Source organism: Festucalex cinctus, chromosome 4 (genome assembly GCF_051991245.1).
Source record: "Festucalex cinctus isolate MCC-2025b chromosome 4, RoL_Fcin_1.0, whole genome shotgun sequence".
Taxonomy (NCBI): Eukaryota; Metazoa; Chordata; class Actinopteri; order Syngnathiformes; family Syngnathidae; genus Festucalex; species Festucalex cinctus.
In genome coordinates this window covers 14678756-14821838 of record NC_135414.1, presented here as the reverse complement: position 1 = coordinate 14821838, position 143083 = coordinate 14678756, and the positions used below count along the sequence as shown (strand labels likewise).

The following is a 143083-nucleotide window of genomic DNA, read 5'->3' as shown; positions in this document are numbered from 1 at the left end:
GCTTCAAAACCCTGCTAAAACCGTCACTCAGATGTTAAATATTGGCCCTGCCTGACACTGACAGTTGTTTAAGGACACCAGTCATGCCAAAGGACCAGTCAGTCTTGATAAAATACTATTACCCAAAGTGACTCAGCAAAAAAAGTATGACCCAGCTCTCCTTTCAAATGCAAGCTGCTTTGTCTTATTAAATGGATTCACATGCTGTTCTAGTTAATATCACCGAATAATAACACTTGTTGTTTTTTTTTAAATGTGTCATTTTTATGACGGCATCGGTTGTCAAGTGGCCAGTTGCAACAGCTAAAGATGCCGTGTCGCCTTTGCACTGGGAAAAACGAGACGACAAGGACAAGTCCGCTGACATCAGCCGTACTAAAAAGAAAGATGTCCAAAACATCTGCACACGTGTGTGTCCCGGCAATCTAATCACGTCCTATTTGAACACTTAGTGACACTCAGTCGGGACACTGTGCCCAGAGGTCAACCTCCTCATTTACACAACAGGAAGTCAGAATTGTCTGTCACAACCGTGACGTTGTTCCACCTGTCATCAGAGAAGTTGTACACCTGTCTCACTCCACTTCTGCAGCGACTTGCATTTGATGGAGGAACATCAATTTGGAACATGAGCCTTGATTACATTATAATTGTAGAAACCATCAGTACTATACGAAGAAAAAAACACACAAATATAACAGTGCACTACACATTATATGGTGCAGTTCGGAATCTATATTTAACTAACATTTAAAGAAAATACATCATATTCACCAGATATTTTTTCTTAATATCAAATATTGTTGTGTACAGATTGCTTCAGATGTGTTTTGCTTGTTGGCTTGCATTGACCAAACAAACAAAGGATGCAAATTTGCTGCTTTCATTGAGGCCAGCTAGGTGGAAAATTTGAAATCTGATTGGTTAAAGAAAGAAATTCAGTGTTTCATTCATTGCTAATAGGCTATAGTTTAAATTACATCTGGCTCTGGGCAGATTACTTTGACTCAGCAACACACAGAGGCTGAAATCTGATTGGACAGGGAAAAAAAATAATTGCTTTTGATGTAAGACGTGTAAATTGAGTTGCATGTGGTGAATTTATAGTAAAAAAAAAAAAAAAAAAAAATCAAGATAGACAAATTGAGAAATGCACACCTGGAAATTTTATTATGTTACTGATTTTTCTTGCCCCTGTTTAAATAAACCCTCTGGCACAGTCTGCACACCTAAGTATTGTGGTACAGACATATGGATTTGCGAGTTTAAAGGGAGGTGAAGGTATTACGTATTCTGATTGTAATATCAGAATTGGGAAAATAATCACTTATTTATCTAGATTTGGACAGAAGTGTATGTTTGAGATTAACAAAACAAAAAAAAACTTTTCATCCAGATTGTACATTCATATCTGTCCTTTCCTGCAAGTTCTAACACATCGCTTTCCAGACTATCAAGAGTTTTCATGTTTTCCTCATTTGGGCTTTGATGGTCAGGTTGCTGACATGAGGCTGGGAAGAAGATTTAAGGGTTGTTTTTGCTGTCATTTGAGTGTCTGACAAACAAATGCTGCAAAGTTTTATAGCAAAATATACATAAAATATACTTGATTCAATTTTTTCGGGTAAGAGTTCTTCATGGGCCACAATCGTTATGAATTCATTCACTGCCAGTCCAGGAAAAAAATAATCTTTGACGTCTAAAACCGTCTATGGCAGTGAATGTGTTATACTGAATTAAATAAAGAAATTTCAATTGTATTTTCTCTAGCATCTTCCTGGTTGGAAATGAAGAGAAACAGACTGTTGAAAAATGTATATTTATAATTTCATAGAACAACAATTTAGGTCAATGGTTTTAATAGTGTTTAGGAAATCTTTTCAGAAAGAAGAAATGGTTGTTTAACTGGCCTACATCTATTTAGTTTCCACAGAGACTGCATCTTTTGCATTCACCAGTGACAGTGACTTGCATTTAAAACAAAATTCTCATACAGCACAATTAGGAAATTTGGATATCTTACAGTAATATTATGTTTGGATATATGTCACAATGATCATGTTGAAATACTGGCATACTATTCTTGCACATTTTCTTTTGAAAATTGTTTTGTTGTTTTGCAATGTTTTATAAGACGATTGAATCAGGTAAAGTGCATCATGAAGATAATATTTCTTATCACCTGGACATGGTTGTTGAAGCACATAAACCTATAATAATATTCCAACAAAGTGTTACTACGTTGCACAGGAATGCCAGCTCACAACAATGCTGGAGTGTAAACGAGCGTAAGGGAGTATTGTTCTCAGGCATCACACTCATCCATGTATGATCAGCATGCGGAGGAGTGCTGAAATTCACATTCAACAACAAGAGTGGGAAAAAAAGAGAACAAGAAAGTTCTGACAAACTTCAAAATAGCAGGAAAGGATCACAAGTTGAAGAGTGAATCATTCTGAGATTGTCACTGTTAAAGTAATAAATGTTGGGAAACAGAACTTGAAGGCGAATATTTTGTTGCTCAACTTTTTCGCTCCCATGAAGATATTATAATGTGGCTCCCAAATTAAAGGTGGAGAAAAATCACGAATGGATTGGCTGTCTTCAATGTAACTGCAATGTAAACAGAGACTGTGGAATGGGTTAGATTTACGATGCAGTAGCCCAATTCGAAATTTTGTGACTATATCAGTTTTTATTGTACAAACAAACTGCATTGCTATGTAAGGTCTAAAATACTGAAAACATTTTGTTTGAGCTATTTTACCTTAATGATGAACTTGCCTGACAACACACAGGGCAAACATCTTATTTCAATGATAACATTAATATGGAGCTCAGCGAGTGTTTGCTTCTCAGCCAATGTCAACTGGGAAAGGACCCAAGGGTCCAGTTGTGAAAATGTCTGAATACATTTGTGTCATTAGTGCAACATTCGGCTTACTATAATGACAGGCAACTTTAATAGGATGATACCTTCTTCGTAGCTTTCAACAATTTGGAGTGCAAATGAGTCTGACGGCCAGGAGGTGAGCTGAGTTATTTCATAATAATACCCGCTAAAGCTCAAAGGTCACTTGTCTTGGATTTCATGAGCTGCTAAATTTAAACTTCTGCCATCCCCTCAAAGTGTTAAGAGCCTTACACTCTCCACGTACATAGGACACATTAACAAGTAATAACACAATTCATGAATACAAAAGTTTGTTGAAAGAACCCAAATAAACACACAAATTTATATTTGAAACAACAATGTGGTTAGCAAACGACAACTGAGAAAGATAAAAGGACTGGAAAACAAATAAACAGCAAATGAGAACTTCAAACAAACCTTACAGCCAAATGAAAACTGAATCTGCCTGTGAGTTTACATCATGTCACCTGTTTAAGACAAAGTGTCTTAAACTGTTGTCCAGTGATGACCCTCACTGGGGGGTCCTCGCCCTCCCCAGATCAGAGAGCACCTCGAGACCTTGTGATCTCCTCAGCAGGACGCGAGACTGAAGCGCTGAGCAGCCACTTCTTGGTGGTACTGACCACTTGCAACTGTCCTGATCAAAATGTGTATTTACATTAAAAAAAAAAAAAAAAAAAACGCGTTAAAATGACATCACTGACCAATCATGACTCACCTGTTTTCTGAGTTTGGTCATGTGATGTGCACAAGCTGAGCTGTGATTGGATATTACCTGAGCCCTGAGGAACTGTCAGTTGATAGCGAGTGGCAAAATGGCCGCCACCTGAGATGGATAAAAATGTGTGGATTTTGCCGCTTAACTCATATTCCAAAATTAATATCGTGTTAAGAATAGTGGGGCTGCATAGAACATATTATTGTCAAGTTTGTTTTTTTTGTTTTTTTAACTTCCCCTATAATGCATCAAATGTTTAATTTTTCAGTAAAGCATTTTACGTAATATTTTTGTCACTAAAACCACCCAAAATAAGATCTAAAAGTTAAGTTTGATTTCTTTCAAGATTTCAATGTTTGATTACATTCTTATTATTATTATTATTATTATTATTATTATTATTATTATTATTATTATTATTATTATTATTATTATTATAAAAACTAGCAACAATTTAGGATTAGAATCTGATTTTATCTTCATTAACTGCTGTTGTTAATTGTGTGACTAAAATAAACATCATTTGGAACAATGTTGTTTTCTGTTGTAACTGATCTATTTTATGAAAATTCAATTTCTTGCTTAATTAATTGGAAATGCCAAACCTCACACAGAAGTGTTTTTAGCACAAGTTATAAAAAGTTACTGTACTTGCATATTAAGCTTTTCTGAATTCTGCTGTCAAAAGATAGTGTTTAAATAAATATTACGCGCAGCTTATGCTTTAGACTATTAGAAAACTAAATGATTGAATCAGAAATTATGAATGACTCCAAAAGATTTTAAGAGAAGAAAGTAAAATGCCTCCCTGTTCTATTTTCGTTCCATCTTACCATATGCAAAAGCAGAAGCAGGACAGAATAAGAGGCAAAAAATTTTTTTTTTTAACATGTTTAATTTTACTTGTGTATGAATTGTCTACACTTTCTACATTTACTGTTGCATCCAGACACCCCTATGCTTATTGGTCAGTCACATCTTAGCCCCGCCCCTTAAGTGACTGCTACTGTATATAAACAGTCACCAAGAGTGGAGAGTTAAGTGTGACAGACTGATCCTTTCAGGTTAACTACCAGCAAACTTTTTGCTAGATTCCTTCCCTTGACTTCTCACTCTTTTCATTTGTTCAGCAAACTGAATTATTTTGGGACTCACCAGAAGAATTTTGCATCCCTGCGGAGAAAAATGGACCTGTATGACTTTTCCTTCCCTCTTTCTTCTGCTGATGAGCTCTACGAAGACCCTTGCTTCAACAGCGGGGACGTGAACTTTTTTGACGACCTGGACGGCAAACTGGATCGTGCCGAGCCGCCCAAATGGCAAGTCCGTGACAATTATCATCAGCACCAGCAAGTCCCAGTGGCCGAAGAGGAAGACACGCACGTGAGGGCTCCGCGCAACCTCCACCAGGGAGGGAAGTGTCTGCTATGGGCCTGCAAAGCCTGCCAGAAGAAGACAACGCAAGAAGACAGGAGGAAGGCGGCGACGATGAGAGAGCGGCGACGTCTCAGCAAGGTCAACGACGCCTTTGAGACCCTCAAGCGCTGCTCGGCTTCCAACCCCAACCGGAGGCTGGCCAAGGTGGAGATCCTGAGGAACGCCATCGACTACATCGAGTCCCTGCAGGCTCTGCTGAGGGCAAACAGGGACGACAGCTTCTACCCGGTGCTGGAGCACTTGAGCGAAGACGTGAACGTCTCCAGCCCCCACTCCAACTGCTCTGATGGCATGGTGAGTCCAAGAACAGCTGACAAGCTCGTAAAATGGGAGTTGGGCTATTTGCTTGGTTTTCAGGCTTGATTCACTCTGTATTGTTGAACCGTAGCGACTATTGGAATGATATTCATACATCATAATCATGTTTTATGATGTGTCGATTCCTTAATTGACAACACAAACAGATGATCTCATGAAGGCTTGGAGGTTTTTAGAGAAGTTCCTCATCTTAAAGTGATTGAAAAATGTATGTCTCTAGGTGGGGTTCGTCTCTCCATGCTCGACCAAAAGTGAAAACGGTGATGGGTCTGACTGTGGCCAGACAACAGAAGGTCAGTTTTTTTTTTGTTTTTTTTTTGGAGATGTACTTATGCTTGTAAGCTGTGGCAACAGGTTTGCAAGTTTATCTTGGACAATATCTTTTGTAATTTTTGAGCTTTCCTTACAGAATGTTTTTTTGTTTGTTTCTTGAACTATGACAATTCATTTGAAAAAGAATATTACTTGATTAATCTATTAATATATCTTGCTTATTTTATTTTCATAAATGGAAAGTTGTAAAGTCAAAACCATTTTCCCCCCTGTTTTTGAAATAAATAGAAGTACAGGACTTTCTCAGAAAATTAGAATATTGTGATAAAGTCCTTTATTTTGTGTAATGCAATTACATAAGCAAAAATGTCATACATTCTGGATTCATCACAAATCAACTGAAATATTGCAACCCTTTTATTGTTTTAATATTGCTGATTATGGCTTACAGCTTAAGAAAACTCAAATATCCTATCTCAAAATATTAGAATATTTCCTCAGACCAAGTTAAAAAAAATGCTATTATCAGCAATATTGAAATAATGTTTTTACTTTCCATTTCTACTTCTAAACATAAGAAGGCTGTCAAGTCTTTAATGTTGTGTTTCTCATTTTGGTGCTTTCCCCCCTGTCTTTATTTATTTATTTTTTTAACTGTTATGTTATTGTGTGCCCTGCGATTGGCTGGCAAACAGTCCAGGGTGTCCCCCGCCTACCGCCCACAGCCAGCTGAGATAGGCTCCAGCACCCCCCGCGACCCTTGTGAGGAATAAGCGGTCAAGAAAATGGATGGATGGATGGATGGATGGATGGATGGATGGATGGATGGATGTTATGTTATTGTGAGGTTGTTGTTGATAATGACTTGTAAGTTTACTGTGCTGCTTATGTTTACCATATTCTGACTCTTAACTTCAATTTGTTAAATAAAGTATTGTAAAAGTAATTCTGCTGTAACCGACTCATTCATGCTTGTAGGCATACCTCAGTATATGATTGTTTTTAGTGTTTTTTTTTTTTTTAAATAGTAGTTAACAAAAGGCTTTCTTTTGACGGCGTTTCAACAGCTGACATTTTATTCGCTTTTTTGTTGTTCCAGATTCCAGCAAGAACGCACCATCGCTCCTTTCCAGTTTGGACTGTTTAAGCAGCATTGTGGAGCGCATCAACACAGATGAGGCTCCCTGGGCGCTAGTGTGGTACCCCGTGGGCCTGGATCCCCTCAGAACAGCGCTGCAGTCCGCAGACTTACGGAAGAACCGAACAGTATCTCCGAGCCGCCCTGAAACGGATGGACCAAAGGACTATTTTCCACAACAGCAGAAGAGGCTGTCATGAACTTCATTAATGGAAGGCGCAGCAAGACGGCTCTGTTTGGATTGTGGGTCAGACTTTAAGACGGAGTACTCATGCATCAAAGTTCATTGGACGGATGAATGAATGAAAAAAAGACAAGCGGAAGGGGAAGTCACCCAAACCGCCCCCCCAAAAAAACATCTTTACAATAATATGTCACGCAGGGCGGCCATTTTGTCACTTGAAAATGACATCACAGTTGCTCAGGTCTCCAGTAACGACCCATCACGGCCCACCTATTTATGAGTTAAGGTCATGTGACTTTCACAAGCTGACTTGTGATTAGTTGTTGCCTGAGTCTTGCGTAACCATTAGGGGTGTTAAAAAAAAAAAAATCGATTCGGCGATATATCGCGATACTACATTGCGCGATTCTCGAATCGATTCAATAATCGGCAAAATCGTTTTTTTTTTTTTGTTTTTTTTTTTTTAGGATTCACACCGTAAGCATGGAAGAATGTTATATGAACGGAACATTAAGCCTTAATATTTTATTTCAATGCTGTTCAAACATGAAACAAATTACAACCTCTATAAGACTGAAATTTCAGATAAATAAATAATACATTTTCATATAAATCTTACACTCTACAAGCTTACTGATTAGTATTTTCTAAATTTGAATGAAAAAAAAATCGCAACAATCGACTTATAAATTCGTATCGGGATTAATCGGTATCGAATCGAATCGTGACCTGTGAATCGTGATACGAAGCGAATCGTCAGGTACTAGGCAATTCACACCCCTAGTAACCATGATGCCATTTTCAAAATGGCACCACCTGAGATGGACAAAAACGGGTGGATTTTGCTGCTTTATTCATTTTCCATAAATAATATGAATCAGAATACCATATTTAGACTGGTGGGGCTGCATAGAACATATTTGGGTTGAGAAATAACATAATGAATTGATGTGTAATTTATGAGTGACATACAGTACATTTATTAAAGAATATTTGTCATTTGAAATCTCCAGTCCGATGAGTAAAAATACTTACAAGGATGCATTACAGGTTCAATTTGTAATTTTAGCTTTGGTTGGCGCTTGGACACAATATGATTGTGTTTGCTGTCAGAATTTGTCACGTCCACTCTTATAGTAAATGCATGTTCCATAATTCTGTATGAAGCACACATAGTAAATTAATCTACATTTGAGTCTCAAATATTGCCAAAAACAAATGTGGCTAGCACGTGTGAGTACATTTTTACTGTTTATTTCTATATTTTGGGATCTTGAGAGTGAAATTTCATTTCTCTCTTATACAGACAATAAAACCAGACCATACTATACCACACCAAGGATAATGTTATTTATTATGTATTTTTCATAAAAAGTCATAGTTTTAAGAATTAATAGGAAAAAAGAACTGGCCTCCATCTTTGTGAAAATCCTTTGTCAGAAGTAAAATTGTACTTTCAGATGATATTTGTCAAAACACTCATCTGTTTATGTCATAATACAGTGTACAGTGTTCCCTCGCTATAACACGCTTCATTTTTCGCTGACTTTTGCAGATTTTTTGGGGCAATTTTGCAGTCATTTTTTTTTTAACAATACCTATTTTATAAAATTTATGAACGTTTGAACATTAAGAATGAAGAGAGAAATATGAGAAAATGTAAATGCAACGATGACAAAAGTGTGTGGTGAGAGGTTTTAGAGCTTTAAAACATTTATTTTAAAAAATGTAAAACAAAGCTCACTATTTGGCGGGTTTAATTTATTGTGGGTATTTTTTTTTAACCTAATCCCATTTGAAAATTTATTTTGTAATTGTACTACCTGTATTTGAATTGTAAAACAAATGATCAAAGAGTGAAACATGGCCAATTATTTCAGATGCAGTATTTATTTTCTGGACAGTCACACCATCTTTATACAAGCACACTAATGAACTTTTGATGAATTGAGTGGAGGCGAATCCATCCAGAAAACAGTTTGACTAAGCAAACGATGTCCAGATGTGGTTGTACTGCAGGTTTCTCGCGGGTGTGGTGGTCGCAACGTGGGCAACGATGTTTCCTCTCCGGCCTTGACTGGTGCAGACTTCACGTCCTCACTTTCTGCGGCGGCGTGTGGCGGCTCCTTTCTTGCTACTGCAAGGCGCACACACAAAAGGGAAAACGGTGTCAGCTCTGGAAAGTGATTTTGCACTGCATGAAAATGCATGATTAGGTTCAACTAGCAGGGTTATTATAGTTTTGGAATTGTCATTTTAGTTAATTTGTATTTTGTTTTATTTATTTTTATTTTTTTTAATTGAGTTAGTTTTAATTAGTTTTCAGGGTGGTTCGGTTAGTTTTTATTAGTATTAGTTATTTAATAAATGCTTAGATTTAATTTAGTTTGAGTTAGTTTTAGTATTAGTTTTAGTTTAAAAAATGTGTATTACTTGTGCGCAATATTTAAAAAACACCAGGGGAGCGACATCATCTGAAGGTGCCTTTCTGTTGACTGCTGCTAGATGACGTCACTTCTATGTGACACACTTTCAAACGTCATTGTTCCGGCGGTTAACTCATTTGCTCCCAAAAACGTATAAATACGTTCATTTTAAATGTTTGAAGTGTCCCAAAGACGTATTTATACGTTTTTGTTTTTTTTTTTTTAAGGCTAGAGCATACAGAAGGCTTTTATGAAGCCTCTCAACTGCAAAGAAGGGTTGAAGCAATGGTAGTTATTGCACAAACGGCCAGCAGGTGGAAGCAGAGCAAAGGTGCTCAACCAGGGCCATGTTGAAAAAAAAAAGCACAATTACTAAACAATTCTAAATAGATTTGTGAATAATCATGAAAGTAGCTATATTCTAATGCTAATGGCTGCAAAAAGGAAAGAGATAATAGAAATATCCTTTTTTTTTCCTGATGAAAGAAGAGACTTTAATATTTCCTTTGGCAGGTTCCATGTTTTTATTGCAAATGAACTCAATATTCTGTGGGCCTTGCAAAATCAGTCAAAATCCAGTAAAACAGCTGTGAGCGAAGGGGACTGCTTCAGTGAAAATGGCTGCGAGTGAATGAGTTAATATCAAAATAAATCTACTATACTCAAAATCACATTTAATCCCCAAATGCTCATACATTAAATTAATTACCAAAGACTAAAAATGAAGGACATTTTTGCTGTGATTATAGATAGTTTTAGTTAGTTTTGTAAACATAAAATGTAGTTTTTTAGTTTTTGTTTTTTTAAAAAGCATTTTGGTTTTTATTTTATTTCGTTAACGAAATTGTGTTTTGAATTTTAGTTTTAATTTTTTTTTGTTAGTTTGAGTTAACTAAAATAACCTTGCTTGTCTGTGCACAGTATGGCCTAAATAAGCTACTTAGTATTATTATTATTTTACTTAACTCTATGTGTTTATAAAAGTCAAAATACACAATAATAATTTAAGAAAAATAATAATATTAAGTATTAATGGGTGAGTATCGACACTAGGTATGGGTATTGGGCTGATACCAGACCTTATTTCAAGGTACTGGTACACGACATCGGCTGTCATTTTATGGCCGTTTTACAACCAGGAAATAGAAATGAAAAATTAGAAGAATTGAAAATTGACATTATTTTCATAAAATTTTAGGGACACTGCAATATATAAGGATATATAGGTCTTGCTATGGTATACCATTAAAATGGGTGATCTTGGCATTAATTAATAATATAATTGATTGTGTCTGTGTATGAATCCCCCCCCCCACAATAACGGTGATTTAAATCAGTGTTAATTTTGACAAGACATTTTAATTCAGTTTAAGTTATAATCTTTTGACTAAAATTAATTAAAGTTTTACCCATAATTTAGTCATCTGATTGTAATTTATTTTTAATCCAATTTTAGTCGATGAAAATAAAGAGCAATTTTAGTCAACGAAAAAAAGCAATTTTAGTCGACTAAATTGCCAGTTTAGTCGATATTTTCCTTCAGCATGTATGTCAACTTTTATACAAAAAATTATAACACCAATGTGGAACTGTAGTTTAATATGTAAGACACATTTAATACAACGATGTCTCTATGAACTGTTTCAATAAAACATGTTGAACTGACAATAATATAACTTAGTTTTCACCTAAATAAAAAGTGCATAATTGCTTGAAATTAATCTTAAAGGTGCACAATGAATGTAAACATGTTTGAACATTAAATAAAGTGCAGGGAACACTGAACAGTTTCTGAGTGGTTCTTTTCTCTAACCCGCGTTTCGTTCCTTCTGATTGGATTGTGTGAATTTTCGTCACTGTGTTGTTTTCATTTTCGATTTAGTCATTGACGAAATTGTCAGGCAATTTTAGTTATTATTATAGTCTCACTGAATGGCTTCTATTTTAGTTTTCGTTTAATTTTCATCGTAAAAAAAATTGTGACGAAAAAAATTTCATCAACGAAATCCTCACTGATTTAAATAATTATAATTAATCATTATCATTAATTATCATTAAAATTAATCATTACTCTTTCACTTAGCTTCATCAAAATGATTCTGAAACTGTTGTTGCACATCAATATTATGTTGCTTGCACTATTTTTAAAATAATTGATACTTACTGTTTTTGCAGCTCATCAATGCGATTTCTGAGAGAGATCACCTGAAAGGCAGAATAGCAAACAATTTAGATACATTTATGCTTTCCTATTGTCTGTCTATGTTTATTTTATAATCTAAAAGGACATAAATTGAACACATTTCTACATTTTACTTATAGTATAATTACAGATTCTGCTGATGTGTCAGAAAGAGTGGAAAACTAGTGAATGTATAAGACTGATTTTAAAGATGAATAAATGATTACATGGGGATGGAATGAATGGAAATGTGAAGAAATGTAGTAATGATGGGAAAAACTGCATCATGCTTGTGTCACTGCTGGTAAACTGAAGCAAAGGACCGGTATATGTATCATCAGCTTTATCACATTAATCATAATTCTTTCATACTTGTTGATGATGGCTGGCTGACAAAATCTTCAGATGAAAAAACATGTGCAAAATATTACAAGTCAGATCGCAACTCTTCACAGACCTCGTATCGCTGCCTCTTGAGCTTCTCTAAGTGGTCATATTTTATCTCCTCCAGGCTGTGCAACCACTCCCACATCTCCTTTGCCTTTTCCCTGATGAACACAAACCAACAACTTGGTAAAAAAGAAAAAGAAAAAAAAAAAGTGGGCGGGACAGAAATTGATCACTCAACATACCTCAGAACGTCGTCACTCAGCTCGTCGACGGCCAGAGGCTGGCATCTCTCTGCCAGGATCTTCTTCTTCTTTTCCCTCTCAGTCTGCTTCTTTCCTCTCTTCTGGTCCACCTGTAAAGTCATACGAAACCTCCACTTGCTATTCTTCACTTGGTGACATTTGAAGAATAGAAGGAATAATCCAACATACCCTTTGCAGATGGCTGGTGAAGCCTGATCCCATGCTAGAGAGGGCGATCTTCTTCTTCGCTTCATCCTCAGCCTTCCTGTGGGCATCGGCCTCCTCCTTTCTTATCCTCTCTGCCTGTCATGGTAACAGTCACAATCGGTGCAATGAATGAAGTCAATGCCGCCACAACCCCTTTTCACATTGCAGTTAGTGAGGCGCTTCACGCCGTCATCAAACACATTCATTGTGTATGTGATGAGGGGGCGTGAGCCCAGGGAACTTTTTTTGTGTCCATTTTATAATAAAGTGTAATTGCACATCTACTACAGTAGGTGGCAGTAGGGTTCTCATTGTCAGAAAGTGTGCAAAGGGTAAGTCACTTCTTTGCAGAGGTGTCCTTACAACAAATTAATAGACAAATTATACTTTTTAGTTTTTATAAATATAGTGGAGAGTTGGTGGTGGTGTTTTTCATCCATCTATCCATCCATTTTCTTGACCACTTATTCCTCACAAGGGTCGCAGGGAATGCTGGCGCCTATCTCAGCTGGCTCTGGACAGTAGGCGGGGGACACCCTGGACTGGTTGCCAACCAATCGCAGGGCAGGTGTTTTTCATTTATTTATTTATTGTGCAAAATATAAACACTTGGTATATATAATATAAATAAACACTGTCAGTACTGCCACTACTGGGTGTTATGTGGATTAGTTTTGTGGCTGACTTTTGTGTTGTATTTCAAAAACAAATCTATTCAAAGCATTACGTTCTCTCTCCAACAATAACAACCATTTTGGTCGTTTTAACATGCACCAATGTACGACCATGTGTCACGTACTGTAGTTTAGCGACCTCTATCGGTCGTGTTGAATAGCGAAAAAAAATAAAATAAAATAACTGAGACTCGAACCCAGATCTTCTGTGTAAAAGACTTACATCTAACTTACTGTGCTAACTGTCCAATAACACCCACTATGCTTATTTTTAGTGTAATAAGTACTCATCTTTGGACCAGGACCGTGTTTCAAACGCTCTTTAGTATTTTGGCGCTATTGAACATGGCCGCTCGAGGTCGCTAAACTAAAAAAAATAGTAACACTTGGTCGTAATCTGGCACCTTTTCAAAACGACCTATGTGGTCGTATTTATTGGGGGACTGTCTCGTTTTTTTCCGTTGTGAACAAAAGGTTAAGAGAGAGAAACACTTTGTACCTCCCGTTTGGCTTGACGCTCTTTCTCCTTCTCAGCTCGAATCCTTTGCTGCTCTGCTCGTTCAGCTCTACGCTTCTCCTGAACACACCAAACAAAAAGCACAGTCACACACCGAGCGAGCAGACGCAACCCTTGTGATTTCGGGACATCTCACAATTCTTTCTTTGAGAGCAATTAACTCCTCTTCCTCCCTCTTCCTGCACTCAAAGTGAGCATCGATCAGCGACTGAAGCTCAATGAGGTCTTTGTTTTGACGTTTCTTCTGGATGTCCTGCATGACACAAACCAAGATGCAAAACATGACTGCAAACCAAGGAATCATAGTTTTAAATTTTTCATTGCAGTACATTAAAGTTTTTGTTTATTTATTTTTTTTAAAGTTGAATTTTGTTTTAATTAGTTGCTAGAGTGGGTTTATTCATTTCTATTTAAATTTTACAAAAAATCTTCGTTAGTTTTTATTAGTTTTTGTAGCTGATTTTTTGTCGAGTGCAAAAAAAATAAAAATAAAAAAGCGTCTAAATTGAACTACAATTCCCCCAAAACTGTTCAACCTTCCTTCGTCTGTCCAGCCAAGCAGTAATACCAAAATAAATCCATTACAATGAACCCCAAAAGATCATGTACGGAATTGATTGACAAAGTTGGGGGAAAAGTAATAAAATGCAAATAAAAATATAATCAACAGTTACAAAGTGAAATTTTATATTATTGTGTGTGAACTGTGTCAAAGGGAGGCACCAAAGTTTTTCACTTTGGAGCAAGGCACTTTATGAAGTTCACCCCTTTAGCTTCCAGGCAGATCAGCCACATCCAATGGTGGTGGCGGTGTCCTCGTCAACTGTTCTTTTTAAAATTATTTCCATAAATTTCGAACGGTTGGATGAGCGTCCTCTTCTGCTTACAGTGGAACTTGTGATCAACTAAGCAAATGATATCCCCTTGTATAATGTCTCATATTTCCTTGGCACCAGGACAGGGCTTTGGCGCCATCTTGTGGCATTTCAGAAACCACAAAGACAGCAAATAGCTGGGTACATTTACCGGTAGGCTTTCTGTGACTAACAAGATAACTTAGATACCCCGCAGAAAAGACGATATCGGCTTGGCTGTTTTTGTTGATAGGGGGATTTGAAAATGACAAATTAGCAGGAAACCACTGCACAGTGTAAATTAGTTGGTTAGATTTCTGGTATCTACCCTTTGCATCCCTTGAGGCCAAGGCCAACAAAGATTTCACTGATATGACGAAGAATTAATTCTTTAGATTGTGATCAGAGCTCCATAATTACTTCAACATGGCTAAATGAACCAGTTAATCAGAAATGCCAACTTACATCAAAGTCGACCTTCTCCCCATCAGGGATCTTGGGAGCAGTTGGTCTGAATCGAAATAACACAATAAGTAACACCTAGCAACAACAAAATGTGTCAACAAAAGTAGGAAACTTCCTCACTTGAACTTTGGCTTCTCTTCTGGATGTCCGGCACCATAACGACGAGAACGAAAACAGGGAGAGAGGTGAGAGATCACATGGTTAGAGGCTCAAATGTGGGGGGGAGATGACATGTTGGTTAATCAGGGGGAGGATCCATGTGGACAAGCTGTGTTACATCACAGGGCTGCATGGTTTCCATGGTTGAATGAGGTGAGTTTTAATTTTAGAAAAACTTTCCACAACATCGCTGACAAATTCCTGTTAAGTACCCCAAGTTCATACTCCTAGTATTACCTTATTTATTGAGTTAATTTGGTCAATTAGTGTGTCAAGGAAAGTTAATCAGTACATTGTACAAAAAATGACCTATAAAATTTTGACACTCGTTTGACACCAATGAGTCGAATAACTGTTAATAGATGTGCATGGTAAAAACACAGCTAGATTCCCACAGGGCCAGTTGATATCGTGTAGTTTGAGATGATCTTAGCGTTGTCGAATTCCAACACAGGACAAAAATCAAAAACAAGCAAAGCAACAGCGACTCAGCAGGAAATACAAAGTACCATCTTGATCTCCCTCCTCCACTGGTGGGACACATTCATGCAAAGAAGAGAAGAGGCAGAGATGAGTTGTTTAAAAGCGCGGCTCTGTTTTTATGACACCTCAGCCGGCTAACGCAGAGACTTTAGTTACTTCCGCCTTTCTCTGGAAACCAAATTGGTGCATGAAAAAAATAAAAAAAAGCTTTGCGCACAGAAAAACAAGTAATTAAATTAAGATAATCTAGACCAACATACCTTCCTCTTCATAGTCGTCTGCATGCAGCAAGCGTCCAAAGCAAGAGCAGAACAGAAATCATTAGTGATCGGAGTGCTTGCTGCCACTTTACATTGCATGGCTTGTGAGGCCCATTTACCAAACTGGGGTGTTGCATAGTCAGTGGGAGGCACTGCACAGTCCCATGGACAAGACTACATTGTTGTTGGATCCATTTTACTGGATTGTCAGTTTGATATCATGGGAAGGTCACTTCTAGTTTGGATTTGAAGTAGATGCATTTAAATTAGGGGTGTCAGGCGATTAACATTTTTAATTAATTGCATGACTTCAGTAATTAACTCACGAAAATCGCATATTTTATATCTGTTCCAAATGTACAATAAAATGTACATTTTGTTTTCTGAGTTTTCATACACTTGTTCACATAAAAGTGGAAAATGTTAAGCTAATAGAAATATGACTGCATCTTTTAGTCATTGAAACAGTAATTTTATAATAATTCACAAAATGGAGTTAAAATTTAAAAGATATGTACTGTACTGTAAAAAACGAGTGTGATATTGATTTGTGTTGAGGTCATTTTTCTGCCACTAGATGGCATAGTTGCATTTGTAAGACATTGGTGACAGCTCCATGCATTTTTCTTTTCATTTTAAAAGCTGTGTAATCTATAACATGTAGTAACTTGTGAAATTCTGCCTGTTTAAAATTGTAAAATACAATTTGACCCTCGTCTCCACAAATATATGCATGATTATTAAAATTATTACTGCTCAATTTTGACATGGGGTGTCTGTTTTCCCCAGTATAGGCTTTCCAAGGGGAAGTCATTAAAGGCGCGTTTAAAAAAAAATTGTGGTGTCAAAGAACCTTTAAATTAACTCAATATTAACACACTAATTTTGACATCCCTACTTTAAATACTGTCTGCTTCCCATTTGTAATATTGAGACCAGTACATTAAAGCTCGAGACTAATACAGTGGCTCCCTGCTATGTATGACAAATTTACAGAGAGTAGGATTTGAACCATACCAATTTCAAACCATGTAATGCCAACACCCCAGTGTAAATATCATGTTGCAGTTTGCTCATCTACTCATAACAGTGACTCTAACGATGGAATAATGAGGTTGAACAAACAGCTTTTACATGATGTTGGAATCGAATGACACGTCATCCAAGGTGCGATGGCCTTTAACAATTGGTCAGCATCAACTTTCAAAATGGGCTCAGTTGATTTCAATACAACAAGGTACAATTTCATCGAAGACCTCGGATGAGATGGGGCAGTTAAATCATGTAAAAGCAGTTGAATTTTTCTTTTCACGCTTGAACATTTTTGCACATTTCATAACACACTACGGCGTAAACACAACAGAATGTTTTGGTCTGATTAACACTGATGGTGATGTGAATGCCTTGGAAATGTTTGCTATAGTTCCCTCCCAAAAAATACATTCAAAAGTACACTTGAGGGTTCTTTATTAGAAGCCCTGTTCGCCAGAGTCTCCCCATTTTACGTTTTTCAGATTCAGTTACATCCCATAAAGGTAAAAATGCAAAAAAAAAAACGACATAAAAATAGATGTGTTTTTCACAGGACAGCAATGATATACAGATGACACATGCATGGCTAAGTATGTAGTTCAGAGTAGAAATTGCCTTTTGAGAACTAGATTGATCCATTACAAAACAAACATAACAAAAATGTATCAATAAGAATATGTCTCTTTTTTAATATAGGGACACAGACTCTGGTGACCAGGTCATAAAGTAAAAAGAAAAAAAAAAACAAAAACGTTTTTTTCAAATTTAAATCCCAAATGATCAATTTGAGTTTCTTCCATGCATGTTTGTGATTTCACAAAGCACAACAATGCTGCCTGCATGCTTCTACAATGCGAAGACCATGAATCATGTGGAATGATATCATTTTAGTAAATCAAATAAAAAAAAAATATCAATTTGAAGTTTATTTCATTATTTTCTGGCAACATTTAACCCTTTATAGGGCAAAGGGTTGAAATACTGCATTTTTAACTACAGACAATCAGTGTACAGGTACTTTATACAGTAAGATAAATTCATAATTAAAAAAAAAAGTACATTATTATATAATGAATATATTTTTGTTTTTCTTTCAACTCTATTCTGCCTGGCTATGATCAATCACATCAAATCATAATTCTTCTCCCTTTGGGCTGGCACTTACTCCAAGTTTGAATGACCAAATGTGTTTCTATGCCCTATAAAGAGCTTTTAAGTTGCTTTGCAACAAAGTAGAAACCGGCCAGCTTCCAGTTTACGCCAAAGGTCAAATTGAAATAACGAATAGGATTCGGTTGGCTAGTGAAGCTGACTATGTTTTGCAGTACGGACTGTCCTAGAGAGCTGAGAGGGTAGCAGGAGAAGGGGGAACAGACTGCCCACGTCACGTACCTTCCTCCTCACGAACCGGCGCCTGTGGCTGTGGTTCAGGCTCTGGTTCAGGCTCTACCTCGGGTTCAGGCTCTACCTCAGGTTCAGGCTCTACCTCTGCTTCAGGCTCTACTTCTGGCTCTGCTTCTACCTGGGCCTCCGCCTCAGGGGCTACTTCTACTTCTACTAGCTCCTCCTGGGCTAGGGCATGCACCAAACCGCCAAGGAGAGGGTGTCGGAGGAGGCCATTAATGAAGACCACAGACATGACAGAGCCATTAAAAAACAAAAGTGAGAGATTGCTTTAGTTACACAGAAGATGGATAGGTGAGCGAGGGACGGCGCTGCTGGAAAACAAAGAGAGAAACAGATGATGATGACGATGATGGTCATGATGATGACGATGGCGATGGGAGCCATTTGAGTATTCACGCAGAAGCCATGGGGAACTTGTGGCAAACTAACTGAAATATTTTCAGGTCTTGAGACAATCTTGTAAAAACATCTCGAAAACCCCCCCAAAAGTATTTACCATAAACATTAGTGCAAGTACAACCATTTTATATTCAATCCCAAAACTACAGATCGTGGTGGTAACCACTTAGTCCACCGTGCTGCTTGATTACACACTAATAGATCATTCTATCATTATTCAGATAGTTTCCCACCGCCATGACAGTTGCGTGAAAGACCTCAATGACAGTTGCACTAATCACATGTCAAGAAAATAAATGTAGTGAGCCTCAGAGCTCAATTCCATTTTTTTGCTTAACCATGCGATTTCAAATATCACTCTGAAGTCAGCAGTACACCCTTAACTTGAACTGTTTGACTGACAGCGGTGTGTTAGTTAATAATGTTGTGGCAAACAAGAAAATCTGGGATTTTCTTTCTGTATAGAGACATAAATAGATCTCAGTGCCTGGATAACTAGCATTGTTCTTCATTAAAAATAAATAAATAAATAAATAAATAAATAAATACTGGCTGTTGTTTGGGAGGTGACTGACTGAATGGGAAGGTGGAACTTAATGTTTATGATAGAGTTTTCACCCTCTATATTTCAACATATATAAAATCCAACAACCCACCCATTATATATTATTATATATATATTATATATTTGTGACGTGCATACTAAACACCACATGTCTGTGCCAAACACTTCAACTTAAGCATGGAACCCAGAAGCTAACAAATTAGTGGAGACAGGTCTTCAGAGCTCAGAACTGGTTCAGTCATGTTTACCTTCCTCGTCTTCAGTTTTGCAAAAGATAACATAGAATGGGAAGAAACAAACATTTTTTTTTAAACGAACATCACCTTAACTGTACTGTATACTGTACCACATTATCTATTAGAAACATTGACACAATGGGCTCTATTTTCGTGAATGGCATTAATCCTGCACGGCACGTGGCTTAACTGCGCGGAGGTGGGTTAGACCCGGTGTTAATAATTTTGCAGCCAAGTGCGGGCTGGTAGATCTGAGAGGGGGAGGTCTAGGCCACTGCGGGAGTACGGTAGTCATTAGCTGCGTTTCCATTTCCCATTTTTGCAAAAATAAAAGGGATATTGTACTATTTCGATAAAGTACAATTTTGATTTGTCGGTGTTTCCATTGACGAACATTTAGCTTCTGAGGTACAATTCTTGTAATGTCACGTCTCGTGAGACCTCGCTGTTCTGTAGGAGATGCTCATAATGTTTACGGAAGACGGATGCCCGGTGTTGTTTACATTAACTCTCCATTCATCGGGCGGGTTCGGGCATTTGGTGTTGTGTTGTGTGCGTGATGTCATGTGTGCGTGTGTGCATGCGTGCTTATAACTTGTGTTATGGCGCAGATGGATAGAACGGATTTCAACAACGATGTGCGCCGTGTCTCGCGTGTTGCCCGTGGTAACGGCCATTTCTCATGCAACGATATGGACCATGCATTGAACGGCGGCATATTGGCTATATAGCTGAATCGCTTTGTGCTTTAAAAGCCTTGTTATCCCCTCAGGAGGCAGTTCCGACACGAAAGCGAGTTTTAAGTTTTAAGCGAGAATTATTAATTCTCAAAACAAATATCAGTCAATTGCAAGCAAATAAGAATAAACATTGGCAAACAACGTGTTACATTTCTTTTCCTCTGTGACCAGGCGGGTGTCACGTGACCACAGGTAATGTGCAAATAGTGTTTCCATTACACTTTTTCAAAATACTTCTATTTTGACATGTCTCAAAAACCACCTGATGAGAGCGTAAAAACTTTTTCTTTGCAATGTTTGAGTGTTTTCTTTCTTTTTTTTTTTTTTTAAATCCAGTGTTTCAATTACCAGTTTGCTTTTGCGCAAGTTGCCTTTTGCGCAAAACTGAGGCTAATGGAAACGCACCTACAGTCAACTTCAATTATGGCCATCAAAGCAACTCCTCCTATTTCTGAGACAGTCTCGGAATGGCTGAATTGATATCTACCGTATTTTCCGCACTATAAGGCGCACCTAAAAGCTTTCAATTTTTTCAAAAGCTGACCATGCGCCTTATAATCCAGTGCGCCTTATATATGGATCAATATTGAGCCGCAACAGGTCTCGCTGTCAAGATGCTATCGGTGACCCTGCACGATCGGTGACGCACATGCGCAGAAGATCCCGCCATCTTGGATCGCTAGCTAATACTAATACTTTACCTCAGACAAAATAATACAACAGCTGCTTATTCATTTTGGGAGTGAATGAGTTGTCAGAAAGCTGGTTTGTAATCTATTAATAAAGTTTGACTGACCTATCTGACTGTTTTGTTGACATTCTCTTTAGCGCAGCACCATCTAATGGATGCATAACGCAACCCCAGCCTCTACTGTAGCGCCTTATATATGGAAAAAGTTTTAAAATATGTCATTCATTGAAGGTGCGCCTTATAATGCGGAAAATACGGTACAACTTTTGAAGCCTGCTCTAATAAGTCTGACATTGACCTCAAATGCCCAGGGAGCTTGCTACTATATATGTCTACGCTGCGGGCCTCACAAAAATCGCGTCAGAGCAGCTGCCTACCCTGAGCAGGCCCAAGTTTAGATCGACTTTCTCCCACCAAATTGTAACTCCGCCAGTTGCATCTTCAATGACACTTCCACTGCTGTGCTGGCCCACAAATCTTGGTGGAGACTCGTCTGCCAAATTGCCCAACACGTGCAGCAAGCCCCGCCCTGACCTGAAAACCAGGATCTGCCGGCATTTGCGCCTCACCGCAGATGCACTGTCTACGAAAATAGAGCCGCTTGACTTTATAACATTCCACACAGGTACAGTACGTGTTGTATGTAGTTTAGCATTACACAGTATTACAGATCAATCTACTTCTAGCAGTGCATTCCGGTCTCGTACAATATCGTCAACGCCTTATTCTAGGACAGGTGTTGACATGGGAACATTCTTCATCAAGGCAACAAGAAAAAGAACTAATTTTGTCAATGTCAAAGGACAGTTTCATGCCTGATGTGGACACTCAGTGACAGCTGAACCTATTGTGGTTGCTTGAAAACTCCCATCAAACATTCCGGAATGGTTACTTACCCTCGAGCTGATCCCTGAAATAAAAACACAAGACAGAAATCAAATAAACATGAAAATACATCTGTCTTCTACACCCCGCAAGTTGAAAATCATCAGTCAACGTGTGACTGAGGGTGTTTAGTGATTGACAACTTGTGATGCACTTACACTTCCTCAGTGTCGGACATGGTGACAGCAGACCTTGTAGCTGAGGGCAAAGACAAAGAGCCTCATGAGACCACAGCGTGGAAATAGCTGCATCTGCGTCACTTTCCCATTTATTTCTGTATTTAGTCTTTCACAATGTTTTGATGAAAAGGTATAAAAATAACATCTGAACAAATGTCAAGCGGCCCGTCACGATGCAGAGTTTGCCTGCATGTGTCCACTTAATCAGAATCATGCTAGACGGGTTGTCAAAATTAGTGTGTTAATTTTGTTTTTATTTAAAGTTTCCTTAACACCACTTTTTTTTTTTTTTTTAATGCGTGATTAATGACTGCCCCTTACTTGGAAAGCCTGTACTGGGGGTTATTCCATTCGCAACACAGCAGACACGTCCACTTCAAAATTTAGCAGTAATAACTAATAAGAAGAAGAATAATGCCTATATTTGTGGAGACTGGAGTCAAGTTGTATTTTACAATTTTAAAAATGAGCAGAATTTCCAAGTTACTTCAAAGATTAGATAGCTCTAAACTCATTGACTGCCACACGTTATAAAAACAAAACAAAAAAAAATCCACAGTGCCAGCCGCTTTTGAGCATTTTAACTCATCTTTCAAGGCAAAAAGAATATTGTTTACCTTTACTACATATACAATGTGGCTACTAAATGAAAGATCGCATTCCATTCAAAGGAATTCTACTAATCATTATTAAACGTCTTTGGCAATATGAAAAGAAAATTACACTGATCTGTCACCAATGTCTTACAAATGCAATGATGCCATCTAGTGGCAGAAAAATGACCTCTACACAAATCAATATCACACTCGTCATTTACAATCCAGAACAACTTTTTAATTTTAACTGAATTTGTGAATTATTAGGAAATTACCGTATCAACGACTAAAAGATACAGTCATATTTTTATTAGTTTAACATACTTATATGTATATATGATCTCTTCAACATTTATTCCAATGCATTTGCTCAACCTCCTCTTTTTCTAATCAGTTAATTACTTGTGTAATTTAAAATGGAAGTATATGTAATATATATATATATATATATATATATATATATATATATATATATTCATTAAAAAGGCTTTTTATAAACATATTTTTGTCCGACAACTTTAAAGAGCACCTGTTATGTGTTAGTTCTTTCGATTTAATGTTATGAGGATGTCTTCAAAATTATTTGATCCACTGCACGCGCGCATCCTCTTCTTTTAGTTACTTACATAATTTAAAATGTTTGACATGAACAAACATTCTGAATATCATGCGCAAACATTTATTAAATGCTTTACGTTAATGCATGTAGTGATGTTTATTGCTCAAACACAGCCTGTGCTACCTTTAATGTAACCATCCACTGTCAGCTAAATGATCATCTGTAGTCAAAACTAAAAGTGTGATTATTCAGCGTTCATGCATGATTATTGCGATATTTTTTTTTGTGATTAATCAGTCATATATATATATATATATATATATATATATATATATATATATATATATATATATATATATATATATATATATATATATATATATATATATATATATATATATATATATATATATATACATACATCCATTTTCTTGACCGCTTATTCCTCACAAGGGTCGCGGGGTATATATATATATATATATATATATATATATATATATATATATATATATATATATATATATATATATATATATATATATATATATATATATATATATATATATATATATATATATATATGAATGAAATGATACATGAGTGACAGATCTAGAATGACTACAGCATACATTGCATAAAACACTGAAAAAGTCTCACTGCCAAATTCCAAATCAACTGCTAAAGAAGTTAATGTCAAGGGAAGAATACATTTTAATGACTGTGTAAGATGCTCAAGTGATGAAAATTCCCAGCACAAGATCACTTCTATGTTAAAGTGTGAACATGTTCCACCAGTCTGTGTTAACGCTCAACACCACTTCCAACACCCTTGCTATTTAAATCCAGCAGAAGCGAGAGAGGAAGAGCCCAATTGGAACCAAAGTGACAGGATTTCTTCATACTGTATCCAACTGTATCATATTTGATATATAAAAAGTCTCATTGGATGACTCTTCACACTTAGCGGTGGGCACAGGTGCAGAGGACTTAAAGGATTAGTCACAGATCATATTTCTACCCATCAGCTGAGGAGCACAGTCCAAATAGTTGCTTTAATCCTCAGGCTTGGACCAGAGGGAGGATCCTCTGCGGCCCGGCAGCCAATCAGCATCAACTCCCAACAAACGAGCACTTTGATCGACTTACAGCCGACAGCCGTTTCTTCCTTGTGATCAGCACTCAGGCAGTACATACCTACACATCAGCGCGCTGTATATTTAGTGGACGGCCGCTTCATTTCTTCACTATGAGAACACTGAATGCTGAGGAGTTTTTCTGAGTCTTTCGGAAACTAAAACTGCAACGGAACAGGTGAGCCTGGGGAGACGCGCATCCTCGGCCAAACTAATTGCAGATAGGAGATGTATTTATAGTCCGATACATCACTCTGACACACATGGCGCGAGAGAGAATCCCCCTACCAACCAACAGGACTTAGTATATTATTACTGTATCTAAATGTCATATATCACCAAAGTGACAGCCGGCTTCCCAGGCCCGGCATTCGTATCAGATTAAGTTCGTTACAGTGACATGCAAGAGGAGCAGGATTCAACTTGTGATATCGCATATGTGCAAGTGATAAATATGCGCACATTTTAGTACTTCAACGAAATAGAAAACACTTTCCAGTCTGCTTGTGTAGAACCTGAAACCTGTTGCTAAATCTGTGAACACACATAGATATCATTTGCAGATGTTCAGGTACGAGTGCCCACATTGCTGTCATACAAAAGAGGGGGATCCATTTCAGACCTTGACAGAAGCTGAAGAAATACAGTATGTAATCATAGGACGGGAATTTAGAATGTGACATTTGGTACATAAACAGGAAAAAAAAAAAAAAAAGAAGAAGAAGAAACATTTTAACTGTAATTCTGGTGAATGTAATTCAAATAAATTCATATCATGAGACCAGATGATATAATTGTGCCATGTTTTTAATTATATCAGCTTGATTAGCATCACTATCACTAATATTGTCTATTGACTTGTATTAATTTATTAGTTGTAATAGAAGTAGATAAACAGAATCTATAATTTTTATTTGATCGTATTCTATTGCTTGAAAATAAAAATAATATGAAAATAAAGGTTTATAATGTCTACTAATGTGCATGAAATAGGGTCTATGCAATCTAAAAAGGTTTTAAATCTAACTGAAAGTTACATAAATTAAAATTACAAATCACTCAAGAGTGATAAGAACTAATTGATGAAAAATATTTCCACAAGGTTAGTTCGGCATTGGAGGTTAGAACTCTCCACATTGTTCAAGATAAGCCAGTTTCTAATTTATTCAGTCCTGAATAAATCGTTTTGCTGAATGTACAGTAAAAAATTGAAATGAAACATATAATTAACTTGAAAGTAATTTCCCCCCATGTCCCCAGTGCTTACCTCAGGGAGGAAGAGAAGCTCCTGTGACGACCAAGAAGAAGGTGTGCACAATCTGCAGCTTCTGCTCAGAGAATATGTCCTTGTGTTACAGTGATACTTGAGCTCATCTGGCCCTTATTGGCTGTGGGATGAGAGTGAGGTGTGGGTGTAGTATATATGTTTGTGTGTGTGTGGGAAATGTGGGGAGGGGGCCAGCCATCACCCCAGAGAAGGAGATGGATGAAATACTGTGGATGGGAGACGAGGGCTCGGGTTTTGGAAAGGAGCAGCTGAGAAGCTTCTGTTGCTAAATTTACAGTGATGGAAGGCCAAAAGGAGGGGGGGGGGAGTTACACATCAGCTTGGCATCCAGACAATGGAGGGGGGGGGGGGGGGGGGGGGTGTCTGTCTGCGTGGTTGTCAATGTGTGTTTGACTGACACTTCATGAATCAATCCGTCAATCAGTCTGCCATCCCCCCCAAAAAATTAAAGTCAGAACAACAACAAAACTCAAAATAACATTTTGATCCATCTCAGGCGGCAGCCATTTTGCCACTTGCTCTCGACTGAAAATGACACCACATTTGCTCGGTGCTCAGCTGACGACCAATCAGGGCTCAGTTTGCGAACGTCAAATGACAAACTCAGAAAACAGGTGAGCCTTTGATGGGTCGTTACCTGAGGCCTGAGCAACTGTCCCATCATTTTCAGTCAACAGCAAGTAGCAAAATGGCCGCCTCCTGCGATGGATAAAAGCGGACGGATATTGTTGCTTAAAGAGATGGTGCAAAGTTTTCACTCAGAAGCAATGGATGTATACACATGAAATCCGCCTCAATCAACACCTTTGTGCATCTGTTAATGTGTGGTGGTAATTTTGTCCTCAACCATCACCAAACCGACTTGTATTTTGCCATTTTGTTGTGCTTATTGCCATAAGCGGGGCGGCTCTGGGTGGAAAAGTTAGCGATATAACTAGCAAGCAATAGAAATAGCAATGGCGGACAGCGCGAAAAAGGGGAAGTATTCCACTACAAAACGTGCAGCGGATAGTGCACGGTGGAAAACCAGAGTGAATGCTTGGCATTTACCCATTTTCGAGCCCTAAAGGTGCGGCTTGGGCTGAAGAGCGACAAAGCTGGCCTGCTTGTAAGTTAGGCTAAGTGCCAAACACAGAATATGTTAGCTTGCTAATTTAGCGACATGCTAGTCTGCTAAGTCACACTGACAAGGGAAACGCAGCAATATTATATTAACACCGTGCATAGGTTTTCATGACTGGGTCATGCCAGGGTTAAGTTTGGGTCATGCAAGGGCATGACAGGGTTATGTTTGGGTCCTGACCGTGAGGTCAAGTGTCTGTTTTGAACTGATGTAACCGGCATCTAGTTTCAACTGGTCTTAAGATATGTGATGTCATGAGCTATGTGATGTCAACAATCTTTAATCTCTTTATCTGTTCAACAACCAATCAGATAATTCCAGGTCATTCCTGTTACCCACATGTCTAGCCACAGCCAATCAGATCGATTTGTTGTCTCTATAAGGCTTACTGAGAAGTGTGTGTTTTGTCGGATAATTACCTCTGTTCCTCTGTCCGACAGGCCACCTGCTTCTCTCTTCCCCAATTTCTTCTCGTTGTTTCTGGTCAAGTCAAGTTAGTTCCACGCCTTTTGATGTTATGCGGATAAAGTGTTAAACTCGAGTTTAACACTAACAACAAATAAGATCTTATTTGTGTCTGCGCTTTTGGGATCCAACCTCAGAACCTAACATAGGTGAAGCTAACCCAATAGGTGAATGCCGCTTACTTTTTTCTTTTTGTTTGTCTTTTTGTTTTTTTTATGGGGGTGGTTAGGGGAGGAGTATGTTTTGAATGGTTTGTTCCAAATAGAAAAGGGGAAAACTTTGGACCAAAACTTCAATTCATATTCTAGAAAATAAATAAATAAATAATCTGAATATTTAGACTAATGAGGGTGCATAGAACATAGTATTGTAAATAACATTTTTGGGTTGACAAATGTAGATTAGTCAAAGGCGTAAACAGTTTCCTGTTGGATTTAGAAAGGCCCAAAGTCGCTTAGTTGCCAGTTGAAATATGGTGGCAATGGTCCGGCTGACATTCTACAGAATATCCGTCAAGTAAGAATATGTCATTCTGTTACATACTAGAATGCCAGCAGAGGTGCTAAGCTCATTGGACATGCCCACATTGTTTTCACGCTTCAAAATGCTATTTACAGCGGTATTACGCATTGTTGCATTCTGTGTCAAGTCAAAGAGACAAATGAAATTAAGCCTTTAAAATGTATGTAAATATATGCATCCCCCAAAAATTTTAAATGGATTGAAAATGTATTTTTGGTGGAATTCAGGTATTTTATGAATTTCAAAAGCATTCAGGTTCAGTCCAGTCCACCACTCTTAAATCCCCTTTACAACTGGTATTAAATTGGGATCTGTGTCCGGACACGTTATCCAGATAATAACAATCCAATCTTGCCTTTGGGTTTGCACCTGTTATTTTTCTCATTATCCTCATTGAGATCATACTCATATCTCTGTCTTGCAGAGCAAAACCTGCATGTGGCATCAACTTTGTAGTCCTGTGTTTTTAATGAGCTAATGTCTGTAACAAATAATTAATCGGCACACGGTCTGACAAAATACTTTCTGAATGAGCAGATGTGAAATATTTGAAATCTCTCAAGTACAATTGAAAAGTGCGTGTTAATGATTAGTATTCTGCCACAATGTGCTCATTTGTCGACTTATGACTGTTGTGTTGGAACGTCATGTGGTTTCTTTATTATTGTCATCTCTTTATACTCTGTCAAGCATTAAAATAAAATAGTCGAACGAATATGTGCAATATGAATTCACATGTATAACAGAACGTAAATAAGGGTTTGGTGAATGTGCATAGGAAATTGGTGGGGACCTCCAACAACTTTAAGAAGCATTCACATATGTACTTGGGGTGGGACTAATTACCCGCTTTGTAATCAATTAATTTTGTTTAATCATATTTAATCATGTAACATTATTTATCCTAAAAAGCAAACATTTTTCATTTTTTTAATTGGATTTTAGTGGACAACGGAATCAAACAACAACCACTGACTTGAATATTTTTAACTCTGGATTTAATTGCATTTCATTCAGGGCTGTGAAAAATTAAGAATTTCAGAATTCACTTAATTTCAGTGAAAGAGTTTGAATTTAACTCCACCTCTCAGGATGTTGAATTGAATTTGAATGGGGTACCGCGATGTATGTCACCACACTTAATTAATATTCATGAAGTTAGCGAGGGGGTCAAACTCGGCAAGCCAATTATGCTAGACGCATGTAAACAGTCTACTAGCAAGATGTCTACTGCGCTAAATCTAAAAAAAATAATTCTGTCCGAGAATGCTATCACTGGTGCCAAATTCACTGGTATAGACGTCGAAGAACATACTAATGTTCAATTGAAGAGATGACTGAAAAAGGCGGGGAAATGAGCCGACCTGATCCACAGGTAAAGATTTTTTTTCTCCCACTCAAAATATCATCCTACGCAACTGACACTGACATTCTCCAGTTTCCACAACTCAAGCTATCCTTCCCTACCACCATATGCCCTGTTTGTCATATCTGATGGCTTATGTCTGACAGTTGTAAGGAGGGAAAAATTGTATTGCTTTTTTGTTTTCATTCATTCATGGAATTTAAATTCTACTTCCTGCAAATTCAAATTTAAAATCAAATTGTGCTTCCTGTTTGCCACATGAATTAAAATTCAATTACAAGAACTGAAGTGTAATTAATTTCATTCTGAATTTCATACGACCCTGACTTCAAAACAAAACACACAGCAAAATAAATAGAGAACTAAACAGACCAAAAGTGGAATTGTCATTTTAGAACAATTTATTTTTTTATTCAGAAGAGTATTGCCTTTAAATGGTTTTCCAGGTGAAAATTTGGATGATTTGGATTCAACCTACAGCTAAATTGTCACCATAGATGAGGGTAGAAATGTAGACTGAATGCTAAATCGATGTCACTGTCAGTGAAATTTGCCTCCAATCAGTCATAGCAATGTATTACATTCATGTCTAAAAAAAAAATCATTAATATATTACACTAACTTGATTGGCCAAAATGTTGTAATTCATCGATCAATAATGTTGGTCAAATCCACAAATTCTGACATTACAGCTGGTTTACCGCCACAAATTAATTTATAATATTAATTTGCAGGGGTGATAACGATAATGGCAATATCGTGATATCGTGATATTAAAACTGCCACAATATCGTCGTCGTCATGGCCACGATATTTAAAAGCTACACATCTGTTAAAAAAGTCAGGTTGATTTCCATTTGTGCAGTTCTAGCACCCTCTGGTGGCTAGTTTTTTAGTGCAGTTTAATTTTCATTAGGGATGTTTTGGCCCTTTCTATGTTTAAAATCACTAATTGTCAGGTGAAGGGGATTGAAATATGCTTGTGAAGTGAGTCAATATGTGGAGGAACTCAATGTGTGCTTGGATTAGGTGAGTAAGTGCCTCAATATTAAATGTTATTAGAGATTGGAGGTTGTTTATATGTATTGCTGTTATGTACAAAAGCACAATATTGTGCTTTTTGAGGTATGAGCTCTTTTTTTTTTTTACAATATTGTGACCTTTTTTAAATATTGCCAATATACACAATATCATGATAATTATCGTATCGTGAGTTTCATATCGTGATAATATCGTATCGTGATATTTGGATATCGTTACATCCCTATTAATTTGTCATGTTGAGCAGGTGGATGTGGACCCAAGTGCAAGGCAGTCAGGCAGCAAGGAGGCAGAGATGCACAAAAAGGAAGTGTAATGTAATCAAACAAGGTACGAAGCAACTTAAACAAAAACAACAATGTCCCAATACAAACAATAAACCTAACAAACTAACAAAAAAACATAACGTGGCAAAGACAAGACGTGACATAATTACAGGGCGTGGGGAAACAACAAAGGTTTGACAAGGACTGACAGGAAACAGGAGGCTAAATACACAAACACTGATTGACATAAGACACACCTGGACAAGACGCAACTGGCTGAGGGCACTGACTGCTACACATACGAGGAAGGACAAAGAGACTTGAGGGATAAATCAAACAAAAATCAAACTTATCCAACACTTTCATTTGCTAGGCTGAGATTGTGTGAGTCTGCTTATCAATACCTGTACTGCTTGCAAATAACTGACAATATCAAGTGTATGAATGTTTAAGTTTGAGAATCGCTCTTCGAGGTATCAGAGGCATCGACAGCTCAACCAGTATTAATCCCTACACCATTCCAGCAGGGGTAATGGCCTTCATGTCAGCACACACCAGGTGCTGTTTTTGTTGCCTTTGCGTGGATTTCAACATTACTCTTGTTGGGCAAACCTTATATGCAGACATCAGAGTAGTCCGAGATTAGCATTATGCATTATTTCCTCCTTCCCGATGCACATTTTAGAGCGCTCAACTCTCTTAACTCCACTGTATTGTTCACATTTATACCGTTTTAAAGTTGTGTAAATTATATTTATGATACAAAACATCCCATATTAAATCCCATGTCCACCATTTAATGACTGTCAGTGACACACGCCACTTGATACTGCCATGTGCCATGCAGCTGGGGCACATAAATGCTCAAATTTTTCACTGAAATAATTTGATAAAGATTCCAACTAAAGTATTTACAGTTGTTGTAATTTTATGTATTGCATGTTTTGAAATCCGCTACATTGTAGGTAACAAAAAAACTCAAGTTCTGCTTATTTGTAAACAAATAAAGGTTTCATAGTCAAATCACACACATCCTCCCCCCTTTCCTTCCTTGGGCATGGCTAAGATTTTTAAACATAGGCAAAAATGCTTGAGAATGCTTTGTTGATACTCTGTGGCAGTACACAATTACACGCAGTAAAGAAACATTTTTGAAGGCTAACTGAGCCTGGTGACTGCCGCTGCTCTGTTTCCCTCCCTTCTCCGCGGCTTGGGGGGGGGGAGTTAGGTGTCAGTGAGTGTTTGGATGCTGTTTTACGGGTTCTACACTAGCTGATCGTGATCATTATCTTGAAGTTGCTATCATGGAGATAACTACACCGATTGTCCAGGCTGGTTTTGGATGATGACCCACTTCCTTGACGACGTCTTCTTGCAATGCTTCAACTTCCTCAATGGACTTTTGCACTATTCTAGTAATAATGTTTAGTATCATAAACTATGTCAATTGTTGCCAATTCGGCATTTTCATTGCAGCCTGGTCATCCTGGGAGGGGGATTACCACATCTGCGGCCCCTTCTCAATGTGTCTTATTTTTTTACTTGTTTTTTTTAAATTTTATTTTAGTTTTTCCTTGCCCTTTTGTGGTTTGATCAGGGGATGTCGTTACTATTTGTCAACTGTGGGCATGTGAAGCCATTTGAGACTTTTGTGTGATTAAGGGCTATATAAATAAACTTGACTTGACTTGAGATATTTTCCCCATCTTGTGATCAGATCGTGATATGTTTTGTTTTTGTTTTTTTGTTTTTGTTTTTTTTTATTTGCTGATTGTTGAAGGCTTGGGAGCGTCTTCGCAAGATCCTCTCTGCTACTACTATAAATAGTATAATTTGTCAATAAAATTGGTCTAATTACACCTTGGCAGAAGAGCGAATACTCCATCTGCACTCTCTGACAGTGAGAGTTCCATTGCCACCTACTGTAGCGGATGTGCAATTTACTCTTTAGTACAGAAAAAAAAAAAAAAAAAAAAAAAAACTAACTAAACAGATAAATAAATGAATGAATAAATAAATAAAAACATGTTCCTTGAGGTCACTGCACCGAGCCACCCCAGTAGTGCTCGTCCCGCTATTTGAGAAGGACTGTGGTCAAGTGATCCAGAAGAAAGCCATTCATTCCCCAGTGAAAAACATTTAATTAAGTCTGACTTGGAGTTCATCAAAAGTCAACTAAATGTCTCTATTAAGCCTGAATACTACCACTTGACCAATACCGGCCTAACAGTGAGGCGTGCTGCAGAGCTGGACTGGCCATCTGGGATACAGGGCAGATGCCCGGTGGGCCGGCCCCTTTTGGGGCCACTGCTTTTAAACAATTATTTTCCTACATTTTACACCAAGTGACTGGCCAACAATTTAGAGGGCCCAGTCCATTAATCGATTTAGAATGTAGAAAGCAAAGTGGCAGAACTACATATTAGGCAGGAGTCAGGCTGGGCTGGGCCTAAGTTAGAATGCCAGGGCCGATTTTTTTGTGCCAGTCCAGCCCTGACTGTGGGTATATTTTTTAGCGGCAGGAACAGGAAGACTAGACACATTTCAGGGGTAAAAATAAATCCAGGATAGTAAAGATCTACTTTCCAAAAAGACGTCGTAAGGACATGGCCTGGATAACAAATGAGTGGCTTTGTTCAAGTATGTGAACCTCAGAACTGTGAGGCAGAAACGCGAACCTTTAGGACACCGTGCTACCCGTGACTTCAGATTTTATTCAACACTCCTAATATGGGCATACACTGTCCAATTTTAGAAGTGTTGTTTTTAAACTGTAACTCACACTGTATTCATCTGTGCAGATACGTCGCCTTCCTCCAGGTGAGCTGGCTATTGGCTGCCTGTAGGGGCTGCACCTTGATCATGTCAGACAGCACGGGGGGAAAAAAAAAACATGTTAGCCTGCAACATGCATTGGAGGCAAGTGTTTTATTTTTGGAGTAGCCACTGCACCGTGACTCTCTCCTTAAGGCTCCAGTTGACGAGAGGATGAGACGGCCTAGTGGCACTCTGAGCCAGGATTAACAAGCGGAGAGCACTTTGTCCCAACATCCGCTCACCAAAGGTAATGTGTTGCTTGATTGACAAGCTGCTGATATTTCCATGTATCCTTATCTGGCCATGTGCCAAATGTTTTCCTCTAGACGGCGCATTGGACTTGTTAGCAGCATGTGGCTAACTGGAAATTTTAAATGCATGATACATACAATACAGTCAATAAATAAATAAATAAATAAATCATTGTAGGCCTATTGTGTTTCTGCACAATGTGCTGCAATTGAAAATGAGTGAGTCGGAGCACTGATCAAAACATGCACAATTACAAGTGAGATTTTTTTTTAAATAATTTCTATCACACTTGGTATGAAACATTTGAGCGTCTTTATTCCATCTGTAATATTGAGCTGTTGCATCTCCAGGATTAAAGGGTAAAACAATGGTGGCAGTCAGGTATACAGTATGTTCATCAAGATACATCTGATAAAAGAGTTCGGCCTCCATTTTGTTTAATTGCGTTATTTAAAGATGTGTTGGTTGAGGTCATGGCACCGTTTTGTCAGAGATGATCTTACACTTTCCACCTTTGAACTGCTTCGCCGTAAACCAAGACACCCAAGCACAGAGCCTTAAAAAGGGCCGTGTCATATATCAGCCCGCCTCCTTGCCATTGGAGTCGCTTTGACAACCCAAATTTATACTTACTGTAGACCAGTGTTCATTTATAAACTTGAATATGGATTTTATCCTATCCAACTCTTATGCAATGATCATGAAAAAAGACATTTTATGGTTTGTACGTTCACTCAAAGTGTGTGAATGTGACTCCAATAAACTTTCAGAGACACAAGTCGAAGCTTATAGAAGCTCTGAGAGGACTTTGTGCCTGGTATTGATTTCCAACAGACTGATGTTGTTCCTGTGAGTGTAAGACATCATGCAGCAGGTGCTCACTGTCAGAATGTTTGCTCTTATTTCCCTCGGACTAAATTTAGACCGCAGACCCGTTCTAGTGACAACCAAATTTACTATTCGGACTGAAAGCAGGCAATTCCACTCATATTACCACCATGGTACTTTGTAAATAAAAGTAACTCTGATCTGTGGCAAAGTCAGAATTATACAAATTAATTGATTACAAGAGCAACTGGTTGCATGCTACGTTTGCTGCCATTGAATGAAAGCTAATTTTTTTATGAGTACAACAAATGTCTTGCTTTCTTCAGCTAAAAGTTTCCCTCATTGGCTAAAAGTCTGTGCCACTCCTGCATGTGTGCACCACTTTACCCTCTTCCGCATGTGTCGGTTACTTTTATATCATGCCAAGGTCATGCTCGAATTTGACCGCCTCCTTGGGAGACTATTTTCATAAGAAGCTTGTCATCAGTTCAATGCATCCTTGCCATAAGCAACAGCTTTACGTGCCTTTCTATTTCTAATAGTATTGCCTTTGGTAGGAAGGCATCATCTTCAGGACCCAATTAACTCATTCACTGCCAATGACAACTATATACGTCAAAAATCCAAGCAAACAGCCAGTGTTAATTTTGAAAAAATAAAATAAAATAAAATAATAATAATAATAATTAAATTTAAATTTTAATAATTAAAAAATAAATAAAAGAAATTTTAGTTTTAGTTATCGTCTTCTGACTAAATTTCATTAAAGCCTTAGTCATAACTCAGTCACCTGATTGTATTTTAGTTTTAATCCAATTTTAGTCAACAAAACTAAAGAGCAATTTTAGTCGACTAAAATTGACTTTTAGAGGCCGAGACCCAGTATGTGGTCTCAGTAAGACCAAGACCGACCACAAGAACGTCAACGCCCGTGTTGTAGGGTAACGGGAATCCGTTCTACGCACGATGGTTATTAATAACAACAATGATTAATAACTATGAATGAAAACAATGAATAACTAAAACTAAATTCAAATTTCTTGTCAAAATTTCCACTGGCTGTTTGCTTGGATTTTTGACGTCTATAGTCGTCATTGGCAGTGAATGTGTTAAGACCTTCAAAATGTGTAAATGAGTCAGTGATGAGAGCTCCTATTCTAATTTCAGCTACAGATTTAGCTCAGAGACATGAAGCCATCTTATACAGTGTCGGAGCAGGCAAGAAGAATCCAGAGTAGAACACGGTGGACATTAACAAAACATATGCAAACTAAAGCACGACTTGTGCAGTAACACAAATCTGAGAAATCACATGTGATTAAGAAAAAATATATAATTATTTTATTCAATTCCAAGATAAAGGACTGTAGTGTTGATGAATTATGTTCTAATAAACAAAGGAGTGTTTCTGTTCCCAAATTTTTAATAAAACGATAAATAGGTTTGACATGGAATTTTTAACACATTTGAGTGAATTGATATTGTAAATGTTGAAATATATAGACTGTGATCACAAATCCCCCAAATCCGAAATGTCATGTGCCACTTCTCTTTTCTTCAGCCTGAAAAAAAAGAAATACAAAAATCAATCAATCAATCAATCAATCAATCAATCAATCAATCAATCAATCAATCAATCAATCAATCAATCAATCAATCAATCAATCAATCAATATAAATCAATTATTAATGTGGATATAGATGTCAAATATGGTGGCACGGTAGTCGAGTGGTTAGCACGTCCGCTTCCCAGTTCTGAGGTCTCCGGTTCGAGTCCAGGCTCGGACCTTCCTGGGTGGAGTTTGCATGTTCTCCCCGTGCCCGCGTGGGTCTTCTCCGGGTACTCCGGTCTCCTCCCACATTCCAAAGACATGCATGGCAGGTTAATTGGGCGCTCCGAATTGTCCCTAGGTGTGCGTGTGAGTGTGGATGGTTGTTCGTCTCTGTGTGCCCTGCGATTGGGTGGCAACCAGTCCAGGGTGTCCCCCGCCTACTGCCCAGAGCCAGCTGAGATAGGCGCCAGCAGCCCCCGCGACCCTTGTGAGGAATAAGCGGTCAAGTAAATGGATGGATGGATGGATAGATGTCAAATATGTATATGTAAAATGAACTAATTATTGAAAAAAATTAATTAGAAATATTTGACCCAAAGTGTTTTTTGAGTTAAATTAGATTTTGGTTACAAAAAGATGTGTGAAGTTAAACAACAAAATTCTATTAAAAGTATCTTTTTTAGATTATCATAAGATACATTGTGAGCTGACAATGTTCACACAATTTCTAGAAAATTTCAGGAATGGGCAACTTATTTATTTGGTTTTCATCATTTTAAATGTCCTCTATTTGCTGTGGATTGAAAACAAACAAAATCAAGCTTGTGACCAAAGGCATGACCAAACATTTAAATTCTTTAATCTTGATTTCTCTGTAGCCTTTTTCATTTTTGTTTTGGAGGGTTATTCTCTTCAGTCAGTTTGCAGGGTTGAATGCATGCTCTATAGGGTTTAAGTCTGGAGAAACTTGACACTTCTTGCCCCTGATGAACTTCTTTGGTGTTTTGTTACCCTCTTTGGGGTCATTCACTTGCTATGTGGCTGGCGAATAATTTTCTAAAGGAGCCTGACAAGAAACTATTGCAGTTGCAAATCTCAATTTTGTTCAAGTATTGATTTTACACATCTATTTAAAGAAGTAATATTGTATTTTGTTGATACATTGGGGGATATACAATATGTTGCTATTTTTTTAGAATAAAAGTAATGTTGAACAAAATTACATGCACCCAAATTATAATTACATACAGTTTCTACATGAACATTATGTCACCATTTAATCAAAATTAGCAGAAAACATATCTGCATCAATTTTTCTGACATTTTGAGGGATAAATGAACTCTTTTAACTGTTCTTAGTTGGGAGTCCCAAATCATTATCTGGACCTTTTTCCTTTGAGCGTTCAGGAAATGTCACTAAAAGAATGTCACTAACATGGGGACATAAGTTGTCCCTTGAGACAAGCTCTTGCTCGTGCTCTCTTATACACTCACGTGCGCATATGCAAGCAAAACAAAATAGAAGCACACATTCACAAAACGCCTCCGAGCAGAAATTAATTTATGATTACTCTTCATTTCTGTTGTATTGGGATGGGTGGAGGTTAATTACCATAAGAATATACAATAAACAGAACTTCCATAAAATATTCACAGCACGTCACTTTTTACACAATATTTTATGTTACAGCCTAATTTCAAAATGGAATACAGTGGACACCCACTATTTATAGAGAATAAGCGGCCTGTGACAAGCAAAAATCTGTGTATAACTGAAGCCCATTGAAATGCATTGGAATTTTCTTAAAACCTCCAAAATTCTTCAAAAATTGTGCTACCAACACGTGCTTTCCATGCAAAACGGGGTTGGGAAAAGTACAGAGACATCCTGGATGAAAACCTGCACCAGAGCACTCCTGACCTCTGACTTGGGTGAAGGTTTATTTGCAGGATGGCCCTTAACACACAGCCAGTACAAAATGTGCCAAGCTTGGGGCATAAATCATTCAGAAATACTTGAGGAACATCAACAATATGCTGTGAATAATTAAGTATATTATGATTTCTTCTCGTTTTTTTTGTTTTTTTTAATTTTATTTTAATGCATTTGTTCCATTATAGGGTGCTGTGTATAGAATTTTGGAATACGGTGAAGTGGTGGGTATACTTTCTAAATACACTTTATATTTATTGGAGAATTAATAGCCTTGAATTAAAAATAACAAAACTTAAAAAAGTTACATCTTTCTATTTCTGTTCTCCAGGGGATACAAAACAGACATTTCTGATCTGAGGCTGATTGTAATTAGAATTTTTTTTTGTGGAAACAAGGTCAGTTGTTTGATATGTGTATCTCTTCCAGGGCTGGACATGCTGATGGAAGTAAGCAACAGGTTTGAGTCTGGTCTTTCCCAGCAATTTCCACCACCCTTACTGCCAAAACCTGCCAAAGACAATGTGAGGCTTCAGAAACTAAAGAAAAAGAGAGTCAAGAAAAAGGGTAGTCTCTCTCAGACACCCATCCCATTTCGGTCCTGCTTGTCACCTGTCAATGAAGCCAGCACAGATCTGGAGCATAGTGACCTGTCCAGCCCACCAAAGACACCTGATTCAGCCTGCACTGTGCAATCCTTGTGGTCCACTTTACCACTGGACTCCTTCGATCAGTCTATATCTGCAATTCCCCTCATTGAAAGCAGCTCCTACAAGCAAATTGATGGCGTTCTCCCACAGACGTACAAACGGCCGATCAAGACTTCTGAAGAGCAGGTAGCACCACTATATGAATGCTCTGCATTCTTATTTGATGAATTGACTCCTGGCTTGACGCAGCCTATAAATCCAACGGCCGTACCTAGAACGGAGCCGGTTCCGTCATCCTCACTTCAAGGTGCTTTCAATTCAGTGTCACCAAATTCCCTTAGGTCAATCACAACAGTCCATCCTGTCACCGTGTCTGAGCCCAATCCTAAAATATCAACTCATAACTCGACACGATCTTCAGCCATCCTCAACTATGGCCCAGACCCAACACCTTCTCAAGTTGCAGATCTGCCTCCTGTTCCTCCTGTGCTGTTATCTGTTTCAAACACACAAAAATCCAATTTTATTCCCAACCATATCGAAGCAAACACCATTTCAAGAGAGCGCACTCTACTCCATACGTCAACATCTTGGACTCCCAGACCTGTCAGTAATGGTAACTTGGTAAGGCAGTTATCCGAAGAGAGTAGGTGTGATGGCCACAAAAAATCAATGTATACATCAAAAGCAACATTAAATGAGATCTCTAAGCCTTCTACCAATCCAGACCTCACAGCGACCAACCCAACCTGCAAAGAAGCGTCATTAGCAGTTACATACATGGAGAAAAAAGCTGCGGAGGAAACGAAAGATCTGAAACAAGCTGTGCCCACAATCTTATGGGGAAAACCCAAGACTGCATCTTGCACACAGTCAAGAGTAACCGCTCCCTCTTGTGAAATATCTCAAACGGATCCTCGATTGTCTATAATAAGTACAGATTTGAAGTCCTGTCAAAATGGATTTACGCCCTCAGTTTCCGCCGAGCCTCGTCACAGTAAAATGTGGGCTGCTAAAAAAGAAGTACAGCAGAATGTTCATGAAGGAAGTGTAATCCGAAATACCTGCAGGAGTACTCTGAATTTAAGCATTCCCAATGACACTGCCGTTTCTAGAGAGATTTCAACATTAAATGCTATTATGCCTGACTCTGCCCTTCAAGAATCTGTCCCAAAACTGAAAAAAGACCACATTTTAGAAAGAGAAGCTGCACATTTACCAAAAGTCCCATCATTTCTCTGCACTGCACCAAAGACTCAAACAGCACTGATTTATCCGCAAGAATCCACAAGCTTGAGACACATGCCGCCAACCTTTCAACGGCCAGTTGCCGAGGCGCGCAAGTCTTTGTCATCACTACTGGAGAATCAAATATCATTGGCCGGCACCAAATCAAGAGCACAATCAACATATTATGGACTTACTCCTCTTCAATATGCTGCTCATGGCGGGATTCGAACTCTAACATCGTATCAAAGCCTTGTCTGTCGCACAATTGAACTGACCTCTTTCACTACAACGCAGGAGGATGACGTTGGTGTCTCAAAATTTGATTCCACAAAACAACTTAATGGACATCAAAGGCTATCATCGTTGGAGAGTGCATCTGCAAATACTGTGCAACCACTTTCAACGCCAAGGGAACCAAAACACCAAACAGTGCGGACTGTCAAAAATAGCAATGATGTATTTGAGAAACGTCATGAAGTCAAAACTCAGCATGAGGAAACCCCTTCATTTCAAACATCTAGTTTGGAAAAAATAAGACCTGAGCTTCCCCTTGGTTTGGTACAGAAACGTATGTGTCAGTCCACAGTTGATGTATCTACACGAAAGGCATCATACTCTGAGGTCCCAATGCCAATTCCTAAAGCAGGTGAGGTACACACACCGACTGTAACAATGTTTCCTACAGAGGCAGTTTTAACTATGAGCCCATGCCCAAATAATAGCAACACTTTCTTTAATGCAATCCCAAAGCTGGTGGAGCAAGATTCAACCAAGGAAACACAGTGTATTGTAAAAGTGATCGATGCTGAGAAATGTGTGGAAAAGGATAAAAAACAGACCAATATATATAATTTACCAAATACTAAGCCTTTCATCAAAATGGATAACAAAGCTTCACATGGCCAAAGACAGCAGTTTAAACAGCAAATGAAAGAAAGACCTGAATTGATTCTACACACTAATGTTAACACTGATGCCATTCTACTCTCTAACAAAATCCCTGAAAAGGCGACCAGAGGCTGCCAATTTGACACTGAAATTAAAAACCCAACTATAGTTACTACAGAATCAACACTTCGACATGAGCCTTTAACAGTGTTTGCAAGTTGTGCACACAATCACAGACTCAGTGAGACAGTAAGTCACAAAATAGATTTCTTAGGAGATGCTTGTGCTTTGAAAACATGCACTAGCCTTGTAAATACTTTATCAACCAATAACCCGATGCTAGATACCAAGCTCCATGACATACCAGTAATTACAACCAAATCTCATAACATATTCCCTTTCGAGAGAGACCACCAACCAAATATAGAAACCGTAATGCTCCACAAAACAACCGGCAATGGCGTTCCAGCCTCCAGATTGCAAGGTAAAGATAGTCATAAAGAAAACTGCAACGGGCCACAAGAAATTCGAGCATCTATAACAATTCAAAATGAAAATATTATCGACCCGAGCAAAGAAAATATGAAAGTCCGAGCACACAATTCTGATGTGCCTTCTCTGTCAACCAACGGCATTGGTTTTGTGGCTGAAAAATTACCAGGAGAGTCTCCTGCCATATCTGTAACAGTGAGAAATGAAAAGGCAAAATTTACTGATACAAAGTATAGCTCTAATATTTCAAATGGGCTTGACTGTATTGATAAACAATCCAACTCACAATTGGTAGGATCACATGCGTTAAGCAAGACAACCAAAAACATAGCTTCCCCTCTGGAATTTGGTGATCTTAAGAAAAACCTAAACCAAAGAGTTGTTCCAGAAACTACTAAGTCAAACCAACCGAACATTGATGGAAATCTCCCTGCCATTGAGTGTAAACCATCATGTAATACACCCACCATCCAACGTAATGTGCCCTCAAGCCCTAGAATGAGGCGTGTCACTCAAAAGAGTCCCGAGCTTAGAACACCAGTAACAACAACAAAACCAGCTGTTAAAACAGCTGATAACATTCAAAATGGACCTCTTTTCACACCATATAAAGAGACTCTAATTCAAAATCCTGTGAAAAGGGTTTTAAATTCTAATGACTGTGTGACTGTAAACATGCTGCATAACAATGCGGAGCAAAGTCTAAACCCAACGTCTGATGAAAAAGCTCACAATTCTGGAAATTTCTCAGGCATTCAGACTACAGCAGAAAAAATGAGGCACTTTGCCAAAGAAGCAAGTACAGCTGTTGAACCTGACATTCATAATGTAAATATTAAAAACTTCTCACATAATGCTGTAAATATACAAACTGCTACTAAAGTCACCCAGTCTGTTCCTTGCCCACTAAGCCCAACAATGCAAGCAAAATCTTTGGTTGTCCCACGAGCTGCTTTTTTAGAAGAACCAAGACTTTGTAATACACCAACACTGCCATTTAATTCAATTTTACGCCAGTCCTGTCATACTCCTGTGAAAAATAGCCCTTCCCCAGCACCTGTGCAAAATGAGACCATTTCTTTAAATAGCACTGCTCAGGTCTCTATTAAACCAGATTCCCAATCAAAAACTATTCAAACAAAGTTCGGAATAAACATGGAAACCAAAAGCAGCCCTCCTCTCCATCATTTGACTGGCAGTTTAAACACACATCCATCCAAGCAGGTTGAAATACGCCCTTCTTCTGCCACTATAGAAAGAAAACCTTCTGGCGTAGACTCCCACAATCCAGTCCATACAAACCTTTCTGCCAGTAAGGACCAGCATTTGACAGAGCAGCCAGTTGAGAGCATTTCCCCTACAAAGCCAGCGACAGATACTGTCATGAAATCATCCATAGTTAAAGCTGCTGTCATTGATTGTCCCACTCCTGCCTCTTTGCCTCAGGCCTCAGTATCAGTCTCAACTCCATCCCCAAACAAAGGAACGTCACCGCAATCTCAGCAAACCACTGGACTCAAAGACAAGGATGTTTTGAAGGTGAAGGACACACAAGGCATGTTGGAGAGACCAGAAGTCGAACCCTCCATGAAGTCAGTGACATCACCTGCATCTTCAATTGCTGAGAAAAAGACAGTTCAACCAGGAACATCTCCCTTACCTACCGAGCCAAAGGCAGCCCAAAAACCAAAAGGCCTTAAGGCTAAACTCAGCGGATGGACACGCCTCAAAAAACACATGATAGTTGAACCAGAGGAACCTGCCTTTCCAGAGCCACTGGCCAAATCTCAGGATGAGGCCAGTGACAACGACAAAGCAGATGAAATTAAGCAGCAGTTGTCAGTAGACCAATGTGATAATGAAGACTTGGTCAATAACCAGGTGAGTCCCAGGGCGCTAAGGATGTGGGATGCCCTTCTCTTCCAGATGTTCTCCACCAAAGATCGAATCATGCAACAGATCAACTCCACCAAAAAGGATACCGAAAAGAAAAAGGCCTCCAAAAACATCCAGGCAGAGGTTCCATCCTTTGTCAATCGCCTACCGGTTTTGCTGTACAGTCCTCGGTTTGATGCGAGGAAATTGAAAGAGGCAGCAGAGAAGCCTCTGACAAAAATAGCAACAGTGTTTGAAAGGGGACTGATGAAACGAAAAACTCAGGAGGATGATTGCAAGGACTTTAATAGGATAGCTAGAGGATTTGGACCGAATTAAAAGATTAGTGGTTCAGATAATGGATGGATGGAGGGATAAACAAAAGAAATATAACTTGGACAGTTTTATCTGGGGTTGTTTCATTATATTAAAACAGGAATCTTTTGAAATGTTATAATGAATTTATAGCCAAGTTCAATTAGTTGTACTAATCGTTGTGCGACTATATTATTTGCCTAGCTACATCTTTGTATTTAGAGGTGCTAACTACTGACTTCTAAACCACTGCAGTAAATTTGGATTTACATTCCTAATTCAACTAAGATGATGCATTTTTAATTGAATATTGGACAAAACAGTTCTGAAAGTTGGGCTTCGGGGGAAATGTGTACGTCATTCAGTGTTTGGCCAATCAAAGAAGCCATGAAAACAAAGTGGAGATGATATGAGTTGTGTTATCTAAATGTTTCAAATGAAACTGTGAATCAGATGAAAGCATTGCCTGTTTTTGTGGGACTGTAACAATGCAAACAGCAATAAGACTGAGTTGAAGTGGAAATGTGGAAGTTAATGATGATGTTTTGCTGGTTGTGTCTTCTGTATGCAGATTAATAATAAAAAGGAAGTGAAGAAAATGCATTACATATTAGAGTCACATTTCACAACTTAGAGGTCATTTCTGCTGTGATAGCAATAATATACAGTAGCAGTACATGTTTTGACTATGAATGTCCCCCATACTGTCTTAAAATGCAAAAAAAAACAAAAAAAAACAAAACAAAACTTTAATCATGTGGGAGTTCATTTGTGATGTTAAGTTATCCCAATATACTATCTTGAATTTCATTTATTACACTAAGTTTGAATTTGAAGTTTTTCTTTCATTTCTTGAGTTTTTTTTTTTTTTTTTTTTTACATTTTTAGTGTGTAATTACAATTCAGCAAATGTCAACTGTGAAGTGATACATGGCTGCAAATAATTTGTGCCTGTAAGAAAAAAAAATAGTAAATGTGAATCTGTTCTTTTTCTGCCAACTCTAAGAAAAATCCAGGCTTGGCCTCAATGAACACAAACACTTAAGTTGGTTTAACATTACACGAACATATGAACCAGGTGTGTCCAAACTCTTTCTTTCAAGGGCCGCATACTGACAAATGGAAGGATGCAAGGGTTGCCTTGAAATTGTTTGGCTTTAATTTCTTAAACATATCAATATCAATGAAGTAAGCAATTACGGTATATATTGTTTATATTTTCTGCAGTTATTATTATTATTTATTTATTTATTTTCAAAGACTGCTACATAATGGCATCCTCCGTCCTTTTATTTATTTATTTTTTTAACTACTGTTGTGTTAAATGCCATTTTTTGTAGATGTCACGGGCCACTGAAAAATGAATGGTGGGCCACAAATGGCCCTCATTCCATAGTTTGGACACCTGACATACACTATTATAAAACCCCTATCTATCCAGCCGTAATCAAACAAAATACAATCTTGTGAACCTGGCTGACACAAACAAACAAACAAACAAACAAACAAACAAACAAACAAACAAACAAACAAACAAACAAACAAACAAACAAACAAACAAACCAAAACAAAACATGAGTTGAATTCAACATTTAGCTGCTTTCAAATGAATTCTAATGCCAAGTACAATATGTCCTTCCACTGAAAGAGCCTGTGAGTGTGCGACTTGACGTTCCAATTACAGTATCCCAAAAATAAATGAAAAATGACAACCAGAACCTGCATAGCAGAGAGGGCGGTTGACCCCAAGGCAAGTTGAGGCCACTAAGTACTGTAATAGCTTGTGTTGGGAAACCAAGGTATGACTAAGGATTGTAGTAGTAGGGGGTTCCATTAATGTGACTTGGCCATATAAAAATGCAAATTTAAGACTTAAAACAACAGATTTGCCAATCATAGGTATCCGTTATGTTTCTGTTTTTTGTTACACTTTTACAGTTGGACTTAAAATACTCCCTGGCTGCCCTCCCTACAAGTGAGTTTATTTCAAGTTACTGATTCCATGACTCATACAGTCTTAGAATACACCTTTTGAGAATACCATTGGAGTGGCACACTTGACAGCTCACTTAACACCACAGGTAGGTGTCAAAAACACTTTGGAATTGAAAATTCATTCCCATGCTTGACCTTAGTTTATGTACATTGCACCTTGAGTAAGAAGACGAAAACGTTGCGACTTTTTCTATTTATATGGTAGTTGTTGAGCATCAAGCTTACCTGTCCAGTTTGTATCATCACTACAGCCGTCCTCATCAGAAACCTTCTCATACTTGCCATAAGCCATCACAACAAACTTAGACTTTTTACCAGATGAGCATTCCTAAGGTTCATTACAAAGAGAAAGGAAAAACACTAATTACACTTTTATTTATGTTCTAATTCATAAATAATAAATATCAGTTTGAAATGCACATGAACTTCAGTTGTATAATACTTCATTTGCGTCATTTTTAGGATATTTAATGGCACTGAAGATTTGTTGCTGCCCCTCAGTAAAGAAGTTGTATAGAATATTTGGCCAACAATGTAACATATTACAACATTACATCCCCCCAAAAAAAGAAAAAGAAAAGAAAAACCCCTTGTTATCTCTCCCAGAAGAAGTAGGGGAAATGTCAATGAAGCTCTCCCACACATTTTTCTTGTTTAAAACATCACCAGGTTTTATTTCCTTGAAATAAAAAAAGAAGAGTGAAAATCTTTGAAACTAAATGTACAAATCGAAGTACTGTATAGCATAAATACAACTATGACTACAACTAATCGTGTAAGAAGAAACAAAAACAAACATCATCTGGAAATAACCTTTTGCTATTATGACCCTCACTCCCACTCTTGCTAGGTTTGTGAGGCATATCTGTCTTAATTGCATTCCCTGGCGAAATACAGGGTGTCCATAAAGTCTCTTTACAGTTTAATAAAACATCGCCATAAATTGATGCCAACAAACAGAGGTGGCAACTCAAGGTCCAGAAATAAAAAATCCTGTCATATTGTGGCTTTAACCCTTAGCTAGCAAGCTAGCTAGCAGGTAAACAAGCACCCGGAGAGCTAGCTAGGCAGCTTGCTAGCTTGCAACTGGGGCTAAAGCCTAAAGGCCTCATTATACTTCTGCGTCAGGCTACTGCGTAGGCGTTAAGGCGGCGCTCCGCCCGTGCGTTTGCTTTCATACACAATACACATCACAACACATATCAGGTTCTGCTGCCGTTTCACTCCAAGTCGGGGTGTCGCTACGGCTGCTAATGGATAGGACTTCACAGAGTGGAGATTCCTCTGCATTTTATGACCAATTCAGGAAGTCATTTTAATTTCAGGAACAAGAAAAAATTCAGAGGGGAGAGTTTGCTCATCACTTTTATTTATTGCCAATTTGCAAACGCTCTTTTCACACTTGTATTCGTCACAAAAGTCAAAGGTCACACAATCGTAACAAAGACCTGTCAAGTTCAATGGAGTATATGCCATGGCAGAGGCGGGACTGTTTTTGCACATCAGTTTGGTTCCGGTTCGGTTTGCGACGTGTGGGCTGCGTAAAAATACTTGTGGTTCCGACAAACTGATGTGCAAAATCACGTCCTGCCTCTTCCGTGGCATATACCCCATGATGCATACGACTAAAGCAGCCCTCTAGTATTCTATTATTTTGTAAAGAGACTTTTAACTTACCTTTGGTGATGTGTTTGAGAGAGCATTTTGGTTCCACGCCACTCCAGCCTCAAAAAGACTCTTTTTGTGGCCAAGGGGACTTATCACATCCACCAGGACTGGACTTGTTGTTTTGCATTCCTTTGTGGAAACCTGTGAAGAATTAATTTAAAAAAAAAGAAAAAAAAAGTGGGACATCACACAGTCAAGCATATTGTAATAGATTATATGAAAACAAACATCTAAAGTTGGTGTCAGTCTATTTACACTCTTGGCAATTGTTTACCTCAAGAGCATGTGTGTACTGCTGCAGTTTCTTGTCAATCTTGGAAATACAAAGTGGTTGTGGAATCTTCTTCTTGATGTTGGCGCTACAGAAAGAGGAAACATCAAGCTTTGTTTTATTTAAACATCAAATAATGACATTACACGATTAAAACACTGAGTAGCGCAGATTTGCGAAGGTGCGCGCAAGTGTTTTTTGGCAGGTTTCCTTCGGTATTGCAAAGCCTCTTGCCCCACTCTCTCAAACATTTTTTGTTGTCATGGTCAAATTTCGAAAAAAAAAAAAAAAAAAAAAAAAGGCTTTCAGTGAGGCAGGCCTCACCTTGTTTTTCTTTTTGTTTTGTTTTTTATCTGCAGGTTTATGCGATCAGCAAAACTACAGCAAATGTAACACAAATTTAAAATACATTAGCATGACTATGACGCCTCTTGGTGCATCTCTGAAGTCAATTTTAGTGCCACCTCAATGCTGTTAGTACATATGAAGTAGACTGAACAAACTATACCAATTTAGACAAAAAATAAAAAATAAAATAACCCCACTGCACTGACGCAGACTCGAGTGCTTGCCATGCTGAGGAGCTTCATCCAACGCGGCCAGGACTACAAACGTGCTCCAAAGCTGTGATTAATCCAAAGAATGTGAGAAACGTGAGTGGGCTCATCAGAACGTGATGGATCGAGAGGAAAGCATCCATGGTTAAACTGCAGGCTAACCGTATAGGACCTTTGAGCCTCTGGGTTTTATCAATCTTCACGGTCCGTCACAGATGCTGTGTTGTTTATGCTATGCTATGTTATGTTGTGCTGTGATGCTGACTGTTAGAAAACTAGACTTGAATCTGGGAAAAAAATAAATCAAATAAAAATCGACAAAATCCCATGGCACACTACCTTTCAGGCAAACTTTACCGGAAGGACAGTGTGTGGAATCGATCACGAGATGTTCCATTTTTATTTAATTTCCCTGTTAGAGTAAACGAAGTTTTGTGTTGGTTCGCATGAATTCCATTAAATTCCCATTTAGTCACACTGATTTCCAGAAACGTATGTTTTCCAACCTGCCAGGGATTTTCACGCTGTAGGATTACACAGGACCCACCTCTTTCTCAGTGATTCTGTTCGCTCTGTGATCTGGAGGATTGTGACAAAAGACAATTAATAGGTACCGTACAGCAACACTATCACGTAATATTAAGTGGAAGTGTTTTGTGAAAATTAGGACAATAGAACAATAACAGAAGCACGAAGTGGTAACATAGATGTGCAAACTTGAACTGGTGAAGACATTTGATGCCAACTCACCACACATTTACCATCTGTTGGTATTCTGCACTTCGCTTCATCCTGTACAGAGACACAGTGTGCTGAGATGCATGTCAATGCTCAGCTCTATTACAGTATTTGTCTTTGTTATGGCAACAAATCAGCTGGTGCCTATGTGTCTATACTGTACTGTACACTACAGATACTTTGTTGTTGCTGCACATTTTGACTTTTTTTTAAAATAGCATTTATAGTATTATTTTAATAATTACCAAGTTGTCATTATCAGCATAACACTCCTTGACTTAGCTGAAGTGCATCTAAGGTGAACACCACACTTCAGGCCATCGCTCAGATTTTTTATTTTTTTTTAATTGGATTTAGGACTTTTTGTATGAATGTGCATACGCTCGTGCTAATCCTGAAATTTCATTGCAGCTATTGTGCCAAAATATACGTGTAGGCTATTTATAACTTTGTTTATAACTACGCTGCGTTTATTAAATTAAAAAATAAATAAATAAATAAATAAATAAATAAATAAATAAATAAAATAAAATAAAGCAAGATACTCTAGTCTATTATCACCATGCTAACCGAAAGGTTTGGTGATGTGCAATGCTATTTTTCTGCCAGACATGAAATGATTGGGAAATAACATTGGTCTCAACCAGCATTTGATATTAAACAGATTTCTATTACAGATCTGTTATATGTTTATATTTGCTGATTAATCTAAATTAGGAAAGAGTGTTTCCAATTCCGATTATGGACGATCCAACATCTGGGTTCACTAAGGAACATGTTTACAAGATTCTGTTTCACTTAAACACATGAGGCCCTTTCATCTGAACAAACTGTTTAGCAGGATGTTTGTGCAATTAAAGATGCTGTCATGTACCTGGAGGGTGACATCATTATCCCAAAACATTAGAAAGAGTTCTTTTGAAAAATCAGGTCATTTATACCAATCCACCATCTTTATGAGGAAGTAGAAGGGACTTACTGGGTAAAACTGAATGAGGAGTTTCTGTTAAGAGAAACATGAGGGAGATATTTTGTGACAGTTAACATGAACATGGACAGCAATAATTTATTACATTAAGTTACATATACTAAGATGTATTACACATGACAAAAATCATTTATACTACTAGCAATTGAGTTCTTAAAAATGTACCCAACAGAAAAAACCATACTGTTGGTCCTGCTTAATTTGATAATTTAATTGATCTGGAACATAATTTTCCAACCAAAATCTTTATGTATTGCATGGCAATCAATCAGCCATAGTGTCTGACACATATAAGTGAATTCATCAAGTCACAGTGACAAGGAAAATCATTTTATGGCGTACTTCCATTCACACTTTTTCACACAAACACGGGAGTCGCCCCCTGCTGTTCAAAGAAGAAGTTACATTTGAGATCTCAGATTGGTGGCTTATCCAGTTCTAAGGCGGGACAGGATGCTGAAACCTATAATGACATTAGCCTTACTATGGACTAATAATTTGTGTCCCAACACAAAGATGTCTGATTGAAGTAAAGCGAATCACCTCCCACTCAGTCGGATTGTTTAATTGCTAGTGGCCAATAAATTGCCACCAGGACCTCAACCTTGATTTATCTTTGAATGTCTCTTGGTATCGTCATTATACATTTTTTTTTTCTCTTATCCATACCTTGAATGTTGGGCTCATGGCTCCATAGCAGTTTAACGTCTCATCTTCTTCACTGCTGTAAACAGAAAGGCCAGACCGCCTGTTTTTATCTTCATCACTCTTGCATCCTTTCCCCTTTGGCCTCTACAACAAAAAATAAATAAATATTCAAAAGCTTAATATATTATGTGTTCATGTTTTTCCTCTGCCATTATTTTCACAGTCTCACTGACTTTTTTTTTTTTTTTTTTTTAGGGGAAAAAAAACCCCCAAATCATTTGCGTCCTCTGCCCATTCACTTTGCCCATCACCACACATGGCAGATATCCAATGTTGTGTTGCACACCTTTGTACGTACCATTTGCTTCAAACTGTGTTCACGTTTTACAATGTGATTCCACACTTGGCGCTAAGCCCTAATGAACTTTTGCCAAGTCACATTCCTCATTTATTCAACTTCTATACCAGAGGGGCATTCTTCTGATTTAGTGCTCTTGATTTAAAGCCAAATCAAGTGAACTACGAAGCCGACATGTAGCTGGATAACAAGAATAAGCACATGTTGTTCAATTTATGAGGAGAGTTTATGAGGAGTAAAGTATGTACGCCATATATGTAAAGAGTGTGCATTTCAAACTGACTATTAAGCTAACTAACAGGCATAGAGAATCTTTTGGCCTCATTTTGAACATGTATGGACCATTTACAGAGGATTTGCCACAAAACAGAATCATTGCAAAAGTTAAGGGAGCAATAAGAAGAAGAAGAATACCCCTCTAGTACCATGCTGGTAATGACATTAAATGAAATGTATGGTGAATAGCAACTAAAATCTACATGAGTCTCTCAGTGCTTGGACTATTGAAATTTTTAAGTAACATAAGCACTAGTCACATTTGTAGTCAAGTGATATTTAAAAACGGACCTCTTCTGCCAGCTTCTGGCTTCCCTCAAACCCGGCAAGCCTTTCCTTCGTCCCTTCAGGGACGAAGTTGAGTTCCTCTTGATCATCTTCATATGTGGGTCTATTACTGCTATTGTCTGATCTCTGCTCTTTCTGCAAAATCTGTTGCACATCTTCTTCCTCTTGCTTCACCATGCACACCCCTTTACTGTTAAGAAAAAACAAAATGATATCATTTACATACGTTAAATGGACTTTTCACATTACTGTCTCAAGCTACTCGAAGCATGCAAGGTGACTTATATGTTTCATATTTATAAATATTGAAGGGTATCCATAATTTTTTGTTCATAATTAGGTATTTTTTTTGGATGCATTCCAGGTAGTTAGACCATAAGTTAATTGATAATGCTTGATTGTGTATGTCACCGACAACTTTACACTGTGGAAAAAATAAATAAATAAACATGTTTAAAAAAACAACAACTGAATTGACGGTAGCTGGGGCGCCAAAAAATGCAGTGAAATAACAGAAACATATTCTTACTTATTTCACATAAAAATACTGTTGTTTTTCCATGATTAAAATACAGTTTGCAGTTGTAATTTAAACAAGATTTTGCTTTATTTTCAGGTTGTTTTTAATATTTACCGTAATTAGAAACATTTTCACACAATTCATTTATATAGCATTTTTCCACCTTAACGAGCCTCTCAAACTGCTTTACACTGACTACTCATTCATTCCTCTTCTGATGACACAGCATTAGGAGTTCAGTATATTGCTCAAGGATACTTCAACATGTTCACCAAGGGGATTGAACCCGCAACCTCAGAGATAAGAGATGACCACTGTAGACAGTGCTAAGGCCCGAAAGCAAAGGCAGCATCTGTAAGTCCAATTCTTTGCTTTGCATATTATTCAGCCTCTCAAGCTCCCCCCCCCCCCCCCCCCCTTTCTCTGTCTCATTAGATGTCCTTTCAAAAACAAATGTTAAGAAAATGTCAATGAATGTGACCATCTAGGACATTATAGTTGTCGTTAATTTCAATTTAAAAAACATTAATCAATGAACAAATAACTTAACGTATAATAATAATTATTATTTACTATTTAATTTTTCAGTAATTTTAAATGTTTTTCCCCTTTTTTCAGTTTTATAGTTGCATTTATAGGTTATTCCTTAAATAACAGACAAATATTTGTGAAATTAAGATTCATTTTTTAACATATTTTATTTTAACAATAAATATATGTATTTCTAATGCAGTTTTTTGGGGGGTTGGTGGGTAAAGTAACAGAAATATTGTGTGTTTTCAAGGTTGCAGTGATTTCATGTTATTTTACATTCAGTATATAAGCTCACGGTCTATTTTTGAAAATTAAAAAAAAATAATAATTACAGTGTACCCCTTGAGCATGTGAGTGATTAAAAAGACTACTAGTTGCTCTAGCAAGTTTGTGAGAATTTGGTGTAATTTAGTTTCCTCAATGTGAAATCTCCACGAAAAAAAAAATAAAAAAAATCCTTATATTTGTCAAAAGTCAAGAAGGGCAATCACTTCTGTTATAAAAAAATATTTTTGGCCTGTGTTCCCCACACAAACAAAATCCATGCATAGCAGAAGCAGAGGAATACTTTCAGCTATTGCACAAGTACTTTTACATCGTAACCGAAGCTAAAGCAGATAATGAATGTCGAGCACATTGTAACCTCATCCTTGCAGACGCCATGTGGGGTATTGTTTCGGCTGGTGAGTCGGTGGCCTGCTGTTGTCTTGGATCATTCGACAGAAACACTTTAGAGCAGGAAGGTTGCTTTACTTCTTTTTTCTAAAAAGAAAGAAAAAGGCAGTTTAATGTGAGTTCAGTCAAACATACATTGCAAAGTCAAGTCAGGCAAATCTGGAATGCTGTTGAATGGTTGACTTTTTATAAGTGATCAGTGGAAGAGAGGTGAAGAAGACGTGACAGGCAGGAAGAAATCGGAAGGGGTGATCTGTGAGAACATCGACAGAGAAAGGGAATGTTAAGTGAACTCAGACATTTTGTATGATTTGGAGATGGCAGCAAATGACCAGAAGACCCCAGAAAGCAATTGTATTGGCAGGGATAGAGATGCCTGAATTTTCTTTGGTACAGATGAGAATGGAAACATGACATAAACTGGAAGGTTTGGAGACAACGCTTAGAGGCCAGACTGGGATGGTTGCGGCATGTGTAGAGCACGGACACTCGATATATCGGCAGAAGGATGCTGGAAATGTTGACTCGATGTAAGAGGAAAAAAGGAAGACCCAAGAGAAGATTTATGGATGTGGTCAGAGAAGACTTGCCAGTAGCTAGGCAGAAGATGCATAAGACAAGGAAATCTGGAGGAGGATGAGTTGCTATGGTGAGCCCATAATAACAAAAAAGCCGAATGTCAAAGAAGACATTTGACTCAGTAGGGCAGCCTACCCCCAGTGTAGGACTTTTTTGCAGGGTGTGACTCCTTTGTTTTGGCTGCCATCCCTTCTGTTCTTCATCATCTTCTTTTTTCCTCTCATCATTTCTACCTGCTTCCCACTGCATTGATAAAGCTTCTTGTTTCTTGACCCTGAAGTGCTGAAGATCATTACGGTTCTCCAACCTGTGGCTCCAGTCACTGAATCCCTCGTCCTCTTCCTGAACGAAACAGCAACTCGGCTTCATTTCTTCGTCCGACCTGCGGAACAGCAGTGAAAAAGAAATTCACTGAAATTGGACATGAGTTGTAGAAATATTTGCGCTGATTTCAAAACGCTGATGCTCTTAATTAAAACACGAAATAACTTGGGGCTTTCCTGATCAAGCTAGAGTAGTAAGCCAACTTTGCAGCAAATGTCTGGGCTTGAGAAGTGGTCAGATATTGTTGCCATGCTTGATTGTGAAATTTCATCTTGGAACGACGCCACTGGTATTCAAGTTTCCTACAGCTCATTCTGAGAATAATTAGGTCATCATTTAGCTAGGACGCAGGATTTTTCAGAGATCCCCACTGAGTCTTTACTGGGGCAACCAAATCCAAGTGTTCCTGCATAGAATAACCAACATTTTCTGTCATCCACCGAAGAGCGATGACTAAAAACCAAATCAATCAAAGCAGTATCAAGCTATTAAGCCTCAAGCATTTAATGCTCCAGGCCCTACTGCATGACCTAAAAAATGTCTGAGGTACGAAAAGGTTTAGATGAAACATCCATCCATCCATCCATCCATCCATCCATCCAGTCGGGCACCATGCACTGCTGTTATGATCCCAGGATCGAGGAAGCGCCAAGTTTACACCAGCCTTCCATTTACGTTATTTGCGTCACTCAAACTCCATGTGGCTATTTGCGCTGGCGTTAGCGAATTAGTCGCTGTATATCAATGAGTCTCATTTGCATTGGGGTGGGCACATTTTGCACCAAATGTATGCAAATTACCTAATTTACATACGCGCAAATACTGCCAGCGCACTGGGGCGCAATCTGGTTGGCAGCACGCTTAATGACGGATTTCCCCATCTGCGCGTGTCAGTGAATTAGGCGCTCCCGGATTGCTACATTTTTACCGGTTTGCGAAGTGCAAATGCTATGCAAACCTTTCGTGAATCTACCTCTAAGATGGAATAGTTACAAGTTTTAAAATGAAACCAATTGTTACAAAGTTGAGAGAGACAACACTAATCCTCGTCATTTTATGATATCTTTGTGTTTGCAGATATTGATAATAGTGACTATTGGGAGTGCACACACCTCTCACCATCCCAATAGTCACTGCACAATTTGACACACAGCTGTAGATGAGTTCAATTGTAATCAGCTCTTCTTACTACAGTCTTGCTACAGCGAATCTGTAAAGTTGTTGATGAAAAAAAAAATCCTTGATGTGTTAGGAAAAAATGTCTGCATTTTCTTTGTAAATTAGCATGCCGCTTTTAGTTGTAATCATCATAAAAATCTACCTCAACAGAATTTTTTCCCACATTGTTCCCCAATATTTTCTCATGAAAAGTTGCGATTCAAAGCTAGTGTATTACACTGAACAGAAGCAAAAAAATTGCCTTACCCTCTTGATAATGTTGGTTTATTTTGCTGGTGAGGCGAAGTCCCTTCTTCTCTCTGCCTCTCTCTGGTTCTCCTCCTGCGCTCTCGCTCCACCTCCTCCGCATCCTCAAGGCTCCGCTGGACCGTCACCCTGCAGCCAGCAAAATAAAATTGCATCATGAACTTTTTTTTTTTTTTTAAATACCCATTCAACCGGGAACATTTCCAGAAGAACAACTGATATTATGTGTTGTGTCGGAGTTTATTTTCCCAATACAAAACAATATTCTTACAAACTCTTTTGCCTTAGCCTTAGTTCTTGTCAAGTGTTTTTGAAAATGTGCAAAAAGCCACATAAAGCTGTCCGCTGCTTCTTGATGCAGCATTTTAACTGCATATCTGATCAGAATTGTCAGTTCCAATGAGAATAACTTCATGACGATAGTTTTTTATAGGGCATCTGTAGCGTTTGAGCAGTGAAAAGTTCATATTTTGTCCAGAATTAATTTGATTCTTTCATAATTTTTCATGTACAATTAATACCTGAAAAACAATTTTTTCCTCTTGCTGTCGACTGATGATGACATCACCTGTGCCGAGGAAGTAGGTAACAACCAATCATGGCTCACCTATTTTCTGGGGTTGGTCAGCAAACTGAGCCATGATTGGTCGTTACCTACTTCCTCAGCACAGGTGATGTCATCATCAGTCGACAGCAAGTAGGAAAAAAAAGACTTTTTAAAGGTATTAACTCATTCACTGCCAGTCATTATAGAAAATTTTTACATTTCCAATACTCACATGATATTACATTCAATAATTATATATAAACCGAATCTACCAAATAACAGAATAGACTCCCTACTTTTTGTCCCGTCCCGTTCTTTTATAATTGACAGCAGAAAAATGTAGGTTTGCCAAAATACAGCCATTTCTCCCATGGACTCTGAAACTGTGTTTATTTCCTATAAAATGGGCCTATGATGTCATCTACCGGTGGTTGGGCATCAGTAAAGTTGTTTCCAAGTTTGATATTTACAGTGGAGCATGCTCAGATTCGCCCCCATTTAGCACCGCTCTAAAAAATACAATTGACAAGTATACTTGTCAAAGGCAGTGAATGTTAATTGCACATAAAAAATAATTAAGTTACCACATTAATTATAAACAAAACATTTTACTGCTGAAAATGGCTCAATGAGTCAAGTATCCCTTTAAAGAGAACGAGATTCCTGTAAGCATCCTAGATCATACAATAATATAATAACAGAATAGACCTGCCAGGCAAACAGCAAAGTGTACAGCCTGACAGAAATTCAGACATAGAACCTGTGAAGAAACAACAGTGCTAAGACCTCATCAAATTTCCCTCCAGGGATGAAATCCTCACATCAAAAAATGACAGCTTTATTTGTAATGCAAGTTACGGATGTTTACTACATCCATTTTACAAGCTAACAAGAGACGCCAGAAGAACAAACGGAAAGATGGAGACGACTTTTAGCGGCAGCTTGTTGAACAATGGAAGCTATGAGACCATGGACAAAAGTGAACAACACTTTGGACGCATTCAGTGCAGCATATGACTCATTCATCACTGTCAAGGAATTTTTCTTTTTTTGTACTTGCTCTCTGCTCAGCCTGGCGTACATCGTCAGCTCTCGCTACTTCAGCAGACAAGCTGGCCACATCATCAAGGAACATTCTCACCCCAGTAAGCTGCTAATCAAGCTGCTTCCCTTGGGATGTCGTTACAGGTCACACAAGGCTCATTAACAGACTGAGAGGTTCTTTCCCAGAGCTATCACTAAAATCATAAACATACAAACTGTTCTAAGAATTGCCTTTAATCATCAACCAGATGTGAAATAATCACTGATTTTTGTGTCATAACTGTTTTACTATTTTTTTTTACTGGTTTATTGTTTTTACACACATGAACATTTCTGCATTATATTTCATATTTGTCTTAATATTATTTTATTCTATTGCATTAGCAGTCAATATTTTATGCAATCATCAAGGAGTACCAACCTCAAATGTATTTGTATTGTATACAGTGGAAATAAAGGCTGATTCTGAGATTTGCTGTCTAGAATATTGTCTCATAAGCATGTTTTTTTTTTTTTTTTTTAATAATCAGTTAACATGTTTCCTCCACTCATTTCTATCCATGATATAGTGTATAACAAAATAATCTTCCCAAGAAAATCTTTTCAATATAAGGTCTTTTCTCACACTTCACACTTCAAATCAGGATAACAAAATAAAATAAACAAATAAATAAGATAGATGAATTCATTGATAAACTTTCCTCCATGCAAACTTAATCAGCTCTCAGTGGTGCTGTCCTTGGTGAGCCGAGTGACTCAAACATGCTGTGGTCTTTATTATGTGGGGAGGTGACCTAGATTTGATCGAATTTAACTCGCTGCAAGTGGAGACCATATTTATAACAAGCATGAATTCATCCATCCATCCATTTTCTTGACCGCTTATTCCTCACAAGGGTCGCGGGGGTTGCTGGTGCCTATCTCAGCTGGCTCTGGGCAGTAGGCGGGGGACACCCTGGACTGGTTGCCAACCAACCGCAGGGCACACAGAGACGAACAACCATCCACACTCACACGCACACCTAGGGACAATTCGGAGCGCCCAATTAACCTGCCATGCATGTCTTTGGAATGTGGGAGGAGACCGGAGTACCCGGAGAAGACCCACGCGGGCACGGGGAGAACATGCAAACTCCACCCAGGAAGGTCTGAGCCTGGACTCGAACCGGAGACCTCAGAACTGGGAAGCGGACGTGCTAACCACTCGACTACCGTGCCGCCCAGCATGAATTCATTGCAAGTTAATTTGATGTCTGTCAGTGTTGTTGTTGTGCCGAAGTAAAGACAGCATTTATCTTGAAGTAATAATATAGAGTATACTTAATACTTACTACTTACTTAATACTAAGTTTATTTTTCGAGTGTACTTATTCTTGTACTAAAACATAAACTTTAAGTAAACTACTTGGGACTAAATTGGCCCATTTTAGTACACTTAAAAGTATACTTAAGTGTAGTATATAATAAGTAGTGTTGTTCCGATACCGTTTTTTGGCCCTGATACCGATCCCGGTACCCAGCTTTGCAGTATCGGCCGATACCATACCGATACCTACATTCAGTGAATATCGTGCACGAGCAAGACACAAAATAATGCATCCAAAATCCTATATTAGTGTTACAATTAATGGTATCAGCATGTTACTTGTGAGTACTCATCGATACCGATACCACTGTTTTAATGCAGTATCGGCGCCTCTGCCGATACCAGTATCGGTATCGGAACGACACTAATAATAAGTATACTTAAGCATACTTTCAAATATACTTTATAGTATATTTAAGTACACTATTAGGTATACTTAAATATACTTGAAAGTATACTTCGGTCCACAGTTTAGTTTACAGCAAAAAGTGATAAATTGACAGTGATTGAACTGGTGAACTCTGGTACCAAATGTAACGAGTCACAACCTTACTAACCCTAAACACCTTAAGCTTAAACAGTGTTTAGGGCTTGAAATTTTTAAATTAAATTCTTAAATTTAACCTATAATTTCAGTCTCTTACCAAGTGCCTTCTAAGTATATATTATGTAAATTTTTAGTATATGTTTCAATCTAATCACAAGTACATTTAACATTTACTTGGTAGAGTATACTTCCAATAAGTACATGAAAAGTAAACTGGAAGTATACTATCCTAATTTTGAGTATAGTTCAAGCATACTTAAATATACTTGTTTTTGGCAAGGGAGTACAATATGGCTGAGTCATCAAAACATCAATACATCCATCCATCCATCCATCCATTTTCCATATTATCCTGTTCAAGGTTGCAAAGAGCTGAAATCAATCCCAGCTGAATTCAGGCGAAAAACAAACTACACTCTGGACAGGTCACCAGGCAATCACAGGTAAACAAAGAAAGAAAACCATTCACATTCATATTCTCAGTGCCACTGAGTGAAATCAAATCCCACACTGGATGTACAAGTCAGATGAGTGAACCAATATCAGTCACTGATATACAGTAAAATAACACTAAAAGAAAAACAAACAAATGTACGGTATGTTTAGTCTTGAAGTGAAGTGACTCACTTTGAATGCAGACATTTTAAGTTAAGAAACTGGAAGGGAGATAGATATCATCTAAACCGCTCCATATGGTTGCAACATTATGTTCCTTGCTTCAAGAATGAGTAGGTCATTTCTGACTGGAGCCACTGAAAGAAGTACAAATCAGAGGGACAACTGCAAATTGAGTAAATTCAGGTATTAATCACTCTGATATACATCACACAAATTCCACCACGAGGACAATACGTCAACAGGAGCGATAATGTAACTGCAAGGCCTTGTTTTATTGCATGCATGAACCCAAAAGAGGTCGTAAACCCACTTTTTACAAGTATTGTTTTGCTACCATTAGTTAAAACGAAGCAAAAAAATATTCAACATACATGGTAAAGTAGAAAATCATTTGTGTGTGTGCGTGTCTTGTGGGGGTGCGGGGGTTGGACGTTGAGTGCAGCTGAGCGGGTGGGAGTTCAGGGATCCTGCCAGATGATGTCATTGCCATGAGGGAAATTGCAACTATAAAAGACGCCATTGAGACGAGAACAGCTTGTGAAGTGAAGTCACACATTTTCCACCAATAACTGAGACAAAAACCTCACTGATAATGAAAAACATAGGGCCCTGTATTTATAATAAAGTGCCAATCAAACACAGTCAAAGAAGTTTATGCGGTGCAATATTTTTAAGTGCAATCAACATTAATTAAGAATTGATGTTAAGTATTGTAGTGCCTTAATGTTTGCATATTTGGTTAAGCTTTACTAGGCAACTATCGAAGGATTCTAATGAGTATAGCAGTCCCTGCCTGTATTTTGCATCATTTTTCATGATTTCATGTAGCTAACCATCCATTTTCACTATCACTTGTTTTTTATTAGCCTGACATGCACATTATTGGACTGTGGGAGTTGATCAAGTTTCAACTCTGCAATGTTTCCCTGAGTAGTACTTAAATGCACATATCAACTGTCTAACCTCGCAAATGTATCCCGCCCCACTCTCACATTGTTACTTCCTTGTTTACATATACCAACATATAATGTAATGATTATTCGAGGCCTTTTAGGCTGCAACAATCTAACAACACAAAACTCTTTTAAGGTGGACTCTACTGGACTCTACAGGCTCAAAGAGAAACACTTTTTGTATGACACTAACTTCGGAAAGAAGAGCAGAAAAACACAATCCTGAGTCTAAAAACAAAACAAAACAAAACAAAACACACACGCATCCCTGAGAAACCAAAAGCAAATGTTCTTCACTTTCATCTCTGTAATTGTATTTCTTTTTTCAAGTGAAAGTCAACCCAAAGATTTTCTTTACAATAATATATTGCACCCCAATTAATGTAAAAGGGGGCATTCTAATTAATGTTGAGTTTGTGGAATATAAATTGAGCAACAAAATCCGCCCGTTTTTATCCATCTCAGGGGTCGGCCATTTTGCAACTTGTTATCGACTGAAAATGACATCACAGGTGCTCAGGACTCAGGTAATGAACAGTCACGGCTCTAAAAACAGGAGAATTTTGCTGCTTTATTTGTATTCCACAAACACATATTTATTTAAAATAATAATAATAATAATAATAATAATAATAATAATAATAATAATAATAATAATAATAATAATAATAATAATAATAATAATAATAATAATAATAAAACCGTGTTTAGACTAGTCGGGCTGCATAGAACATATTATTGTATTATAAACAACATTTTTGGGGTTAACTTCCCTCTCAATCATCCCCTTTTTCACATTGCAAACGTTAAATATTACAGTAGTTAAAGAAAAGCGAAACAGAGCTCCAGTTATTACCGTATTTTCTGGACTATAAGTCGCTCCAGAGTACAAGTTGCACTAGGCGGCGGGCTTTAGTAATATGAAAATGGATGGATGGAAAAAAATCATACATAAGTCATACTGGAGTATGTCACATTTTTTGCAGGTAATTTATTTTACAAACTACTTGATGAAAAAACGGAATTACGTCATCAAGTTATAACATTTATAAAAAAGAATATGTGTAAGCTATGCTAACACAATGAAGGTTTACTACTTGCAGCTTGTAGTCTGGAGAATATGATTTTCTTTTGTGGGGGCATTTGTGTTCAGTCGTTCTCAGTTGTCTTGGTAAGCTAACGTTTACTGTTTAAATATTTAATTGCTAAGGAGTAGGAGATATTGGTGCGTAAGGTAGAGTGCCCTCCTGTGGCTGTCTGTGAAATGATATACTGTACCCCCGATAAATTTTTTCATGTATAAGTCGCTCTGAATTATGATTTATAGTCTGGAAAATATGTCAATTTAAATTACCTTCCTTGGGAACAAGGTAATCGATCTTAAAAAAAAAGCACAAAAAAAAAAAGCTGTATATATATATATATATATATATATATATATATATATATATATATATATATATATATATATATATATATATATATATATATATATATATATATAGCTGTATCCTTCAATATAATTGATCCTTCTGTTGGTTGTAGTGTTCATTTATGCATGGTGTTTAATGACTCACACAAGCTGTGAATAAAATATGACGTCCATTTTAGCGTCTCAACTGTTCATATTGGGCTGAGGATCAATAAATATCACAACAATTTGAAATCCCTTGCGCTAACTTGTTTAACATGATTTGATCATGTATTTAGATTTGGATGTCAATCATTCTCAAATTGTATAGAAAATACCATTCATATTATCAAATTAGTACATGGCTTATACAAAATACACGTTTTTTTTGTTTTTTTTGTTTTTTAACTTAAAGCACAAGTGATTTAAAATAAAAATAAAAAATGAGACCACTTTACTAGACTTTAAATAATGTTTTCTAACAGAATAAGAGTTTTCTCACTGGATGAGGTTTTCCAGGAGCTGCCTGCTGGAGCTTCTTCTTCTGATGGACTGTGACATGGTGGACTGGCCTGCTCCGGTTTTCAGTTCTGATACGATTGTTGCCTCCAGCTTGTATCCTGGTTCCACTTCAGGAATATTGTTCCTGCAGTTGCTCGCTTCGTCCTCTAACTCTGTACTTGCAGACCATCATGCTCAGGTCTTTACAACTCACCCCTCCCTCCATGAGGTTTTCATCCAAGTGTTGAATGAGCCCAACCTCCCTGAACAAAAGGAGTCATGTGACTCTCCCAAGATGATATGCAAGATGAGTTTATCACAAAGGAACTATAGTCACAATGCATGCACTGTATGGAAGCACTCTGTAGTTATTTGGGCATTATTAAATGTCCAACTGTAATGTGTTCTATGAACAGCAATTTTAAACTAATAATGTTTTTTTTTATCAATCAATACTTTAAACACTGTTCCTGGGTCAAGTAGAATAAACCAATGTTGAATATGTATCCCTCTGATCTTGTTTTCTCCAGCAGCCGGAATCAGACAGAAGTGGAGTATTTCTCCAGCACACCCAGATGTGTATTAGGTCACCCAGGCAGTTCCAGCCAACACTGATTTACACTCAAACATCAGTTCTTTTGCTTGCTTGCTTGCTCGCCTCCCGAAATCCCAGAGGAACTTGAAACACTCAAATTCATTCCACTAAACAGTTGCCACAGCAACACCCCCACAACAACAATCTGACAGTTGGAACAGCTCAATCTGAACCTGCCCGAGGACAAGCACCATCCCCGACAGCCAATGTGTCAAATCCACCACTTGTTGTTGCGCCAAAACTTCATACAGTAACACAAATACTTGCTTGAATAATATTCTGCTGTTTTTGTTAATATGTGGTATATTAATTACACAAGCTTGAGTATAAGAGTATCCAACTACAAGATAAGAACAAATAAGATCTCCTCTAAAAATAAACAGTTTTCGGGATGTTTGGTGTGAAGGGGTGGTGAGTTATATTATTACGGAATATCACTAGTCAAGCAGGTTACTGACTGTTACAGTAAATATGTAGGGGAGACGGGTGAGTTGTATCACTCTTTTTTTATACTTTTATATATTTCTTGGAATCAATACATCATATATAAACAAAATGTATACCATATGAAAGACCAAAGTCTTAGGTATATTTTCTGTATTCATGTAATTTTCATACGTTGTGTCAGTGCCGAGTTATAAGCCATCAAATAAAGGGAGTGAACATGTGACATGTTGCCCCACCAATGGGTAAGTTGTCACACACTATATGGGGTAAGATGTCACATTGGATTTTACAACTAATAAAACAAGGACAAAATTATCCATGTTCTCGAGTTTTTTTTTGTTTTTACAGTCAGAGAAATGGTTTATTATTGATCTTGTAAATTTACCATCATCATTGAGCAAACGTTAACATAAAATATTACAAAATAGATTAACGTCTGTGAAGATGGGGTGGTGTGTAGGAGGCAGGACCCAAATGCAGGGGGCAACAAAAACAAGGCAAGTCAGGGATGCAGGTAAAAAAGGGGGTTTTAAATCAAACAATAAAAAAATAAAATAAAAAATAAAAAAAACACACAAGGTACTTGGAAAACATAACAAAAATTAGCAAGGTCCAAAAACAAACTATATGCTAAATAAGCACATATAGCAATATATAGCAATATATAGTGTTTTATTATAAATCGATTATTCTAGAAAATGCAATGAAAGATGACAACAGATCAGCCATGCAGTTGGTATGCCACTTCTCACACATAAGTGAATGTCAAACTAGATGGAGTCTAAACTACTCATGAAAAAAGGATTCTCAATCTCTGGTAGGAGGTGCTAAAACGTACAGACAAAGGCAAAAAAAAAGAATACTAATAGTTTTCCTTCTGCATTTGTTCTTTATTGGCATGTTGAGGGTTCCCTAAACAGTTAAGCGTTTCTTCAAACTGCCAATCAGCCAACATTTTATCATCTGTTACTGTTTAACAAGTTTATGATACAATTTATGATCAGTCTGGGTTTTAAGCCAACATTTGTCCCACTCAGTCAAGTAAACGTTGCCAGCTGTGCCATAAAAATGATGTCATGAAGAGGAAAGGTGCATGAGAGAACAGATGAAAACAAAGAAATATATTCAGAATGAATGACATAATGAAATCTAACCCCAAAATACTGAATCCAGTATGCATCCTCCAAATGTTGTATAAGGCAAAGGAACAAACTGACAATACCATAATAGATAAACCAATAAATAAATAAACAAACAAATGTTGATTCATTCATTTTCAACTGGTATTTATCCTCATTACTGTGTGTTTTGAGAATGCCGGATGAAGCCATCACACCCACTGGTACAACAGGAAGACACCCATTTAAAAATAAAACAAAAATACACAAACAAAACACATGGTACCATACATAACATTAAAGCAACACTAAGGAACTTTCAGTTTATGTGGATTATGGCGGCTGCTCAGCACAGGTAAAATGCTTTGATCGCCCTAAAGAGATTTACAACGGGCGAGGGTTGCTGCCCTGGGCTTGTACCAGACATTTGGCTGTGGTCCGTGTTGAATTTGAAGCAATCAGTCTGGTATTTCTTTTAAATGTACTTTATTTACAGCTCAGCAGTTAGCGCTTAGTACTTCAGCGTTTGGCATTTCTTCTTTGCGTTTTTCTTCTTCTGCCATTACATACACGCCATCCAATGCCCAAATGAGATACTACACTGAATTATACTACAATATAATAATGTATCAGATTTATATGGCACTTATGATAAACTTGTATTGCTAAAACTCTGATTAAATGGTTGGTATCCCTAAATATTGCACTGTTGTAATGAGCTTAATTCTATGTGCTTCACTGTATTCCTTGAAAAGAAGTTATACAATATATTTTGATTGGGACTTTTTACTGACAATGGATATTTGTTTTTCCATTGCATTTATTTATAGATCATTTTATCTGTTCTATACAACATATCTATTGCCATTCATTTCAATCAATAAAAAAAAAATAATCTAAATTAGGGCCATAGTTATAAATCACGATTTTATCGGTCCAGCCCACAATATATGTTGTGATCTCCCACTAAAATTGCTACATACAACGCAAATATATTAGAATTTATTTATTTTTGCTAGGTCTGGTGACCCAGTTAGAATGAGAACAGGTGACACTGACTACAAAGTTTTACTGGTGGACCAATTCTACCAAAACAGCGAATATAAAATGTTGGCATGGCTTACAATATCCAGGAATCCCAAAAGGCATTCATTGATTATGAAAACTATAAATGTGACCCCACTGAGGTGCCTGTTTTCTGTGTCAAATTCATAAGACCGAAAATTTGATGGATTAATTTTCCCTTTACAGGGACGACAGCACAGACATGAAGACAGGTGGATTTTACTGCTTAATTAATATTCCAAAAATGCCATATTAATCAGAAGGCTGTGCTTTGACTTGTGGGAGGGTACAGAACAAAGAAATTTGACTTTCCCTTTAAATGTACATTTAAAAACAAAATTAGACAACTATAATAAGGGGGGCACGCGTAATCCACAGCCTTTCAAACACCTGACTAATGTGATGAAAAAGAGATCAGGACGGCAGCATAGAAACGTCCATGGCAATAAGCATCAAAATAGAGATCCAAAGGATCACACAACCAGACAGGGCACAAATGAAGATGCTTCAATCCGTTTTCCAGGATTAATTTAATCCCTGAAAAAGACATTACATTAACAATTTGTTATCTCCAGCTCTTCTCCGTCAGCTATGCAACCAGCATATTTGTTTCAACATGAATGAATACATACATTTTGTAGTCAACACATTTGCCAACCATTTCTCAGTTATGTTGCAGTAATGTTTTAACTCTCAAGCCACAAGAATTTTGGGGGGGGGGGGTAAACAGTGCTACCTAGAGGCTAAAGTAAGACAATGCACTGGGCAGAGTTATGACCAACAAATTTACACATCTGCAGAACACATTACAATAAGAGTTGTGATCCCTTTTCAGCACTTGTGCTCCTCATTGTAACCAATAATAAACTAATTACGTCATAACAAAAATGGCTGCATGTGGAACTTGTGCCAAAACACCTCAAGAACTTAAACCTGGCCGTCAACACACAAGACCTTGATAGTACAAAAACTGCCAATCGAATCCTTCGTGTGCTTTCCAGGAGCTGAATCAGTCGTGTCGCCCACGTTTTCCATCTGCGTCACAAGTGTGCTACGCCTGCTTTCTGTGTTGCTCTGCGAGAGGGGAAGAAAGAGGAGATGTATAGATTGGCATGCATTTGCAGATACATTTACAATCACTCTGTTAACAACCTAGCAAAGCAAGGTGTACAAAAGTATGGAATCACTAGTCTTGGACGAGCACTCAGACATTTTACTCTGTGGGTCAAACTCAGATTTAAAAAAAACAAACAAACAAAAAAAAAAAAAACAAGCATGAAACAGTCGTAAGGTCATTCCAAAGTGCAACATCTTGGCTTTCAGAAAAACTAAAAGAAATGAAGAAAAAAAAAAAAACATTGTGCTGGTCAGTAAATGTTAGTTTTATAGAGCAAGTGCAGGGAAATAAATATGGAATCACTCCATTCTGAGGAGAAAAAAAATATGGACTCATGAAAAACAGACGGGGGGGGTCAAAACATTACTAGTATTTTAGTTGCACCACCTCTGGCTTTTATGACAGCTTGCAGTCTCTGAGGCATGGACTTGATGAGTGACAAACAGTATTCATCAATCTGCTGCCATCTCTCTTTGATTGCAGTCGCGAGATCATCTTTGCAGGTCGGAGCCTTGCTGTGGACCATTTTTTTCCAATTTCCACCACAGGTTTTCAATTGGGTTGAGATCTGGGCTATTTGCAGGCCATGACATTGACTGGATGCGTCTTTCTTTAAGGAATGCTTCCACAGTTTTTGCTCTGTGTCATCTTGGAAAATTATTTCATCTTCCCCAACATTTTTTCAATTGAAGGGATAAGAAAGCTGTCCAAAATGTCAATGTAAACTTGTGCATTTATTGAAGATTTAACCACAGCCACTCCTCAGTGCCTTTGCCTGACATGCAGCCCCATATCATCAAGGACTGTGGGAATTTGGATGTTTTATTTAGGCAGTCCTCTTTGTAAATCTCACTGGAACGGCACCAAACAAAAGTTCCAGCATCATCACCTTGTCCAATGCAGATTGATTTCATCCAGTCATCACAGTCCATGATTGCCTCTCCTTAGCCCATTGCTATCTTCTTTTTTTTTGGTTTAAGCGTCAATGATGGTTTCCTTTTAGCTTTCCTGTATGTAAATCCCATTTCGTTTCAGCGATTTTGCACAGTTCTGCCACATACATCGACTCCAGCTTCTTCCCATTTCTTCTTCATTTGTCTTGTTGTGCATTTTACCGTAGAGTTCATCTTTTTAATTTTAACTCAATTTTGTGAATTATGACATGACTGCCAATGGCAAAAAGATGAAGCCATATTTCTATTTGACGTTGTCCACTTTTGTTAAAGAGTATGAAAACATTTTATTGTACATTTAGAACAGCTATAAAATTGCAGACTGCTAGTTAACTATTCAAGTCATCTGATTAAGATTTCAAAATAAATAAATAAATCACCTGAAACCTCTAGTAAAGACCAATCATGGCTCACCAGTTCTTGGCTAGCAAACTCAGCCATAATTGGTCATTACCAGTTTCCTGAGCACGGGTTATGTCATCTTCAGTCAACAGCAAGTGACAAAATTAGGTTTTAAAACACGTGTCAAGATCAGGTCCTCGAGGGCCAGAGTCCTGCATGTTTTCAAGGTTCGCATCTGATTCAATGATCAGGATAATTATCAGGCTCCTGCAGAGCTTGCTGATGAGCTTAAATATGAATCAGCTGTGTTGAAAATGGGAAACCTCCAAAACCTGCAGGACTGCAGTTTGACACCTATGTTTTAAAATGTATTAATTATTCATGAAAAATAATGAAGTTATCAAATTAGTTGTGGAGAAAATATGAACTTTATTCCTCAAGTCAATTTTATATAAATTACGCGTGCAACTTTAAATGAAAGAAACTAACAAAAGTTAAATGAATATAGAAAAGGGTAAAATACTGATTTTGAATCCATTTAATCTTACCTTTCATAATTACAATCACTTTCCAAGCAGTTTTGCAATTATGTCTGCAATGGGAAGGAAAAAAAAAAATGCTAATCACATCTTCACTTTGTCAAAGTTGTGTTGCAGTGCCATTAATTGTTCTCACCAATCCAACTTGTGCAATCTGATCAGATTCACCTGGACAGGACATGCTCCTCTGCAACATCTTGAAAGATTCCACTGTCAATGTGCAGATCTCATCCTTCAGTCGGCGCTGGCCGTCAAGAGTCAGGTTCCAGGAGCACGACTTCCTTTTACCGTCTTTGCACATCTGGTTGCAGGTTTTGCGGAAGCTGCTGTTGAAGCACAGGTTGTGTCGAATTGTGTTCTTCCAGCCGTCGGGGGCAGTCTGAAAGAAAGGGAAGTGCTCTCTGGGGGAGGACAGAAAGCAGTGTGGATCAGGCTGCAGTGGAATGTATATTTCAAAAATCAAAGTTTGATATTGACACAATTGTCATTCTGTGCGCACTTAAGAAAATGTGGCGGGATTTTGACAGTTGAAAATACTTTTTTTTTTTTTTTTTTTTAAATCCTTTGCAGTAATCAAATTCTGAGATTCTTTCCTTCCTGATGCTGCATACCTTTCTTGGATCACACGATATTAAAGTGTCTCAAAATTAGTGTTGTTCCGATACTGGTATCGGCAGAGGTGCCGATACTGCATAAAAACAGTGGTATCGGTGACTACTCACAAGTAACGTGCCGATACCATTAATTCCAATGCTAATATAGGATTTTGGATGCAGCATCTTGTGTCTTGCTCGTGCACAACATTCACTGATATATGACATGTTCACTGCATGCCGATCTAAGATATCCTATTGGCCCTTAAATGCTCTGAACCAAAGGCAGGACAGCTTTTTCATGTTGAGAAAAAAAAAAAACTTAAGTATCGGTATCGGCCGATACTGCAAAGCTGGGTATCGGTATCGGTATCCAAAAAAAAACGTATTGGAACAACACTGCTCAAAATGTATTTCCCCATCTTTCGAACTGAATTCTTTCATCTTGTACCTGCTTCGCCACATAGGGTAGCCATTTTCTGACCTGGTGAAGTTGTAAATCTGCTGCACTTTGAGGCTCCCATTGTGGCTGCTTTTCAGTGCCATAGCAATGAGCATGCAATAATTTACTGGTGGACGAGGCCAACATCCTGGCTTCAAGGTTCTGTTGTCCTGGAAGCACAGAAGCAGATACATTTTGCACAGAGGCTATGATGTGTGCTAGTACCACGTCGCCTCACCCATATTTTTGGAGTTCTCCCCCTGCGTCTGCGGCGAGTTGTTGGGCAAGAAGCGCCTTCATTCTTTGTGTCATGGGAAAAAAAGCAGAATATTTTGATTCAGTTTGTGGTCTGATCATTGGCAACTAAATACTTTGGAATGTTTATATAGAGATATACTTAGATGTGACACACTGGACAATTCATGCATTAAAAACTCTATAAATCAATCAAATCAGTTATATACTGTACCGTGCAGTCAGTGGATGAGGAAGGAACATCCATTCTCCCCTCCTGGGGACATAAGTGCTGTTTTGTGACTTGTGAAGATGGAGTCAGTTGATTTGGGGTCTCCTCTACAAGGTCTTGGAGATCCTGCCGACTCACCGCAGATTCTCCATAGATCGGACAGGCAATGTTAGGATTAACGAGGAGCCATGGGTTTGGCTTCACAAAGGTGTCTGACAAAAGAAAATGGACAGTATCATTATCAGGCTTGTGCAGAGCTTACTGATGACCTGATCATTTGAATCAGGTGCATTGGAGGAGAGAAATATCTAAAACATACAAGATAGGGGCCCTTCAGGACTGGAGTTAGTGACCCCTGGTGGACTGTGTGTTGGGTGAAGCAGTCCTTTTTTATTATGCATTTGTTGCTTAAATGTGCCAGCAAAAAATAAAATAAAAATGATTACATTAAAAAAAATAATTAAATAAATAAGAACGCCACCTCAAAAATTAACTTTTACTAATTAAGAATAAAATGTTTAACTCACCTGATGTTTTGTCATACCAAATGAACTCATCTTTTCTTCTGGAGGCTCTTGCCAATGGCCTCTGTGCCACATATTGATCACCAAGGTTATTGTCTTGATAGGAAAGTAAGTAAAGAAATAAAATAAAAATACCAGACAGATTGCCCCCCCTCCCTTTTTTTTTTTTTAAAAGCCATGAGCCAATGTAGTTTACATTGCAATTTAACCCAAATTTAAACCGAGAATTGGGGGTTATCCATATTTTGCAATAGGCAATGAGTTAAAAGTTAACTTAAAAGTTGTGCACATAACACCATTTTAGAGAGCAAGTGCATGTTAGATTTCATTCATTCTGCGGGTGAGGAAAGGTTTGTGATCAGTTTAAACCAAAGAGGAGTTCAAATATTCACCATCGTCAAACTGGTCAGTAGTTGTTAGCAGTTTCAGCTCCTTGTCCATTTCCCAATCTGTCAAACCTACTGAGCAGTGCAGCTCAGAAAGGCAGGCTTGGGTTTGGAGCTTTAAAGTCATCTCAAGACCTTGAAAAGAAAGATTTTCTTCTGCTTTTGGACACTTTAGATTCTGACAAACATTGAGGCGAATGCACGGCGCTGCAGCTGGAGCTCGTTGAACTTAATTAAACTAAGAACGTGTTTAGCCACCTGAAGTACCCAATACGGTGGCCGACAGGGTCAAACGCGCTGCAAACATATACTCACGAACAAACGACACATAATAAATTCGAATGAAAACCACTCAAAATTAAACTTCTAGGAAACAAAATCCATCCATCCATTTTCTTGACCGCTGGGGGGTGCTTGCGCCTGTTGCAAGAAATGCTACTACGACCAAACGCTACAAACAGGAATGTTGAATGCAAACAGAAAAATTACACATAAATGCAAACCCCTCAAAAATGCAAACACGTAAAATAACGACAAAGAAAAGCACACACGAATTGGGAGCAAACTTACAAACCACAACAACAAAAGTGCACTTGCGAAAAATACGATGCAAGTTGTCGCCACACAACGCAAGTGCGGCACCACTAGGGGGCGCGACCAAAAGGGATGAACTAGCCCTTGTGTGAACCAGAACCTCTTGAGGAACGAGGAAGAGTCCCACCAAGGTTGACGTACTTTTTGAAAAGAGGACCGAACAGGCAGATGTGCTTCCATTTCAATTGTGCTGCCTAGTGTAGCTAGAAGCATAAAACAAAAACGTTCACTTTCAGTAAACATTTTCTGTAACATTTTATTTTTTATTTTTAACTGGAGAGATCCTCTTACTCATCTCATATGCAATATCAATTGCACAAGTCTTGAATCACGCCCAGACCAGTGTGCAATAGCCTTATTTATTTGTCACATTTACAACACACTTCACAGGAAATATCAATGTTAACATCATTTGTACAGCATGGAAAAACTCAAATAGTTTATCTTTTTTAAATATCTTTTTCAATTATATTGTATCTCATACACAACAAGAACGTGTATCATTCGAGACTTCAAACATCACACAACAGGTCTGATGCAGAAACTCATGTATGCTCTACTATGCATCTTATATCAAACAATATATTCAAGTTAGCCAACATGAAGGCAGTGACGAACAATTTCTGTTGTATTTTTTGTTTTTCAGGGGCACAAGACATTCCTATACGGGTCCAACTTTGTGTAGCGTAATATTTTCTTCAGACATAGCTCAACATGTTACAAGTTACCTTGATTTGTTGGTGAGCATGGGGATGAAAATGATCTCATTGTTTTAAAAACAAGATTGATGAACTTATTGACAACCGTTTCAAATCTTAGTAACTTTTAAAGTCAACATTTGATTATTGGCTGTACATGTAATGCTTCCATTATTGGTCTCGAACTAGGAACTATATGTTGCAGTTCCAGTCATGCTTCTTTTAGTCAGCCAACCAAATATGTTTCCACAACGTGGCATCACAAACAATACACATAAAACAGGGTTACGAATAATATACAATGCATTCAAAGATTCTAACCAGTGCTTCACCAATGACCAATGAATGAAGATTTGTGTAAAGGGACATTACATGGTTTTAGGACCAACTCACTCCAACAACTAAAGATTGGGGGGGCTGCTTGGCGTGGTGGCATCAGATGCCTTAACACCAAGGTGGGAGTGGACAGACTGAGCCAAGAGATGGAATGACAAAGGGCTGGACAAAAGCAACATATGGGAGGGATCTTAAAAGATAGGAATGTAGTTGTCAATCTTGGCACGGTGCCGCTGCGCAATGCATTCTGCAATCCAGACAATGTTCCTGCACTCCTGCTCCTTCAGCTTGACGTAAGCGTAGAAAACACTGAAATGGAACTGGTTGAGGAAGGCCAGTTTGTTGAGCTTCACCTGCAGGAGGAGAAAGGACAAACAGGAAGAGACAATGGCAGTCAGTCAAGATGACTGGAAGAGTAGAGTAGAGCTGCTACTGATTGATGCTGCTCAGGCTTTATGGCACCAATGCATTTATGTTTACAAGACAAAAAGGTCACAGTCTACCACAACAAAGAAATGTGTCACAATAAGTATGACAGATTCCATGGGGACTTTGGCTGGTCTTTGTATCTTTAATGCCCGCTATATCAATAGTAACGACCAAAAGACTATGACGATATATTTTCCGTTTAACGGATGCCATAAAGATGTAAGTCACGACAGTGGAGCCTTTTTTTTTCGGCCAGATGCTGAAGGTCTAATCTACCCAAAAATGGTTACCGGTACTTATTTCTATACTATCTTAAGCCATGCCCAAATCTTAACTGGATTCAATGACTATATATACTTACTTGATCACACAATGTTTGGGGGTAGCGGGTTAAAAAATTCTAGCTTTTTTTCCAGGACAGATATGCTCAATACAAAGCAAATGTGAAGCAAAGGATTTGTCGACAAGTGGATGCTGTGCTTTTGCGTGTCTGTTTGTCACCTCATGCTCAAAGAAGCGATCCTCAAGCGTTTTGTCGCCTGGGTTGCTGCCAGCACCCTCAAAAAGCAACTTGTACTCCTGAAAAAGACACAAACATGTTCAATTGCACATTTGGAAGCTAACAAACAGAACACAAAATAGAAAACATGAGTTGTTTGCTTATCAATCACATTACACAAAGAATAAATAACAAAATTCAGCAGACCTTTTGTGAAAAAGAAGACCAAAAAGCATTAGAACTTACAGGATAGTAATCAGCCACAGCCTTGACTTGTTCATAGTCATCAGCCCTGGCCAGCTGGGCAAGGCCTTCTGGGTAAAGCTTGCCACAATGAGGAAAGAGCTTAGCACGGTCCTCCTTGGAAAGCTCCGTGCCAAATGAGTTGATGGTGATGATGAAGGCTCTTCTATCAGCCTCAAACTGCAGCAAAGACAGAAAGGTTAGCGCCGGCCTGGGAAAAAAGTGCAGCCTGCAGGCTATCAAAAACATTTAATACTATGAGGAAATACATTAAAAATGAATATTGAACATGGTGTGTCTATCCAGATGTTACGGATGATTTCCACAAAATTTTGCTAATATCACAAGAGTTGAGGGATCTTTTGTTATCTCAGCAGATGCCATCTTATCATCAAATATGTTGCTAACTAACCAGGATTTTAGCCCAGCGTGGGCACATATTCTGGCGATTGCATAACTAAAACGGTTGTAAAACCTCAGGCAAGGCCGTTTACAACTCCCATTGTGTTGCATAATTGTATAACTGTAATTGTATTTAATGATCTCAGAATGTTTAGAATGTAATCTGTTCTACTCAGATTATGAAGCACTGGAAGTCTCATTGGCATTAAACTTGCAAGTTTCTCATGAGTCCGAGTCTGTTTCTAATGTTGAAGTTGAATATTTTTGTTGTATACATATTCATTGTCCGGTTTTTACTACTCCCATATTTACCTATAGGCTAATTGTTTGAGAAAATGTACAGGAGCTGTACATTTTGCAAGATTTTTTATTTTTACATACAACTTGACTTGGGTTTGGACTTATTAGCAATTAGTTTCTTTTTGGCGGAATCATAGAAATACAAATAGCTTAAATTTAGATCATATTTAGATCCCAAGTTATCAACTTACAATTTCATGTTAAGAAATTTCATACCCTGGAGGTCAATGACCCCTAACTGACAGGTCAAATTGAGAACGCCTCCACATTTTAAATCAAAGTTCATATCCATCAAGAGCAAACCCTGAAAGTTCCATGCTTATTTCATTTTGCAGAATTGTATACGATAATCAGAGCTTATCAGCCCCATTGAGAGGACTGATAGGCACAAACGGAATTTTACGTTTCATTTTCAAATTACAAGCCAAGCAGACATTTACCTCCAAGATGGGACACATGGTATCAGCTGTAGTTCCTCCCAGGTTGGAACAGAATTTATAGAATGCTTCAAGATAAGCCTAAGAAAATTAATACACAGAAAGCAAATAAAATGATTGTCAGTGTTAAAACCCTTAATTTCAACAGTACTGAACCACTGTACAGTATTGAAAATGGTGTCTCTATTTGCTGCCAGATTTTAGTTTAAACCACATATCACAAGTTATCTAATAAAACTTAAAAACAACTGCTTGACCAATATTAAATGTTTTACCTTGTAGAGTGTGTTACGGATGATTTCAATGTTCATTTCATCCAAGTCCTGCTCAGATATACAATCCTGGAAAAATGCAGCTAAAAGTAAAGCAGGACAGAAAGTTAAGTGTTTCTCGTATATTTTCATACGACAGTGTAGTGTCCATTGACTGAAGATAAGAGGGTGGTTACCGAGGGGAGTGTCCACCAAAATGGCATTGTACAGCTCAGCTGGAGTCTGAGCGATATTGACGGCCTCCATCTGCTCGAAGCTGCCGAGCGGATGACACTTGGGCACCAGTTCAGAGATGGCCCGCTGGTGAAGGGTTCCCGTGATGAGCAGGATGACGTTATCGATCATGTAACTATACCTGCAGTCAACACCAGAGAGACAAGAGGTATCAATGAAGTTTTTCCACATTCAAAAGACCAGCCAAGTTTATGTTTTCATTCCTATTATCAGGCTAACAACTTTAATATTGATGGTCCGGCATTCATCGGTTTCACACAGATCAATGGACAATAGTTCAGTTTTCTACAGCTCTTGTACTGGACCTCATTAGATTGTGAGAGCGACCAAAATATTCTATACAATTTTGACTTCCTCACGTTATGAAATCCATGAAGCTGGCCAGCGGCTCATATGACTGGTTCCTCATGTGGCGAAACTCCACAACCATTTTCTCCTTCAACTTGTCATCGATGACAGACACAGTGAGAGGTGAAGCCTCGTTTGCCAGGAAACTGCCATAGTCTGTGCTCTGCAGGTGAAGTTTCAGGTCTGCAAGGGAGGGGGAAAAAGATGGACTGGGCTAAGAAAAACAAAACTAAACGGCTGCCATTACAACAGTTTACTGGATGTCGAGCAGCTTATAAAAACAACAGCCATCAGTGAACGCTACATAAAACAAACGGACGTTGACATTACTAAGTAATTATAATTGCTGCTGGTAGCCTATGCGTCATTGGGAAGAGTTAGATTTTTAAAAAGGTAGACTTAAAAAACGTTTCCCTAAAAACGAAATTAGAAACAATGAAAACGAAGTAGTAGCACAAACGTTGTAGGTCCTAAGTCGTCTCATTTACTTACAATTAAAATGATTTTTGGTAACATGTGACATCATTGTACAGTATTACTGCTGCAAGGAAATTCGACTGATAGCACCGTAGTTCCTATTTTACAAATAACAAACACCACACGAGCAAATAAATTGTTAGTCTCGAAATTAAATAACGGTTGATAACGCTTAAGAGTCAGCTAGGCCTATTCCTTATTGTTAACAAAACCGGTAAGTGCGTCCAAAATGAGATTTCGCATTCGTGTAGCTAGCTATCACATTAAACCCACCTTCCAAGGTCTCGCATTGTACAAGGTTTAAATAATCAGCCTGAGACAGTATTCCAGCTTTAAATCCTCTCACCAGGCCCTCGAGGTAGCCGTTATCAACGTTAAAATAAAGCTCGGAGAAAGGCATCTTGTCTGATTGTTCGATCTCTCTCTGCCGCAGAAACGTCCGACTGGTTGCTAAGCATTAGCATTAGCATCAGCTGACCGAACCATGTGACTGTCACCTGATCAGTCATCACTTCTCTTCCGCCCTCCCCCTTGTTTCGTTTTAAAAAATGGACACTAGATGACGCCAAATCTTTATTTTTATACAGTGACAGTTGCACAGTACAGTATTATATAACAATGCAACCATTTGGCATGCCTGGAAAACGAAATAAATTACAGATAAACAAAATAACAGTCGTTGAATGGGTAGAGTGCAGACGAAGGCAAACGACATTAGTTGAAGACAGAAGCATTCAAAGTGCCAGGAAGCAAGACCTTATAACAACTGTTGGAGACATCAGCAAGCAACATCTTCCAGAGGGCGGGAGTCAGAGTAAAGAACATAAAAGTATAGGAGCTAAACTAATAGATGCAAATCTCAGCCTGAAAAATGAATATGAAAGCCTAATGCTTTGGATGACTGTCCAGATAATGATTAACCTATCGGCCTACCAAAACAATGGAAAGCCTCAAGCTTAGAAAAAGTATGTTCTCATGATTGCCAACTCATCTCAGAAACTCATTAGACTCTTATTTTCATACCAACAGATGAGGATTGATATCAGGCTTCTCCAGACCTTACTGATGAGTTGACCATTTGAATTGAATAGAATTCGAATCAAATTTGAATAAACCCAGGGTTGCCTATTTCTAGCCTAGTTGGATCTGATCAGCAAATTTTATCAACATTGTCGGCAATATCTGACATTATCAAATAGTGTTGCATGAATTTTATTTGACAAATATGGTCTTCTTCTTCTTTGAGGACGGTCTCCTAGTTCAGGTTTTTTGTCAATATAACCCTCCACGGATTCCCCCTATCACACTCTCTTTTCTTCCTCTGACTTCTTCCATTTTGGTTGAAAGCAGGTGAACTGACCTGCTGCATTTGTTGTGGTGTTCAAACCTGATTGGTTTGTACAATAAAACAGTTGTGTTGAAACAGCTAATGTACGTGTGTTTAATCATCTGGTTCATGCGTGTGGTGATTTGTCAAGTCAGTGCTTTGGAATTGCAAGGAAGTGACATTATGACATACTTCTGTGTCTAATGGATAAAAATGTGTTCAGTGTTTCGCAAATCACCATGTGTATTGTTCTGCAAAAAGTGTTTAGCCGACTTTGGGCTTACAGTGGTGAAAATCGTTTTGCTCCTTAAGTGTAAGGGGTTGATAATTATGTAATTATTTTGTTTTTAGTGTTTATGCAATCGTAAAAAAACTGTATGTTCGTATTCTCAAAGGTAATTAACTCTTTGAGGTGAGTTGTGCAAATAAAAGGTACAATTTGAATATGTGAACTTGACTAGTGTGCTAAGTTTAAAAGTAGAAGTCAGATCTTGTAGCCACAGTCATATATAAGCCACACATAAATTAACTGAAAGTTACATTTGTTATAATTATATGATATGGCCTTTAGTGAAGTATATCAATACTTTTATAAACACTCTATCATACTACAAGTTAAAAAAAAAAAAAAAAAAAAAAAGACAATTGAGGAACCTTAACCTGAACAAAGGTGACGACTTCATAGACTTGGCAGAAGAACACACCAGATCCATCCGCTATCTGCTGCTAATTACCGGAGGAACAGTCAACTATGTGGCTAGAACTAATACTGTTACGCTGGAACAATTTATATTTAGTTATGGATAGTTTATAACTTTGTTTCTTCATTTGATTAAACATACATTGGTTTATGCAAATAACTGTGCATCATGGTGAATTTTCAACAAAGACTCTAATGTTAAAACAGTGTGAAACAGTGTGCATTGAACCCTCTGAATCATTGTATAAATCAATTCACAGAGTGCATTATTATTATTATTATTATCATCTTTAATATATTTTTAAGAATTATCCTCCCTGGCCGTGGCACACACACGGACACAATCACCTTAAAGGTGGTCCCCATGGCAGCAACAAAATAAATTGGTAATGAAAATATGCTGTGGCTTGGTTTGAACTGGGTAGGAAACAAAGACAGATTTGCTTTTCTATTACCAGAGCCAAAGAACCAATTCTAAATAGAGATATTTGTATGATACTTTGTTAATAAAAAACTTTAATTAATAATAAGAATTATCAAGGAGTGAGAAAAACAGCACTCAACATTCAATAACATTCTCACAACATGCTGAATGGAAAACTACAAAATTTTACTGCTGGCGAAATCAGAACATAAAAGCATTGTCAGGTGCACTGTCACTTATGTGGATTGCACAAAACAATTATAAAACTTAGAATACACCCACGTCATTCTTTTATGCTGCAATTTGAAGGTACATGTCAAACAGCTGTGACCTGCTTGACTGGAAATTTTGCAGGATCTTCAAATGAAGAGCGGAAGTTCCAAATCTTAAGAGATGGTCAATTCCGGGTGGCAGTGACTCAGTCCGTAAACATTACAAGGTCAAGTTTCTGTGGTTAGGTAAGTGTGGGATTGAGTGAACCGCTTGAGATGAGGCTAACCTACCAGAGGTGGGAGCGTGAATGTGTAACAGTCGGTGTAATGTTCGTGTCTCAAAGAAGAAGCACTCACGTCCCGTGTTTATGCTAGTCTTCTTTATTTCTGACTGCCTTCTAGAATCATCTCTAAGAATACCGAAAGCCCCCAGTCCCTTGAGGTTATACTGCCATCTCTTGGTCAGCACACATCACTACAGTCGGGGCACCCTTTCGTCATCATCATCATCCATGATTCGTCCATTGCTTCGGAAAATAAGCGTCTGTCAATGTTTCTGTCATTTGAAGTGGGCATCAATGCTCCATCATTCGTCAATCTCTCAGCAAAATGGGAGATCTGTCATTGACCGATTGCCATATTTATTGACAATTACATTGACAGACATCAAGGCAAGTTTATTTGTATAGTACATTTCATATACAAGGCAACTCAATGTGCTTTACACAAGGAAAGACAACACATAAGCATCAACAAACAGTAGTCATCAATGCTTAGATCGTCAATTTTTCAAAGTTCCCTGTCAATCGTCAACAAAATGTCTGTTATTGTGGGATTGAGGGACCTTCCGTCAATGTGGACGGAAAACCCACTACTGTAACCTCCATTGAAATTTGGTCCCAAATAGGCTACCTACTCACAGAGACACCTAAAGCAATGCAACAAGTTTTATTTTAAATTAAAAAAAAATGATAATACAAAAGCCAAGTCAAGTCATCTTTATTTATATAGCGCTTTCAAACAGCCATTTAATCTGTCATGTTCAGGTGCTAGGTCATGCAGAATAAGGGATTTTTTTTTTACTTTTTAATGTCTGAAAAGCGATTTTTCTTGGGCAAAAAAGGGGGTTTGAAATACTCAGTGTTTCCTACATAATTTTATCATCATCATCATTATTAACTGTTACAAAAACAGTAAAGAAAACTTAGTAAAGACAACTTTTTTGTTGTTGTTGTTGTTGTTGTTGATGTCACGGAAAACATTGCGCGAACTTGCGAAGTACCGTACTGATAGTCGGACAGTGCTAAAATTAGCTCCTCCATTTTGCTTGCTAGCCCACTGTGTAGCATGCCCTGCGTTCATTGGCTCATCAATGAACCTTTGCTGGTTGGTTGTAGCCACCGGCGACAGCGACAAAAATTTAACATTTTTTCAACTTTCTAGGATTGGGTCGCAGGCCTACAGTTGCACAACAGCATTACAGTTTTGCGAAATACTTCTTTTTTGACACGTCTCAAAAAACACCTTTGCGATATTTAATTTTTATTTTTTTGAAAATCCTGTATTTCCAGGACCAGCTTTTGCAGCACCTCCAAATCCGACGGCATGGTCCTCAGTCGGAAAAGGGTTAAGTGTTGTCTTCGAGTCGGGGATGAGATCAAGAAGTCAACAAGAAAACACAACATGAAACAAAGTCATCCAATACAAACGTAAAACAAAAACAAGGATCATGAGAAAGAACCTCAATGAGAAAAGTCACACAGTTACTTCTTTAAAATGTATTTATTTATGTATTTTTTTTCAACCATGTATATTTAAATTACCGGATTTGTATCAGTTCCAGTGCATTTAAAAAAATATGCTGAGTCGTGTGACGCATGTATCACTGGTGACCCTCGAAGAGACCTCTGTCATGAACTTTCTGATTGTTGGAAGAAAAAAAACAGCAATGAACAGCATGTATTATTCAGTAAGGCAGACATCAGTGTATTTTGCATGTTTTACAGCACGTGTGGCTTCATAAAGTATCGGACAAAATGTTAACTTACAGCACTCATAAAGTCTGTTGACACGTTCATAATCATTGGCATTCATCTCTGTCGCAGTGCCAAAACTAGTGATAAGAGGATCTCTGGCAATGATGGTTGGTTGGTCATTTTTGGTGTAGGCATATCTACAAAATAAACAGACGGTAATTTAATATGTGGGTTTTGTCATCAAATTACAACACCTTGAACTAATACAGTCGTGAACTAATATAAAATAAACTTTAACATCCCATTGAAGATGACCACACCAGATACATATTATATATATATATATATATATATATATATATATATATATATATATATATATATATATATATATATATATATATTAGGGGTGTGAATTGCCTAGTACCTGACGATTCGATTCGTATCACGATTCACAGGTCACGATTCGATTCGATACGATTAATCCCGATATGAATTTATAAGTCGATTGTTGCGATTTTTTTCATTCAAAGTTAGAAAATACTAATCAGTAAGCTTGTAGAGCAGGGGTGTCAAACTCATGTTAGCTCAGGGGCCGCATAGAGGAAAATATTTTATCAAGTGGGCCGCATCGGGAAAAACCGGTATATAACTTAAAAACGATGTCCGTCATTTATACGCAGATTTTCGTGGACCAGCCCTAAATTACGAACTGTCATCATATTGTTCCGAAAAATAACATAAATGCAAATGGAACGCGGCAACAATTTGGCGGTACACGTTCCGGACGTGTTAAATCTACCTGATTTGCATATATATTGTTCCCAGAATGCATTGCGGGGCGCAGCTAATGAGGTTATGATGTTAATCCTTGTCATATTTAACACATTTATATCGGTCTATGATAAAAAAAAACAAATAAAATAATCTAATAATAATAATACTACTACTACTACTACTACTAATAATAATAATAATAATTTAACAAACCGTAACTTTAAGTTGTATGTAAAATAATGACATCCCGGACGATTCCCCCGTACAAGTTGCATTGCTCATCTGAGGACTGCTTGCGAATGTACAAATTTATTATGTTTTGACTGTCGACGGCTGATTAATTAGTCCAACATTACAATTTTATTTTATTTTTTTACTTTACAAAATCATCTCCCGGGCCGGATCAAACCCCTTTGCGGGCCTGATCCGGCCCGCGGGCCGTATGTTTGACACCACTGTTGTAGAGTGTAAGATTTATATGAAAATGTATTATTTATTTATCTGAAATTTCAGTCTTATAGAGGTTGTAATCTCTTTCATGTTTGAACAGCATTAAAATAAAATATTAAGGCTTAATGTTCCGTTCATATAACATTCTTCCATGCTCAAGGTGTGAATCCTAAAAGAAAAATAAATAAATAAATAAATAAATAAAATAAAAAATAAAAATCGATTCTGCCGATTATTGAAACGATTCGAGAATCGCGCGATGTAGTATCGCAATATATCGCCGAATCGATTTTTTTAACACCCCTAACATATATATATATATATATATATATATATATATATATATATATATATATATATATATATATATATATATATATATCAAACAACTGTTAGATGTCAGATGGTAGAAAACTAGTTGTGCAAAAAGTACTGAAACTGAGCAGGTGTAATTATAGTTTAAGAAAGAAGGTCAAATTAAGTTCACCTGTTAAACTAATTACCTCACTTTTTGTGAGACATGTTTAGAAATGGATCATATTTTTGTATGGTTGGACAGATTTACCATACTCACTTGTGGTAATGCATCACAGAGTTATAATCATAGGGGGTACCCAAGTTGTTCGTGTTCGCAATCTCAAAGTTTCTTTTCTGATCTGCATACAAGGAGAAAGCAAAACAAAACGTTTAACTTCATTTCAATTTTTTTTTTTTTTTTTTCCAGTAAAACGGGACATATAAGACACATGATAATGTGTATGCCATTCTGACAAAAAGTATCCATCATCAAGTTGACAGTTGTCATGAAGTGGTTACACCAGCAAATTCCAGGAACCATGATACAATATGCTCTCAAGTGCTTCCAGTACCAGTTCGATCAAAGATATATTGACAAGCTGACCTGGTTTAATGTTCTCAAAATTAATGATGACGTGGGAGTCTCTGTCGGATCGGACATGCTCATGATGGAATCCAAGTGCATGGAGAACCTCGTGCTGCACAACGTTTTTGTACAGACAATGACTTGTGTTCAAGGAGATGTACTGTCTATATCCTTGTCGACCAAGGTAGGACCAACACCTGGCACATCAACACACAAAATCAAGTGATGTCATGATCTCATTGACTTATCTGAATTCCTATGTTTCAGCAAAATGGAGGGGAATTGTCAGGTCTGAGGTGTGGTGGTGGACCCAAATGCAGGGAAGCAGGGCGAGGTGGCAGAGAATAAGGTCCAAAGTGTTTAATAAACAAAAACGAGGAGGCAAAAATGTGGTGTAAACTATGAAACAAAAACAATAAAGTCCAAAAGGGTGAAGCGAGACAAGATGTCGGTTAAGCAGTATTTTTGTCGAGCAGTAATTTTTGCCTAATTGTATAACCGCTCAATTCATATATGTACTGTATATTATTTTTGTAATTATTATATGTTGCCGAATTTATGTTTATTTATGATCGTGACTAACTAAAGAGACTCTTAGACAAATGTCAAATTAAACCCAACTGAAACCATGACAGGAATGTAGGAAATACTAGATTTAAATCAATGGTTCTTAACCTGGGTTTGTTTTAGCCCCAGTTGTTTGGGGGGCTTCTGCTGTTTTTATTGCATCTGCTGCCCCTTCATTACCTTCAACAAGGTTAACAACAACTGATTTAAATTGTAGCCCCACTTGAATTTATAACGCACAAATGATTTGTCAAGCATCTCAACATGTATGAACAGATGTGAGATTTTTTAGCCGAAATAGCAACGCAGCTAACGTTAGGGAAACAATGGTGACCCATGAAAATTGCTGCCGATACTGCCATAGCAGGAGAATGTCATGTTAAGGATGTAGCAAAAAGTCCATCAACTCAAAGATGGAGGACTTTGTTGTGGTCTTTTGTGCACATTAGCTGAAAAACCAATGCATCTTGGGACGTGGCATTGACAGAATAAAAGGAACAACTGTGACTTTCATGAAGCGTTTTAGCCAAGGTCATGGAGTTTCTAAATGTTTACGTAACTCTTACCCTTCGATGTCAGATATGAAGGATATATAGTGTTTATCACATCTAGTCTTCTTGACAAAGCGAATGCAGGTTTTGTACTCTCCTTCCTGGAAATCTTTCAGGATTTTTTTGATATATTCCTTCTGAATTTTGGCTGCAGACACACACACAGACAACATTACACTGCTATGTTTTATGGATCAAAGTACCACTTGAAGTAACCCTCTCAGGATGAGTCACTCCATCACTTAACTAAAATTTCATTGAAATAAGGAAAATCTTACAGTGAATATAATTTGAGCTCATCAATGGCACATCTAATATAAAATCAATTTTCAAAATGCATTATGACGATTCATTTTTAAAATGAGCCTGCTATTAAATAATTATGGTAGTATTATTCATGACTCTGCATGCCAAACAAATCATTTGAGGGACTTTCTTTGGTGACCCCTGACGAGATCGAAAATCACAAGAATGACAGCCAAGAGTTACATCATGACTTACTGAACACGTTGGAGATTTCATAGGGAATTATGACTTCCTTTCGGGTTTTAGGCCATTTACATCCAAAACGTGTGCAGACGCCAGCATTCCTCAAAATACCGTCGTCATTGCTCGTGTTGACCATAATGTCCCCATATATCAGATGCGAGGCTGTAGAATGACAGACAGTGATTTTTGTCATGTTTAACAGTGTTGTTCAAACTGTCATTTGGTCAATATTTCCATAACATGTCGGCAAATTCTGTTCTTGGCAGAAGAAGGACATGTTACGAAGTTTACATGGGTGTAAAGCCTTCATTGTGTACAACCTTTCATTGACATGTTTGATTTTTTCAAATGAAAACACTTACTTGAGGTAACATTTGCATTCGTCCCGGATTCTTCTAGAAAAGTAACAACAAATGCAATCACAAAGCGGCATTATAACCTTGTCAATGCATCCACATGGAGAAGTTAACAATTGTACAGTTATATATGATTTTACACACCAGTTCCATTTCTGCCTTTTCTATTTATTGCGACCTGAAACAAACAAACAAACAAACAAACAAACAAAAATCAGTTTTTAAAAATCTCATTTTGATGGATGCCTCATCCTGGTTCTTAATTTGTTCGATCCCTCGGGTGTATTATAAGAACATAATGAGGCTTTCGACAGTGGCATTAACGGTAAGGACAGCTGGAGTGAAAAAGACGGCCCGGTTGCAGAATTTTTTTTTTTATTTTTTTTTTTAAAGGAACTTTGAAGGCACTAAAATGGATGTGTTAATTTTCATGGAAAGACATATTAAGCAATAGGAGAAAAATCCTATAGATCAAAAGATGGAATTACAGTTCAATGTTCAGAACATTCACGTTGCAAATCATGAATCTTCATTTCATAACAGTAAATACTTTTTGGCATTAAAAGTTTGACAAATATTATTGTCATAAAAAAATCAAAAATCATAGAAACAATACCGGTTCAATTTTAACAATTGCAAATAATTCAAATACTTATATCAGTAAAACAAATAAATGTGTCTTCACTATCATTAAATAAATTACATGAAAACAACCCATACATAAATTGCAAATATAATACACAAAGTCTAACTTGAACATTGAAAAAAAAAAAAAAAAAAAAAAAAAAAAAAAAAATCCTATAATTATCTACTACTAAACTGTTTTTGGGTTTGTAAACTTGATCTTACTGGAGAAACAGCTGCAACAAACAGAAGCAGAACGGTGATGACAATTGGCGTCATGGTGTTGCTCTTGTCTGAAAATAAAGAAATAAAAAACTGAAGGTAATACGTTAAAATTATTAACACTGGTATGTGTTTGGCATGCGTGCATTCATGTGTGTGTTCAAAACGTTAAATTAACAATAAAACATTAATATTCAAATTAACAATAAAAATGCCCTCAAATTTTTCAGTTCAGTTCAGTTCAGTTTTCAATTGAAGTCAAAACAATGCAGGTAAACAAAGGAGTAATTTTGTCTTACCAGTCTTGCTGCCAGGTGTGCTTGTAGTAGCTGGTGCATCGTCCTATTTTATAGTTGGTCCAGAGGGTGTGTCTTACGGATTCCATCTCCTCAAATCAAGCCCTTTTGGATGGAAGTTTCCATATTTGGTCTAAGGACTACACTTGAGGCTGCAATGAGTCACTAGAGAACTATGGGTAGTTTGATTTTCTATTTTACTTGCTTGATACCTGCTGGAGAAAGAGGTCACATTAAGTTCACCTGTAAAGGTTTGAATGCATTTTAGGCTTGTCCTGAAATTCACCTGAAAGCCAATTATCCCTAACTTTTTGTGAGTAGTGACTACTGTTTGGCTTCAGGTGAAATTAATGGAAAATGAAAAAGGTTTATGCTATCGTGATATCATATCATGAAAGTACATTCTAAAAATTGATTAGTTAAGAAAAACTACCAATATTATAGTATTTAAGATAAGTATAGAATAGAAACTCGGCATGACCAGCTCTGTGGCTTATAGTGGTAGAGTGTCCTACCTGTGACTGGGATGTTGTGGGTTCAATCTTTGGCTGGGTCATACCGGAGACTATAAAAACCTTACTCAATTGCCTCCCTGCTTCAGTTGACACTCAGCATTATGGGTTGAAATTGGGGGGGTTAGATCACCAAATGATTCTCAAACGCAGCCCCTGCCTGCTGCTAACCCAGATTAACCAATCTCTTAGTCAGAATGGCCAATGTGTATCATTTTGCCCAATCACCAATATATATTGGTTGAAAACACTGACCAATCTAGAGTGTTTTTTTAATCAAAGGATAGGATCTGTCAAACACATAATCAGCTAGATTGGTCAAATAACCCTTTTTTTTTTTTTTTTTTAATAGATAATATCTGTTTTTAGAGTGTCGGACATTTAAATAGAAGGTTGCACTGGTGATTTCCTCCTCTCAAACAATTCATATAAATCTTCAATATTACTTTTGTGAATTGGTGAATTATCTGCATTCCATGTATTTCAGTCATTGGTTCTAATTGCCAGAGAATGTCATTTGTCATTAAGGGTAATGAATTATGCAATGAACTATATTATTGGGAAAGATAATGAACTCCCAGCAGGTGAATGTGAGGTCAGTGTGTGTAGTTCTTTGAGGGCCTTAACAGCCATTTACATTGAATCTCTATCTATCATATTACTACAGGTTGATTGGAGGAATAATTGTGGTCTACCACTTTGCATTTTTAATTTTTATATGGATTTGAAAAACCGAGAGAAAAAACATCATGAAAGATTTGTTCCAGACTCGGTACAAAACCTAAAATGATGAATAATGCTCTTGGGCTGACAGGCATTTGGTGCTTTACCGGATACGGTGTAATTTTATTGTCATCTGAAGAAAGGCTAATTGTGTTTTTTGTTTTGTCTTTGTTATTTTCCAGGTTCTGCGGTTGGGAAATGACTGTATCATCTCAATTCAACTCAACTTCATTTAAAAGCACTTTAAAACAAGCATTGATGTATACAAAGTGCTGTACATGGAACAGATATCGGTCATGCAGTAAAGATAAGATAACAAGAACACCAAAACAAACATTGTAAGTAAGTAAACAAGTAAATAAAATTTACATTCATACATTTACAACAAGTAGGTAAGTGAAAAAGCAAAATAAAATAAACACCAAATTCATAGCACAAAATACAGCAGACACCACAAAGCATCGAAACGATGCTAAGTCTTCTGCTAAGCCAAAAAATACAGATACAGTACAAGTTTTGAGACTAGTTTTAAAAGTAGATAGAGGGTGATTGCCTAATATTTTGCGGAAGGTTGTTACAAACTGCAAAAGTCTAAGTCTAAGCCTTTGCTTTGTCCTCGGTACCTCCAATTGTGTCCGGTCTGCTGACCTGAGGCATCGGGCAGGCGCGTTGGGATGCAAAAGCTCAGGTATTGTGGGAAAAGACTCTTTAGAGATTTAAAAACAAATAAAAGAATTTTAAAATGGACTCTAAATTGCACGAGAAGCCAGTGAAGAGAGGCCAGGATAGGGGTTGTCTCCTTCACTGGTTAGGAGACGAGCAGCAGCATTTTGGACCAGCTGGAGACGCTTGAGGGTGGACTGGGTCTGAGTCCAAGATGAATGCATGGATTACCCTTTCTAGGTGCTGCTGAGACAGGAGAGTCTTTAACTTCGCCAGGTGCCTAATTTGAAAAAAGTTTGATTGAACAACAGCACCAATTTGCCAGGCCAGTTTAAAATCACTGTCCATCGTAACACCTAAGTTTGAGACTGTTGGCTTTAGATACTGTGCCAAAGGACCCAACTCAGCAGGATGAGAAGGTCCACTGGGACCAAAGACCATAACTTGTTTCTTCTCGTTGAAGTTCAAGTAATTTAAAGCCATCCAGGCTTTAATTTCCGCTAGACAGGACAAGAGTGCCCTCAATGAGAAAGCATCCTTTTTACTAAGCGGGACATAGATCTGACTGTCATCCGCATAGCAATGAAAAGAGATTCCATGTTTTCTTAGGGGCAATAAATTAAATGAGAACAGTAGGAGCCCCAAAATACAACCTTGTGCAACACCATATGACTGTGAGGCAGTGTGGTACTCGGAGCATCCAAGGCTAACACAAAACATTCTGTTTAGTTAGTTGCATGTGTACCACTTTTTCAAGATTTTTTTTTTTGATGAAAGGCATCTTAGAAATTGGCCTAAAATTTGACAGCACACATTGGTCTAGACCGTGTTTCTTCAGCAGGGGTTGCACCACAGCATGTTTAAATTGTTTGGAGACTACGCCAGAAGACAGAATACTATTTATAATAGCCAAAACCGATTTACCGATACTCGGGAGAACCTCTTTGAAAAAATGAGGAGGAACAGAATCATACGGGGAGCCGGATGGCTTAATCTGGCGGAGAACATCTTCTAAAGAGCTCAAGAAAATGGCTTCAAATGAATTTAGCACCACCGAGTAAGGGACCTGAATGAATCAAAAGTGATGTTGTTGGTGGTGAGAGCTCTAGCTTTGGCAAACTTATCAATGAAAAACTAAAAAGGAAACTATTGCACATTTCAAGGCAAGAGTCTGTGCAGGTTGGCTGAGGGAGTTTGAATACTGAATCAATTTTTCAAATCCTCTTTGAAGCGGCAACTGCAAGAACACAAACCCCCAGTTTATGATACGCCGACAAAACACAGAACATCTTTATCTCAACTCCCAATTGTGATTCGAGCCCCGTCTTTGAGACCTTGCGGCGTCCGGCACCCTAATTACATATCACAATATGTAAGCACAATTCCGGCGCGCACCACATGGGGCCCGACATGCTGGCATCAAGCCACCAATGGAAGTTATATGTGACAAGAGCGGCTCCCAGCGGTCGCAAATGGAATTATACGCACCGAAAGACATCAAGTCAAGTCAAGTCAAGTGACTATGTTGTGTTCTATGTGTTGCATAATGTGAAGTTTATGTGTTTATTTTAGGAAAAGGATGAATGTACCATTTAGATTAGCTGGGTATGATACCTTAGTGCACTAAATGCTGCTGGTGCTGTTTTATTTTTTTATTTATTTTTTATTTATTTTTTTTAGCTCGCATGAAAAGCGCTATATTATGAGTATTTGAGGATTTTATTTGTTTGTTTGTTTGTTTGTTTTTTCTCCCAAAACTAAGTAAAATCATATGTGGTGCCCCTAGCGGTGACTGCAGGAAGTAAACCTTTCCTCAGCGTCAGCTCAATTTATTAATTCATCATAACAATGAGCAATTATCGCTACAATTACAACACCTAAAAGGATGGCTAATGCTCTTGGGCTGAAAGGAATTTGGTGCTGTATTGTAAGGTGTAATTTACTTGTTATTGGAAGAAAGGCTAAGGGTGATCACACATTTTAGGCATGCGAGATACTTATAAAATGACCAAGTCAAAATTATCTACCCACCACAAAAATGCAAAATATCTAATTATTTTCAAATGTACTGAGGATTCTTTGTATGTACGAAGTATGCTGATGTACCTTGCATAACCGAGTCAAACAATATTGCAAAACACAAATAATAATTAACTATTAACTTTTTTTTTTTTTTTGTAATGACTTGAGTTTACTTTGAGGACTTGCACTGAATTGAATCAGCCAGGAATGCAGTAGCTGCTGACAGCCAGCCTCAAGCACACTTCCAAATATTTATTAGTCATGGTGGAACGAACGGTATTTGGAGTTAATAATCTTCATGTAGAAAAAGTCTGACTCACATAAATAGGTGGAACTGTCCGGACAACCGGATTTTAGTTCCTTTCTCTTTCTCAACTCGCTTTTCGACGGGAAGTCGGTGTCGTATTTTCCATGAAGAGTCCGAAAATGGCCTCCACATTTCCCTTCTTTGGTATTACAATGGTCGAATGGCAGATGAGGCAAACACACTTCGAAAATGACATTGTGGAAAAAAAGTCCACCTTCCGTATTAAAGTGAAATGTTTTTATCTTCTTACTTCGTCCGACGTTCATTTTGATGACCACAAGCTTTAGCGATGGCTTAAAATCAGAGGTAATTCCCTGACTAGGTGAGCGCTTAGCGCCGTTGTTTGCGCATGAGCGGTGACCTGAATGTCAAAATTCACTCGTCATCTGACTGGTTGCCCTGTATGTCAATCAAGTAACGGGATTGTTGATAGGCTGACATCGTAAGTTTTGCTGCACCGTTGTTTGCGTTTGATTGGTCACCTGAATGTCAAATTCAGCTGTATCAATTAAGTGATGGGACGCTTCAAACATCAAAGCGTATGTCGGGATGGAAGAATGTTGATTTGTTGCGATTGTATTGTATTGGTGTTAATGTTTTATATGTTGTGTTTTTTTGTTTTTTTTTTGTTTTTGTATTTCTGTAAAGCGCTTTGTGACAGTTCAGGCTGTTTGAAAGCGCTATATAAATAAACATGAGTTGAGTTGAGTTGAGTTGAGTTTAATGTCACGCCACGATCGACCAGTACTACTTCCGCGATCTACCGGTAGATCGCGATTGACGTAATGAGCAACCCTGGTATACAGTGTATGAAAAACTACGCAAAAAAAAAAAAAAAAAAGTAGCTGGGTTGTCATCAATTTGAGTCATTTTCAATTAATATACATTGAATTAATTATTAAGTGATCAACAGAGAGGCAAATGACATGAATTGGGCTCAAAGCACACTAACTGTTTGCTCCCAAATATTTATCCATCCATCCATCCATTTTCTTGACCGCTTATTCCTCACAAGGGTCGCGGGGGCTGCTGGCGCCTATCTCAGCTGGCTCTGGGCAGTAGGCGGGGGACACCCTGGACTGGTTGCCAACCAATCGCAGGGCACCCAAATATTTATGAAGTCACTTATTACAATTCAGTGCATGTGACTAGATTGGTTGAAAGAAAATATTACTTAATGACTTCTAAATTAAATACGAAAGTAGTATTAAAGTGTGAATATTTGTTATTTAGTCCTGCAGGTTTTAGATATTTCCACCCACGAGCACAAATGATTCATATCATATAATCAGCTCATCAGCATGCCTGGTAACGATCCTGATCTTTAGTATCAGGTCTGTTGGTAGGCAGAAACATCTAAAACCTGCAGTGTTCTGGACCTCGAGGACTGGAATTGGTGAACCCTGCTATATAATATTTAAAAAAAAAAAAAAAAAAAAACACTGAAGCCTATCAGTGGGTGTTTTCAGCCAGGATCCCTGTATAATGATGGATAATGAGAGCCTAGCAAAGAACGAACTTCTCTTGTTTGCATCAACCATTCAGAGTATTGAAGAATATTATAGAATATCGAAGAATAATATATTATTATAGAATATTATAGAATATCGAAGAATATTTCAGTATCGAGAATGGTGACTTAATTGCAGAAGTTAGGTTTACATTACATGGTGCATTGGTGATTGTTTTTTCTTGTGTGCTTTGCTTTCATTTGTTTGTTTGTTTGATTGGGTTTGTTGAATATATAAACATAAACACACCACGAGTATAAAATACAAGTTGCAGTCAAAAAAAGATGAAAAGAAAAAGAAATCATCAATATTATTATAATTTACATGTTCAAAAGGAGTAGGAGGAAGTACAAAAACTTATCTTGTCCACCTACTCCCTAATACTCCTAATAATACACTAAAGTTGTTCTTACGAACAAAAATGTAACAATAAAAAATAAACGTTTGTCTTAAGTGCACAGATATATTGGAAAGTTATAAGTCTTTATCCATTACATAAATGCAAAGAAGAGAGAGCGATAAAGTCATTCTTTTCTATTTCATCCATTCTTGCCACCTCTTTCACACTAAATGTTGCCGTCCACCACTTTATCTGTAACTTTTGGCTTAGCATAAAACTTAGCATGATTTCGATGCTTTGTGGTGTCTGCTGTATTTTGTACTATGAATTTGATCTTTATTTTATTTTGCATTTTCACTTACCTACTTGTTGTAAATGTATTAATGTAAATTTTATTTACTTGTATACTTACTTACAATGTTTGTTTTGTTGTGCTTGTTATACTTATCTTTACTGCATGACCGATATCTGTTCCATGTACAACACTTTGTATACAGCAATGCTTGTTTTAAAGTGCTTATAAATTAAGTTGAGTTGAATTGAGATGATACAGTCATTTCCCAACCGCAGAACCCGGAAAATAACAAAGACAAAACAAAAAAAAAACAATTAGCCTTTCTTCAGATGACAATAAAATTACACCGTATCCGGTAAACCACCAAATGCCTTTCAGCCCAAGAGCATTATTCATCATTTTAGGTTTCGTACCGAGTCTGGAACAACAGAGGAGATGGAAATCTTTCATGATGTTTTTTTCTCTCTAGTTGTAGACCACAATTATTCCTCCAATCAACCTGTAGTAATATGATAGATGGAGATTCAATGTAAATAAATGGCTGTTAAGGCCCTCAAAGAACTACACACACTGACCTCACATTCACCTGCTGGGAGTTCATTATCTTTCCCAATAATATAGTTCATTGCATAATTCATTACCCTTAATGACAAATGACATTCTCTGGCAATTAGAACCAATGACTGAAATACATGGAATGCAGATAATTCACCAATTCACAAAAGTAATATTGAAGATTTATATGAATTGTTTGAGAGGAGGAAATCACCAGTGCAACCTTCTACTTAAATGTCCGACACTCTAAAAACAGATATTATCTATTATTTCTATTTAAAAAAAAAAGGGTTATTTGACCAATCTAGCTGATTATGTGTTTGACAGATCCTATCCTTTGGTTAAAAAAAAACACTCTAGATTGGTCAGTGTTTTCAACCAATATATATTGGTGATTGGGCAAAATGATACACATTGGCCATTCTGACTAAGAGATTGGTTAATCTGGGTTAGCAGCAGGCAGGGGCTGCGTTTGGGAATCATTTGGTGATCTAACCCCCCCAATTTCAACCCATAATGCTGAGTGTCAACTGAAGCAGGGAGGCAATTGAGTAAGGTTTTTATAGTCTCCGGTATGACCCGGCCAAAGATTGAACCCACAACATCCCAGTCACAGGTAGGACACTCTACCACTATAAGCCACAGAGCTGGTCATGCCGAGTTTCTATTCTATACTTATCTTAAATACTATAATATTGGTAGTTTTTCTTAACTAATCAAATTTTAGAATGTACTTTCATGATATGATATCACGATAGCATAAACCTTTTACATTTTCCATTAATTTCACCTGAAGCCAAACAGTAGTCACTACTCACAAAAAGTTAGGGATAATTGGCTTTCAGGTGAATTTCAGGACAAGCCTAAAATGCATTCAAACCTTTACAGGTGAACTTAATGTGACCTCTTTCTCCAGCAGGTGTCAAGCAAGTAAAATAGAAATTCAAACTACCCATAGTTCTCTAGTGACTCATTGCAGCCTCAAGTGTAGTCCTTAGACCAAATATGGAAACTTCCATCCAAAAGGGCTTGATTTGAGGAGACGGAATCCGTAAGACACACCCTCTGAACCAACTATAAAATAGGACGATGCACCAGCTACTACAAGCACACCTGGCAGCAAGACTGGTAAGACAAAATTACTCCTTTGTTTACCTGCATTGTTTTGACTTCAATTGAAAACTGAACTGAACTGAACTGAAAAATTTGAGGGCATTTTTATTGTTAATTTGAATATTAATGTTTTATTGTTAATTTAACGTTTTGAACACACACATGAATGCACGCATGCCAAACACATACCAGTGTTAATAATTTTAACGTATTACCTTCAGTTTTTTATTTCTTTATTTTCAGACAAGAGCAACACCATGACGCCAATTGTCATCACCGTTCTGCTTCTGTTTGTTGCAGCTGTTTCTCCAGTAAGATCAAGTTTACAAACCCAAAAACAGTTTAGTAGTAGATAATTATAGGATTTTTTTTTTTTTTTTTTTTTTTCAATGTTCAAGTTAGAGTTTGTGTATTATATTTGCAATTTATGTATGGGTTGTTTTCATATAATTTATTTAATGATAGTGAAGACACATTTATTTGTTTTACTGATATAAGTATTTGAATTATTTGCAATTGTTAAAATTGAACCGGTATTGTTTCTATGATTTTTTTTTTTTTTATGACAATAATATTTGTCAAACTTTTAATGCCAAAAAGTATTTACTGTTATGAAATGAAGATTCATGATTTGCAACGTGAATGTTCTGAACATTGAACTGTAATTCCATCTTTTGATCTATAGGATTTTTCTCCTATTGCTTAATATGTCTTTCCATGAAAATTAACACATCCATTTTAGTGCCTTCAAAGTTCCTTTAAAAAAAAAATAAATAAAAAAATAAAATAAAATTCTGCAACCGGGCCGTCTTTTTCACTCCAGCTGTCCTTACCGTTAATGCCACTGTTGAAAGCCTCATTATGTTCTTACAATACACCCGAGGGATCGAAGAAATTAAGAACCAGGATGAGGCATCCATCAAAACGAGATTTTTAAAAACTGATTTTTGTTTGTTTGTTTCAGGTCGCAATAAATAGAAAAGGCAGAAATGGAACTGGTGTGTAAAATCATATGTCATCATACAATTATTAACTTCTCCATGTGGATGCATTGACAAGGTTATAATGTCGCTTTGTGATTGCATTTGTTGTTACTTTTCTAGAAGAATCCGGGACGAATGCGAATGTTACCTCAAGTAAGTGTTTTCATTTGAAAAAATCAAACATGTCAATGAAAGGTTGTACACAATGAAGGCTTTACACCCATGTAAACTTCGTAACATGTCCTTCTTCTGCCAAGAACAGAATTTGCCGACATGTTATGGAAATATTGACCAAATGACAGTTTGAACAACACTGTTAAACATGACAAAAATCACTGTCTGTCATTCTACAGCCTCGCGTCTGATACATGGCGACATTATGGTCAACACGAGCAATGACGACGGTATTTTGAGGAATGCTGACTTCTGCACAAGAATGGGATGTAAATGGCCTAAAACCGGAAAGGAAGTCATAATTCCCTATGAAATCTCCAACGTGTTCAGTAAGTCATGATGTAACTCTTGGCTGTCATTCTTGTGATTTTCGATCTCGTCAGGGGTCACCAAAGAAAGTCCCTCAAATGATTTGTTTGGCATGCAGAGTCATGAATAATACTACCATAATTATTTAATATCAGGCTCATTTTAAAAATGAATCGTCATAATGCATTTTGAAAATGGATTTTATATTAGATGTGCCATTGATGAGCTCAAATTATATTCACTGTAAGATTTTCCTTATTTCAATGAAATTTTAGTTAAGTGATGGAGTGACTCATCCTGAGAGGGTTACTTCAAGTGGTACTTTGATCCATAAAACATAGCAGTGTAATGTTGTCTGTGTGTGTGTGTCTGCAGCCAAAATTCAGAAGGAATATATCAAAAAAATCCTGAAAGATTTCCAGGAAGGAGAGTACAAAACCTGCATTCGCTTTGTCAAGAAGACTAGATGTGATAAACACTATATATCCTTCATATCTGACAGCAGAGGGTAAGACTTACGTAAGCATTTAGAAACTCCATGACCTTGGCTAAAACGCTTCATGAAAGTCACAGTTGTTCCTTTTATTCTGTCAATGCCACGTCCCAAGATGCATTGGTTTTTCAGCTAATGTGCACAAAAGACCACAACAAAGTCCTCCATCTTTGAGTTGATGGACTTTTTGCTATATCCTTAACATGACATTCTCCTGCTTTGGCAGTATCAGCAGCAATTTTCATGGGTCACCATTGTTTCTCTAACGTTAGCTGCGTTGCTATTTCGGCTAAAAAATCTCACATCTGTTCATACATGTTGAGATGCTTCACTTTGTAATTCTCTGTCACAAAACAAATCATTTGTGCGTTATATATTCAAGTGGGGCTACAATTTAAATCGGTGTTTGTTAACCTTGTTGAAGGTAATGATCCCCCCCCCCCAAACAGCGCAAAAATTACTGCTAGACAAAAATACTGCTTAACCGACATCTTGTCTCGCTTCACCCTTTTGGACTTTCTTGTTTTTGTTTCATAGTTTACACTGCATTTTTGCCTCCTCATTTTTGTTTATTAAACACTTTGGACCTTATTCTCTGCCACCTCGCCCTGCTTCCCTGCATTTGGGTCCACCACCACACCTCAGACCTGACAATTCCCCTCCATTTTGCTGAAACATAGGAATTCAGATAAGTCAGTGAGATCATAACATCACTTGATTTTGTGTGTTGATGTGCCAGGTGTTGGTCCCACCTTGGTCGACAAGGAAATAGACAGGAGATCTCCTTGAAAATAAGTCGTTGTCTGTACAAAAACGTTGTGCAGCACGAGGTTCTCCATGCACTTGGATTCCATCATGAGCAAGTCCGATCCGACAGAGATGACCACGTCATCATTAATTTTGAGAACATTGAACCAGGTCAGCTTGTCAACATATCTTTGATCGAACTGGTACTGGAAGCACTTGAGAGCATATTGTATCATGGTTCCTGGAATTTGCTGGTGTAACCACTTCATAACAACTGTCAACTTGATGATGGATACTTTTTGTCAGAATGGCATACACATTATCATGTGTCTAAATGTCCCGTCTTACTGAAAAAAAAAATAAATAAATAAATTTGAAATGAAGTTAAACATTTTGTTTTGCTTTCTCCTTGTATGCAGATAAGAGAAGCAACTTTGAGATTGCGAACACGAACAACTTGGGTACCCCCTATGATTATAACTCTGTGATGCATTACCACAGGTGAGTATGGTAAATCTGTCCAACCATACAAAAATATGATCCATTTCTATACATGTCTCACAAAAGGTGAGGTAATTAGTTTAACCGGTGAACTTAATTTGACCTTCTTTCTTAAACTATAATTACACCTGCTCAGTTTCAGTAGTTTTCTACCATCCGACATCTAACAGTTGTTTGATCTATGTATATATATATATATATATATAATATGTATCTGGTGTGGTCATCTGCAATGGGATGTTAAAGTTTATTTTATATTTATTTACTACTGTATTAGTTCAAGGTTCAAAACCCACATATTAAATTACCGTCTGTTTATTTTGTAGATATACCTTCAGCAAAAATGGCCAACCAACCATCACTGCCAGAAATCCTTTAATCACTAGTTTTGGCACTGCGACAGAGATGAATGCCAATGATTATGAACGTGTCAACAAACTTTATGAGTGCTGTGAGTTAACATTTTGTCCGATACTTTATGAAGCCACACGTGCTGTAAAACATGCAAAATACACTGATGTCTGCCTTACTGAATAATACATGCTGTTCATTGCTGTTTTTTTTTTTCTTCCAACAATCAGAAAGTTCATGACAGAGGTCTCTTCGAGGGTCACCAGTGATACATGCGTCACACGACTCAGCATATATTTTTAAACGCACTGGAACTTATACAAATCCAGTAATTTAAATATACATGGTTGAAAAAAAATACATAAATAAATACATTTTAAAGAAGTAACTGTGTGAGGTTCTTTCTCATGATCCTTGTTTTTATTTTACGTTTGTATTGGATGACTTTGTTTCATGTTGTGTCTTCTTCTTGTTCATGTCTTACGCCCGTTTACACGCAATCAAAGCCGGCTTCATTCCTCAAACAAATCTTGTCCAGACAAAACTGTCTCAAGACATGCGAGTGTCCAAAAGAAGACAACTAATACGTTTAACTGTTGTAATATATATACCAAGTCTGGAGTGACGGTGTAGCGCTGCCGCAGAAAGTTAACGGAAAGAAGAACAAGAATCAGTGAAGAAGATGAACCACTGATCTGAAGAGCCGATAGGCTAAGACTTTTGAAGCCGCGAGGCCGCCATATTATTCCTCCCAAGAAACGTTTCTCAGCATACGATCCTATACATTTACAGTATTGAAATTAGACAACCCTTGAGACAGTACTTAGTAGAAATAACAGGGGTCTAGCAACTGAGCGATTTAAAAAAAAAAAAAAAAAGGGGGGGCGGGGTCTTCAAAGTAGTTTAAACAGTTGTCTGTTTGCGAAATTGGATGAGGAAGATGGCTGTAGAAGCGCAGGAGAAGTGACAATGCCGGGTGATTCAAGTACAACAGGGAAAACATTTTGCTGTAAAAGCATAAAAAAAAGAAAGAAAATTCCCACTCTCCACGCTAAAGGGAACATATATATATATATATATATATATATATATATATATATATATATATATATATATATATATATATATACATATATTTTATTATTTTCTCTGAGGTAAAGTATTAGTATTAACTAGCGATCCAAGATGGCGGGATCTTCTGCGATCGTGCAGTGTCACCGATAGCGTCTTGACAGCGGACCTGTTGCGGCTCAATATTGATCCATATGTAAGGTGCGCTGGATTATAAGGCGCATGGTCACCTTTTGAAAAAAATTGAAGGCTTTTAGGTGCGCCTTATAGTGCGGAACACATATATATATATTAGGGCTGTCAAACGATTAAAAAAAATTAACTAATTAATCGCATAATTTGTTATAGTTAATCGCGATTAATCGCGATTAATTTGTTTGTTTTACTTTTACTGATACATTTTTTTTTATATAAATGTTGGAACAAATATTTACCCAAGCACAGTGTTTAAATTAATGTAGAATCATCACATACAAAGAATATTTTGAGTCAAAAACTTTTAATAGTTATTTTTTAAGCGCCTTCCTTAATTTTTGAAAACGATTATTCTCCTGTAAAATATAAACTTTAAACAAAAACATCAAATTTGACTCAATATTGCGGGCACCTTTTTTTTGTTTTTTTTTTAATACTCTTTACTCTAATGTAGATTTAAAAACAACCCATACCTATTTAAAAGTGCAGAGGGCGATGTCTTGCATGTTCCACTGGTAATATAAGTGTAATAAAATTCTGAATAACAACAAATGTGTTCTTTTTATCACTCAAAAAAAAAAAAAAGTGCCTGAGTCAATGTAAAAAAAATATATATATTGCTGAAAGTTCGATTGAATATTTTTTTTCTCCATGGAAAGAAATTTGGCTTCATCCTTCTTTATACTTAGCCAATTACTGAGGAAAACCAGTTTGTTCACATTATCAGGGGACAAAGAAGCTCGCTTCTTTTGAATGATGTGGCCTGAGAGCGAGAACAACCTCTCACAGGGTACTGTGGTTGCATGAGTTGACAGGTACTTGCGTGCAATGGATGCCAGCCTGCTGTGTGCTCCTTCTCTCTCTGACCACCATTGTAGTGGGCAATACTCCAATTCCATTCCGATGTACAACTTCGGTGATATTTGAATTCAGCTTTACAAAGTGAGCAAACCAGTAGATTTCTCCAACGAGCCGTCGGGTAACTTTTTGAAGTGAGACTTTCCGCCCAAAAGTCCGTCGCGGTCCATCTTCGCGCCAGGGACGCAACATAAGTCACGTGACGAGAAGTCGTCTTCGTCGTCGTTGTCGTCGTCTTCTTGTTTTTCTTCTTCTTCTTCTTCTTCTTCGTCATCGTCTTCTTCTTCTTCTTCTTGTGAATTTAAGTGGCGGTTTGCGTCGGTTCAAGGCAGCAAAGGAACGTTTACAAAAAAAAAAAAAAACTAACGGCGTAATTTTTTTTTAAAGCGTTATTTTTTTTATATTAATCGCCAAATTTAACGCGTTAACTTTGACAGCACTAATATATATATATATATATATATATATATATATACACACGTCAATTTGGATTTGGTTCGGCATATTAGGGCTGTCAAAGTTAAATCGCTAATAGATTAATTAATCACAGAAAAATGTCGCATTAATCACGTATTAACGCACATTAATCGCACAATTTTTTTTTTTTTGAGTGCACTTGAGCCTTGAACGTAACCGCAGATGGTTACATTGAAGGCTGCGCAGGTCAGTGATTAGGTCAATGCACGGCATTTACTATGCCTGTGGCTCCAAAATGAGCGGGGTGATTCCAGTTGGTGTGCTCGATGGTTTCCCTTTAAAAAACACCCCGACGGGACTTTTCGTAAAACAAAAGTAATTTGCGTTTAATTAATTAATTGCAGAATTGCAACCAATTGATTTGATGCTGGGCGGCACGGTAGTCAAGTGGTTAGCACGTCCGCTTCCCAGTTCTGAGGTCTCCGGTTCGAGTCCAGGCTCGGACCTTCCTGGGTGGAGTTTGCATGTTCTCCCCGTGCCCGCGTGGGTCTTCTCCGGGTACTCCGGTCTCCTCCCACATTCCAAAGACATGCATGGCAGGTTAATTGGGGCGCTCCGAATTGTCCCTAGGTGTGCGTGTGAGTGTGGATGGTTGTTCGTCTCTGTGTGCCCTGCGATTGGTTGGCAACCAGTCCAGGGTGTCCCCCGCCTACTGCCCAGAGCCAGCTGAGATAGGCGCCAGCAGCCCCCGCGACCCTTGTGAGGAATAAGCGGTCAAGAAAATGGATGGATGGATGATTTGATGCTGTTACATTTTGCGCAATATACGCATGCATGAAATTGCGTTCATGCATTTAATCTGTCACGGTTCCGGTGCGGGGTGGGGACCCAAATGCAGAAAAACAAAAGGAATGAGTTGGCAAAGTTTTATTGCAATAGTGGACGGCCAGAAAGTGGTTGCAGTCCGTTGGGTGCTGGGGGCTGGTTCTGGTAGGCGAGGCGTGTGTCAAGGTCAGGGTCTGCGGGCAGGACGACAGGCTGAAAAGGAGGACGGAAATGCGAGTCAGGAAAGGTAAGTAAAAGTTGATTTCAAGGTCTAGCTGGATGTACAAACTCGTTCAGGAGTTGTGACGATCTGGCGGTGTGGTGGAGTCAGAGGCTGGCTTAAGTAGGCTGCTGATTAATTGGACACACCTGCTGCTTGACTCCAATGCACCACACCTGGAAGACACACGCACACTCAGCGGGCTGGGCCCGCAGGCCTGACAGTACCCCCTCCCCCACGAGCACCACCAGGTGCAGAACGGCCCAGGCGACCAGGATGGGCACGATGGAAGTCGCGGATCAGCGACTTGCACAGGACCTGGCGAGCAGGGATCCAGCTGCGCTCCTCTGGTCCGTAACCCTCCCAGTCTACTAAATACTGGAGGCCGCGACCGCGGCGACCAACGTCCAGGAGGCGGCGTACCGTGTAGGCGGGATGTCCATCAATTATGAGAGGAGCTGGCGGTGGCGGCACAGGTGGGGACAGAGGGCTAGATGAAACAGGTTTTATCTGAGAGACATGAAAAGTGGGGTGAACACGGAGAGAGGTTGGGATCTTGAGACGCACAGCACAGGGATTGATCACAGCCGCAATCTCAAAGGGGCCGATGAAACGAGGGGACAGCTTCTTGGATTCCGCCTTTAGCGGGAGGTTCCTCGTACTGAGCCACACCTTCTGGCCGACAGCATAGGAAGGTGCAGGAATGCGGCGACGGTTGGCGTGAACCTGTGTCCTGGCAGATGACCGGAGTAAGGTGAAGCGGGCTTGCCTCCAGACCCTGGAGCATAGGCGCATGTGGCTTTGCACAGATGGAACGGAGAGGTCAGGGACCTGAGAGGGAAACAGTGGTGGTTGGTAGCCCAGAGAACACTGAAAAGGGGACATACCTGAGGAGGCGTTGGGTAGGGAATTATGGGCGTACTCTACCCAAGCGAGCTGAGTGCTCCATGAAGCGGGATGGGACTGTGAGATGCAGCGGAGGGTGGTCTCCAGTTGCTGATTGGTACGTTCACATTGACCATTAGTTTGTGGATGGTAACCGGACGAGAGGCTCAGGCCAATGCCTAATGCAGCACAAAAGGCCCTCCAGACCTGTGAAGTGAACTGGGGCCCCCTGTCCGACACAATGTCAGAAGGGATGCCATGTAGACGGAAGACATGTTGGACTAACTGGTCAGCGGTTTCCTTGGCAGTTGGGAGCTTGGGAAGAGCAAGAAAGTGGGCTGCTTTGGAAAACCTGTCAACAATGGTGAGAACTACTGTGTTACCTCTTGACGGCGGAAGTCCGGTAACAAAGTCCAGGGCAATGTGGGACCACGGGCGTTTGGGAATAGAAAGCGGGTGGAGCAGGCCAGAGCTAGGTTTGGAGGAGGTTTTGTTCTGGGCACATACCGTGCATGCCGAGACGAACGAGCGGGTGTCCTCCTCCATCGTGGGCCCCCAAAAATTTTGGCGGAGGAAGGTCAGCGTCCTGCGGATTCCCGGGTGGCAGGTAAGTCACGAGGAGTGAGCCCACTGTAGAACCTGGGAACGGACAGGGTCAGGGACAAACAGGCGGTTCTGCGGAGCCCGGGGGGGTATAGTCAGTCCAACCTGGGCCCTCCTCACCAGGGCTTCAATTTCAAAAGTGACAGACCCAACAAAACAGGTGGAAGGCAGGATAGGGCCGGGATCTGACCTGGTGCCCTCTGCTGCAAACTGGCGGGATAGGGCATCCGGTTTTGTATTCTGAGACCCTGGGCGGTAGGACAGGGTGAATGCGAACCGATCAAAGAATAAGGCCCACCTGGCTTGACGTGAGCTTAGTCTCTTGGCAGAGCGGATGTACTCCAGGTTTTTGTGGTCTGTCCATACAACAAATGGCTGCTCGGCCCCTTCCAGGAGGTGTCTCCATTCCTCCAATGCCGCCTTCACCGCGAGGAGTTCCCGGTCACCAATTCCATAGTTCCTCTCGGCTGGAGAGAGCCTGCGGGAATAGAAGGCACACGGGTGGACCTTACCATCCTCCAGAGACCGCTGGGACAAAACCGCTCCGACCCCCACCTCCGAGGCATCCACCTCAACTATGAATTGCCTCTGCGGATCTGGATGGACAAGCACAGGAGCAGTGGTGAACATATGTTTGAGCCTGCTAAAGGCCAGGTCAGCCTCCTCAGACCACTTGAAGGGCACCACTGTGGACGTAAGGGCAGTAAGAGGAGCTGCGGCACGACTGTAGTCTTTGATGAATCGGCAATAGAAATTGGAAAAACCAAGGAAGCGTTGCAGCTCCTTCCTGGATGTGGGTCTGGGCCAATTGGTGACTGCAGTAGTTTTGGCAGGGTCCATTTGGAGCTGTCCCTCAGCAATTACGTAGCCCAAAAAGGTGGTTTTGGTTACATGGAACTCACACCTCAGCTTTCACAAAAAGCTTGTTTTCAAGGAGTCTCTGGAGTACATGGCGTACATGTCTTTTATGTTCAGAGTCCGAACTTGAGAAAATCAAGATGTCATCAAGGTACACAAAGACGAACTTCCCAATCATGTCACGCAAAACATCGTTGACCAGGGCCTGGAAGACAGCGGGGGCGTTCGTTAAGCCAAAAGGCATGACAAGATATTCGTAGTGCCCCCTATGTGTGTTGAATGCGGTCTTCCATTCATCACCCTGCCGAATTCGGACAAGATGGTAGGCCTGGCGCAAGTCTAACTTGGTAAAGATGGTGGCTCCATGAAGAGGTGAGAACGCGGAGTCCATCAGGGGTAGGGGATATTTGTTCTTTATGGTGATTTCATTCAGACCACGATAGTCAACACAAGGGCGGAGTGTCTTGTCCTTTTTGTCCACAAAGAAAAAAACAGCTCCCACTGGTGACGAGGAAGGCCGGATGATACCTGCTGCCAGTGATTCATTGATGTAAGAATCTGCTGCTTCTCTTTCCGGCCGTGAGATGTTGTAAAGCCGGCTTCGTGGAAGTGGCGCTCCGGGCTGGAGGTCAATGGCGCAGTCGTATGGTCGGTGAGGGGGCAGAGAAGCAGCATGGTGTTTGCTGAACACCCGGGCAAGGTCATGGTACTCGGGAGGGACGCAGGACAGGTCGGGCAGTTCTTGTTTGTTTTGGCCACTGGGTGGCACAACGTCAGACAGTAAGCAATTCTTATGGCAAAAATTGCTCCAGGAAATGATGTTGGGCACAGTCCAGTCAATGTGTGGGTTGTGCTGTTTGAGCCATGGCATGCCCAACACTATGGGAACTTGGAGGGAGTCAAATACATGTAGACTGATTACCTCTTGGTGATTACTCGAGAGCTTGAGTACAACTGGTACTGTTTGTTGTCTGACATGGGAGATCAGTGCACCGTTTAGGGCTGTGGCATCCAAAGGAGTGGTCAAGGTTTGCAGGTCTATAGCCATTTGTTCTACCAGTCGGTGATCAATTAGGTTCTCATCGGCTCCGGAGTCTACAAGGGCTGACACGGGCAGAGACATATTACCCCAGCAGAGGGTGGCAGAGAGCATAAAACGGTTAGAAGCAGGGGAACTCATAACGGGACTCACCAATACGTTCCCCATTACTGGTGAGTCAGTCCTTTTGGCCGGGAGGGGCACTGAGCGATGTAGTGGCCGCTGGCTCCACAGTACAGGCACAGGTTAGAGGAGCGTCTGCGCGCCCTCTCCAAGTCCGACAGACGAGCACGTCCCAGCTGCATAGGGACACTGCCAGTGTCTGGGGGCGGGTCAGAGGCGGAAACTGGAGCCAGTGGCATGGGAGATGGATCCGACAGTGATGGCCCAGCAGTGGGCGGAGTCTGCACTTTGGCACTGCGCTCTCTCTTGCGCTCCCGGAGGCGACAATCCAGCCTTATGGCCAAGTCAATGAGCAAGTCAAGACAGCTCGGATCATCCCTCGAGGCCAATTCATCCTTAATGTTTTCGTTTAATGCTGCCCGGAAGACTTCCTGGAGTGCCTCATCGTTAAAGTTGCTCTCAGCGGCGAGAGTCCTGAAAGACACCGAGAACTCTGCCACGCTACGAGCACCCTGTTGTAGCGACATGAGACGTCTTGCAGCCTCCCTCCCATGGACCGGGTGGTCGAAGACCTTCCTCATTTCCTGGGTAAAGCTGGAAAAGGAAGCGCAAGCAGGAGACTGTTTGTCCCACTCAGCAGTGGCCCATGCGAGAGCCGCGCCGCGGAGGCAGCCTATGAGGTAAGCAATTTTAGCGTGGTCAGAAGCATAGGACAGTGGCTGCTGACTGAAGACTAGGGAACACTGGACTAGAAAAGGACGGCAAGCTCCTAAATCACCATCATAAGGGGCAGGCGTGGGCACGTACGGTTCTTTAACGATCTGGGGAGGAGGTGCAGTGGGCGGGGCAGGTGTAGCAGCGGATGATCTTTGTGTTTGAAAGGCCGCATGTTGCTGCTGGAGGGTCCTGAGGGCTTGCGAAAATTCACGTACCTGTCCAATCAAGAAGTTCAGGGCATTGTCATGTTGGTCCAAAAGCACACCTTGTCCGGTCAGGGTCTGACGAATGGAATTGTTCCCTGCTGGGTCCATAGCTGGCCAGATCGTGCTGTCACGGTTCCGGTGCGGGGTGGGGACCCAAATGCAGAAAAACAAAAGGAATGAGTTGGCAAAGTTTTATTGCAATAGTGGACGGCCAGAAAGTGGTTGCAGTCCGTTGGGTGCTGGGTGCTGGTTCTGGTAGGCGAGGCGTGTGTCAAGGTCAGGGTCTGCGGGCAGGACGACAGGCTGAAAAGGAGGACGGAAATGCGAGTCAGGAAAGGTAAGTAAAAGTTGATTTCAAGGTCTAGCTGGATGTACAAACTCGTTCAGGAGTTGTGACGATCTGGCGGTGTGGTGGAGTCAGAGGCTGGCTTAAGTAGGCTGCTGATTAATTGGACACACCTGCTGCTTGACTCCAATGCACCACACCTGGAAGACACACGCACACTCAGCGGGCTGGGCCCGCAGGCCTGACATAATCAATGTTTGAAAATGAAATGAAAATGAAAATACAGCAATTTTAATATTGCCAGTTTGAAATCCCTACTTTTGAGGAAAAACATCTTTAGTTTAAATGTCAAATGTCAATAGCAACCAGTACCTAAGGAAAAGATATCAACCTGAAATTTTCAGTAACAGTTTAAAGAGCACTTGAAAGTAAATTTGAATAGCAGGTAAGGACATCATCCGAGATTTGAACCCTATAAAAGTTTTGAAAGTTTGCCCAAGATTATTTGCCATTTTGTGTGGTCTGTGACCAATAAGTTTAGTGATAATTTATCATGTTATGTTGTTATCATGTTATGTCTCAAATGCATTTGGTCACAAAGAAAATGAAAATGATGATGACACTAGCTAGCTCAGTTAGTTTCATACTTCACAAAGGAAAGAAGTTCAGTGGCTCTAAATTTTTATTTTTCTCCACCATAAAGATTTTATAGACCTGCACGAAATTGAGGAAAAGCTTATGAATAACATGCATGCAAAAAATGTGCATCCCTCTGTACTATTTTTAGTTGTTCTAAGAGGTGTTCATATACCTCATAGTAGTTCAACAGTGACACAATTTACAGAATCAAACAGCACATCTTTCAGTGATCATCATCATCCTGTATGCCTGTCTAGTTGTGTAGTCATGAAATACGTCGGCGTGAGGAAGAGAAAGGTGGCTTTATCTGCACTAGTGCACCATAGCCACTCTGCTCACTCTGCATACATGCTATAATTGGACACGGAGGAGGTAAAAGATCCTCCCGCGGGCATTTCATTATGCAGATTCAGTGCAGCATATCGTTGTAGCTTCACATCACCAATGCAAGGCTTGCACATAATGTGTATGGACTAAGTAAAACGTGAATTAGAAGTACATTTTTAGGGTTTGTTGTATTTTATGTCTGGAGACATAATTACAGTAGGCCTTATATCTGGCTGCTGTACTCTTTAATTTCTTACGTACAAATAATTAGGTCTCTGGAGTGCCTGCCCACCAATCAAGTACATGAAATTACACAAACAAGTAAATATCTGGGTTGTGTGGCCTTTTGGAGAAGTGTGCATTGTCAGTGTTGGGGAGAAGGGTGGACTCTGTAGGGCAGGGGTGTCAAATATACACCCTGCAAGCCGGATCAGACCTCAAAAGGGAGTTAATCCAGCTCTTGAGATTATTTGGTAAAGTAAAAAAATAAAATGAAATAAAATAGTAGCCGGGCCAATTAATCATCTAGCCACAATAAAAACATAAAAAAAATGTCATTATTTTCCACATCACTTAAAGTTACTTGTTTGTTTGAATAAATAAAAACATAAATAAATATAAGCATTTGACCGACATTGTAGGTTCGTAATTAGTAAAGCTTCAGCTTGACACTCCAAACTAATTTCGTGTCTGCGGCTTTGTCGATGAAAAGAAACTCCATATGCTCGTCTTGGTTTCTGTTCGCTTTAGTCAAAATAAATCAGCGGTACAAAAATTAAAAAAATGACATACAAAAATGAAATACCGAAAGAGACGTAATTAATGAGTTTATGAGGAGATTAGGAGTTGAGGAAATCGGGAGTCTAGGAGATTAGGAGTTCAAAAAACTGTGTAGCTCTACTCCACATTGCCTGACCGCATTGCTGCTCTGTACCACACAGATCCCGACTCCTAAAGACAATAAAATGGGTCCTCAATAAACAATGCTGTAATGAAAGCACGTTACATCCTAAATTCACACACACATTTTATGCAAAACATAAACTATTGCCTTATACTATTCACTCCACACATAAACAATAAACATTTCAAATTGCAAATAATGTAAATAACATCCTTTTATCAGCATAAACGCAAATCACCTTTATCCAAATATTAACTCAAAATTAGAATTTAGGCTCCTACAGTCTAAAGACACCACAATCTATTACACTTTATGAGCAGAGCAAAACGGACTACAGTTAAAATTAAACATCTTAAGTTGACAGTGCTCTTTATGACAGCTTTTGAGTGTTCAGAAGTGATTTCATCTTCAGTTTTCTTGTTCTTCCGTTTTTCCGTGCCGCTGAGATAGCTTCTTTTTGATGACATTACGGTGTCTGTTTTATTTAGTAGTACTCTCGCTAACGAGAAGGGTAGATTGGTAGCTGTCAATCATACTCACACAGTGACGTGACTGACTAGCGTCACAAACTGACACAAAAACACCAGCCACTGCTTAACATCATAGTTTATTTTATCTATGTCCTATGTTTGTTTTTAAATCAAAAATTGGATGTAATAAACAAATATTAGAGACAGAATAAAGACGGGACATTTTAATCATCCCCAGGTAAGACTACACATAGAGCTTGGGGGCCCCCTGGTGGCCCTAGGCAGCCGCTTACTTCATCTACAGTCTTCCCTCGCTATAACGCGGTTCACTTTTCGCGGTCTCGCTGTATCGCGGATTTTTTTTTAAATAATTTTTGCATATTTTTTTACAGTAATATACCCATTTTATAAAATTTATGAAGGTTTGAAGATTGTCAATGTTTGAACAAGAGAGAAATGTGAGAACATGTAAATGCCTCAATGAGAAAAGTGTATAAATTGTGCGGTCGGGGATTTTAGAGCCTTAAAACATTTATAAGAGTTGTAAAACATAAAGCTAACTACTTCGCGGATTTCATTTATTGCGGGTATTTTTTGGAACCTAACCCCAGCGGAAAACGAGGGAACACTGTATACTGTAGAACCGACCCCTACGTCATCAAAAGTCTTGAGATACGTACGTGAATCGGCAAAGTTGTTTCAAGTAACAATTGTGATTTTCTATTTGACTCCACTTGAAACATGAAGCATAAAGTTGATATTTGTGGTGATATTAGTAATTTAGCCACGCAGACGGCTCATTTATTACGCGCGGCAATGATGTCACATCATCGTTAGAGGAGGAAAAAAAAGGAGATCGAGGTCCCCATGAGATGAGGAGCTCGAACAGGCTCACCTCATTTTCACAAAATATTATTTCTATCTCCCCCCGCATCACTCTGTATATGAGATGGTAAAAATATGAGCCCCGACGACGTACTTAGAAAAGTATACATATCCATTCAGAGGAGCCTGTTCAGTAGAAGGCTGACGCTCCCAAGTGCCGGACCAACAGACTAAAGAACTCTTTTGTCCCCCGTGCCATTGTACTCTACAACTCCTCAGCTTGCACTTCAATTCACAAATATGGCACTTTACTGTACTTTAATTGATTTAATTCAACCTCCGGTGTAATAACCTTATTTATTGATTGATTGATTTTTTATTATTATTATTAATTCAATCTCTGGTGTAATAACCTTGTTTATTGATTGATTGAATTATTTTTTATTTTTATTATTTTTTATTATTTCTGTTCTTATTGCTGCTGGTCATGTAAATTTCCCAGAGGGAGCCATCCCAAAGGGATCAATAAAGTCTAAGTTAATAGGGGAGGTACTTTCATCCAATCACATTCCTCTGATCCTCCCTGCCCTCCCCCCACGTAAACAATACTTACGGTGTAGGGAAACGTTGTGCTTCATCATTTGTTTTGACGTTTTGTGTTTTGTGATTACCTTTTATTTCATTTTTTGTGTTTGTGTCTTTTTTTTTTAATTTGTGTTTGCGATTACCGATTACCTTTTCGGTTTTGGGGTTTGTGTTTTTCATTTGTGTTTGCGATTACTGTTTTTTTGTGTGTGTGTGTGTTCATGTCTTTTGTATTTGTGTTTATGACTACCTTTTTTTTATTGTTTTTATTTGCTGTAGTTTCGGGGGGGGGGGGGGTTTGTTTGTTTGTTTGTTTTTGTTGTTTTTTTATTTGGTTTGTGTTTTTGGTTTGGGGAGCAGCATGGTTCAGTGGTGGACTGGTCGTCTCCCTACCTAGAGGTTGTGTGTTTGATTCCATGCCATTGTGACCACGTGGATGTATGCTTGAGCAAGATACAGAACCCCCAGGTGCTCCTGATACTGTGGCATCAGTAGGTGAATGGGTATCAAATGTAAGGCGCTTTGAGGGTGGAAAAGCGCATATAAAAGAAGTACCATTTACCATCTTTTAGTTTTGTTTGTTTGTTTGTTTGTTTGCAGTTTTTGTACTTCAGGGCTACCATAAATTCTGAGCACATTCCAATTGCTGGAAGCATGTTTGCAACATGCACGTTTGTTCGCATGCACACGCATGCACTTCCCACGTCATGCAGAGGCGTGTGTCCATAAAAGAAAAATTCACACATAACCGCAACTTACCGCAACACATCTGCTAGCAACTGATTTGCATTTGCTGGCTAACAGCCAATCAGAGCAATTGTCACCAAAACAATTTACATAAAAAGCAAAATGACAGAAAAATGTCTTAATACTTAACAATTTTAATTACTTCTTTTAACTTTTCGTTTGTTCCCCCTGCACCAAAATGTGTTGAGCATTTCACTTAATGAAACCATGACACAACAAACAATGACCTTGGGCTGTCAGCCATGTTAATTACGTAACAAGATGTGATGCCAATTATTTTGAGTGCTTTCACACTTGCTATGCGTGACACAGTGCAGTTAATGATATTGCAGCGTGTTTGTTGCAATGTGACTGCAATAATAACGTGATGCGTTACATTCACAGTCGTGAATAAGTTACTCCGATGGGTAAAGTAATGAATTAGATTACTCATTAAGTTAGTAGTGCCATTATACTTTAATGCTGTTATTTCCAACACTGTCAGTAGGATATCTGACTAAAATATTTGATAGCTGCAGCCCGACAGCTCTTCAGTCAGCCGGAAGATATCAGCTTCAGCTGTTATTGTATGGGGCGGCACGGTAGTCGAGTGGTTAGCACGTCCGCTTCCCAGTTCTGAGGTCTCCGGTTCGAGTCCGCGTGGGTCTTCTCCGGGTACTCCGGTCTCCTCCCACATTCCAAAGACATGCATGGTAGGTTAATTGGGCGCTCCGAATTGTCCCTAGGTGTGCGTGTGAGTGTGGATGGTTGTTTGTCTCTGTGTGCCCTGCGATTGGTTGGCAACCAGTCTAGGGTGTCCCCTGCCTACTGCCGAGAGCCAGCTGAGATAGGCGCCAGCAGCCCCCGCGACCCTTGTGAGGAGTAAGCGGTCAAGAAAATTTGTCTTTTCAATGTTGTCAAGAGCAGAGGATTCTGCAGGATCTTTTAGGAAAAAGAAACGGAGAAACAGGAGGAGAATTCTGAAGATAATTGGCATCATGTTGCTGTTGCCTATTAAAAACTGAAATAAAGAAAAAATAAAACAAAATAATTAGGAGCGAAAGTTGGAAGACAAAGCGAGAATAACAAACAGGTGTAGTTACAGAAGACTAATTAGATTTTACCTATTATCAAGTATAATTGTTGTAGAGTGATGTTGTTATTCAGTCACCTTTTAAAGGCTTCGCAAAGGGTGTGTCCATCGTGTGACGACAACGTTCAGTACATTATTTGGACTCATTCCAGGTGATGAACCAAATTCAAATCGACGGATATATATATATATATATATATATATATATATATATATATATATATATTAGGGCTGTCAAAGTGAAAGCGTTAATAGATTAATTAATCACAGAAAAATGTCGCATTAATCACGTATTAACACATATTAATCGCACTATTTTTTTTTTTTGACCGCACTTGAGCCTTGAACGTAACTGCGGATGGTTACATTGAAGGCTGCGCAGGTCAGTGATTAGGTCAATGCACGGCATTTCCTATGCCTGTTGTTCCAAAATGAGCGGGGTGACTCCAGTTGGTGTGCTCGGTGGAAAATTTCGCTTTAAAAAACACACCGCCGGGACTTTAGATAAAACAAAAGTAATTTGCGTTTAAATAATTAATAAATGCTGAATTGCAACCAATTGATATGATGCTGTTATGTTTTGAGCAATACACGCATGCAATTGCGTACATGCATTTAATCAATGTTTGCAAATGACATTCAGATAATAAAATGCGTTAATGTCACAATATTACGGTATTTTGTATTATGCGAATACGCAAGTAATTTCGCTGATTAATCGAGATTATTCAAAATTAAAAAGTGTGATTAATCAGAATAAAAATTTTAATCGCTTGACAGCACTAATATATATTTATATATGACAGCTTTTGGTGAAACGTAATTCAGACGCGAACCCCAGTCCCAGTTCATTGCCTTTTTCAAAACCTGTCGTGAAGAGACAAACTGGCGACAATGAGCGACCTTGTAATTATAATAATGTGAGCCTGTTTAATGATAATAATGTGTTGGTATTGAGTAGAAGCCAGGTAAGAAATGGGTTGTGTGCAGTGGCGTAATACCCAGTGCAAAAAAAAATAAAAAATCTGTGATGGAACTAGCTGCCGGCAAGCTACTGCTCAATTTGGAGCGGGACACAAGATTTTGACTTTGAGGCTGGACTGAAACCAAGTTTGTTTGAGGGTTTTTAGATTTTTTTTTTTTTTGTCTTTTCTTTTTTTTTGGCTTCATTGTGGTATCATATTTATTTCAACTAGTGTTCTGGTAGTTTTTGTTTTCTGCCTTGGTTGGTTGCCCTGGCATCATCCACCTCTTAGTTTCTATTCTATTTTTTTTCCCCCCCTTTCCCCACAAATGAAACTTTCTTGTTGAGTTCTTAGACATGCCATTATGCAGTGTTTCTCGGAGCACACTATCCGGCCTGTTTTCCATGTCTCCCGATTCCAGCGCAGGTGAGGATCGTTATAAGGCTTCTCCAGAGCGTCCTAATGAGCTGTTATTGAAATCACCTGTGTTTGAAATAGGGAGACATAGAAAACAAGATGGAGAGTGTGCGCCGAGGACCAGGGTTGAGAAACACTGACATAATTTTAATGCTTTAGAAAAAATCTAAAGGGTGGTCTTCTGTACATTACATTTTCACCGTGAATATAGCTAAAATAAGCGGGTTCGCATCACAGTTTGCGTCTATATGTGGAAAGTCCTGTGTCGTGTCGTGTACAGTAATCAACACGGACATTGCTATCCAGCAACAAACGTTCATTTGACCGTGTCTTGAGACCTACGCATGCTCATGTATTTTACTAACATGATGTTATGGTCTCTGTTAATTGTGGATGCCGTCAAATGTGTGACTTGTTTTTTTGTTTTTTGTTTTTTATCATGTTGACAAGTACAGTATTGTTGTTGAAATTAACAAATCTTAAATTAACTTAAATTACTGAAACCTGCAGATAGTCTTTAAAAATCTAATTTTGAGTAACATTGTATTCAGTCTTCAAAAAGTTATTTGCACTTCACCTTAGGTATTATATGGCTCTGAATTGTAACATTAATTTTACCTAAGTTTGCTGGAAAACAAAAATCAACGCAATGTATTACATTTTTAAACAAAATATAGAATATTTGGTCAATTAAGAAACATGTACCGTGACAAGTTTAAAAATATATATATTCTTCTTCTTTTAATTCCGAGCAAGTCAGTGTTCCATAACTGCTAAGCTATTTTTCGAACTGACAGCAGTTGTTACTCATACACGCTGACACCCTACACATGCCAAGGTGTGTCTCATAGAAAACAAGTTAATTGTAGGCAATTAAGAAGGTGAATTTGCAACTATGCAAGAAGAGCTCGTTTAGGTGACAGACATTATTAGCGGAAGAAACATAGAAATGGAGTATATGCCACGGAGGACTACCAGGTTTTTACACATCAGCGCTGTTTCCTGTTGCTGCTTGCGATGTGTGGGCCGCGTCCCAGTGCTTGCGCTTCCGCCGTTGTGCGCCTCGGTTGTGCCTCCCCTAGTCACGTGAATATCTGTGTGCGAAAATCTTGACACAGCGTGATGTTTGTCTCAAAAATAAATGCGCCTGCCCGACGATCCACAAACGCATTTTCGACAACTCGCAATCAAAAGTCATGGAAAATGCACACATAAAATAAAAAAAAAGACGTGAAAATTCCAGATATATCTGTGCATCTGAAAAACGTGAAAATCTCGAAAATATTTGTGGATCTGAAAAACACGTAAAAATCACAGATGTAGTTGTTGATCTCAAAAACGTAAAAATCACAAATTTATTTGTGTGAATATTTTTGAGACAAGCTTGCAGTATCGGCCGATGCCAATGCCGTAACGATACCTAGTTTTGTTTCCATCATGAAAAAGTTGCTCTGCCATTGGTTCAGAACATTCATGGTCCAATCGGATATCTTAGCTCAGCATGTAGTGACCACGTCACACATCAGTGAATGTTGTGCACAAGCAAGACACAAGATGCTGCATCCAAAGTCCTATATTGGCGTCATAAATAATGGTATCGGCATGTTACGTGTTAGTACTTGCCGATGCGGATACCACTGTTTTTATGCAGTATCGGGGCCTTTCCTGATATTGGTACTGGAACAACACTAATTAAGAGCATCATGTCAACAGAGAAAGATTTGTGCCACTTGGATATATTTGATTCAGGGATGACTGCCTCCTCTGTGCGCACCATTTTGTACTCTCAGTGACAAGCACTCCACATATTTTTGAGGTGCATTGACGGGCAACTGCACACTTGAATAAAAAAGGACATGTCGGTTGTTTGGCAACTAGGGTTGTCACAAGAACCGATACTTCGGTACCAAGTCGATGCCAAGATTCTGAAAATGTGACAGTACTGCCTTTTCTACAATACCCTAAGTACCGCTGGTACAGAGGCGGCATATCTGGCCGCGTCTTTTGTGTTGTTTAATAAAAGGCTTGCAATATTTCAGTTGTTTTGTAATGACTCCAGAATGTATGGCATTTTTGCTTATTTATTTTCATTACAGAAAATAATGGACTTCATCACACTATTTTAATTTTCTGAGACAGTCCTGTACATGCACTGTGATGCATTTTATATTTGTATTTTTTTATTTTCGTGTTTAATACTAAAAGCTAGCCTGCTGTACATGCACAGTATTTTATTTTATTGTTCACTCTATTGTTTAATACTTTAAGACACAGTATTTTACTTTAATGCTTTAAAGCTACATGCTAATTGGTCGGTTTAAGCACACAGTGTTGTTTTTTCACTTCTAATAAAGGAGTGTATGTTGAAGTACAGGGGATTTATTGTTTAATTTCTATTTTTAGATTGGCATCAAAATGGCATCGAGAATCGTGGAATTTCAATGGTATCGGCATCGACTACTACATTTCTGGTATCGTGACATCCCTAGTGGCAACAAACTGAACTACGCAATGGAGACTTCATCATCCAGCACTAACAAGATTATGTGCTTTTCAGGAAACTCCCATTGAAACACTGTGACAAATTTGCATGCAAGCTGACATGTGTCTCACATTTCAATTGCATTAATCATGAAGGAGAAATGGGCCTGGCAGCCTGAGGCTCATGCAGTAAATTCTTCCATGTGCTGTTATTTAATAATTGGTTGATGCATGTACATCCTGGATTGGTCCTTTATCTTCTGTCAGTCTTCACAAGGAAACAGTTTTGCATGACTGCAGATGAAAAACACCAAATAAAAATAGATAGTTGCAATATGTGAAGCTTGCCGGTAAAGGGGAAAATCAGTTCACAAACTTCATTCGTTCAGAAAGTTTGTTGCCATTTTACTCATTATCCATCCATCCATCCATTTCCTTGACCACTCACTCTTCACAATGGACGCAGGGGTGCTGGAGCCAATCCCAGCCGGCTTCGGGCAGTAGGCGGGGTACACCCTGAACTGGGTGCCATTTTACTCATTACAATGTATGAAAATGAATACGGTCCAGGGCCCGATTTTTCAAAACTCAGTTATATCTTTAAATTAACCATTGGTTAAGTAGATATAACCGGCCGTTAACTTTAACGGCACTGTTATCTTGTTGTTCAAAACTCTGTTAACTTTAACCGGCTGTTAACTTGCTGTTTAAGTTAACACACCGAAGCACCACCGCTAACTTTTTAGCAGTGTGGTTAACTGTGTTCGTGTCAAATGCTGCCTTCATGATTCCCATTGAGCGCAAAAAAACAAAAACCAAAGAGTCTATCGAGGGCTTGATGTTGACATTGGTGATTTTTCTAATGAAGTTATGCACACGCTACCGTTTAGCAGTAATACAATGCCAAGACTCATGTTGAGTCAAAAGAGAATGAATAAAAATGTGTTTTTTAAGACGAGTTCTAAAAATGGACAGAGAGGGGACTTGCCCAACATTTAGTGGGAGGTGACTCCAAAGAGAGGTTAACTGTGATGTTTCTTGTTTGCGTTAACAGACAACAACACTGTGAATAGTTGCTAATTATTTAATTTAAATACATTTAAATTAAATCTCATTATTATTATTATTATTTATTTGTATTACTTTTAATTTAAATATAATTTAAATTTAAACTTTAATTTAAAACAGTAATTACAAATATTGGATGAAAAATACACGTTAGAAGTATGTCAATACAAAAACAACAAATAATTCAAAACTTCTATCAATATATTACACACAAATATACAAATGTTAGACAAACAAAAATATGCAATATTATTTGCTACAAAAATATTACACAAAATATTCACTGAAAATACATCAAGTAGAAAAATTATGGCGAATTGAAAAATGAATTAAATAATTTGACAAAAACTCCTAAATTGCTTCAACCATTGATTGGATAACGTTGTCTTTGTCAGAAAACTTGCGGCTTCTTTTTTTTCGGCGAGTGCCAGGAGTCATTTGGATAGTATCCATTGGTTTTGCCAACCCGCAGGTAAACAAAAAGAGGAATTGTGGGGTATATCGGTGCTAACCAGTGGCGAAAATGGCACGGTTAACTTTTACAGTGTCGTTAACAAACGGCCTGACTAACCATGTTTTGAACAATGCATATTTAACGGAAGCTAGTGGTTAGTTAACGGAAGGTTAAGAATTTAACCAGTGGCTAGGGGTTAAACAGTGGTCAAAATAACCAAGAATTGAACAACTGGCTCCAAGGCAGACACCCGACAAGATGGCCTCACAAGCCAGATTGATAATTATGATTCACTCAAGGGAGTTCTTCACATTATCAATGTAGGACTTCACTCAGCAGATCTGTTCGGGATAGGAGGGTCTTGCTGTATAATACTTGGAGCTGATTGCACATTTGTTTTAACCAATCAAGGCAACTGATGAAAATGTCATCTTCTGTCTCGTTTTTTTTTTTTTTTTTTTTTTTGTCACACGAACATCTTTACCAAATAACAATGCTCAAAGCACCTCTCACTGTTCAAATTCAACAAAAAAAAATAGTGAGTAATTCTGCGAGAACAGAATTAATTGCAACATCCATTTTCCAGTGAGGTTTGTTTGTTTCCCTCCGTCATCAGCGTTTATTGGTTTTGTCCCACCCTGAACAACGCCTGCTTGGTCCAACCAAAAAAGATGTATTCTCCGGAGTTTGTGAACGCACAAGTACCGCAAGAATTCAGCTTGCTGGCAAGGTTACCAACAAGACCTGAGGCGAGCTGACCTGGCACAGGTGAGCATGCTGAGCCAGAACAACCCGCTTGTGCCGGTAGTGATGGTGATGTTTTAAACTGATTTGTTGCCGTACTTGGGTGTTTGTAAATCAATCACCACTGTTTGTTTACGGCAAGGCAAAAAAAAAAAAAGACGTTCAATTCGGGCATCAAATAGAGACGACACGTCATCGGATTTTGTGCAGCACCTCAGTTGAAATCAAATTCTAAATCGTATTCATTCATGGGCATCTCTTTTGCGTGATTTATTTTCACACCCTGACCTTTCTGCAAAGCGTGTGTTAATTGTTTACCTTATAACAACCCTGTCTCCTCCCACATTCCAAAGACATGCGTGGCAGGTGTAATGGGCACTCCGAATTGTCCCTAGTTGTGCTTGTGAGTGTGGATGGTTGTTCGTCTCTGTGTGCCCTGCGATTGGCTGGCAACCAGTCCAGGGTGTCCCCCCACCTACTGCCCAGAGCCAGCTGAGACCCTTGTGAGGAATAAGCGGTCAAGAAAATGGATGGATGGATGCATGGAATATTAGGTGTTTTGTGTTTCTAACAGAAAAGTAAAACACCCGGTTCAGTAAAACGTCGCTTCTCCCCATGTGATTTCCAGGCCCTCTCCGTCCTAGCCGGCTCCTGTCAGAGTGCTGTGCTGGAGCACTCCTCTGAATGGCCACTCAAGCCATCAATTCTTCAATTAACATTTGAGACAAAACGGCTCCTTGCCGCAAGAAATCGTAGTGGAGGAGGAAGAGCTGAGAGGGAAAATTTGAGAGGAAAGAAGAAGGAAAAAAACCTCGAGTGGGTCGCATACCGGGGACCTTCTGCTGCTCCTAACTGGAAACGAATTTGACTTACTGTCGGCATTGCGGACCAAACTCTGACACAGATCGTACAGGGACCGTATCAGGGGGCTCTACTCCTTACTCCTGAAGCACCCACCACAGGATTGACGGCATGAGCGTGGTTGCTCTCAAATGAACTGAGAGAATAACGAATCACTTCTCGAAGTGACCCGTTCACTCACGTTCACTGAAAAGATTCGTTCTAAAGAACGAATCGGTCATGACCGGCACAACACTAGTGACTTGCCATGGACTAAGTGCTGAGGATGAGGCACGACTAAAAGACTGAGCTGGCTCGAACAGGGACATATGGAACACCAGATGAATCTTCAGTGTAGGCGGAAGCTTGACCGCTTATTCCTCACAAGGGTCGCGGGTGGTGCCGGCGCCTATCTCAGCTGGCCCTGGGCAGACGGTGGGGGGACACCCTGGACTGGTCGCCAGCCAATCGCAGGGCACACAGAGACGAACAACCATCCACACTCACAAGCACACCTAGGGACAATTCGGAGCGCCCGATTAACCTGGTATGCATGTCTTTGAAATGTGGGAGGAGACCGGAGTGCCCGGAGAAGACCCACACGGGCACGGGGAGAACATGCAAACTCCACCCAGGAAGGCCAGAGCCTGGACTCGAACCCGAGTCCTCAGAACTGGGAGGCGGACGTGCTAACCACTCTTTCACCGTGCCACCCTTCTTTTATTTATTTTTTTGCATGACAAAAGCCTCTAATTATATCAAGCTCCATAGCAAAGATACTTATACCAGACTATTTTTCTAGCTATTTTTTAATCCTTATTCTCTTGTATCAATATAGTTATGTGACGGCTGTGGAGCAAAGCAGTAGCGAAGCTAATGCTAATGTTAGCATGCTAATGCTGATGTTAGCATGCTAATGCTAAGTTAGCATGCTAATGCTACTGTTAGCTTAGCATGATAATGCTAATGCTAAGTTAGCATGCTAATGCTAATGTAAGTTAACATGCTAATGTAGGAAGTGACCTGATTTCCACAGGAAGTGACCCAGAACGGACCAGTGCATTCGGCTTTCCACCTTGCAAGAGTCAGCAGTCACATCCAAAATTTACACGGGAATTTTTCTCGTTTTATTTAGCCTTTAATGGCATTTGTGGTGGCAGGGGGGTGATTTTACTATAGGTGCGTATTGTTGTTGTGGTGCGATGATGCAATGCGTGCAGTATGTGTCCTCATTAGATGTCATTTAGGTGGGCTCCAGATGGAGGAGTGGAACCGTCACTTGCCTTTGGTGCCGGTTGGCGTGGGTTCGCTCCTCCGCTTGGGAGTCCCATGTGGCTTACATGAAGTAAACTTGTGTGTGAATGAGTGATTAAAAAAAAAAAAAAAAAAAGATGTCATTTAGGCGATATGATTTGTTGCATGAGGCTTATATAGGTAAATAAGAGAAGACGGCGTTTAAAACGTTAAACTTCATTCAGATGATTTCTGCCCCGCTGCGTGGTTGTGACATCCGAGCGAGTCTGGAGCAAAACAAACATTAATGTGACTTAACATCCAGCATACACGGCGTTTGAGGAATCCAAATGCACCACAAAGCTGTTCGTGTCGCTCTTTTCCCATGTTTCCAGAATGTGCGGATTGCGTACGGTTGGTCCAGACTTGATGTGGCGGTGCGTAAAGTTTCACGTTCAGTTTGTTTTCTGTAAATACCACCTTTGGTGCATAAATGTTCGTACGTAGAGTTTTTGGCCTCATTTTGATCGTACGCAAGCTTTATAAATGAGGCCCCTGAAGAAGTAGAGGGACAATATTGGGTAGGCCTATGATCCAGGAGAACGTCAATGGGTCCCCTGCTCCTGGATCATGGACACATCCATCCTCAGTGAAATCCATGCCAATCACCCTTCCAAGCCAGGTAGTACGAAAGACTTGTTAAGTGGGATGTACTGTCACATTCTGTTTTGTATGTTCTTTCTGCCCATACTCTAACCTAGTTAATTGGTGGGTGGACTGGACTCCCTGAACTACCTCCAATCAGCTTTGGCCATTATTTAGACTTGACTCCAGATGAACGATGGTGCCGGAGTATTGCATTTCTTGATGTTTTGCTTCTTGTCATATAGTTATAGTTACTTGGCATCCTGTCACGTCCTCTTTCATCGTTTCTAGGAGTACTCAAGGTTTGTGTTGAATTATGAGCTGTTGTGATTTTGTGTTTCGGTTTTTCTTTGCCTCCGTGCACTAGGAATACATTCTGTTTTGTTTTAAATCGATCTTGGTTTTGCTCCGTTGGTACCATCCTTCATTTGTTGCTCCATCCACCATGTTTTGTTGGTTTCGTACTACATATTTTTGCTTTTGTAACGACTTTTTCCAATGTTGTTGTTTGTTGTTGTTTTTTTTGTTTATTGGAAAAAGAAAAGAAAAAAAGAAGTCTGAAACATGTACACTTATGTGGTCCAGTCTCTCTCCATAGGCCATTCCTGACTTTTTTTTTTTTTAATTACTGGATACATTTTAGGAATAACAACCAATTAATTGAATCGCCCTTCCAAGCCAGGTGGACCGCCAGGAGGTGTTAAGTATGGTGTACTGTTACATTCTATGTTTTGTCCCACATGCAATGAATGTTCTCTCTGTCCATAATCTAACCTGGTTAATTGGTGAGCTGCATCTGACTGCATTCAGCCAGCTTCAACTACCTCCAATCAAACTTGGCTATTATATAGATTTTACTCCAAATGAAGGATGGTTGCATTGCTTGCCGTTTTGCTTCTTGTCATATATTTATTTCCTCTGCATTATTCCGATCACATCCTACTTCATCGTTTCTCTGGGTACTCAAGGCTTGTGTATTTTGCCACTTTATTGGAAAAAAAAAAAAGTCCCAAACATTTTTTTGCCACTTTATTGGAAAAAAAAGTCCCAAACATTTACACCTGCGTGGTCGAGTCTCTGGCCGAAGCTCACTCACAGAAGCTTACGTGTGTGAATGAGTGAGTGAAGAAAAAAAAAAAAATCCGTGCATGCTTTCAAATTGCCGCGGGAGTGACGTCACGCAGCCGACACGTTCGCCCGGCCCCGTTTGCGACACGCAACCCCCCCGCTCTGAGATTGGCTGGAGGGGTGTAAACACTGTCTTTCCACAGAACCGTCCCGCTGTTTACAAAACAAACACAAAATGGCAAAATACAGGCTGGGGAGGTGGGGGTTTAGGACGAAATTACCACAAAAGATTAACAAAAACACAGATGTGTAGACTGAGAGAAAGTTAAAGTGTGTACATCCTGCATTTAAAACGTGCATTTTCCTGAGTGAATCCGGTAGACAGCCCCTTTAAGTAAATTCAATTACTGGATAAAGTTAAGTAATAACTACCAATTAATTCATTTAAAAAGATATGCTGATTTGTTTATGATGTCGTAGTGTGACAAACATGCCACGAGAGACGTCGAGACCTGGATACCCTCCGTTTGTCTTGAAGTTTCTGATGAGTGAAAAAAGAAATGAGAGAGCAATTAAAAGACTACATTTTCTAGCGAGGCAGACGTCACTATATATTGTGTGTTGCATAGCGAATCTTGGTTAAAAAAATATCAGTAGTTTACTCACAGCACTCATAAAGTAGTCTGACACGTAAAAAGTCGTTTGCACTCATCTCTGTCGCAGTGCCAAAATTAATGACATTAGGATCTTTGGCAGTGATTGTTGGCAGGCCATTTTTGCTGAAGGCGTTTCTACAAATGTATATATCATAAACAATTTTGTTTTTGCGATTAATATACATCACCTGAAATGAAAATATTTGACAAACACACAGACACTATACTCACGCTCTGTAATGCATCACAGAATTGAAATCATAGTCAGTACCCAAGTTGTTTGTGTCCGCCTTGTTAAAGTTGTGTTCACGTCCTGCATATAAGGAAAAAGCAAAACATCATATTTAAATACAATTAAGACACTTTCACCGAGATGGTACACAAAATATTTAACTAAAAGGGGACATTCAGAAATGTGGATTTCCATCCATCCACCGCTCACCGCTCAGACTTCCCTCTCCCCAGCCACTTCATCTAGCTCCTCCGGTGGGATCCTAGGCCAGCCGAGAGACATAGAGCGTTTTGCCACCAACAATAATTACCAGAGTAATTAAATTCTCCAGGAGGCATCGAAGTACTATCTCAGCAGCACGGTCTTGCCGTGCCAGGCAGGAACTTTGAGGGGGCGGGCTGCAATGACCATGGCTGATTGGTCAAATTTGGGTGTGTTGTTTTTACATCGGCTGGACTCAATCAAACTCATTTGAATTAATTACAGAGAACTCGAAGGTGCTGTGGAAACACAATTCTAAATTCCCTGCGGAACTTTTACAACCAAGAACTCCCTTTACCCAGAACTCAAAGTTCCTGGGCTTGTTGGTGGAAAAGCAGCTATAGTCTCGCCAGTGTGTCCTGGGTCACCGGTAGGACATGCCCGGAACACCTCTTGAGGGACAGGAGGCATCTGAACCAGATGCCCGAGCCACCTCAACTGGCTCGACTCTGAGTCCCTCCCGGATGACCGAGCTTGTCACTTTATCTCTATGAGGGAGCCCGGACACCCTGCGGAGAAAGCTCATTTCGGCCGCTTGTATTCAGGATCTTGTTCTTGGGCTCGTGAGCATACGCGAGGGCAGGAACGTAGATCGACCGCTCCTTTCTTTGCTACACAGTAAACCCAAATGTGGATTTGATTCTGACAAAAATGTATGTATGCATTAATTTAATTTCTATCCTACTTGTTCTCATTAGAGTCATGGATTAATTGGAGCCTAGCTGCTGTACACTGAAATGGCCGCCAACCAATTTCAATGAAAAATGTATATAAACCGAACTGTATACAGTAGGGGTGTTAAAAAAAAATCGATTCGGCAATATATCGCGATACTACATCGCGCAATTCTCGAATCGATTCAATAGGCGGCTGAATCGATTTTATTTTTTTTTTTTTTTTTTTTAAGAGCTCAGAATTGTTCATTCGGTAGTCTTACCGATTCAATGTCTTATCATCATTGCCTTTTTTTTTTTTTTTTTTTTTTGTGTGAATCGATTTTTAAACTTCCATTTTTAATGGAAAAATATTCAACAAAACGTCTGACTTCGGGTTAGGATTCACACCTTGAGCATGGAAGAATGTTATATGAACGGAACATTAAGCCTTAATATTTTATTTTAATGCTGTCACGCCGCCACCGGCGTGACGGCCCATGCTTTTGTTTTGTTATCCATGTTTCCCGTTTTACTTTGAAATCCTAACTCTCCTCTCACCCCAGGTCACTTGCCCTTCCTGCCGCTCACTCATTACCGGTCCCCGCCCATGATTATCACCACCTGCCACCAATCAACCCACACAATAAAAGCCAGCTGCATTCTCCCCTCAGTGCCGAAGTGTCACCGTCAGTGCATGGAAGCGTCCACAGTCCTCATGTCCTTGTTCCTGTTGCCTAGCGTTGTTGCCTTGTTTTTGTGCCTTTTCCTCCCTTTTGGAGCGCCTTTCGTTACCCCTTTTGCCTTGTGCCCTTTTTCCTCCCTAGCGGAGCGCTTTCTGTTGTCCCCAGTACCCTTTGCCTGTTTTTTCCTCCCTAGTGGAGCGTTTTTTGTTCTCCATTTTTTCCCCTCCCTGTTCTCCTCTCAGTTTGAGAGGAGACCACTGTTGGCCGGAAATAAACCTGCTGCCTTGGTGGCCTACCTTACGCCTGCGTCTGAGTCCTACCTGACCCCGCCTTGTCAGTACACTTCGGCCAGCATGGACCCAGCAGGCATGGTCGAGGCCGCACTGCAGAGCCAGGAGGCCCGGCTCAACAACCAGGACCGGATCCAACAGACCATGCTGTCCCGGATGGAGGAATTGACCAGCCAGGTCCACGAGCTGGTAGGCCTTTCACGGCGTCGAGCGCCAGCTCCCACTGGACAGATTCCTCACCCTGAGTTCTCTGTACCGACCACGCCATTCACCGGGGTAGGATTGAGACTGGCCTCCCCAGAACGATACTCCGGTGAACCCGGACGCTGTCAGACTTTCCTCACAGAATGTGACATTCATTTTGAACATTTACCACAGGCATTTCCCACAGCCCGGTCCCGAGTGGCCTTCATGGTGTCTCACCTGACGGGACGGGCCAAAACCTGGGCGACCGCGGAATGGGCCAGGGGTTCCTCGGTCTGTCAAAGTGTACAGGACTTTCAAGTCGCTTTGCGCCAAGTCTTTGACCCAGAGAACAACGACCGAGAGAAGGCACGAGCATTGAGCCGGCTTCAACAAGGCAAAGAACCTGTCAGCGATTACGCTGTCCGCTTCCGAACATTGGCAACGAACAGTGGCTGGAACGCCATAGCACTTCACGATCATTTCTTAAAAGGACTCTCACCTGCCATTCAAGAACTTCTGATTCCCGTAGAACTCCCCACGGACTTGGACGCTTTAATCTCCCTCGCCATCCGCACCGATCATCGTAGCCAGGAGCTGGCTAAGATCGGCGGACCTCGAAGGAGGGAGGAACCCACCCCCTGGTCACGGCAACCGGAGGCCAGAAGGCTGCAACCCATCTTTTCTTCCCGACCGGAACCAGGAGAGGTGGACCTCGCCAGCGACGAACCCATGCAACTGGGAAGGGCTCGGCTTTCGCAAGAGGAAAGACAGCGCCGACGCCGAGAGGGCCGTTGCTACTATTGTGGTGGTCTTGGACACTTGGTGGGATCCTGCACCACGAAGGGCAACTCTCCGGTGAGTTCCCCGTCACCCCGACCCGCCAAGAACCACAGACTCACGCAAATTCAGATAGCCCACCACAATGTCACCACAGATCTGTCAGCCCTTATCGACTCTGGATCCGACGAAAGTCTCATGAACTGGGAGCTCGTAAGGCAAATACGAGCCTCCACCGAACCCCTTTCCTCGACCATCCTGGCTAGAGCGCTGAATGGCAAAGAGCTCTTCAAAATCACCCACATCACTGAACCTCTGGAAGTCCGAATCGGATCTCACTTGGAGACTCTCCGCTTCCATGTTTTTCACGCATCGTCCTCCACGTTGGTTCTGGGCCATCCTTGGTTGCGTGTACATAATCCCAGAATCGACTGGAACACTGGAGTCGTTCTGGAGTGGGGAACGGACTGTATCTCACACGGGTTGGAACCACCCTCACCCCGAAACTCCACAGCCCAGGTTCACCAGGTGACTCTCGTCCCACCGGCTCAAGAAGAGTACCCAAACCTGCACACTGTTCCCTCCTGCTACCACCACCTGCGGGAGGTCTTCAGCAAAACCAAGGCCATGACTCTTCCTCCACACCGACCGTATGACTGCCCGATCGATTTGATTCCCGGTTCGACCATTCCCAAGGGGAGACTGTACTCGGTTTCAGGACCAGAACGCCAAGCCATGAACAATTATATTGACGACTCCTTGAAAGCCGGCCTCATCCGACCGTCTTCCTCACCTGCAGGCGCAGGTTTTTTCTTCGTGAGTAAAAAGGATGGATCCCTACGCCCATGCATTGATTACAGTCCCCTGAATGACATCACTGTTAAGAACCGGTACCCCTTGCCCTTGATGTCCTCGGTGTTCGATCAGCTGCAACAGGCTAAGATTTTCACCAAGCTCGATCTCCGGAACGCCTATCACCTCATTCGGATCCGCGAGGGAGATGAATGGAAGACGGGCTTCAACACTCCACGAGGACATTATGAGTACCTGGTCATGCCATTTGGCCTCACGAATGCTCCAGCCGTCTTCCAGGCCATGATAAATGAAGTACTCAAGGACTTCATAGATCACTTTGTGTATGTTTACTTGGACGACATCCTGATTTACTCTCCTGACCTAATGAGCCACCGAGACCACGTAAACCGAGTCCTGCAACGCCTACTGGATCATCATCTGTACGTGAAAGCTGAGAAGAGCCTGTTCCACGTCAACACCATCTCCTTCCTGGGATTTGTTGTTTCACCCGGGAAGGTGGAGATGGACTCGGACAAGGTCAGCGCCGTACGAGAGTGGCCCACGCCGGACTCTCGGAAAAAGGTTCAACAGTTCCTCGGATTCGCCAACTTCTACCGTCGTTTCATAAGAAACTTCAGCACCATTGCCGCGCCCCTACACGCCTTGACCTCCCCACAAGTCCGGTTCATGTGGAACCCGGAAGCCGAAAAGGCATTCAGAGACTTAAAAGCACGATTCACCAATGCCCCAATCCTCAGGGTCCCTGACCCCAAACGCCAGTTCGTGGTGGAGGTAGATGCCTCCAGCATTGGAATTGGGGCAGTGCTGTCTCAGCGTTGTCAAGAGGATGGCAAGACACATCCGTGCGCCTTCCTCTCACGAAAATTATCCAAAGCTGAACGCAATTATTCGGTCGGAGATCGGGAGCTTCTCGCTGTAAAAGTGGCTCTTGAAGAATGGAGACACTGGTTGGAAGGCGCCGAACTCCCTTTTGTGATCTGGACCGATCACCGAAATCTGGAATACTTACGCCAGGCCAAAAGACTCAACCCTCGACAAGCCAGATGGTCCTTGTTTTTCAACCGCTTCGTATTTTCTCTGACTTACAGACCAGGCAGCAAAAACGTCAAGGCGGATGCGTTGTCAAGAGTCCACGAATTCGAGCCATTGAAAGCCGAGCCTGAGACCATCCTGCCCCGGGACTGCATAGTTGGAGCCATGAGATGGCAAATTGAGGACGATGTCAAGGAGGCACTGCGCAACGTCACTCCCCCCACGTCTTGCCCGCCACGTCGACTCTTCGTGCCTGAGGAACTAAGGTCTCAGGTGATACACTGGGCTCATACATCACAGCTGTTTTGTCATCCTGGAGTCCGCAGGACCATGTATGCTGTTGCCAGGAGATTCTGGTGGCCGGCAATGGAGACCACCATAAAAGAGTACATCGCCGCCTGTCCGACTTGTGCCCGCAACAAGACGTCCACTCAGTCCCGGATGGGTCTACTCCAGCCACTACCGATCCCATCCAGACCATGGGCAGAAATCTCAGTAGACTTTGTAACCGGACTGCCCCCATCTCACGGTAAAACCACGATCCTCACAGTTGTTGACAGATTCTCGAAAATGGTTCGCTTCATCCCACTAACCAAGCTCCCGTCCGCCAAGACCACAGCAGATATCATGATCCACCACATTTTCCGGTTCTACGGCTTTCCATTGCACATCGTCTCAGACCGTGGACCACAGTTCGTCTCCCGATTCTGGTCACAATTTTGTAAAGCTCTAGGTGCCAAAGCCAACCTGACGTCTGGATACCACCCTGAGGCCAATGGACAGGCAGAACGATTGAATCAGCAACTTGAAACCGGACTGCGATGCCTTGTCTCCCAGAACCCGACCACCTGGAGCAAGTACCTGGTATGGGTCGAGCTTGCTCACAACTCTTTGCCCACATCTGCCACAGGTCTTACCCCGTTTAAATGCGTCCACGGCTACGATCCGCCATTCTTCGCCGAACTAGAAGAGGAGGCAACGGTCCCCTCGGTCAAGGCCATGATCCGTCGGTGCCACAAGGTCTGGTCGGCGGCCCGGACGGCGCTTCAACGCCAGGGAGACCGGGTGAAGAGGGCCGCCGACCGGAAGAGGAGACCGGCACCAGAATACCGCCCAGGCCAGCGAGTTTGGCTATCAGCCAAACACCTCAGGCTCAAGGTACCATGTCCAAAGCTGGCCCCACGATTTGTGGGGCCTTTTCCAGTTACCAAGTCCATAGGTCCTGCCGCCGTTCGTCTTCGCTTACCAAGATCCCTCAGAATCCATCCCACGTTCCATGTCAGCCAAGTCAAACCTGTCCGTGAAAGCGCACTGGTGCCCTCCGAACCCGACCCACCCCCCCCGGAGATGATTGAAGGCGGCCCCGTTTACAAGGTTAGAAAACTTTTGGATGTTCGTAATCGGGGCCGCGGGAGACAATACCTAGTGGACTGGGAGGGATACGGCCCGGAGGAGAGGCAATGGGTCCCCTCCCGGTTCATCGTTGACCCCTCACTCATTGTTGACTTTTATGCTGAACACCCTGACATTCCTGGGCCGTCAAGAGCCGGCCGTTGAGGGGGGGGTACTGTCACGCCGCCACCGGCGTGACGGCCCATGCTTTTGTTTTGTTATCCATGTTTCCCGTTTTACTTTGAAATCCTAACTCTCCTCTCACCCCAGGTCACTTGCCCTTCCTGCCGCTCACTCATTACCGGTCCCCGCCCATGATTATCACCACCTGCCACCAATCAACCCACACAATAAAAGCCAGCTGCATTCTCCCCTCAGTGCCGAAGTGTCACCGTCAGTGCATGGAAGCGTCCACAGTCCTCATGTCCTTGTTCCTGTTGCCTAGCGTTGTTGCCTTGTTTTTGTGCCTTTTCCTCCCTTTTGGAGCGCCTTTCGTTACCCCTTTTGCCTTGTGCCCTTTTTCCTCCCTAGCGGAGCGCTTTCTGTTGTCCCCAGTACACTTTGCCTGTTTTTTCCTCCCTAGTGGAGCGTTTTTTGTTCTCCATTTTTTCCCCTCCCTGTTCTCCTCTCAGTTTGAGAGGAGACCACTGTTGGCCGGAAATAAACCTGCTGCCTTGGTGGCCTACCTTACGCCTGCGTCTGAGTCCTACCTGACCCCGCCTTGTCAAATGCTGTTCAAACATGAAACAGATTACAACCTCTATAAGACTGAAATTTCAGATAAATAAATAATAAATTTTCATATAAATCTTACACTCTACAAGCTTACTGATTAGTATTTTCTAAATTTGAATGAAAAAAAATCGCAACAATCGACTTATAAATTCGTATCGGGATTAATCGGTATCGAATCGAATCGTGACCTGTGAATCGTGATACGAATCGAATCGTCAGGTACTAGGCAATTCACACCCCTAGTATACAGTATGTTCTCTAGTACTTCCAGTACCAGTTCTGTTTAAGGTCTGTTGGTAGGCTGACCTGATTGAATGTTCTCAAAATTAATGATGACTTTGTCATCTCTGTCGGATCGGACATGTTCATGATGGTATCCCAGTGCATGGAGAGCCTCGTGCTGCACAATGTGTTTGTGCAGGCAACCATTTTTCTGCAAGGAGATATCCTGTCCACCATTCTGTCGGCCAAGGTACGACCAACACCTGGCACACAAACACAATTAATATCATTAGCTGTTTGATTAATCTGAATTCCTCACTTTCATCAAAATGGGTGGGAATATTTACAGAATATTTTTTAATTATAAGAACATAGGCAGCACAGGAAGACTCTAACCTGGTTATCACCTGTGGTGACATTTGCGGGTTGTGGATAAAATTTGGGACGACAATAAGTGCATGACTGAACGCACGGAGTAGTGACTGTTAAAATTTAGATCTTAATCAGTGATGGGCTGATGTCAAATGTTTTTATAACATCAATTTTATCATCTTGCTGTATAGCTCAGTGGTTAGGGTGCCTGTCTTTGGTTCCAAGGTACTCTGGTTCCCTGTCATTTTTTTATCAGTCTAGCTGGGTAGCCCAGATGAGGCCCATTTTACCAGCCCATTCCTTGCCCATGTGGATTTTAGCTATGACCCATATGAGGGCCACCTTGAGCCCATATGGGCTTGCCTACATGGGACCGCCATGAAATCCCTGGCCAAAATTAACTGAGACCCAGCTGATGGGACCCATTCACCAGCACATATCCAACACACATGGGCCCCACATGGTTGTGTTGATAGGGTTTCGTTCATGCTTTATAAATCTTCACTAAGCGTTCACATAAAGCCTAGTTCACACGGCAGGAGAATTGGCCCGATTTTAGCCCCAAATTCCCCCTCCCGACAATCATCAATAATCTTAACAGATAATCCTATCTGTTATATCGGCGCTCGGAAGGACCTCCGACTTGAAATTGGACATATCCAACATTTTTTTGACCCGACTTCGCTCCGTGTGCGGTGTCCCCCGAGGACGAACCATCCGCGCAGCCGGTTGACGGTGACGTGCAGCCAATCAGAAGGCGAGCTAGCGAGGAAGCCGGTGGGGAATCCAAAATCAAAGCAGTCATGACGCAGCAGAAAGTCCGTGCTTGCGCTATTACACTCTTTTTATTTTATATATATATATATATATATATATATATATATATATATATATATTTTTTTTTTTTTTTTTTATTAATTACTTGTTGTTAAAATAAACGTGGTCTCCGGGTGGGACGCCAACCCGCACAGTCAGCACCGAGCCGAGGGCAAGCGATGTCTTGCCAGTGCCCATTTACACTCCTTTAAACAACACGTTTCCTTTTTATGCCGCTTTTTGGCTGAAAACCAGGATCGACTCATGTTGACTTGGAAGTCACGTTTAATCTCGAGAGGTTTTGCGAGACCTCCCGTCACATTCTTGAATGAACTCGGCTCGTGTGGGGTGTGTGATTGTGCGGTGTGGCTGCACACCACACACAGTAGGTTCAAAACTGGAACTCCCGTGATTTTTTTTCTCTTCATGTGTGGTGTCTGTCAAAGATTGGAAATCAGCCGACAATTTTAAAATATTGCCGTGTGAACCAGGCTCAAAGTTTTAATGGTTTCTTTGCAACAAGAAAAAACATTCAAACTGTTTAGAGAACCATTAAAACCGTTTAGAGAATGTTTTGCGAAATCAAAATTTGCTAGCATCGCAAACATTCGCCCCTCAGTGGACTAATCATATAGGCTGAAGGAAATGTCTATGCATGACTTACCCAGTGCTGTCTATAAAGTTGATGAAGTACTGAACAGGTTTCTTCATCCTTTCAAAGCGAATGCAGGTTTGTTCTTCCAACTCTCTCAGGGCGTTTTTTATTATTCTCTTCTCAGGGCCACCTGCAGAGAAACACACACAATGTGACACTGTTTGAAGTGGGTCAGTTCTTAGGCCAGTCCTCTTTACCCGTTGCATGCTTCCAATGGGCCAACTACCACTGCTACGCCGATGACACTACTCAGCTATACATGAGAGCGGACCTCTCATCCACCTTAGTCACAAGTTCCAACAACTGCTCTCCATGCCCAGAGGAGATGAATGCATCTAACATCCTTCAGTTAAACCGCACCAAAACATAAGACATCCAAATTGGAACCCCACATCAAACTCACTTCTCTTCCATCACAAATATAACTATTTCGGGTCACAACATTCCCCTTTTCCACACTGTCACAAACCTGGGTGACGAGTTTGACTCTCATCTTTCCTTTGACACCCATATCTCTCAAGTCTCCTTCTTTCACCTCAAGAACTTTGCCAAACTCCGAACCTTCCCTCTCTCTACCCGATGCTGAGAAACGGTAACATGCCTTCATCTCCTCCAGGTTTGACTACTGCAACTCACTTCTCATTGGGGTCTCAAGCAGGATCCTGCAAAACTGCAGAAACATAAAAAACTGCGCTGCCAGGAACCCGACTAGGAGTCGTAAATATGACCATATGACGCCGGTTCTCCAGGCCCTTCATTGGCTACCTATCTGTCAACGAATCCACGACAAACTCTGCCTTCTTACTAGTGGTGCAACGGATCAGCGTTTATACGTGGTCGGTTCGGATCAGGCCCCACGGTTCAACCTTTTAGCTTCTTAATTGATGTTATTTTTAAAGTTTTTATACTGAAGCACTTTGATATTTCTTTGAAATATAAAGTGCATTACAAATAAAATGTATTATTATTATTATTATTAGTAGTAGTAGTAGTAGTAGTGGTAGTAGTAGTAGTAGTAGTAGTAGTAGTAGTGGTAGTAGTAGTGGTAGTAGTAGTGGTAGTAGTAGTAGTAGTAGTATTTTTAATGATATAGACCCTTTGATCATCGGCTTATCAATACTATTACAGACATCTACAGGAAAACGTCACTTGTTTTAAAGTAGGTCTACTAAAAAAAAACAAAAAAACATGTTCATTGTGTTTTTTTGTTGTGTGACTGCTGTTTAGTATTAAATGAAATTACTAAATTGTTGGCCACCTTGTATTGACCTCTCTGTTCAGCTGGCTTAATGGCGTATGGACTCCGCTCAACCATTAGGGCTGTTTAGTTGAGTGGTTAGCGCCTTAACTGTTACATATTGGTGATTATTTTGCTCGTGTGAATTTGAGCACTAGCCCGAGTAACAATGTGTTTTAGTTTTCGCTCGTTTAAATACATTGAAATGCCTTTCATAATTTGAATGCCAAACTCAATTTTACTATACAAAGCATAGAAGATAATGATTGAAATAATATCAATAATACAATCATTAGCAAACTAGATAGAATGATATTTAAAAAGTGATAATGTTACTTGTTGTTTCTTAGATTAATTAATTAATTAATTAATTAATTTATTTATTAATTTTGTTAGTTTGTCTATCTATCTATAGAAAAAAATATCATTCATATACTATATATATATATATATATATATATATATATATGTATATATATATATATATATATATATATGTTACTTTATACTTCAAGAGGAAATCAACCCTCCAAAAATTTCCAAAAATGCGTTCTATGCAGCCCCACTAGATACGGTATTCTGGTTAATATTGCATTAGTAGAATACGAGTTAAGCAGCAGCTTCAAAAACAGGTGAGCTGTGATTGGTCATTGTCTGATCCCTGAGCAACTGTGATGTCATCTTCAGTTGACAGTAAGTGGCAAAATGGCGGCCCGGAATGGCTAAAAACGGCTGGAGTTTGCTGGATAACTCATATTTTACAAATGTAATATTAATCAGAATGTCATGTTTAGAGAGGTCACATATATTTTTGTCAAGAAATGTTTAAGGTTGACTTCCCCTTTAAGACTGAGGTCAACAGTTCAAAGGTTGAGTTATAATAACTTACTAAAACCGGAGATTTTGAAGGGAATCACGACTTTGTCTCCAGTTTTCTCCCATAAACAGTTTGTGCCGTCCGTACTGCTTGTGCAGGGGACAGCGTTCCTCACAATGCCGTCGTCATCAACAATCATATGAGTCATAATGTCCCCATTGGTCAGGTGGGAGACTGTAGAATAACAGACAGTGAATATTCAACCATTGTGGTTTGTCATGATTGATAAACTATTTCAATCAGTTAGTTGGTCAATATTTCTGTAACATAAACGTCTCTACAAGCAGGTTTACCAGATCTTACATGGATGTATAAAACTATACTTATGTTTTTACTTACTTGAGTCAGTAGATGTGTTAAATTCTCCTGAAAAAAAGATAAAACATGATACATTGCTATTTAAAAAACAAAACAAAACTGCATTTTTCAGATTTGATGACCAGTTGGACTTCAGTATGAACCAAGTTTTGATTGGCTCATTGATGCTTTGATCAATGATCCAAATTTGTATTTAGAATTTTGGGTGAAGGTTCACATTTGAATCGTTGAGCCTGGTCAAATGCATTTAGGATGGACTAGATCAGTGGTTCTCAACCGTGGTCCTGACTCATGAAGTACTCCTATCCAGCCTGTTTTCCATATCTCCCACAGCCAACACAGGTGTTTCAAACAATCAGTTAATCAGCAAGCTCTGCATGAAGCCTGATAACGATCTTCAGCTGTGTTGGCTAGTGGACTAGATAATGCTATCATTATTTGTTGCGTCGTATAGACCATTCCAGCAGACGTTACTGCTTAGCGTCCGCTGCTCCTCCCGGAGGGCAAGCCACCCATAACAAATGAATGCAGAGAGCCTGATATTCGCCAAAATGTATTTTTATTGTATTTATTTATTACTTGACATGATGTGATGCCATTGCTTTCGCACTTGCTATGTTCGTTGCAATGTGACCAAATACAGTAATAACGCGATACATTGCATTGGTAGTAACGATCTCAAAGTTACTCCGATGGGGAATCTAATTAATTGGATTACTCGATTAATTTAGTAGTGCCGTTATACTTTAATGCTGTTATTTCCAACACTGTCAGTAGGATAACTGAATATCAAAATGTTCGATAGCTGTAGCCCGACAACCGTCAGAGGGAATATCTCAGCTTCAGCTGTTATTGTATGGCAGCAGCATTTGAAAAATGACCCTATAACAAAAGTGACTCTCCCGTTTATGTTTACATTTGCACTTTAGAGCTAGATCATACATTTTCTTGTAGTCTGCGCAATAAAAAGAAAACATTTTGAAAATTGGAAAATTTATATTGGGCCCCTGGTGGTTTAGGGGTGTAAATAGTCTCAATAGACAATAAATGCGTTTTCACATATCAGGTTTATTGTATGTAAAAAATTGTGATCTATAATGGGAGTCAATGAGCCAAAATTTGACATTTTTTCTGTAAAACTAGTCTAAATCCATCCATCCATTTTCTTAACCTCTTACTCCTTACAAGGGTCCCGTGGGTGCTGGAGCCAATCCCACCCGGCTTCAGGCATGCCATTTGCAATCATTTACAATTTACAGCATAGTGCCATTTTGAACTTCTTTTTTTTTTTTTTTTTTTTAATAATCCTGGTATTCAACTCCCAAGTGTTTATTTTTTGTAATGCTTTCTCTTTGATGTAGCACATCAAAAACATCCAAATGCCCAAAAATTTACAAATAACACCCACAGGTTTTAAAAGCAGCACAGAAAAAGAGCTAATGCAGTAGAGTCCTACTTTTAAATTAAAAATAAAAACACTTACTTGAGTACAAATCTTCATTTATCTTTTCAATGCTGTCAAGATCAGAGGATTCTTCGGGATCTTTTAGCAAAAAGAAAGAACAGATAAAAAAAATATCACAAAGTAGCACTGTGACCTTTTTTCCCCACATTATTCCCATTGAATGTTTATCAACCTAATTATTGTATATTACAATGTATAATTTTACTCACCTGTTTTCTTTCCACTATTTCTGTGTATTGCGGCCTGAAACAAAAATTCATATTTTCAAATCATATATTTAAGTCTGTTTGTTTGCACACGCACATCATGATCTTACCGGAGAAACGACCGTAATAGAGAGGAGGAGAACTGCGAAGATAATTGGCATCATGTTGCTGTTTCCTATTAAAAACAGAAATAAAGAAAGAATAATTAAAACAAAAATAAGTTAGTTGAGAAAGTTGAGAGAGAAAGCGAGAACAACACACAGGTTTAGTTTCAGCGGACTAATTAGATTTGACCTGTTATCAAGTATAGTTGTTGTACAGTGATGTTGTTATTCAGTCACCTTTTAAAGGCTTCACAAAGGGTGTGCCCAAGGTGTGATGACAGCCTTCACTGCATTATTTGGACTCATTCCAGGTGCTGAACTAAATCCAAATTGACTGATGCTTCTGCAGCTGGCATTAAGCAGCCATTTGTATATGGGACTGAAGTGGATTGCTTACATAATGTTCAGTTTAGGTAGTGATAGCGTCACCGGACGGACAGTATGGGTTGAGTTCCGTTTGATGGGAGCATATTGAAAACAATTGACTTTTCCTTTACTTTGTTGTGCACTGCTGCCGAAGTGTGCGCACTATTTTCATGCCCGGTGTAAGTCAGGAGCAAAGTCGAGTTTTCTTCCATTTGGTGTTTCTTCGACTTTTTACAGGGACTGTTGAAGGCGGTGTGCCCCTTCCAGTAAGGGTAAATTTTCAAATTCATATTTTTTTTTTTTAGCTCCAACCCCCTGCATTTGTTGTAATGGTTGGAACCACATCTCTGGTAAAAAAAAATTCCCAAATTCCGACAAGGTTTACCCCTGCCTCAATGATCTTGAAGTTTAGTCTCATCTCGTCTTGTTGGCTGACAAAAGGGCAATTACACATCACTGCTGAATGGAGTTGTTTTCCAACCTGTGGAGCCAAAGCACTTATTAAGAAAAACCTCACGGTAAACCAGCAAAGAAAAAAAGTTTTCATACTGATGATCTAAAAGGGGCTGTCTCTTCACTCAGGAAAATGCACTTTTTAAATGCAGGATGTACACACTTTCTCTCAGTCTACACATTTGTGTTTTTATTAATCTTTTGTGGTAATTTCGTCCTAAACCCCCACCTCCCCAGCCTGTATTTTGCCATTCTGTGTTTGTTTTGTAAACAGCGGGACGTTTCAGTGGAAAGACAGTGTTTACAACCCTCCAGCCAATCGCAGAGCGGGGGTGGTGTGAAGGGGCGAACGTGAAGCTGCGTGACGTCACTCCCGCGGCAATTTGAAAGCACGCAAGGATTTTTTTTCCCCACTCACTCACTCACAGAAGCTTACGTGTGTGAATGAGTGAGTGAATCAAAAAAAAAATCAGAGAACGCAAAGTTGTTTTGTGAGGGAACGCAAAGTTGTTTTTTTCGCCTACCATGTCACCTTAGCTGCGCCGTAAACACTTCCGGGTCATCTTCCATGTGAACAAAAGCGACGAGGACGGAACGTTTCTAAACATGAAACAAAACAGTGGGAAAGCTTTCCCAAAGCGACTAGGATGGAGCATGTATTTTTCCACTGCTTTGTTTACACGTAGCTTTTTGTTCACATGGAAGATGACCCGGAAGTGTTTACGGCGCAGCGAAGGTGACATGGTAGGCGAAAAAAAACAACTTTGCATTCTCTCGCAAAGATTACGAACGCAAAATTTTTTGCAGGGGCACGCAATCTTTGCGTTCCCTCACAATCTTCGCGAAGGAACGCAAAATGTTTTGCGAGGGAACGCAAAGTTGTTGTTTTTTTTCTACCATGTCACCTTAGGGGCTCCATAGATTCCCAGGTACCGAGTATCGGAACAGTATTGGTTCAAATGTGAAAGGTACCCATCCCTTGACATTACCCCTGCATGACCCTAGTCGTGACACCGTGAGGAGACAAGCTGTCAACAAGGAAACAAAAAGCAGGCTTGTAATGATGATAATGTGAGCCTGTTGATTGATAATAATGTGTTGGTATTGAATAGAAGCCAGGTAAGAAATGTGTCACATGTAGTGGCGTAACATCATGCTGAGAGGCCCCGGTGCAAAAAAAAAATAAAGATAGCTGCCGGCAAGAAGCTACTGTTCAACTCCGGTGGGAGTGTGACTGATCCGCCGAGATATTCTATTTACAAAATAACTCTGGCTGTTTTTTCACGTCTTTCTTTCTTTCTTTCTTTCTTTCTTTCTTTCTTTCTTTCTTTCTTTCTTCGATACATACACCACTACTCACGTGTCCTGATTAAAGAAAGGTACACATAATTAAACTCAACATGACAGTAAGGCAACATAACATCCAAAGCAGAGGTGGAGGTGAGGTGGATCAAACCGTTTTTTTTTTAAACAAAAGGGGGGTGTGCTGTATTTTTGTTGTTAAAATATTACGTTTCAACTTGTAGCTTGTCGTTATCATGTTGGAAGACCCAACTACGGCCCACCTTCAGTGTTCTGACAGGGAAAGTTGGTGAATTCGTAGGGTGGTCAAATACTGATTAACCTCACTGTAGCCATGATTGAGCTAAACTCCTGTGAACTTTGTCAGGAATGAACAAACAAACACTAGATCAAATTCCAGTGAAGACTGCAAGGTGACAGTTTGCTTTGTGTCGGTGGAAAGTTGTAACGCATCATAAGACGCTGTTTGCATGTCTGTGACACAAAAGATAATTGCTTTTTGGATTCTTTAATTTGCAATTAACAACTCCTGAGTTGAGTAATAGTGTGAGTTAATGAGAGTGATACCACTAACAATGCCAATAAATATTTTATATCAGGGATGGGCAACTGGCGGCGCCCATGCCCACACTCATCAGAGTGGCGCACAATTAATTTCTGAATCTAAAATAGTTTACTGTAGCTAACCAATTATCAGTCAGTAAGTGTTCTCCTATATATACAGTTGGGCCCAAAAGTATTTGGACTGTGACACAAGTTTTGTTATTTTAGCCGTTGTCAAAAACATATCCAGAATACAATCATATAAGCGATCAAAACGTCACATTAGTATTTATGATACATTATTACATTAGACTCCATTGCATTCAAGGCACTGGCACATGTTCAGAACTTTTAATTTCCGACTTGGTCTGTGTGAAGGAGCCTGCTCCGCGGGGGTACCGCTCGATTTTGACATGGTATAGTCAAATGTGTGAATGTAGTAGACATCGATTCATTAAGTAAACGATCCTGGAGAATATCTCTGTCTGTTTGGATGACATTCGCAGGTAACCGGACAGATGACAGCTTCTGCTCCAAGGTAGGATGACTGTTCTGTTCACTTGTGTGCTGAGTGCTGACTGGCGTATTTTGACTATTTTTGGTTGCTATGTCCATCCATCCATCCATCCATCCATCCATCCATCCATCCATCCATCCATCCATCCATCCATCCAAAGGCAGGTCCACTTATCCTCATAACATTTATATAAATCGTGAATTACGTTTGAGGCTTAGAAATTCGTTTTTTTTTTTTTTTTAAACAGTTGCGCAAGAAGCGTTGCTAGCTAACAGGTAGGCTAAAAACACGCCCCCTAGTTACAAGGCATACTGTCTAATAACTGCTTATTTTCATACACTTCTATTACAATTTTGACTTCTGTGTTGCTTGGAAATGAAGCGAGAGACATCAAGGAAGCTTTTTGTGGCGAAGTCTCAAAATGGACAAAAAATGTTCAACTGTCTATTATCGTCCATATAAACAACATGTTTGTTCAACCATTAACATTGCATCTCCAGAAAGATAATTTGCATAAATAATTTGTAGAAATGACATCCATGCGTGTAGACTGACCAAAAGTATATATATATTTTTTGTTTTTTTAAACATGAAATTTGCCAAATTATGACTTATGATGTTTCGGACGCACGGCAGCGATAGACACCCATGCTTATTCGAGAATTTGGGGATGTATATATTTTTTTTAAACAATGACAATGGGCATCAATAATACTGTCACTAAGAACATTTAACAAGGTCAAAGAACAACGACTCCCATTAAGTACTCATAGATAAACGCATACACACATACACAATTGCTCCTGTTCCTGACCGACCATATCTTTTACAAATAAAATTTTCAGATAAATATTGTTTTAGTTCACAAACTATTTCGGTTCACGAAGAGACACATCTGTCATCTATGTTTTCAGGTGTTCTTTGTCTCCCCTTCCTGCAGGGAAGTGATGGGCGGTGCCTTGGCAACACACCTGTTACTTATTGGCAATCAGCTGCTATTTAGGCACAGCTGTGCGGTGGCCGAAAATTGTTTTGCTTGCCGCCCTTCTGCTCAATGGTTTTTGTTTTGTTTTTTTTCACGTGCAGATTTCTCAGCAAATGTGGAGTTGGCTTCATTGTGCTATCATATTTATTTCAATTAGTGCTCTTGTACGTTTTTGTTTTCTGCCTTGGTTGGTTGCCCTGGCATCATCCACCCTTTTGTTTCTAGTAGGGACTGAATGTTTTTTTTTTTGTTTTTTTTTTATTCAAATGAAACATTCCTTTTGGGTTCTTAGACATGCCGTAATGTAATTTCATCAACGGAAACATACCTGGACTTTAATGTTGCAATGTAAGTAACACACTGTAAACATGAATTGTTTGGTCACGTAGATTTTAATTAATGTGTTAGTTTAAACAGTATTTGGTCAATATAATTTTATTTATGATGTTGTGGCAATTAATTAAAATTTAAATAATAATGTTTGGGAATAAAATCCGCTCATTATAGCTAATTAAACATAAGCATCCTGTTTATTTAATTCCAAACAGAGAATATTGAGTGAATTCAAGTTAATGTAACCAAGCAGTTTTCAATTGAAAAGCACTACGTAAGCGGAACAAAAAAATGCAAGTACGACGGCGTATTAGGGCCACGTATAAAAATATATATTTTTTTTAAGAGGGTGGTGGCAATATTCAGAGAGAAAACTCACATATTTGCCACTTTATAAAGTGGAAATTTGCGACTTTTTAACAAATTCTCTCCCAGCCATTTTCACAGAAGCAATCCCCTTTGCTCACGACTGTTTAACTGGATTTTAATTGATTTTGCAAGGCCAACAGAATATTGTGTTCTATTGCTATAAAAACATGACCTACCAAAAGAAATTTTCTTTCACCCGGAAAATTAAAGGGGGAAAAAGTATATTTCTATCCGTTTCTGTTAGCTTTTTTTGCAACATGGCCCTGCTTGATCTCTTATACTCTGCTGCCACCCGCTTTTGTAATAACTGCCATTACCACTACCATTCTCTTCAGTTCAGAGGCTGCATTAAAGCCATCTGTATGGTCTAGCTAGCATGAAAAAAAATAATGTATAAATACGCCTTTGGGAGCATGGTAATATTTAAAATTAGTGCTGTCAGGCAATTACACATTTTTATCTAATTAATTACAGGATTTTTAATTCATGAATCTATTTTAATCTCATTCTGTTAAAGGTCTCCAAATAAAGAATTTGAATTCTAGGACATTACAAAATTGTAGTGCAAGTCTAATCAATTGAATACACCAAGAGAAGATTTGAAATCCACATTTTATTGCTGAAGTGTGCTCTTCTGGCTGTGCTGCACTCGCGTCCATGTCCGCTGTTGTCAATGCTCGTAGTGCGACCCTGTAGTGGTGTGCCTCTGCAGCCTACGGCTACCTCGATGGGCCAAATTGCGCATTGACTTGCCACTCACGATCAATTGCGTTATTTTTTAACTAGAGCTGTCAAACGATTACATTTTTTAATCAGATTAATCACATCTTAGAATTTTGATTAATCATGATTAATCACTGACTTAAAAAGACTTTTTTCCCCCAACTTATTTTGCCCGCTAAATTTGAAGCGCACCTGTTATGTGTTAATTTTTTCAACATTTAATGTTATTAGAATATCTTCAAAAATGTATATCCACGGCACACGCTCATCCTGATCAAATCAAATAATTATTTGCATAATTTAAAATGGGAAAAAATTACGAACGGCATATGTAAACATTTATTAAATGCTTTACTTTAATGCATGTAGTTATGTTTATTGCTCAAACTCCAACAGCTACCTTTAACCTAACCATCCTCTGTTGGCTAAAAAGGATAATCTGTGGTCAAAATTAATAGTGTGATTAATCTGTGGTAATACAATGTTTAATGCGCTAATTTTTTGTGATTAATTAATCTATTAACGCTTTAACTTTGACAGCCCTATTTTTAACACACCAATTTGCACGTAATCAATCTTGATTAACGCGTTAAACTGACTGCCCTATTTAAAATAGAACATATTTGTACGTTTTTGGGATCAAATGATTTAAAGTGCCATATTTGTGAGTAAAAACTCAGAAACTTGCAAGAAATACACATAACGTACTACTCAGATGGTTGCGCCAATACTTTTCGGTCAGATTTTCAAATAAGGAGATAGTAATTGCTTGAGCAGAAATTAACCATATGATGTTAATTATGCATTCACTCTTTGTGTTGGGTACGGCCAACGACAAAGATGCCTCACTTTGCGAAGGTCCACACCCTGAGGATCAAGCATTTAAGTTAATTTATTAATATGTATATTTACTTGTACATTTGTTTCTGTGCGCGTGTTGACATTTTATGTATCTCGAGTGCTATAGTATCGAGTACTGAAGATTTGAGTACTCATATCGATGTTAGCCTGAAATAATGTGGTATTGAACATCCCTAATTCTACTGTAAATTACATTATTGAAACTAATTATTGGCACATTTATACAAAATAAAGACAGAATGGCTTTATTATCAATTGCACTTCATTATCATTTTTCTTTCACTTTTATATTTCGTATTGCATTGATATGTTCGAGAAACCACACGGAAAACCCTTGATGGTGACACTTGAGTCAGTGTACTACTACACAATTAGTGACTCAGTGGAAAAAGTTCAGTGGTCCCTCACTACTTTGCGGTTCATTTATTGAGGATTCACTCTGTCACAGATTTTTATTTTGGTCCATTAATGCTGCTATGTTTGTCCTTTTTTGTTATATATAAGCAAATAAAAACTATTTCTTTCATTCAACACAATGTATTATATTTTTAAACAAATTATAGAATATTTGGTGAATTAAGAAATGTGTACCATGATAAGCTTTTACCAAGTCATACATGTCCCATCACTGGTGAGTTATTTTTAGAACAGTTCCGAGTTACTCTGTCTCTTACACAATGCATATCATTGCCCCCACCCCCGCACTGAACTGCAGGAACAATTTAACAGATGACAATTAACTTAAACTATGCTTGTTTACGCAACTCAGAAGATCTCATTAAGGTGAGTGAGTTTATTGAAGGGTGGGGAGGGGCAATTGTTTTTAACTCATTCACTCCCAGCCATTTTCACAGAAGCAATCCCGTTCACTGTTATACTGGATTTTGACTGATTTTGCAAGGCCCACAGAATATTGTGTTCTATTGTTATAAAAGCTTGGAACATATTAAAAGAAATATTAAAGTCTCTTCTTTCATAGGGAAAAAAAAGTATGTTTCTATCTGTTTCCGTTTTGTAGCAATTAGCATTGGAAGAGAGCTAAGTTTAATCAGTTTTCACAAATCTATTTAAAATTGTAAGTAATTGAGCTTTTTTTCTACATGACTCTGGTTGATCTCCTTTGCTCTGCTGCCACCTGCTGGCCGTTTGTGTAATAACTACCATTTCTGCAACCGTTCTTTGCAGTTGAGCGGCTGCATCAAAGCCTTCTGTATGCTCTAGCATAAATAAAATGTAAAAAAAATTTAAAAAAAAACGTATAAATACGTCTTTGGGACACTTAAAACATTAAACAAAAAAACGTATTTACACGTTAATGGGAGCAAATGAGTTAAAGACCTCTATGTCACAGAAAGTGAGAGAACACTGTAATCATAGTTATGAATATGAGTTACACACTATTGTACATATCGAAATCAATATTCTGGTTTCTACATTTTTTGACATGCTTGACTAGAAACCAGTCCATGGTGTACCCATGCCTCTCACCCAAAGTTAGCTAGGTGGGCTCCAGCTCACCCATGTCAGATGGATGAATTTTTGCAGTTTT

The 143083-nt window shown here is 39.2% G+C and overlaps 10 protein-coding genes and 3 long non-coding RNA genes across 20 annotated transcripts in view; 4 read left to right on the top strand and 9 right to left on the bottom strand.

Moving 5' to 3' along the window:
* The window catches only part of LOC144017491 (uncharacterized), a 7892-nt gene extending 2446 nt beyond the window's left edge, over positions 1-5446 (bottom strand). Inside the window, exons 1-2 of one of the 2 annotated variants that reach the window (XM_077519116.1) lie at positions 4788-5446; positions 1-3740 (exon numbers count right to left, since the gene is read on the bottom strand). The exon at positions 1-3740 is cut by the window's left edge and continues 2446 nt beyond it. The gene's annotated coding sequence lies outside the window, so the exon portion shown is untranslated. Of the gene's footprint in view, positions 3857-4787 lie in introns of those variants that run through there. The other variant, XM_077519117.1, reaches the window with a different exon arrangement.
* Positions 4684-8317, top strand: LOC144017494 (myoblast determination protein 1 homolog). The gene is made up of 3 exons (XM_077519123.1): positions 4684-5363; positions 5608-5680; positions 6760-8317. The coding sequence occupies exons 1-3, from the start codon at positions 4818-4820 to the stop codon at positions 6996-6998; spliced, it is 858 nt and encodes a 285-aa protein (XP_077375249.1). The 5' UTR covers positions 4684-4817; the 3' UTR covers positions 6999-8317.
* A 536-nt stretch (positions 8318-8853) lies between these two features.
* Positions 8854-25675, bottom strand: LOC144017492 (troponin T, fast skeletal muscle isoforms-like). Of its 5 annotated transcripts, XM_077519120.1 has the most exons (15): positions 25531-25675; positions 21955-21994; positions 21808-21821; positions 18266-18445; positions 15842-15859; positions 15608-15628; positions 15060-15078; positions 14940-14985; positions 13757-13873; positions 13603-13680; positions 12412-12525; positions 12223-12332; positions 12048-12138; positions 11573-11613; positions 8854-9119 (listed from the first exon to the last, which is right to left on the bottom strand). In XM_077519120.1, the coding sequence occupies exons 2-15, from the start codon at positions 21972-21974 to the stop codon at positions 9080-9082; spliced, it is 909 nt and encodes a 302-aa protein (XP_077375246.1). In that variant the 5' UTR covers positions 21975-21994; positions 25531-25675; the 3' UTR covers positions 8854-9079. The 5 variants fall into 5 exon arrangements, with proteins under 5 accessions (XP_077375246.1, XP_077375248.1, XP_077375244.1 ...); XM_077519122.1 differs by lacking the exon at positions 15608-15628; XM_077519118.1 differs by lacking the exons at positions 21808-21821; positions 21955-21994; positions 25531-25675 and having other exon boundaries at positions 18266-19486.
* Positions 25676-35482: 9807 nt separating this feature from the next.
* Positions 35483-62133, bottom strand: LOC144017711 (uncharacterized). The gene is made up of 13 exons (XM_077519570.1): positions 62000-62133; positions 55012-55140; positions 53398-53644; positions 52652-52770; positions 50958-51144; positions 50054-50176; positions 49376-49399; positions 48409-48450; positions 48206-48237; positions 47105-47189; positions 46840-46971; positions 45388-45490; positions 35483-35793 (listed from the first exon to the last, which is right to left on the bottom strand). The coding sequence occupies exons 1-13, from the start codon at positions 62056-62058 to the stop codon at positions 35789-35791; spliced, it is 1287 nt and encodes a 428-aa protein (XP_077375696.1). The 5' UTR covers positions 62059-62133; the 3' UTR covers positions 35483-35788.
* LOC144017097 (proline-rich protein 33-like) lies at positions 38475-43191 on the top strand. The gene is made up of 2 exons (XM_077518350.1): positions 38475-40243; positions 42424-43191. The coding sequence occupies exons 1-2, from the start codon at positions 40187-40189 to the stop codon at positions 43189-43191; spliced, it is 825 nt and encodes a 274-aa protein (XP_077374476.1). The 5' UTR covers positions 38475-40186.
* A 3601-nt stretch (positions 62134-65734) lies between the features above and the next one.
* On the bottom strand, positions 65735-71256 carry foxr1 (forkhead box R1). 3 transcript variants are annotated; one of them, XM_077518239.1, is made up of 9 exons: positions 71156-71256; positions 70592-70720; positions 70203-70295; positions 69679-69887; positions 69448-69510; positions 69252-69379; positions 68311-68575; positions 68184-68227; positions 65735-66297 (listed from the first exon to the last, which is right to left on the bottom strand). In XM_077518239.1, the coding sequence occupies exons 2-8, from the start codon at positions 70710-70712 to the stop codon at positions 68222-68224; spliced, it is 885 nt and encodes a 294-aa protein (XP_077374365.1). In that variant the 5' UTR covers positions 70713-70720; positions 71156-71256; the 3' UTR covers positions 65735-66297; positions 68184-68221. The 3 variants fall into 3 exon arrangements, with proteins under 3 accessions (XP_077374365.1, XP_077374366.1, XP_077374367.1); XM_077518240.1 differs by lacking the exon at positions 71156-71256 and having other exon boundaries at positions 68343-68575; positions 70592-71049; XM_077518241.1 differs by lacking the exons at positions 68184-68227; positions 71156-71256 and having other exon boundaries at positions 68343-68575; positions 70592-71051.
* A 268-nt stretch (positions 71257-71524) lies between these two features.
* Positions 71525-76322, bottom strand: LOC144017525 (V-type proton ATPase subunit d 1). The gene is made up of 8 exons (XM_077519192.1): positions 76128-76322; positions 75389-75560; positions 74972-75150; positions 74799-74878; positions 74527-74604; positions 73388-73564; positions 73144-73221; positions 71525-72566 (listed from the first exon to the last, which is right to left on the bottom strand). Exons 1-8 carry the CDS (start codon positions 76252-76254, stop codon positions 72405-72407), a joined length of 1053 nt encoding a protein of 350 aa, XP_077375318.1. The 5' UTR covers positions 76255-76322; the 3' UTR covers positions 71525-72404.
* A 3626-nt stretch (positions 76323-79948) lies between these two features.
* On the bottom strand, positions 79949-85919 carry LOC144017134 (low choriolytic enzyme-like). Its single transcript, XM_077518412.1, has 11 exons — positions 85712-85919; positions 85416-85483; positions 84711-84744; positions 84573-84605; positions 84223-84372; positions 83737-83869; positions 82622-82800; positions 82295-82376; positions 80562-80690; positions 80092-80155; positions 79949-79975 (listed from the first exon to the last, which is right to left on the bottom strand). Exons 2-11 carry the CDS (start codon positions 85467-85469, stop codon positions 79949-79951), a joined length of 885 nt encoding a protein of 294 aa, XP_077374538.1. The 5' UTR covers positions 85470-85483; positions 85712-85919.
* A 7637-nt stretch (positions 85920-93556) lies between these two features.
* Positions 93557-94885, top strand: LOC144017100 (uncharacterized). Its single transcript, XR_013283098.1, has 4 exons — positions 93557-93764; positions 93993-94060; positions 94714-94747; positions 94853-94885. It is a non-coding gene; the product is annotated as an uncharacterized LOC144017100 (long non-coding RNA).
* A 223-nt stretch (positions 94886-95108) lies between these two features.
* Positions 95109-97664, top strand: LOC144017099 (low choriolytic enzyme-like). The gene is made up of 6 exons (XM_077518353.1): positions 95109-95235; positions 95591-95723; positions 96448-96626; positions 96875-96956; positions 97283-97407; positions 97538-97664. Coding segments are annotated over exons 1-6 (645 nt in total). The 5' UTR covers positions 95109-95111; the 3' UTR covers positions 97540-97664.
* Positions 97665-100760: 3096 nt separating this feature from the next.
* LOC144017072 (uncharacterized) lies at positions 100761-101286 on the bottom strand. Its single transcript, XR_013283090.1, has 2 exons — positions 100963-101286; positions 100761-100886 (listed from the first exon to the last, which is right to left on the bottom strand). It is a non-coding gene; the product is annotated as an uncharacterized LOC144017072 (long non-coding RNA).
* Positions 101287-121040: 19754 nt separating this feature from the next.
* LOC144017489 (high choriolytic enzyme 1-like) lies at positions 121041-133156 on the bottom strand. Its single transcript, XM_077519113.1, has 6 exons — positions 133002-133156; positions 130885-131005; positions 129117-129295; positions 121982-122063; positions 121761-121885; positions 121041-121635 (listed from the first exon to the last, which is right to left on the bottom strand). Coding segments are annotated over exons 1-6 (645 nt in total). The 5' UTR covers positions 133138-133156; the 3' UTR covers positions 121041-121633.
* A 172-nt stretch (positions 133157-133328) lies between these two features.
* On the bottom strand, positions 133329-135019 carry LOC144017041 (uncharacterized). The gene is made up of 3 exons (XR_013283069.1): positions 134982-135019; positions 134791-134850; positions 133329-133355 (listed from the first exon to the last, which is right to left on the bottom strand). It is a non-coding gene; the product is annotated as an uncharacterized LOC144017041 (long non-coding RNA).
* Positions 135020-143083: the final 8064 nt, after the last annotated feature.

Excerpts from the sequence above, each read along its gene's own strand:
- foxr1 (XM_077518239.1), bottom strand. The coding sequence starts at position 70,712 with ATGACTTTAAAGCTCCAAACCCAAGCCTGCCTTTCTGAGCTGCACTGC. Across the intron at positions 70,296-70,591 it reads TACTGACCAGTTTGACGATG|ACAATAACCTTGGTGATCAA; the intron begins GTGAATATTTGA and ends TTTCCTATCAAG. Across the intron at positions 68,576-69,251 it reads CAGATTTACAACTTCACCAG|AGAGCACTTCCCTTTCTTTC; the intron begins GTCAGAAAATGG and ends GTCCTCCCCCAG.
- LOC144017711 (XM_077519570.1), bottom strand. The coding sequence starts at position 62,058 with ATGTCACAGTCCATCAGAAGAAGAAGCTCCAGCAGGCAGCTCCTGGAA. Across the intron at positions 49,400-50,053 it reads CCATGAGCCCAACATTCAAG|AAACTCCTCATTCAGTTTTA; the intron begins GTATGGATAAGA and ends TTCTCTTAACAG. Across the intron at positions 48,238-48,408 it reads CAACAGATGGTAAATGTGTG|ATCACAGAGCGAACAGAATC; the intron begins GTGAGTTGGCAT and ends ACAATCCTCCAG.
- LOC144017134 (XM_077518412.1), bottom strand. The coding sequence starts at position 85,469 with ATGACGCCAATTGTCATCACCGTTCTGCTTCTGTTTGTTGCAGCTGTT. Across the intron at positions 80,691-82,294 it reads TCTGTGATGCATTACCACAA|ATATGCCTACACCAAAAATG; the intron begins GTGAGTATGGTA and ends TTTATTTTGTAG. Across the intron at positions 80,156-80,561 it reads AGACTTTATGAGTGCTGTAA|ACAACACTTAACCCTTTTCC; the intron begins GTTAACATTTTG and ends CCCGACTCGAAG.
- LOC144017097 (XM_077518350.1), top strand. The coding sequence starts at position 40,187 with ATGTATCTACACGAAAGGCATCATACTCTGAGGTCCCAATGCCAATTC. Across the intron at positions 40,244-42,423 it reads AATGCCAATTCCTAAAGCAG|GCCTCAGTATCAGTCTCAAC; the intron begins GTGAGGTACACA and ends TCTTTGCCTCAG.
- LOC144017525 (XM_077519192.1), bottom strand. The coding sequence starts at position 76,254 with ATGCCTTTCTCCGAGCTTTATTTTAACGTTGATAACGGCTACCTCGAG. Across the intron at positions 74,879-74,971 it reads TTTGGTGGACACTCCCCTCG|CTGCATTTTTCCAGGATTGT; the intron begins GTAACCACCCTC and ends CTTTACTTTTAG. Across the intron at positions 73,565-74,526 it reads CCATGTGTCCCATCTTGGAG|TTTGAGGCTGATAGAAGAGC; the intron begins GTAAATGTCTGC and ends TCTTTGCTGCAG.
- LOC144017494 (XM_077519123.1), top strand. The coding sequence starts at position 4,818 with ATGGACCTGTATGACTTTTCCTTCCCTCTTTCTTCTGCTGATGAGCTC. Across the intron at positions 5,364-5,607 it reads CCAACTGCTCTGATGGCATG|GTGGGGTTCGTCTCTCCATG; the intron begins GTGAGTCCAAGA and ends GTATGTCTCTAG. Across the intron at positions 5,681-6,759 it reads CTGTGGCCAGACAACAGAAG|ATTCCAGCAAGAACGCACCA; the intron begins GTCAGTTTTTTT and ends TTGTTGTTCCAG.
- LOC144017492 (XM_077519118.1), bottom strand. The coding sequence starts at position 18,512 with ATGTCTGTGGTCTTCATTAATGGCCTCCTCCGACACCCTCTCCTTGGC. Across the intron at positions 12,526-13,602 it reads AGCGTCAAGCCAAACGGGAG|GCAGAGAGGATAAGAAAGGA; the intron begins GTACAAAGTGTT and ends TTACCATGACAG. Across the intron at positions 12,139-12,222 it reads CTGAGTGACGACGTTCTGAG|GGAAAAGGCAAAGGAGATGT; the intron begins GTATGTTGAGTG and ends TGTGTTCATCAG.
- LOC144017489 (XM_077519113.1), bottom strand. The coding sequence starts at position 133,137 with ATGACTCATATGATTGTTGATGACGACGGCATTGTGAGGAACGCTGTC. Across the intron at positions 131,006-133,001 it reads CTTCAAAATCTCCGGTTTTA|GTGGCCCTGAGAAGAGAATA; the intron begins GTAAGTTATTAT and ends GTTTCTCTGCAG. Across the intron at positions 129,296-130,884 it reads AACTTTATAGACAGCACTGG|GTGTTGGTCGTACCTTGGCC; the intron begins GTAAGTCATGCA and ends TTTGTGTGCCAG.
- LOC144017099 (XM_077518353.1), top strand. The coding sequence starts at position 95,112 with ATGGTCAACACGAGCAATGACGACGGTATTTTGAGGAATGCTGACTTC. Across the intron at positions 95,724-96,447 it reads TTCATATCTGACAGCAGAGG|GTGTTGGTCCCACCTTGGTC; the intron begins GTAAGACTTACG and ends TTGATGTGCCAG. Across the intron at positions 96,957-97,282 it reads TCTGTGATGCATTACCACAG|ATATACCTTCAGCAAAAATG; the intron begins GTGAGTATGGTA and ends TTTATTTTGTAG.